Below are 109,120 nucleotides of genomic sequence, written 5' to 3' on the forward strand. Positions count from 1 at the left end.
ACTTCCTGCCTCCATATGGTAGATGGGGCCATGTAGCTATTTATTGTCAAGAGTTGTGAGAAACGATCTATATCACTTTTGTCCCAGAGAAGTCTGAGGTCTTCTAATGTTTCTTTCTCTCTTACATGGCAACTGACAACACTCGAGATGGTGGTTGCTCCCATCAGCCTGGGTCTTGGAATTCTGCCCTCTCCTCCTTCTCTTTCTCCTCCTTTTCCTCCTTGAGTACAATAAGCAGAACTCCGCTTCCAATTTGCTGTGAATATACAACATGAATGAGAAATACCGTTTGATATTTTAAGCAATTGAGACTTTGCTGTTGCTTACAGCGTAACCCAACCTATCCTGATTGATACAGAGTCTGAAAGAAGTGATTAGCCTTTGTGAATCAAAATCTTTTCTGTAAATGAGAATAATAATAATACAACCATAGGATTGAATAAGGCAATTCTATATGGTACATAACCCAGCACCTTTGCTGCTCCACCCTCCAGGGCTTTCTCTCCAAGGGGTGCCGTCAGCCCAGGTTACCCTTGGGAAGCCAGTCTCTTGGTTCCGAATCCTCCAAAACTTCTCTGAGATATCAAAACTCTCCTTCCTCAGCTTCAATCAACCTATTGTTATGTACCCTCTGACCCCTCTTTCCCTAGCCTATCAATTTTATCTGCTTTTGTCCAGAAACTAGCTCTTACATCACCCTGCATTCTTCTAAATTTTGTTGTTTATGTGATACTTTTTGTGTATTGAGTCCTTCAGGTTTTGACCCTTAATGTTCAACGGCAAAATTTTGTAACTTCAACAAAACACTTGCTTTTACAATTGATTGAAACTTTGTCTTTCACAACTGTTGTGTTGGCTAAGAGTATAAAAATAATGTACACAGGAACACAATTGACAACTTCGTTTTCTCAAAGGTTGGCCATTCCCCTGAGGCTGTAAGCCTCTGTCACCTAGTACACTTTTAGTGTTAGAATGATTGTGGGTAAAAAGTAATTATCTAGAATCAAAAAATATATGTGTCAATACTTCAAAATGTTCTCCTCACATCCTATTTTGGAGCAGAAGAATAAATAATGTTAACTACACTGAGAACCTGAACGCTGAAGCTGCCATGGATATCTCAGAGGGCCGTTCAGCTGCCAACTCCATCTCTGAGTCTGGGCCAGTGGGACTAAAGTCTCAGAAGGACCTGGAAAATATCGGGTCTTTGCCTTCATTAGTCATATGGGCACCTCTACCATCTGTGGTCACTACATCTGCCACATCAAGAAGGAGGGCAGATGGGTGATCCACAACCACCAGAAAGTGGGTGCCTCTGAGAAGCCACCCAAGGACCTGGAATACATCTACTTCTACCAGAGAGTGGCCAGCTAAGAGCCTGCCCTTACCCCTATGTAGCCTGAGGGCAAGGGAAGACCACCTAGCATGAAGGAGAGGAACTGAGGGATGGACTTCAGCCCCCCTACTCTGTAGCCTTTTTCCTTTTGTCCCCAGCAGCAGGAAGAAGCTGCAGGCCATGAGAGAATGACCAGGCAAAGCAGAGGAGCAGTCAATAGACTCTGGGGATGGAGCAGGAAGGGGACAGGAGGGACCAACCACTGATCCATAAGGAGACTTTCTTGCTTCCCCTGCCCCCGGAATCCATAGTGCTCTGCTTCTCTCCATCACCCTGCCTAGCCCCCTGGCATGGAGGGAAGGGATCTTGTTTGTGTGCATGCATGGGTGTAGCGTCGTGCATCCTCTTCCAGGGGAGGGAGAATCTGTGCCTTCCCTCCTGCTTTGTGTTTGCCCTCTGTGTGGTTGTACAAGGAGGGGGTGATATGGTTTGGCTGTGTCCCCACCCAAATCTCATCTTAAATTGTAATCTGAATTGTAATCCCCATGTGTCAGGGGAGGGACCTGGTGGGAGGTGATTGGATCATGGGGGTGGTTTTCCCCATGCTGTTCTCGTGATAGTGAGTGAGTTATCACCAGGTCTGATGGCTTTATAAGGGGCTCTTCCCCCTTCGCTCGCTCTCTCTCTCCTGCCACCATGTAAGACATGCCTGCTTCCCCTTCTGCCATGATTGTAAGTTTCCTGAGGCCTCTCCAGCCATGTTGAACTCTGAGTCAATTAAACCTCCTTTCTTTATAAATTACCCCGTCTCAGGAAGTTCTTTATAGCAGTGTAAACATGGACTAATATGGAAGGATATGAGGAAAATGGGGACTCCCCTTGCCTTTCTACCTCAGTCTTTCTGCCACCCTGTCTCCTGTTTGTCCTTCTCTGGAAAATGCCAAAATACAAAATGTGAATAAAAGTGCAATGGCTAAAATTAATAATAATAGCATGAGCTCCACACACACATAATGGACAGGGAAGCCTGATGCCTGGGCTAAGATATTCAGTTCTGATGACAGTCATCACAATAGCAGGTCCATTTCTTATTCTGTCTTCAATCATGGAAGAAAAATTTAAACTTGATAAAATTTAATTCACTGACTTTTTTTTTCCTAAGAATTAGGATATGCTAGAGATATGTAACTGCAAGGCATAGAAAACTACTCAAGTGAGCTCAAATACAAATGGACTTACTGAAATGGCAGTAGGAGGCTCATGGATATCAGGCATAGGGAGTCTCTGAGACTGAAAGGTGTCCACTTCTGCTGCCCACTGGCTCATGCGCAGACGTGGTGGATCTGTGGTTGAGGGCAACCCTCAACTCAGCCTCTTGGATCAAGTGGTTGAGGGCAACACTGAGGGATGGGGGAATAATTAGACAGAGGAAGCCTGCACTCCAGCAACTTTGCAGAGTACAGCTCAGCAAACCAAGTTCTCCAGAGTGTGGAATGAACAGATGTGCTGCCCCAGTCGGCAGGTCCAAGAGGGTATTCATGATGATAACACAGGCTCACTTGGAATGAATGCATCAGTAGATTCCCCAAAGTGATGATATTCAGCTTGGGAAACAATTAGCTAATTAGCATAGTAATCCATCACTGGAAATCAAGGTCATCGCCCTGGGATTCTGTCTCCTGCTGCCAGGCCTCTCTTTGGAGAGAAGGCAGGATACCCATGAAACCTGCCTGTGCCCCATTAAGTGGCAGGGTACCCCTCCCAAGGCAATGCAAGGTGGAGCCCCTCTGGCAATGCCAATGGCTCAAACACTCATGCTCATGCTCACCCTTCTCAACCAGGTGATGGCAAGATTGGTTTACATGTATGGAATGTAAGACAAAGAGCTCCCTGTGGAGGAGCTGAGGACAGTGATGATTTGTGGTGGCCTGGATATTTACTTGGGGCATCTGTCTTTAGGACACCCTGAGCCAAAGACTGGGAAGTGGGTCAGGCAGGCTGTATGCCTTAAGGTCACTGAAAAGATCTAGGACTTGGAGCTCATGAACAAATAAAAAAAGTAAGTCAATTAACTATTAAACTAAGAATAATAATAGCCTTTTTTGAGCATGGCTATGTGCAGGTACTGAAACAGGCACTTTTATTTAATTTCATGACAACCCTATGAAGTACCATCACTGAGCTCACTTTACAAATGAGGAAACTCTTTGAAGTCCAGGTCCTGAGATGTTTCCTCTTTAACACCTGGGAGCAGGCATGGCCATGCCACATGTCAAATCTCAGCACTGTGTGTTCATAAAATGTGGAAAATTCCATATGCCTTTGGACATCCTTCTTCAACCAGAGAACTCTTTTTTAAAAAATCTATATGCCAGGTATAAATACCACCCCCGCCTCCCACATGCAGATATCAGCACAAAATATCACACTTAGAAAATAAAATTTTAAAACGTCAAATCAGATCCGGCTCTGAGTTGCTCTCATAAAAGTTTCTGAAAAGCCTAATATCTAACACTGGAGGATTCCCTCCCACCTCCTTCAGTTAAACCAGAAACCCCAAAGCTTACTCAGACCCTAAAATTGGGAGAGAGATCTGCACTCTCCTCTGTGGTACCTGTGTTCACTATTCTCATCCTCAGTGGCTGTTTGTGGGAACAGAGTCCAGCCATCCTCCACTCCAGGACACCCTAAATCAGCCCCTTTCCAAGCTCAAGACCACTCCATGCCCCTTCTCAAAGCTCAGAAATAGGCTATTTCTTTTATGAGAAGAATCAGCTTAGTCATGAAAAACACAAAGTTATTAAATCTCTTTGAGGCAAGAGAGCCTCCAACTTGGAACTGAAAGCCTGGCTGCCCATCCTATTGGTGTAAGGATGGACAAATTCCTTTTCACTTTTCCTGAAGAGTCCTCAGCAGTCGAAGAAGCCAGACATCAATTAATTTCTCAAACACTCCTTCAGTCACATCTGTATTACCCACCGAACTTCTTTGAACAAAGTATATTGTAGCAAAAAATAGAATGGTTGAAACTGGGGCCCACTGTTTGCATCTTACAGATGAGAGTCAGAGATGAAGAATTACTCCCAAGGTCTCTGAGCTACCAGAGAAGCTCATCAGTCCCAAGTGTTGCCAGATTCTAGGCTCAAAAACCCAACAATTACTAGATACTGGTTTCTAAAGGTCAATCCCACTAAAAGAAACCAAGGCTCCTTGGAAGAATGACTGGTCCCTAGGTGGAGACAGAAAAAGTATGACATGGGCCTATAACATCTAATTGTGTCTGAGAAGTAAGTAAGTGCTCAAAAAGAAAAATGATGGGAGCATATAAAAAGGACACAGAACCCAACTTGAATCGATTTGAATGGCCAGATTTGACAATGTGAGCATTAGAATAATGATTCTTGTTGCGATCTCAATTGTGTCCCCAAATACTTATGTTGAAGCCCTAATCCCCAAGATGATAGCATTTGGAGACGGGGCCTTTGGGAGGTGATTTGGTTTAGATGAGGTCATGAGGGTAGGGCCATCGTGATGGGGTTAGTGCCCTTGAAGAACAGACACACCAGAGAGCTTGCTACCTCTTTCTCCACCACATCAAGACACAGTGGATGGTGTCACCTGCAACCCAACCATGCTGGCGCCTTGATACTGAACTTTCAGTCTCTAGAACTGGGAGAAAATTAATTTCTGATGTTTAAGCCACCCAGTCTATGGTATTGTATTATGGCATTGCTAGCAGACTAAGACAATAGTAAGACTGTAGTTCATTGAATAAAATAAGAATCCAAGAGTTCATACAGATAGGAAAGGAAACCTTTTTTTTCTCCCTTGGTCCAGAGAGAGTATTTCTAGACTCTTCTTGGAATATGTCCATCCCTGGTAGATTGTGAGATGTAATCACTGATAGTTCTAAAGTAACCTCCAAGGTTGAGAAGCTGGGAGATGGAGAAGTTGTCAACCTGACCTAACCACTCTGTGTGACTGTTGGCAAGGTTTTCAGAAGAAAAGCAGAGTTTTTAGAGCAAAAAAAGGCCAGGGTGGGTGTGAGGCAGGCAAAAACAATAGATGTCAACTACATCCTGCCCTCTGACTGTCCAACTTCCATATACCAGTCTTCCGACACCCTCAAAAATGCCTGCACCTAACAGAATGCAACAAATCATGTTCAACCAAACACTGCCCTCTCTCCTACCCCAAAGAGAGACAACCTAAAGTCATGTTCATATCCATATCCAATTCCACAAAATGGGCAAATTTCACTAATCTCCATTAGATCTGAATGTAGTTTCTCGAGGTTCAGCAACCTACAACTGAACTCCTCCCCCACTCAGCCTATCTCTTGTACAACAGTGGAGAGAGAATAAAAAAGAAAAATTGCAAGAAAAATCCCTTTGGGAAAAGAGGAAACAACATAAGACTGTCACTTCACATTATTTAGCTTATGCATAGCCTCTAGGAGTTCCTCCTGGCAATGGATGAGTTCCTTGCTTAGCCATGTTTGGTTGCCCCTGTTTCTGCTCTCTGGGGAGATCCCCCTCAGCTGCTGACCTTTACTGCTGGATCATGAAGGTTGCTCCTTTGACAGTTACATGTCTTTGGCAATCCAATTCTTGTTGGTGTAGGCTCAAAACTTCATCATTGTCTTGGGGGTTGAGTAAATCAGGCTTTTAATTCCCATGATTGGGATTTCTCTAGAAGTCCAGTAAATTGCAAACTCATTAAGATTCTGGTCTATTATGTCTGGACAACTCCATGGACCAGCACCCAAAGCTAGAAGTCTGTTTGAAGTCTAGTCTTTGCCTGCAGGTTGTGCACAGCTTGGGAAATTCTACAGATTAGAAGCAGGCCTCCCTCTGTTCCCTCTCAACCCCAATCATCCCTCAACAATGTGGCCACCACCTTGTTTAGGCAACCTAACAAACAAAGTGTAGAGAGGTGAACTTTCTCACCTGCTCTGTGCCCAGGCTAAATCCCAGTGATGTCTTTTTCTGGAGCAAATCTTACCCTGGTGGTTGGCACACATGGGACATGAGATTGATACTTGGAGGGGTTGGAGTGTGAAGTGGATGTCATGCTTTTCCAGGATCCTACATGTCTTGCTCTGTTTCTTTCCCCCAAATTAACCTGATTAAGGAATAGAGCTGGTTTTTCTAATTCTGTAAGGAGAAAGATTATCTGACTGTTGGTCAACTTCGATTATTGGCCAGAGACCAAATAAAGCCTCTTGTAGGAAAGCCAGATTTTATTCTTTCTCACCACTTGGATGTGCCAGCTCCCATCAAAGCTCATCTCTTTCTTGTAAGGATTTACTGAAGTCTGTAAGAAGCAGCCAGCATGCTCCAAGATCCTTTTTCCTGCCATATCTCTTAAAGTTCAATACCAGTCAGCACGGGGCCCCAGCACGGGGCCCCAGGACACGCAAGCAACTCTCAGCCAGCTAATTTGCTCCTGCATAACAGGGAAGGCCAACTTCTCACCTGCAGTTAGAGAAATCCTCGTCACTCTCGCACTAGTCCCATTCAGCTGATCCTTCATTCCAGGTTCTATCACTTGCAACACCCCACTTCTGCTACCAACTTTAACACTGAGTAAGAGCTTTTGGTTGCAGGAGACAAAAACTCTAATTTATTTTTTCTGGTAACTGAAAAGTCCAGGGGTAGATACGCCTTCAGGCCCCAAAGGATCCAGATGCTCAAATGCTGTTATTGGAAACTCTCTCTTCATCTCTCAGCTCTGCTTCCCTACAGGTTGGCTTTGGTAGGAAGACGGCTGCTAGCAGTTTCCCATTTATAGCCTATCAGGTCAGCAACTTCTCAGGCAGACCGTTTCTCTTTCCAGTCAAAACTCCAAGGCTCACTCTCATTGGACCACCTTGGGATCATGTGTCCTCCCCTGAGTAAAATCATCCATGGTGATGGAGAATAGGATTAGCCCCAGCTAAACCCCTTGGACAGAGAGTCGTTGACAGGGAAAACTGGAGCACAGTAACCAGAGGAGGGAGAATGAAGACTGGACAGGCACAAACAACACATGCCCACTATAAGGTGCCAGGCTTACATGGTAGCTGTACTTGGAGAGCACAAAAAGGGAGGGAATGAACACTTTTGGAACATCTACTATGTGTCTTTCTTCTGCTTATTTTTTCAACATAAAATTTTTAGCACCTATTATTACAAATAATAGTAACAGCTAATTCATATATATCCTTTTTGTTTACTTGGCTTTACACTATTAATTCATTTAATTCTCACAAATCCACAAAGTGAGAACTATAATTATCATCCTAATTTTACAGAAAACTGAAGCACAGAGCATAAGCAAATTGTTCAAGATTAGACACCATGAGTTGTAGAGTTTAATATCTCTTTTCATTTCCTGGGGCTACTGCAACCAAGTATCACAAACTGGGTGGCTGAAAACAATAGAAATTTGTTCTCCACACTTCTGAAGGCCTGAAGCCCCCAATCATGATGTCAGCAGGGCTGTGCTTCCCCAAGAATCTGAGTGGAACCCTTCCTTGCCTCTTCCCTGCTTTCGGTGGTGGCCGGCTGGCCTTGGCATTCCTTGGCTTACAGTGGCATCGGTTCCCTCTCTGCTTTCATCAGCATGCGTTGTTCTTCCTGTGAGTCTCTGTGTCTCTTCTCCTCTTCTTATAAGTCATTAATCATATGAGATTAGGGCTCACCTTAATGATCTATGTTAACTTGGTAACCTCTGCAAGATCCTACTTCCAATAAAGTCACATTCAACAGGTTCTAGGGGTTTGGACTTCAACGTATCGTTTTGGGACATGCATAACAGCACCTAGGCCAGACTGGTTCCAAATCCTTGCTCACCTCTAGCCCCAGTCCAAGAGACAGCTACTGGGTCCCAGTGGTGAGGAAGCCAGGAGCCTATCTTCCAGGGACTTTCAGGGTGTAGGGAGATGTATCTGGTATGGTAAGCAATGAGTGCTCCAAGGAGGGTGGGCACAGAAACCGAGTACCCACTGAGCCCCAGCAGGTTCTGAAGGAAGGGATGTCTTCACGGAGCCATGAAGGAGGAGGAGGATGCAGCAGAAGGAGAAGGAGATGGGAGAAATATGCTCTAGGAGGAAGGGACGCCATGGGCAAAGGCTGAGGGTGCAGAGGGAACATGGCTTGTTTAGAGAGGACAAATTAGTTCAAAGAGATGGCAAAGAGAGAAATGAAAAAGAGGAGTTAAGAGGCCGGAGGGAGGGCAGAACTGGAAGGGTTGGGGCAGCCATGCTGAGGAGCTCAGACATCAAGATGTCAGGATATCATGTCCTAGGTGATGTGAGGAGCATCACAGGGCAAGTGAGGGGCTCAAACAGAGGCACTGAGATTACAGTCCAGTCCTGGCTGTCCTGTGAGGTCAGTGGTATTAGCTCCATTTTATGCAATGTAGAAAGAAACAGAGGCTCCTGAGATTAAGTTGCTAGGTCTGGGCAGAGGCAGGATCTGGGCCGAGCTCTCGCCCTGCAAGGTTCCCAAGGGACTCAACTTACTCCAGGAAGCAGTGGGACATGAGGCAGTGGCAATCGCCAGCCCAGATGCTGAGTTCAAGGCCTGCCCTTCCAATCATGAGCTAGGTGACATTAGGAAAGTTGCTCCTCCTCTCCGAATGCAGACACCTTCCCCTGGCCTGGGCTGCCTTGCAGGGCTGCTCTGGGAAGTAAACTATGTGATGGGTGCTAAGGGGCTGGGAAAATCAACATGCAGGGAGACAGGAGCAGGCTGGAGACCACGTGATCACTGTCGTCATTATTGTTGTTGTTCTGCAAGATGATGGGATGTGGCTGCCCTGGGCAGGCAGAGCTGCAGGAAGAAGTATCTTACAATTTGCTTCCTGCATCACCACCCTGCCACCCTCCCCAGCAGAGCTGCATGTTCCCCCATTATTTCCTCCCAGTGCATCAGGCACTTTAATTAAAACGAGTTCACCAGACTCTTTGAAGGTGCAGCCAACAAAGGAAACAAAAACAGCAATTGCCTTCTGGGGATGGCGCCTGAAGATTTGCAAGTTTCCTGTGAAGAAAAGCAAGTGTGGGTGGCATGGAAGGTTTTAGCTGGGGCTTTGGGGAGGAGACACTTTCCTCTTGGCATGTGGGAGAAGCTGGCAGGCATGCAGCAGGGGTTGGGATTGGGATTTCTGAGGGGGATGTGGGATTCCTGAGGGTGAGCATTCACATCCCAGCTCCCAGTAAAGGTGTTGGGTCCAGGCCTGGGATGCCAGGGTAGAGGGGGCTGTCATCTTCCTTAGAGAGCAAAACGAGCATGGCTGCATTTGAAATGGCTCTCTTTTGTCTGCTTGGGAAACGAGGGCTTTATTCTGTTAGAATTGCCTGTGCTGGCTCCCTTGCTGGAGCACTTTGTCTGTTCCCTCTGCTTACGTGTCCCAAACCAGTCATCCTCGAGGACCACAAAGCCAGCCTAGCCCCCTCCAGCTCTCCTGCACCCTAGCTCAGCCTCAAAGATGAGCTGTGCTGTGAATGGACTATGCCAGTGCTTGTCAACAGAAACAGAATGCAAGCCATCTGTACAATGTAAAATGTTCTAGTTGCCACTTTAAAAACATTGAAAAGAAATGGGTGAAATTAATTTTAATTATATTCCCTTTAGCCCATTATATCCAAAGTATTGTCATGTCAACATGTAATTAATATTAAAAATCATTAATTTTTTTAGACTAGGTCTTAGAAGTCGTGTATTTTACACTTACATCTCAGCTTGGACTTGCCGTGTCTCAAGGGCTGAGTAGCCGCATGTGGCTGATGGCCACCATATTGGACACTGCAGTCTGCACTTTGTTTTAATGCTGGGTGTGGCCTTGTTTCCATTTATCAACTTGGTTCATTTTCCTCCTGTGGAACTGTGGTCCAGGAAGGTATATTCACCCCCGGGGACCCCGGCACAATGCCTGGCTCTTGGTAGGAGCTTAGTAATTGCTTTGGAGTAAATGAATGATTGCATGTGAGGGTTCCTCTGCTCTCACATTAAGAAATCATGCTAGAAAATGTGGACATTTAATTCTCCAAGTGTAGCAATGGCCAGGGCATCCTGCTCCTAGTGCCCTTTTCTTTCCCAAGCTGCAGAAACCCGGCAACAGTGAGGAAACTGGGGCCAACAGGTGAGCTTCTGTCCATCTGAAAATCACTCATTATAACTCTCAGCCCTGATGGGTGTGCATGGACAAAGGAAAGCAAGTGGGGCCATTGAGGTGGGCAGAGGGAGATGTTTATTTTCTGCATTCTTCTGCCTACTTTCATCCATCCACTTACCCAGCCATAGATGCTTATGAGCTCATTAGTTTATTCATTGGTGAAGCATTCTCAGAGCACTCCATTTAAGCCCAGCGTCTCCAGGTGCTGGCATGTTTCGTGGATAAAGAAAAAGCCATCCTGCCTCTTTCTCTGTAATCCTCTGGTGCACTTGTTCTAGCAGAATATTTGTTAAAACTAGAACAAACATAAGCACATGAGCAATTCCTGCACACATAACCTTCCTTCTATACTTCTACTGATAGAGTGCCTACTCTGTGCCAGGTATGGCGCTGGGCACTCTTACCACCATTTCATTCAGCCCTCCACTTTTACAGATGAAAAAGCTTGGCTCAGAAAGGCTAAGTCGCTTGCCTGATGTCATCAGCTACCAGGGTCAGAGCCAAGATGCAAACCTGATTCTTCAGCCTCCCAAATAGGCAACTTTTGGCCATACTTCAGCTGCTTGTCACTGCTGTTGAAACTCTGCCACTCTGGCCACCCCTTCCAGGCACACAGTGTTCAGCACATCGTAGGTGTTCAGGAAACACATATTGGATAGATGAATGGAATACCTGCTGAATAAAAGAATGAATAGGTGAAGGAATAGATTAATTCTTCCTCACTTTATAATTCTTTCTGTTTTTGCATTGGTCTGACTAAAATATAGATACAATAGCATAGAAGACATTGGGACTTTAGACTCATCTGGGTCTGGATTCAAATCCTGGATTTGCCCATATTTGCTCAGTGACCCGAGCAAGTTAACCTTTCTGAACCTCCATTTTTTGTAGTTTACTGTCCATCTTGTGTGTGGCATAGTGTGATATGCTCAGTAAATTCTTATTAAATTTGAATTGATTTAAATTGAATCAAATTGAGTTGAATTGCAATTTCATAGCAGAGTCCTAGGGAGCCCTAGAAAAGAGAAGGCTTAATTTGGATTGGGAGAAAGATGAGTGGGCATCAGACTCACCTGGAAAACCTGTAAGATCCATATTACACAGCCCCCCTTCCGGAGAACCTGGTTCAGGAGAAATCTGTGTTTTAACAAGGTCCCCTGGTGATCCAGATATTCAGATACTAGGGTCCAGGGATCACCTTTTCCAAAGTGCAGGTGGGTGGGACACCCTGTAGAGAGTGGTCAGGGAAAAAAAATGTGTCTTACTGAGTGAGTGGACACAGAAGGGAGTGTTGGGGCCAGGCCTCGAAGGACAGCAGGATTTCCTGTGCATGTTGCCATCCCTGCTGGCCTCAACTGCTTCTGCCTGTTAGAAAAGGGTGGGCCATGGGCCATGTCCACCCCCTGTGATGTGCCTTCAATAATGTATGAGATCACTCAGCGAGAAGCTCATGAATTCTTAAACCCTTTTAAGGGCTTCCCAGGGAGGCCAGTCGTCCACCCCAAGGCCTCTGTGGACCCCTGCCTTCTTCATCTGGGCCCCAGATGAGGCATAGTGACAAGGTCCTGCCCCCCTGCTATGGCCTTAAGGCTAAGAGCCTTTTAAGGAACGGAATGTTCCTTCTCACAGATCCCAAGTTCTCTGCACACATGAATTATGTATCTAGCACTTGGCGTAACAGCACTCTGGAAACTGTTCCAGGATCCCAAAGGTGCAGTCCCCGACTCCATCCCCGCACCACACTGCCCAAGAGCATGCAGGTGGCCCGGCCCGAGACTCAGCTCCAGGTCCCCCTCCTCTCACCTCCAGCCCTCACCAGCTCTGTGTGGCTGAGTTAAGTCACCTCGCTGCTCCTGGTCTCAGAGCGGGATAATTAGGTGTCCTTGCCTGACTGCTGTGAGCATGGGAGAAGAGGATATGGAGGAGGCTGCCGGTTCAGCTCCTCGTGCAGATCAAGAGCTGCCAACACAGAAGCTGGTGCTGTTTTCCCTGTTACTCTTGACAGTTCTCCCGACACCTCCGTATCCCCAGGGAGTGGACACTTGTCCCATGATGAGTGTCTGTCACGCAGTGGGCTGTGTTACAGGAGGGCAACACAGAGCCTCAAGGATTCAGCGCTTTGAAGGTGAGCAGTGAGCGAGTCTGCTCTGTGTCCACGGGGAGATGTGACCCCACTCTCTCCAGGTGCTCATTAAAAACAGAATCCTTACTTATAAGTGGGAGCTAAACATTGAGTACACATAGACATAAATATGGGAACAACAGACCTACTAGTGGGTTGAGTGGGGATGGTTTTAAAAAAAAACACCTCTCCAGGCTGGGCCTGGTGGCTCACACCTGTAATCCCAGCACTTTGGGAGGCCAAGACGGGGGAATCACCTAAGGCCAGGAGTTCGACACCAGCCTGGCCAACATGGTGAAACCCTCCCTCTATTAAAATACAAAAATTAGCTGGGCCTGGTGGCAGGCACCTGTAATTCCAGCTACTCAGGAGGCTGAGGCAGGAGAATCACTTGAACCTGGGAGGTGGAGGTTGCAGTCAGCCGAGATTGTGCCACTGTACTCCAGCCTGAGCAACAGAGTGAGACTCTATCTGAAAAAAACAAAAAGCAAAACCAAAAAAGCTACCTCTCCAGTACTGTGGTCACTACCTGGGGATGGGATTCATACTCCAAACCTCAGCATTGTGCAATGTTCCCATGTAACAAACCCGCATGTGTACCCCTGTATCTAAAATAAAATTTCAAGAAAAAAAAAAGCAATCCTGAAAAGTAGCCCAGGAAAAGAGTCACTAGAACCTTGCCTTCTTGCCATCACCTGTAACACCCTACAGGGGATGATCAGGGCCCATCTCAGGTGGCTTCTCCCAACAAGTAAATAATTTTAAAGTGGAGAAATGCTATGAAAAACACAAAATATTGTGCTATGATAGAAAGTGGTCAATTACTTAAGCTAGGGTGATCAGGGAGGGCCTCCTGGAGGAGGTGGCTTTTGAAATGAGATCTGAGCCATCAGAAGAAGGATCTAGAGAGAATCCCAAGCAAAAGGAATAGAAAAGACTAATTCCCTAGGGAGAAAGACACTTTGCATGGTGTGCTCCTGGGACAGAAAGAAGCCTCCTATGCTGGAGTACAGTGAACTCGAGGGTTGGTGGGCTGAGAATGGGTATAAGGAAGAGAAGAGATGAGGATGACTTTGCTAATTCCCCCAAAGACCCTTCTGGGGGAATTAGCAAAGCATCCCTTCCTCTGGGCAGACACATCCCCTTATCTGGGCATAGCTTCCATGAGGGCAGCATGAATTTTAGGCCCTCCCTACTTCTCCACCAGGTGCCCTTGTGCAGTGCACAACTTTCAGAATCATACATGGAAGACTTGGGTAGTTCCATTCATTACCTGCCTGTGATGGAGCCAGGTGGGTGGGGAAATCAGCTCAGTTCTGGCCAGGCTAAATGTGAGATGCCATCAGCCACTCAGGAAACGGTGCTGAGGAGACAGTGGAATGTGCCCCTGAAGCTCACAACAGAGGTCTGGGTGTCCTTAGTGGGTCTTTTTATATGCCTGGATGAGGTCACTCACTCAGAGCATGTAGGGTGATCTTTCTAATGTGTATATCTGCCTGGGAGGTGCTTACCAGATAGTGGGTGATGCCAGCAAGGAGCCAAGGAATCAATATTTAAGGAGGCACTCACTGTCAGGCTCCCGCCAATGTAGGGTTTGTGCCTGAGAGTGAGTGGAACCTTAAATTTTGTGTCTCCTTAAGTCTAGCCCCAGTCCTGGGTAACTGAACAGATAGGATGGTGCTTACAACAATAGTGCTGGTATAATTGCATATCCCTTTAGGGAAAAAAAGAACCTTAACCTTTCATTCAGACCATACATAAAAACAAAAATAGATTAGAACCCTAGGCATAAATGCTATAACTATAACACTTTTAGGGAAAAAAGGAGAAGCATCTTCGTGGCCTTGAGGCAGGCAAAGATTCCTTAAATAGGACACAAAAAGCATGGACCATGAAAGATAAAAAAAAAAAATCAATAGGATTTTTATCAAAACTAAGAACTTTGAAAAACACTGCTAAGAAAATGAAGAAAAAAGACACGGACTGACGTAGCTAAATGTTGATGAGGAAGTGATGAAAAAGAAACCCTTGCACACTGTTAGTGGGAATGTTGACTGGTGCAGCCATTATGGAAAAAATATAGATTCTTTTAAAAATTAAAAATAGAACTGCCTCATAACCCAGCAATCTCTCTTCTAGGTATATATAGAAAGGAAATGAAATCACCACATCGCAAAGATACCTACACGCCCACATTCATTACAGCACCATTTATATAGCCAAGATATGGAAACAAACTACAAATAAATGGATAAAGACATCGTGTGTGTGTGCGCGCACATATATAATGGAATATTATTCCGCTTTAAAAAAGAAAGAAACCCTACTATTTGCGACAGCATGGACAAAACTAAAAGACATTATGCTAAGTGAAATAAGCCAGACACAGAAAGAAAAATACTGTATGATCTCTCTTACATACGTAAACTTTTAAATGAGCACGTAGAAACCTAGTAGAACAAGGATTACCAGGCACAGAGCTTGGAAATGGGAACCTGTAGATCAAAGGGTGCAAAGTTACACTTATGCAGCATGAGGAAGTCTAGAGATCTGACGGCAAGAGGACTGTGGCTCATCATATCATATTGTATGCTGGACATTTGCCAAAAGAGTAGATTTTAGTTACTTTTACCATAAAGAAAGCACAACAGAAAGAAAGAAAAGAAAAGGTAACTCTATGGGATGATGAGTGTGAATTTGCTTGACTGCAGTAATCGTTTCACTATATATGTGTATATGAAGATAAATATATCAAAACAGCATGTCGTACACTCAAATGTATACAGTTAAGAAGCCAGAAACAATGAAATTAATAAATAAAAAAAATTTTAAATGAAAAAATACCATGGATTGAGAGAAAATATTGCAGTGTATGTATTTGACATAGGACTTGCACTCTTACAACTCAATAATAAAAAACATAATAAAAAGACAAGTGATCCAACTTTTAAAAAATAGGTGAAAGATAAGAAAATAAAAGAATGGCCAATAAGCACATGATTCGATGCTCAGCATCATCTGTCATCAGAGAAATGCAAATGTAAGCCAAAATAAAATACTGGTTTACACCCATTAGAATGGCTAAATTGAAAGCAATGAAAATACCAAGTGTGGCAGAGAATGTGGGGCAACTGGAATTCTCATACACGGCTGGTGGGAATGTAAAATGTACAAACACTTTGTGAAACTGTTTGGCAGTTTCTTATAAACAAACAACTAAGCAAACAAAATATCCATATAAATTCTGACACACAAATGTTCATCGGTGCTTTGTTCATAATAGCCAAATACTTGGAAACAACCAAAATGCCCATCCACAGGAGAATTAATAAATGAGCTGTGTTATATGCACACATCAGAAAACTATTCAGCAGTAAAAATGGAACTACTGATACAGGCAACAATGTGGGTGATTCTCAAAAATATCATGCTGAACAAAAAAGTCAGACGAAGAAAAGAGTGCAGTTGTACTATTGCATCTATAGACATTCTACAAAAAAGGATATACCAATGGCAAATAAGGATCTGAAAAGATGTTCAACATTGTTAGCCTTTTCTTAGGAAAATACAAAGTAAAACCACAATGAGATATCATGTCACACCTACCATAATGGCTAAAATAAAAAAAAAAGGACAATGCCCATATTAGTCAAAGTTCTCCAGAGAAACAGAACTAGTAGGACATTCCTAGAGATATATAAGAGGAGGTTTATTATGAAGAGTTGGCCAAGAAGTCCCAGAATCTACCATCTGCAAGCTGGAGACCCAGGAGAGCTGGTGGTGTAATTCAGTCCAAATCAGAAGGCCTGACAATCAGAGGAGGCCATGGTGCATATCTAAATCCCAGTCTGAGAGCAGGACAAGACAAGATGAGATGTCCCAGCTCAGGCAGTGAGGTAAGAAAAAAAAAAGAAAAAGAGAATGCTGCCCTCTTCCAGATTTTTGTTCTATACAGGCCCTCAATAACTGAATGACACTGATATGCTTTGGCTGTGTCCCAACCCAAATCTCACCTTGAATTGTAATAATCTCCAGTGTCAAGGGCAGGGCTATATGGAGATAATTGAATCATGGGGGTGGTTCCCCCATACTGTTCTCATGGTAGTGATTAAGTCTCACGTGATCTGATGATTTTCCAAATGGGAAGTTCCCCTGCACAAGCTCTCTTGCCTGCCGCCTTGTAAGACGTGACTTTGCTTCTCCTTTGCCTTCTGCCATGATTGTGAGGCCTCCTCAGTCATGTGGAACTGTGAGTTCATTAAACCTCTTTCCTTTGTAAATTACCCAGTCTCAGGTATGTCTTTATTAGCAGCGTGAGAACAGACTAATACAGATACCCACCCTCCTTGGGGAGGCCAATTTACTGTACTGAGTCCACTGATTCAAATGCTTACCTTATCCAGAAACACCTTCAGGGACACACCCATAAATAATGTTTTATCTGGGCACCCGATAGAAACTGATTCATAAAATTAACTATCACAACACCAAATACTGGCAAGGATAAGGAAAAACCACTCCTACGTTGCTGGTAGGAATGTAAAATGTTACAGCCACTGTGAAAAACAGTTTGACAGTTTCTTTGAAATGAAAACTGTAACTACCATATGATCCTGGGCCTTTATCCCAGAGAAGTGAAGACATGTTTATACAAAAAGCCATACACCATGTCTATAGCAGTGTTATTCACAACAGCCAAAAGCTAGAAACAACCAGGATGTCCTTTGACAGGTGAATGGTTAAACAAACTATGATATATCCATAACATAGAATAACACCCAGCAATGCAAAGGAACAAACTATTGATACAGGCAACAATCTGGATGGACCTCCAGGGAACTATGCTGTGTGAAAACTGCTGATCTCAAAAGAGTATAAACTGTATGATTCTTTTATAACATCCTTGCAATCACAAAATTATAGAAAGGGAGGGCAGATGAGTGGTTGCCCCTGGTTAAAGAGTGGGTGGGGCAGGGAGGAAGTAGGTCTCGCTGTAAAAGAGCAAAGTGAGAAATGCTTCACCATATCAATGTCAGCATCCTTGGGCCGATATTGTACTCTAATTTTGCAAGATGTTATCATTGGGAGAAACTGGGTAAAGGGTACATGAGATCTCTATATTATTTCCTACAACTGCACATGAGCCTATAATCATCTCAAAATAAAATCTTTAAGAAAGGCACCATGAAATGATTTCAGCAAGAGATTTGCAAGATCTTTATATAGAAATACTAAAGAAAAGTTAAGCATATAAGGAGATATGGCATGTTCTTGAAGAAAATATTTGTTATCTGTAAGATGTCAATTATCCCCAAAAAAGTTAATAGAATTTTCTTCAAGTCCAGGTTATTTGGGGGAGCTGACAAGGTCACCCTAAAATGTATTCAGAGAGCAAAGAGTGAAAGGTAGTAAGGAAACAAAGAACGCATTGAGGAAACTTGCTCTCCCATACATGAATTAGCATGAAATTAGAGTAACTAAATCAGAATAGCATTAGTATTAGACAGATGAACAACCAATGGAACAGAACAACCTAGAAACAGACTGATGGCTAAATGGACACCTGACAAATTTGGTGTTGCAGATCAATAGGAAAGAGCTGATCTAGTCAATATGGGGTTGGAATAATTGAACATTAATATGAGAAAAATAAAATTGCTTCCTTACTCCCGCCTCACACACAATATATCAGTTATACGAGGCTGAAATATGAGAAAAGTATTTAAATTTTTACTAAAATACTACAGGACAATATCTTTATCTTTATGGTCTCAAGTTGGCAAAGAATTTATTAAACAAGGGCTAACTATAAAAGAAAATATTAATAAATTTTGACCAAATTAAAATTATTTACTTCTGTTCATGAAAAGGTATAATAGAGTGACAAGAAATGTAAAATGAAAGATGATATTTAAAAACCTATAACTAGCAAGATTAATATCTAAAACATATACTTTTCCTGAGTCAATAAAAAAATAAGCAAAATTTTAAAACAAGCACAAAAGACCTGGTGAAAGGCATTTCTCATCAAAGGAAATGAAACTGATCAATAGATGTATAAAAGATGCTTAATGTCATTAGTAATCAGAGAAATGAGGATCAAATCCAAATGAAACACTACTTCATCATATCATATTTGCAAAACTTAAAAAAAAATCCTAACAATACAAAGTGTTGGTCAATTGTGGAGCAATAAAAACCCATGCCTACTATAGGTAGGATAATAAAATGGATGAAGCCTCCTTGGAAATCAGAAACTGGAAAGCAATGGGCATCAATTAGTAAAAGCACAGATGAGCTGACCACAATACCCAACTGTTCCATTCCTAGCGTATTCCCTGAGGACCCCTTGCACCTGTGCATCCAAAGACAAGATCGAGAGTATTCACAGCAGCATTTTTTTTTGGCGTTATCAGAAAACCTGGAGATGACCAAAGTATCCATCAAAGGGCTAGTGCATCAATAAAAACTGTGATAAGGACATACAAATGGAATATTGTGTAGCACTGAAAAACAATATACGTCAACTACACAAATAATGCTGAGAAAACAACAAAGAAGACATGGAAGAGCAAATTTAGAGCAATTTAATTTTTCTACAAAGGGTTAAAGCAGGTAATCTATAAAGGTAAAACTATAAAGAAAAGCAAGAGAATTGACAAGAGTGAATACTAAATAGGATGGAGGTGACCCTGGAAAGGGGGCAGGTAGGAGATGCCTTTGGAGAGATACACAGTAGGACTTCACGACTGTTTTTTATTGTTCCACTTTTTAACCTATGCAAGGCTATATTATTTTTCAAATTGCACACACACAACCTATACGCCCTTTTATTGTGAAGTATGCCGTGTACATAATATTTCTTACAGCAGACGGGGAGCCCTGGGCAGTTCTGGGCAGGCTGCTTTGCTATTGGCCACAGGAAGGGTGGGAGGAGGTGGGCGGCTCTTGGCATGGACTGTTTGGGCAGGCCCCGTGTGGACTAGGCTGGGAGGTGGCAGGAATGATGGGTGTGGTGAGTGCAGTACTGGCTAAAAACAGGGAGGGAAGGGAGGGCCAGGGAACTGGAGGGTTTAGAGACCAGAGGAGGAAGGGAGGAGGCAAGCATGACAGGAAAAGTGAAAAGAGAAAAGAAAGAAAAAAGTGGGGGGAAGGGGAGAGAAGGAGAGAAGGAAGAGGAGGAAGAAAAGGAGGGAGAAAGGAAGGGAAGGAAAAGAAAAGAAAGGAAAGTTACAGGAAAGATAACACTGAAAGCCTTCTGTAGGTCAGTGAGGTTCTGGTCCCATTCCCATAGCCACAGTCCCTACTGGGCCCCCAGCTGCCGGGGGACCTTGAACAAACCCCTCCATCTCCCTGTGCCACAGCTTCCTTGCCTGTGACAAAGTCTGGGAGTCCCAGGCTGCCCCTCACAGAGGCTCGTGATGACCATGAGTGTAAAGTACCTGGAAGAGACATCACCCAAAGGGACCAGTCGTACTCACTGAGACTCCTTAGAGTACAGCTGGTTCCCTCCCAGTGAGCCCCCGGAGGGCAAAGCCTCCACGTGTCACCAAGTCTGTGGTGTCCACCACACACACACACACACACACACACACATACAGAGCAATGGGCCCCTGTGGGCGTCTCTTCTGTTCCCCTTACTTGAACTGTGGCACCTGCATGATTTTCGATACTGGTTTGAGCTGAGAGCCATGGAGTACCCGCTGTGCAACCTGAGCACCGTGCGGTCCTCGAAGACACCACTCACAGCCTCGTCTCTATTGGATGATTAGCCATGTTAGGGCTCTCATTTATTGAGGACACCGCGTGCTATATTCCCTATCTCATTTAATTATTCGGTTCTGTATTCTCTTTTCACAGATGAGGAAATCTAGGCTCAAAGACACTATCTTGCTCAAGCTGCACAACAAAGCAGGGCTAGGATTAAACCTCGTTCTGCCCAGATGCCGAGCCGGGAGTACACCGGACTCTGGGAGGAGCGTTGGCGTGGAAAGCCAGGTCACTCCGATCTTGGTCCTCAGGCTCGGGATAACGTGTCAGCCCCAAGAGAGCGCTGCCCACAGCCCCGGGTGGGTTGGGTTCAACTGCACGGGGCGGGGCGCCAACAGCTCAGGACTTGGGTTGCAGGCTGGTTCTTGCACCAACCAGCGGGGCGGCCTCGGGCCTCAGTTTCCCCATCCCGCCCACGAAGGGAGGCGATTGCGAGCGCTTGGGGTTTCTGACGGACCCCGCCCCGGGGGTGGGGCGGGGAGTGGTCACGTGGAGGGGCGCCCCGTCCGCCGAGCCCCGCCCCACCCCGCCCCGCCCGCCCCCGCGCTCGGGGCCCTCCGCCTAGTAGAGATCTGGAGCCAGAAGCCCAGAGACAGCCGAGTGCGCCGTGCGGTCTCCGGACGCTCGCTGCTCAGCCCGATCCCCGCCAACTGTGCAGGCGGCTGACCCGCAGCGGCAGCGGCAGCAGCGAGGACTCGAGCGCTGGCTGCAGCGACACCATGGATCTCTCCTTTATGGCCGCGCAGGTAACGGGGCGTCCCCCCCACGCGCCCCGGGCCGCCAAGTTTGGGGAGGTTCGGGGCCACGGTCTCGCCCTCCACGCTGGGGCTGGGCAGTGGCGCCCGCCCGCGATCCGCGTCCCGGTCCTTTGTCCCGAGCCGGACACCCCCACTTGGTGCACGCGTCGGGGGCGGCGATCGCGGCTCTCCCGGGGTGGGGCGGGCTGCGCGCCCCGCACCCCCGCGGCTCGAGCTGTTCCCGCCCGGGCCCCTCTCGTTGGCAGGAAGGCTGCGAGGAGCCTGGGCAGCCCGAGTCGCCCCCTTCTGCCCATCCCCCACTGCTGTCCCCCTTCTGGGGTCCCGGAGCCCTCCAAGGCCGGGCCAGCTCAGACCCGCGCGAACGTGGATGGGCACACAGTCTCGCCCTTCCCCACTCTGTTTTCCCGAGGCGCCAGTAATCTGTCTCTTGCCGGTGACCTCGGGCGCCCCCTTTGCCGCCGCCTGAGGAAGGCTCTGAGACCCGCTTTGTGACCGTGACCCGCCAAGCGTCGACGCGCCGCGGTCGTTTGTCCTGTTTTGCTTTGTGTAGAGTCTGATGGAGCCACCAGTGCCCAGCGCGGCCAGAACCCCCCCACCCCCCTCCCCGACACAAACAGGCTCCCAGTGGCCGGAAAAACAAATCTCTCACAGCTTGAATTTTCCTCCGGCAGAATGCCCTGGAGTTCTGAGCTTGGGTGATGATTCTATTTCTGTGCCTTAACTCTCTTGAGCCAGAACAAAGACAAATCCCGGATTTCTCCATCAGTCTGTGACCCTAGAGAAGACCCAGAGCTGGCTCCAGGGAAGGGCTGCGTTTGGCCTGGGAGAGTAAGTCCCAATCTACCAAAGCCACATCTTGCACCTTCTCTGGTTGTGTTGGTTGGTTATGGTGGGAGCAGAGAGGTCGGGAGGCCACCCAGGCTCCCTTCTGTCTCCAGGGTGTGTGGCAGGGACCCCATCTGCTGCTGTTTTCTTTTACAGGGAACGAAGTTTGAGGGGACACTTGCTTTTTCCCCAAGCTTCACCTGTAGTGGAAGCCTGTTTAAAAAGTGACAGCAAAATCCAGACTGTGTGTGGACAGCGAGTCTGCAAATGGAGGCTTAAAAGATGCGGAAGCCCCAAGTTAGTTCTGGGGGTCTAGATCCTGGCTCTCCGGCAGCCCCTTAAGTTTTCCATGATGCTAATTGCCCTTCTGAGTATCGCTGGCCCTTTTTTTTTTGCCTGATTTTACATCTCCTGTGCCTAAATCCATACTTATAAAAATTGTCATGTAAACATCATTTTAGATAATGATGGTTTTAGCTACATGAAAACTAAGGAGGCTTTCCAGGATTTATTTCTAGACTGGAGAAGAACTGTGTCTGCCTTCCCCTCTGGATCCCACTGAACCTCCGGAATTTCCATGGTTAACAAGATAAACTGATCCCTGCTAACCCTGGAGCTGGCTGGAGCATCAGTTGCTGCCATGGCAACTTGACGAAATAAATACAGGGCTTTTTAACGTCTTCAGGCAGAATCTGCCCAGAGACCAGGTTCCTATTTTTCCTTTTTTGTTTACAATTCACATTCCACTCGGTCAATGTATTCTCCTTGACACATTTTTGACACTGGTTACATGCGCAGTACTGTGCTAGCTGCAAGGAACAGAAACATGAAGTACCACACATATGAGAACAGACGCTAAGGTTTGTTGAGCACCTACTATGTGCCAGACGCTGGGTGCTTGGCATATTTTATCACAGCAAATCCTTACAAGTCCATGACGGAGGCCCCATTTTACAGGTCAGGACACTAAACGAGATTAAATAATTTGCCCAAGAGCATGCCATTTGCAAGGAGGAGAACTGGATTTCACATCTGGGCCTGAGTATCTGCAAAGGGTTTTCCACCTTATTGCTTCATCCTGAGAAAGATACGATGTAAGGTACAGGACAGATCTATTTCAGAATGATTTCTCTCTTCTCTTCCCTCTGGGAAGTGGGCTTACTATTGTGCCTTTCTAGTAGATTGCTTTCTGCTGTTGATTCATCCCATTATCCCCATAAGGATGGGAACTGTTACTTCCCTACCTGCAATACTTCGCAGTGCTTGGCTGGAGCAAGTGCTCAGACCCTGCTCCTGGTGTGTCCTGTGGCCACCAGGTGTGTGTGACAGTCACTGTCTCTCTGTGCAGTCTTTCCCTCAGCAGGGGGCAGTTTGCAGCGAAATGTTGGTGCATCCATCCACTTGCTCAGCAAATGTCTAGTACCTGCCTTGTGACAAGCTCCGTATCAGGCACTGGGACAGGGATCCTGTGGGACAAACTTGAATAGGACGTAGATTTTCTTTCTGCATGTTTATAAAAGCTTCAAGAAATGATGGGCCCGGCTAAGACACAGAGGGGAATGGCTAAAGGGCTGGGCTGGGTTGAAGAAGGTGCCCAGCACGTAGTAGGTCCTCAAGTATTTATTAGAGGATTGGATGAGGACAAGATGTATGTTCATGAAAAGACATTAACAGGAGAAGATGGTGAATTCAAAGTGTCAAATGCCAATGCCACTGAACAGCTGTCATCATCAGGACTTTGAGAATGGGGGCTGAAGATGGATTAGAACTGTAGGCATATATCTCCTGGTGGGCCTGGGAGTTAAGACTGTTCTAGGTGGAGAGATATCGAGATAGCGAAGTCCAGAAAATATTCACAGAGTTCTTCAGAAAGCTAGAGGATGGGGTGCAGGAGGGCTGGGAGACAGAGGCCAGGGCCAGATTATAGAAGGTGCTGATTGCTGGGGTGAGAAGTTTGCATCTAATCAGTAAGGCAGTGGGAGCCATTGCAAGTTATTGAGCAGGAGAATGGCATATAGTTGAAGCAGTCCCTTGGGAAAACCTCAGCCCCTGTAGAGGATAGAAGCTGGAGGGATTCCTGGGGCTGGGCATGCATGCTTGTGTGATTAACTAAGTCAGTGAAACCAGATCCACGTGACTCCAAGCCCACGTTTCTTCTTCCCCATGTTGTTAAATGTGATTCCTGTTTTTGGCTTAAGAAGACCCAGAACACATAAGCCATTTTAGAAAGATTTTCCACTCAAAAGCTAAGCATTAAATAGATATCCTCTTTGGGTGTACAGAGTAGACACCAGTTATCTGGCAAATCCTCTTAGACAGAGGTGCCCTCCCTGGTGCAGTACACGTGGCTGTATGACAGTGTAAGAGAGGCTGCAGGCACTGAGAGTGTGCTCGTGGACCCCATCTTACTTCTGAGCCCTGGAGGCTCCCAGTTGCCCTCTCCCCTACCCTGGAAACACCCCAGCCCCACTCCACACAGTGCCTGAGTCTCTGGTGACTCTGGAGGATGTGAACAGTGAAAAAGGCCATTCATTTCTCTTAGGCCAGGAGTGGCCAAGAGGACAGGGCCACCTGGATGTCCAGTGGGCTGGGGACAAGGCGAGAATCACAGTCTTTTAGGACTGAGTCCAAAATCCCTGTTTCATTGGCAGGATCACGCATGTTCAAAGACAGCCGCCATGCATTCCCTGTCTCCCTCCTGGACATGCTTGCTGCCCACCACTTCAAGAGCTGGAATCTGATTCTTCTCCCCTTAAATCTGGGACTGTCCTTGGTGAAGAGAAAGTCTAGTGGCTTTCTTGGTGAAGAGAATGCAGTATTGGTGACATTCTGTGGCCAAGTCCTAAAAAGCCTTAGCTTCCACTTGGGCCCGTTGGGATGCTCACTTGCTCCAGGGGAAGCCCACATCATCCAAGAAGTGCAGTGACACAGAGGCACATGCTGGGGGAAGGGAGCGAACATTTCAGGAACGTTCTGCATGCTAAGCCAGCACTCATTATGGGGGAATGGGATGGACAACAGAGACAGGAGGGCTCCTTCACTTGTTCTTATGGCGTAACTCTCCTGTTAAAGCATGCCTCGGGTCTAAAAGCTCAACCTTCTTTTTGTCTTGCACTGTCCCGTCCCTGCAGTGAGTGGTTTCAAGCCAGTGGTTCTCAAATGTTGTTGCCATTAGAATCACCTGGGAGCTTTCAAGAGTCCTGCTGCCCAGGTCTCACCTCCGATACTCCCATCAGATTCTAGGGGTGGGAGCCAGGCACCAGCACTTTCCTTGCATTCCCCAGCTGATCCCAGTGGTCAATGAAGGGTGAGACTCAGAGTGTAAGCCCACCCTATAGGATACATCCACCCTCCCACTTCTCCCTCCCTGGATGAAACAGATCCCTGGCTCTCTGGTCACCCTTAGGCCATTAAAAACTCATGTGGTCACTGGAAGTCACCTAACACAGTATCGATTCAGCAACTTAAAATGTTTGGGCCCAGAGTGACATAGCCTTGGAACTTGCTCCAAAACTGAGCTTCTCCCTCTCTCCAGGCCACACCTGCCAGAGGTGGGAAACCTGTAGTTGAGGTGGGTGCCTTTATTATTCCCATCATCAAGAAAGGGAGATTTGGAATGAATAGCCAGGGAGGCTCAGCCGGCAAACAGAGGGCCAGGAGCGGAGCCACATCCACTGATGCAGGACCATCCTTCCATGTCACCGCAGTACCCCTGCAAGAGCTGGGGGGGCCAGGGACCCTCTGTGGATCAGCTTCATCCTCTGATCCATCCAGGCGGTTGTGTTTGTGTACATTTTTATTTTATTATCATTATTCTTTTTTATTTTGAGACACGGTCTTGTTCTGTTGCCCAGGATGGAGTGCAGTGGTGCGATCATGGTTCACTGCAGCCTTAATCTCCCAGGCTGAAGCAATCTGCCCACCTCAACTGCCTGAGTCTCTGGGGCTACAGGCACATGCCACCATGGCTGGCTAGTCTTTTAAAAATTATCTTTAGTAGAAATGAGGTCTCATTATATTGCCCAGGCAGGTCTAGAGCTCCTGGGCTCAAGCGATCCTCCTGCCTTGGCCTCCTGAAGTGCTGGGATTACAGGCATGAGCCATTGTACCCAGCTGTGTACATTTTTAAACAAATTCTTGAACCAATCTCTATTAGTTTCCTAAGGCTGTGATAAATTACTACAAACTGGGTGGTTTAAAACAACAGAAATTCATTCTGTCATGGTTCTGGAGGCTGGAAGTCCACAATCCAGGTGTCAGCAGGGCCAAAGTAGTCTCTCTGAAGGTGCTGGGGGTGGGGGTGGAATCTGTTCCAGGCCACTCTCTTGGCATCACAGTGTTACCTGCAGTCCTTGGCATTCCTTGGCTTGTGGACACATTGCTGTAGTCTCTGCCTGCATCGTCATGTGGCATTCTCCCAGTGTGTCTCTCTGAGTCTCTTCTCATCTTATGAGGACACCAGCCATATTGGCTTAGGGCCCACCCTAATGACATTATCTTAACTTGATTACATCTGCAGAGACTCTGTTTCTAAATAAGGACATATTCAGAGGACCCAGGATTAGAACTTCATTCTACCTATCGAGGGGACACAATTCAAACCACAACAGGTTCTGAAGACCCGTAAAGGATAAGCATCTTGGCCCTCATATTAGCAGCTGTTGATCTTGGGGCAGCAGTGAACAGATCGCTTATTTAAACCTCAGTTTCATTATCTGTGAAATGGGGACAAAACTGTGTCCTCACGGAACTGTTCATTTAGTGTCTTAGAAAATGTTTCCTGTGTGCCAGGCCCTCCCTACATGGAATGCTTTAGGTTAAGGGATGTGCCTCAGAGCCTTCCAAGTGATAGATAACAAGATGGGGGTAAACACAGGGGCTCCAGGAGCCCAGAGATCAGGCAAGCCTTCAGGGGTTTTTGACTTGAACTGAGTTTGAGAGATGCATGGCGGTTATGCAGACATAGGAGTGTGGGTGTTTTGGGCAGAGGGAACTGTGTGCACAAAGGCAAGAAGGCTTGAAACAGTATCTCCTGTTGGGAGTGTGAGTTGCTAGTGGCCATTGGAGCAGAGGGGTCAGGTGGTGAGGGGGTGGGTGTATAAGTCCAGGGAGCCCGAAACCAGCCAGGTGACCTCATGGAGTGGAGTTGGATGGAGTGGGGGCTGTGATGCCCTGGAGAGCTTGGCCAGCCTGGCCTGGATGGGGCTTTGGAGCTCTAGCCCCTTGCTCATGCCATGCAGAAACACAGGCCTGGGGCCGCAGGTGCTTCTGTGTTTAAAAGAAAGCTGAAACTTTGATTTTCTCATGCACTCTGGTTGTTTTAATGTTAACAATTAAATTAACAATTAAATGTTAGAAATTTTTACCAGACCTACCAACCATGGTGTGGACTGTTTCTGTTACTTACTGCTTATGACTTCAGTTACTTAATGGCTTAAAGCAATCATTTATTGTGCTGACGATTTTGTGGGACCAGAATTGAGGAAGGGCTTGGCTAGACAGTTTGTTTTTGCCCGAGTGGCATCAGCTGGAACAGCAGAGACTGGAGTCTAGGCTTCCAGCGTGTAGTTTCCTCTGAACTTGTCTGGTGCCTCTAGGCAACTTGGCCACTCTCCTCTTGGGATTTCATCCTGCAAGGGCTTCTTCAGGTGACTTGGGCTTCCTCCCAGTATGGAGGTCCCAAGGTTGTTGCTCTTCTTGCATGGTGCTGGCTCCCCCAAGAAAGAGTGTTCCAGCAGTTCCAGGTAGAAGCTGCAGGCTTCGTAGGACCTGCCTAGAAGTCCCAGAATGTCATTAACACTACATTCTTTTAGTCAAGAAAGTCTCCAGGCCAGCCCAGATTTAAAGGGAGGGGAGTCGGATTCCAGCTCTTGATGTAGTGTGTGTGTCTAGGAGCAAGGGACAGAATGGATGGTCATTGTCCTTGGGGACTGGCTACTACTTGAACCAAACAAAACAGGTGTGTGGGCTGGATTCATCCCGGGGCTGCCAGTGTATTATCTCTAGACTAAACAAGGGTGTGTAGAGCTTGGCAAAACCTTAAAATACTGCCAAGCCCAGTAGAAAAGTCACTTATTACTAAGGAGGTAGGCCATGGCTTTATTAGGCTGAACCATGTGAAATTGCTGACATTTGACCATTTTTGACCTATCAAATGACCATTTTATTTGGTTCAGCTACATATTGGGGAGATCCAAGTAGGTTTCCTGTGCTTGAGGAGCTGGGAATTCCCCCACCTCGCTCTTTCGCCTGTCTCTTGGAATCTGGCCCTTGCCAGGTGGGAAGATTCAGTCTCACCTACATATTAACATCATATTAACACTGGGCCTGTCCTTCTGGGAGATACTACATGTGTATCTAATCACAGCTGAGATGCTGGCATATCCCCTGCTAATTCCCCTTCTAAAGAGAAGGTCCCCCAGGACCTTGAGAGACTCACAGTTAATTTGCATTTTAATCATTTTTCACAGAGGGGAAAAAAGACACAAAAGACATCTCTTCCTATTGGAGAGGTGATTTTGTTATCTCTTGAAACTGTCTTAGCTATGGGGAAGGGCCTCATTCTGACAGATATGCAAGAAACTAGCAGAAGTTGTCGGTCCCCAGAGGAACATATCGCTGCCCAGAAAAATAGAATTCTAGGGAGTCTGGCAGTCTGCTTCTTAGAGAATATTTTCTTCAGCCAATGAGTGCTTCTTTTTCTTCAAGCAAGAATTATCATTAAAATACAAATTGTCTGTTATCTTAGGGCTTGTCTGGTTGTACTTCAGGTTTCCATTGCAAAGATTTAAATATTTTATCCTTCTAATTAGACCTGCTTCAGGAGAGGGTATAAGGCCACATTTTATGCAGAGGTGTAATGAGCAGTTCAAGAAGTAAACATTCCAGTGATTTTTGTAGACCAAATTTCTAGTGTTTTAAGATTTCAGACATATGACTTGAAACAATGGAATCTCACAAAGCTAAGAGAACTGGGACATCTGCAGGTGGATGGCCAGTCTCCAATGAAATGCTTGAGTGTTTAGGGAGCACTTGCTGTGTGCTCTGTCCTGCTCAGGTCCTGCACCCCAGCTCTTTCTACACTGAGGTGATGGAGACCCATCTGTGTTCACTCCCTCCTCACTGTGTCCCCTCAAGACATCCCTGTACCTTCCCATCACAGCTACCATTCAACAGATGCCTTTGAGGTAGCAGACAAACCCTGTGCTGAGCAACACACACAATCTCACTGAATCCTTGCAATGGCCCCTTGGAATAGGCACATTCAGATCCATTTTATAGGTGAGGAAACTGAGGCTTAGAGGGCACACAGCTGGGGATCAAACACAGGTCTCTGCATCACGTCAGCCTATTATTTTTAAGAACTTTTTTAAAGAGATGTTTTAAGTTCACAGAAAAATCGAGAGGAGGGCATAGAGATTTCTCAGATGCCCCTCTGCCCCTGTTCATGCACAGCCTCTTCCACCATCAGCATCCCCACCGGAGCTGTGCATTTGCCACAACTGACTAACCTACGTCGACACATCAGAATCCTCCAAAGTCGCTGAGCCCGGTGGCTCATGCCTGTAATCCCAGAACTTTGGGAGGCCGAGGCAGGTGGATCACCTGATGTCAGGAGTTTGAGACCAGCCTGACCAACATGATGAAACCCTGTCTCTACTAAAAATACAAAAATTAGCTGGGTGTGGTGGTGGGCGCCTGTAATCCCAGCTACTCAGGAGGCTGAGGCAGGAGAATCGCTTGAACCTGGGAGGCAGAGGTTGCATTGAGCTGAGATCGAGCCATTGCACTCCAGCCTGGGTGACAGAGTGAAACTCCATCTCAAAAAACAAAAACAAAACACTCCAAAGTCCATAGTTTACATTAGGGTTCTCTCTTGGTGTTGTACATTCTGTGGGCTTGGACAAAAGTATAATGACGTGGATCCACGTTATAGACAGTATTTTCACTGGCCTAAAAGTCCTCTGGGCTGCATGTATTTGCCTCTCCCTCCCCTTAACTCCTAGCAATCACTGATCTTTCTACTATCTTCACAGTTTTACCTTTTCCAGGGTATCATAGTTGGAATTATTCAGTATGTAGCTTTTCAGATTGGCTGCTTTCACTTAGTAATATGCACCTAAGGCTTGATAGCTTTTTCTATTTTATTTTTTATTTTTATTTATTTTTTATATTTTTGAGATGGAGTTTCACTCTGTTGCCCTGGCTGGAGTGCAGTGGCGTGATCTCAGCTCATTGCAATCTCTGCCCCCCCGGGTTCAAGTGATTCACCTGCCTCAGCCTCCCGAATAGACGGGATTACAGGTGCATGCCACCATACCCAGCTAATTTTTGTGTTTTTAGTGGAGATGGGGTTTTACCATGTTGGCCAGGCTGGTCTCTAACTCCTGACCTCAGGTGGTCTGCCTGCCTCGGCCTCCCAAAGTGCTGGGATTACAGGTGTGAGCCACCACGCCCAGCCTGCTTTTTCCATTTTAGTGCTGAATAATATTCCATTGTCTGGATGTACCACAGCTTGTTTGTCCATTCACCTATTGAAGAACTTCTTGTTTGCTTCCAAGTTTTTGCTTTTCTTTTTGAGATGGAGTCTCGCTCTGTCATCCAGGCTTGAGTGTAGTGGTATGATCTCAGCTCACTGCAACCTCCACCTCCTGGGTTCAAGCAATTCTCCTGCCTCGGCATCCCGAGTAGCTGGGATTTCAGGTGCCCACCACTGTATCCAGCTAATTTTTTGTATTTATAGTAGAGACAGGGTTTTGCCATGTTGGGCCAGGTGTGGTGGCTCATGCCTCTAATCCCAGCACTTTGGGAGGCCAAGGCAGGCAGATCACCTGAAGTTTTGGCAATTATTAATAAAGCTGCTATAAACATCTGTGTTCAGGTTTTTCTGTGGACATAAATTTTTAAGAGCCTATTTTAAAATCCAATCTAACAATCTCTGCTTTTTAAATGGAGTGTTGAAGCTTTTATTTTATTTTATTTATTTATTTTTTTGAGACAGAGTCTCGCTCTGTCGCCCAGGCTGGAGTGCAGTGGCTTGATCTCGGCTCACTGCAAGCTCTGCCTCCTGAGTTCACACCATTCTCCTGCCTCAGCTATATATATATATGTGTATATATATGCATATATATACGTATATATACGTATATACGTATATATATACACATATATACATACGTATATATATACATATATACGTATATATACATATATACGTATATATATACATATATACGTATATATATACATATATACGTATATATATACATATATACGTATATATATATATAGAGAGAGAGAGAGAGAGAGTTCTGTCTTCTCTCTCCTCTTCTTTTGGGACTAATACACATATATTAGGTCACCTGAAGTTGTCTTAGAGCTCACTGATAGTCTCTTCATTTTTTTTTTTTTTGGTCTTTGTTTCTGTTTGTGTTTTATTTGGATAGTTATTATTGATATGTCTTCAAGTTAACAAGGTTTTCTTCTGCAATATCTAATCTGCTATTAATAATAGCCCCACCCAATGTACTTTTGATACTAGATATTATAGTTTTCATCTCTAGAAGCTAATTTGGATCTTTTATATAAAAACATATCTCTTCCATTCTCTTCTTAACATGTTCATTGTTACCTGTAGCTTTTTGGACATATGGAATACAGTTATAACAACTGTTTTAATGTCCTCACTTATTAATTCTAAATATGTCAATTCTGGATTGGTTTTGATTGATTGCCTTTTCTCCTCATATGGTTCATATTTTCCTGCTGCTTTACATGCCTGATAATTCTTGGTTGGATGCCAAACATTGTGAATTTAACTGTGGTGTATGCTAGATATTTTTGTATTCCCATAAATATTCTTGTGCTTTGTTCTGGGATGCAGTTCAGATGCTTGAGAACAGTTTGATTTTTGCAAGTACTGTTTTTAAGATTTGTTAGGCAGGATCAAGCCAAATTTAATCTAAGAGTAATTATTCCCCATCACAAAGGCAATGCTGTTCTGAGTATTCTACCTGCTCAGTGTCTCATAAATGATGAGATTTTCAAGATGGGTGATGGAAACAGGCACTATTTCTGGCCCTATATGGGTTCCAGGCACTATTTTCTATAATTTTTTGGGTGATTCTTTCCCTGCCTCAGGCAGTTTCTGTACAAACATGCATTCATCTGTCCTTTGTTGAATGTTTGAGTGGTCCCTCTCTCAAACCCCAGGGTTCTCTCTGTGGGCGGCTGTCTTCTCTCCATACTCTGCCATGTGGTCTCCAGCTGCCTCACTCTCCTCAGACTCTCACTTCCATTCTTCAACTCAGAGAGTCCATTGAGCCCTGCCTGAGTTTACTGCTCCATGGCCTGGAAACTTTCCATAGGCAGTAAACCGGAGCACCTGTATGGCTCATCTTGCCAATTTCCCATCTCTCGAGGGTCACTGTCCTTCATTGTCTGATGTCCGGTGTCTTGAAAATCATTTTCATGTATTTTATCTGGTTTTTCAGTTGTTTCAGTTGGGAGGGTAAATCTATTCCCTATTACTCCATTTTGGCTGGATGTGGAATTTTCATAAGGCTGTGCTTTTAACAGCTATATTTCCACCGTTCCTCCTTTTCTCCCGTTGTGGGAAAAGGAATGTTGACACTTGAATCTAAATCTAGACCATTACCCCTACCTCCCAGCTATGGGCCCCTGATCCAGCCAGCATTTCTCTTTCTCCCTGTCTCCCAAATGCCACAAAATGTGAGTAACATACATACATACTCTACAGGTCAAGTGAGCCTGGGGAATAACAAGTGAGGATGCCAAATCATGCATGGACCAGCCTAACTCCTTTCCAGTCTGCCGTTGCCACTTGGAGTTCTTCCAGGTATCCTGTGACAGGATGTTCCATGAGACATTGAGGGAGCCAGTCTTTGATTCAGGTGTGGGGTCTGCAGACCAGGACCCAGAGTTGGGCAGTTCAGTGAGCAGAGATGGGTTCTTTAGGCCTCCATCCCAAATCCCTGGGTCCTAGGAAGCCTTGTTCCCCAGAAGGATGAAAGTGAGGGGAAATGCCGGGAGCAGGTTGCTCCAGCCTGAGGCCCACGCAGTTTGCCAGCCTTCCATTTAGCCAAGAGCTGGAACACTGCTGATTTCTTCCAGCCCTCGTGAGGACCCCTCATCCATCTCCTCAGCATGAAGCTCTGGAAGCTGATTAGAAATATATTAAGACTTGGTTTCCAGCAGCTTTGAGGGACACCTGAGGGGGGCTGACTAATGTGCTCTCCCAGGCACCCTGAAACCGTCTCTCTGCATTGAGTCTTAGCAGCCCTTCCTGCATCTCCTGCCTTCTCTCTGACCTCCTGCCAATCCTTCTTCTCTTCCTATGGAGGTTCCACCCGGGTCCTGCTGCGTATCCCAATAATCAAATCAATTAGGCAGGGCCAGCCGTGCAGGCAGGCTGTGTTGGGGAATGTGGAAAGCCAGAAAGAAGTGATTGCCAGCCTTCATCGTCTTTGTCATCCTTGCCAACAGCATGAGAGCACACATTGCATACAGACCATCATTCCTAGGCACGAAGACCTGTGAGGCAGGAGCCCCGCCCTCTGGTGGAAGAAGAGGATAGCTGTCGTAGGTGAATCTTGAGCACCTGCTAAGAGTTCTGTGCTGCGTGGGCAGCCTATGAAGGCAACACATTCAGCATGCCCATTTTAGAGAAGAGGATACCGAGGCTCAGAGAGCTTTGGGGCCTTGCCCAAAGTCATCCAGGTGAGAAGAGGCTAAGCTGGGGTCAAGGCTAGATCTGAGTCACAGCTGATGGATTGTAGAGTGTTGGGGTGAGATGGAGGCAGATGTGAGCCCCAGAGAGTGTGGTTCTATGTCACAACTCCTTCCAGCCTGGCCGTCTCTGCAGCCTGTCTGGGCAGAGTGGATTGTGGCTGAAGCCAGGTGTCCCACGACTCAGACAGGCTGGTGCCAGAGGTGGGGGTGGGGACCCCACAGGAGGCTGAAAGAATTGAGAGGGGCGTTGGAGGACAGGAAGCTTGCTCCCCCCGGGAGAGGCTATACCTCTCCTCTGCCCCTGCAGCTCCAAGCAGCTCACCATCAGGGCATCCCTCCCTTCCGAGGTTCCCTTGAGGGCCAAGGTTCTCATCTCATTTATGTCAGGATTGCTGCTGCCCAGCCCAGGGCTAGAACCAGTAAATATTTCATAAACCAATCAAGGAAGAGCAGGGAATTAATAAAGGCACAAGAAAGAAACTGGACAGAAAATTATGGCTTGCATCAGCTTGCGGGGCACCTCCTCTTTGAGTCTGGATTATGACTTTCCCCAAGGCCAGTGATCCGGACAGCACCAAGTCCCCCACCCTTGCCCCACGTCCTCAAACTCCCCAGTCCCCAGCGCCCCTCTCTTGTCCCCCTGCAAACTGTCTGCTGCATGCTGGGCCCAGCAGCACAGGCATTCTGCGCAGTACCCTCTTCTTCCTCTGAACGATTCCATGGTGTGAACCTGGGATGACTCAGTTGACTCAGGAGGAGAGTGGAGGCCAGACAGGGTAAGACGCCGGCTCAAGGTCTTTCAATGGGGCTTGTATTTGGAGAGGGCTGACCCCTTTAAACCTCTGGACTTCTCTGTCAAAATGGTGACTCAGAGGTAAGGTGACCAACCACCCCGGTTTCTGCAGGGCTGAGGGGCTTTCAAGACAGGAGACTTCCACTTCCAGTGCTGAAACCAGGACAGCCCCAGGCCAACTGGGATGGCTGGTCACCCTACCCAGAGGCCATTTAAAAGCCCAGAGGCTTTTTGGATCTCACTGTATTTGACTAACATTCTTGCTTTTTAAAAATGAGTGGGGATGGTTGAAACCATGTCCAGAATCCACACCTTTCCCCGGCCCATTTAATTCTCAAGTGTTAACAGGCACTGAGGATGAGCCAGACACCGTTCTAGGCACTGGGGACGCTGGGGAACAAGCACTAAATTCCCTGCTCTCGCTAAGGGCACCTTGTCCTGACAGCTGCTCACCTCTTATGAAAGGTGACCAAGGAGCGAGGGCACCACACAGTCCCTGCTGTCTGCTCACTTCTGTGTCCCGGCAGCCATGCAGAGAGGTGCCCAGTACATGTTGACTTTGATGAATCCATCAGGAAGGCAGCAGAAGATAAGCAGAGCCTGGGCAGACCCCTGGCCCCCAGAATGGGACTCTCCCTGGGCTGGCCAGACTCAGCAAGGAGCAGGCAGGCCCCCTCCTCTTCTGTGGTCCTAGAAATCCCAGGCTGAGCCCCAACAGCAGCTGGTGGTCTTGTAGGAGGAGCAGAGCCCCACCCCCATGATGGCCTTTGCCTGTTCAGTCTCCAATGGCCACCTGTCACCCAGAAGCCTCCCAGTGTTACAGAACACTGTTAGCCAGGTCACACGGCTCACCCTGTCAGTCTCCAGCAGCCCACTGTGGGAGGAGGTACCAAAAAAAGGAGGGATGTGGTCCCACCCACAGTCATGAGGCCTTGGGGAGGGAGCACTCCAGGGAGTCAAGCCATAGCCCCCAGCAGAACACTAAAGCGTCTGTCGCATCTCTCTCTTTACCCATCTGTCTGCCTCTCCTCTGCATAGGAGACCCTCAGGGCTAATGCAGTAAGCTGTGCCTCTCTTTACAGCTCTCTAGGGCCTGGCTGGTGGAAGGCCTTAATAAATGCCCGCAGTGAGCATAATGACCCCTCAGTTGGGGAGGGTGGTGGAAGTTCTGACTCGTCTGTTTGCGCTATTCTGGGATGCTGACCAAACCGCCCATGTAGAAGCACAGACTGTAATGTGCCAGAATCCCTCCCCATCATCCCTTATGCAGGGTGAGTCACCCGTTGTGTCTGTATCTTTAGCAACAGGAGGCTCACCACCTCACCAAACAGAGACTTCCATGGGAGTCAGGTCTCCCTGGGCTACAGCATGGCCCTGCCACTGCGCTGCCGGGGAAATCACGTCATGGTCCCCAGCCACGGCATTCTCATTTGTGCAGTGCACTGATGGTAGTTATGATACGTTGCCACAAGCCTTGGGATTTTGCCGCTTAAATATGGTAATGTGGCACCTGAGATGGGGAGGCAGGAGGCTTGAGTTCCCGGCCTGCCTCCACCACTCATGATTTGGGGCTGTTTGACTTGGAACAAGATGCTTAATTTCTTGGAGCCTCAGTTTCCCTTTCTGTTAAATGGGAACAGTAGTAATAGCTCATAGTATGGGTGGGAGAATCAAATGAGATGGTGAATGAGAAAGAACAAACTGTGCAGGGCAGCATGGACACCAGGAATTATTATGTTTGAACCAAAACTGTATATCCCCCTCCGCATCATCCCTTTTTTTGGGCTAAATGTAGCCATTTTCCTCAACTGTTTTCCCAAATGCACATTCTCTCTAAAAATCTTCACTAGGTCAGGCTCTGGTCTGTTAGTGTTCTTATAGAACAGTTTTTTCAGAACAGGACATAATAATTCAGGAAAATCTATTACCTCCTTGGATCTAGCCCTAATGCATTCACTAATGTGGCCAGTGAGGGCCAAATCTTGCCTTGTCTAATGCAAAACCTTTGACTCATTCTGAGAGGAGATCTCTCTTTCCTAAACACTGCTGTTCAGCCACGTCTCTCCTCCAGGATTTTTACAACTGATTTTTTTGAAGCTTAGCACAGATATGTCAAGAACTGTGAGGGGTTTGCAATTTTACTTTGCCTTCAAGTTAGTCTTCCAAAATTTCAAAGATGCAGACAGAAGACATGAGACTCCCGGAGTCAAAGGGCATTATTACTCACACCGCAGCAAGCGACTTGAGCTTCATGCTCACATCAGTGCTCCCTGCTCTGCAGGTCCCATGGGGCAATGTGGAGCAGCCCGGGTGGGTTCCGCGCATGCCATGGGTTTGTGTGACAGCTGAGGAACCCAAGCTTAGAAAATCCCACTCTTTTCAGGGAGACTGCTGACAAACCTGCCCAGCCTTTGCCTCAGAGTGAGAGATATAATTATCCTGGTCAGGAAACAGATGTGCCCTCTGCCCCAGAGGGGACACTGTCTTTTTTCAAGGCTGTTTACTTTACCCACATCTTGAAAAGATAGTCCAGAACAGAGACTATCAAATCCTCTATTCAAAAGGCACACAGAACAGGATTCTATGGAGAATTGCCTTCCAACTATGCATTTATACGTATCCTTCACAAATGCCGCTGCGTACATCTGGGCCTGCATCTCAGCTTGGCCACTGCTGAGCTGTATCACCTTGGGCAAACTCCTGAACCTCTCTGATCCTCCGTTTTCCGCAGCCTGTAAGAGGAGGTATAATTCCTATCTTCCAGAAGTTCTGTAAGGGACTCTCTGAAGTAGTGTTCATGAAGCCTCCTCACCGTGCCTGGTACAGAATAGACCATGGAGAGGAGGCAGCAGGGCCAAGATCACTGTGATTTAGAGCCCATCCTTCTGACCACTTAAATCTCTTTCCTTCACTATCCCTCCCCGACTTAGTCCTCTGGCTCCTGTTTCTTCCCTGCCAAGTGGGGCAGAATCACCTGGGTAGCTGGTGTTGCAAGGCTTGGAGCAGAGATCTCAGAGCCCGGGTCGCACCTAGGCTCTGGGACTGGGTGGTACTTTCTAAGCTTAGCCTCAGTGTCCTTTGTTACAAGGAACCCACCCCCTGGGATTTAAGAAATAATTAAAGGAGATAAAAAACATGAAATGTTTGGAATGTTCCTGCAAGGGACAGGTGCTCAGTAAAGACTTTATGATGCAATTTGGATAGCTTGAGCCTCTCAGAATGCGGTGTAGGCCATTCTAGCTGCTCCCCAGAGGGAACTTATTAGAAAAAGCAAGACAATTTGCAAGCCTCTTGCAGCTCACTCAGCATGCTGGTGGCATGCAGCAGCAATTGGCTGTACATTCAGCATTCACGTGACATGGCCCTCTGTGAGCTTCTGGCTTGGGGAATACAGAACTGCCCAGGGCGGCCTGCAAGGGGGTCAGGGTGGTCAGCTGGGCCTTTTTGGCCTTGACAATACTGCTCTCACATTGTGCGACCTTAGGGAGAGGAGAGTGGTGAGGAACCTCCTCCTTCTCGCTGGGCTCCGCTGAGGAACTCAGCACTGCATAGTGGTCAAGGGTTTCAGAGGAAATCAGACTGACTTAGGTTTGAATCCCGAGTTTGAAACCAGCTGGGTGACTTGAGCACATCACCCATCTTCCTGAGCTCAGTTTCCTCTACTGTAAAGTGGGGATAATGACCTCTCCTGGCTCGTGGAGGTGTAAGGATTAGGTAAGGCCATGTGTGTGCAGAGGCTGGCCAGGAAATGGTGCCTATGATGACGTTGCACTATTTTCTGTTTTTTTTGGTCTGCAAAATGCAGGTTGAGTGGGTAGACCCTAAGATCTCTTATTTCATGGGGAGATGGAAAAACTCCTGGAGTTGCAGTCAGAAAACCCCGGTCCAAATTCTTTATAGCCTCACACAATTTATCTGCACCTCACCTGTAGATGGTGCCAGCTCCCCACGCCTCCTTCTGTGATGTATGGCAAAAACACTGGTCACCATACCTGACAGAGGACTTTGGTAGGTGCTCAAGGTCCCTCTCAAGCTCCAGGGTTGTCAATGACCAGGGCCGCTGGCCTCAAAGTATGCTCCATCTAATCAGGGCTATAGCCAGTATGAAGGTAACTCAAGCATCAGACACTTAATGGGGCTCACAGGCACACCTACAGGGTTTTGCTGTGGTTTGAATGTTTGTCTCCTGCAAAACTCATGTTGAAACTTAATCCCCAATGCAATGGTATTATCCCAGTCAGGAAACAAATGGGCTTTTAGGAAGTGATTAGACCGTGAGGGCTTAACCCCCTCATGAATGGATTAATGCCATCTAAAAGGCCTTGAGGCGGTGAATGCACTCCTTCTGTCCCTTGCACTTTGTGAGGACACAGCCTTCCTCACTCCAGAGGGTGCAGCAGCAAGGCACAAAAGCAGAGAGCAGAGAAGCCTTCAGCAGACACCAGAGCTGCCTGCACCTTGATCTTGGACTTCCTAACCTCCAGAACTAGGAGAAATAAAATTCTATTGTGTATAAATTGCCTAGTCTGTGGGATTTTGTTATAGCAGCACAAACAAGCTAAACGAAGACCGGTTCCAATGGCTGGAGCTGCCTGTCACTCTGTTCTGATGCTGAGGATTAGACCTCAGGGCATCTACTGGAATGGTTCAGGCTGAAGGAGCTCATTGAACCCCAGTGGCACACAGGGTGAACCGGCCCAGCAGCAGACTCCTTTTTGCCAAACAATGCAGGAGTGATGTCTTCTGCAAAAGTGGAATCTGTTTGGCCTCCTGCTGATGAATGATGTCTATTGGTCCTTGGAAGTAGAGTCCATTTTTTATACTTTTGGTCAGGAAAATCACGTGGTGCTAGTAGACATCCTGGGAGAGAATCCTGCAGGCCTCCTGCATTGTACCTGGAAGGAAGCTCAACTCCACCCCTGGATCCTTTGTGGAGAACCATGTGGAGGCACTGAAATTCCTTCACGTCTCTTGGTTCCTGTCGCGGAGGTTGGAGAAGTTAACCTTAGGTGCCATTGGTCCCTTGAGTCACCATAACCATAACTGACCATACTGACCATGCTAACGCCTGCCTTGCTGTGTGCTGGGCTCTCCGTTGAACGTGTTACACAGAGCAGCACAGCTAAGCCTCACCACCATGCTCTGAAGTCGAGATTACAATTAAGCCCAATTTTCAGGTGAAGCAACTGAGGCTCAGATTTGAACCAGCCACCTGGCTCCCACGTGCTGTGTCTCATGGCTCACTTCCTCAGCTCAGGGTCTCCACTCTCCTCCCTGCCCGCACTTCGTGAGGCACATCCTCCTCACTCGGTCACTGTACACCTCTGTCTGTGTCCAACTTACTCACAAACACAACTTGTGGCTCCTGGAAGTAACTGCCTTCTGTGACCTGATGCTATTTTATTCCATTGGAATAAAGATCCTTAATGATGCCATTTCTACCTCCCCTCTTCCCTAACTCCCACCTCAACTCACCTCCCCCTTCTTTTAAGAATCTTGTGAACATTGGCTTATTTATACTTATGCACCATCTCAGGCCTCCCGGGGAAGGTTTTAATCATCTACCTTCTTGCTGGAGACATCTTGAAAGACTCCAATCCTTCACCCATGCTGAGAACATCTCAAGCAAAGCAAGAGGCATGAGAACAGTTTTTAATTGAAGTTAACATTGTGGCTTTTCCCACACAGCCAGACACTCAGGCATGTTGGGAAGATTAAAAGTGATGTTGGAAAATGCATCCACGAGTCTGTGCCCTCAAGCAGAAAGCAGCAGCCACCTGGGCTCATGGATCAGACAGGATGCATCTCAAACAGAGAATGGGAAGGATCCATAGATTTCCCTGCCTGGCCCAGCTCTCCCAGGTGCCTCCTACAGCATTGCAGCAGTAGGGCTGCCACTGGCAGGGCTGGGAACAGCTCGGGGGCTATCTCCTGTGCAGGGTAGCCACAGGTTGCCCAAGGGGCTTTGATTCCCCAGTCTTGGCTCTGCCAGAGCCTGGTTGCATATCCCGAGAAAGTCATGACTGAGCCTGTTTGCATATTTGAAGAGGGGCTCAAGATTACCTTCCCCAGGCTGGGCGCAGTGGCTCATGCCTATAATCCCAGCACTTTAGGAGGCTGAGGCGGGCAGATTGCTTGAGCTCAGGAGTTCAAGACCAGCCTGTGCAACATAGTGAGACTCTGTCTCTACAAAAACTACAAAAAAGTTAGCCAAGTGTGGTGTTAAAAAATTAGCCTAGCCAGGTGCACATCTGTAGTCCCAGCTACTCAGGAGGCTGAGGTGGAAGGATTGCTTGAGCCCAGGAGGTCGAAGCTGCAGGGAGCCATGATTGCAGCACTGCCCTCCAGCCTAGGCGACAGAATGAGACACTGTCAAAAAAACAAAACAAAATGAAAAACCTGCCCCATGGGTTTATTTTGAACACTGGATGTGGTAATTTGTGCAAACAGCTTTGCAAATATAACAGATAGTAATGACACAGCTTGACATGTATTGAGCACTCATGAAGGGCCAGGCACTGCTCTCAGCACTTCTCATCATTCCCATTCTACAGATGAGGAAACTGAAGCCCCAGGGTTATGTCACCAAGCCACACAGGGAGCAAGTGGCAGAGGGGGATTTGCAGGTCATGTTTGGGCATCCTTGCTGTCAGCCACTGTGCTGTGCTCACTTGTCACATGGCAGCATAGCTCATAGGATATTCTTTAACCTGGCAGTAGTGTCTGCTGGGGGGGCCCTAGCTGGGTTGGGTATTTCTTGACCCAGTAACATCCATCCAAACTCCCATGCCACTGCTTCAGCCCTTGGTCCCGCCTTTCCTCCTCCCTGGACGACTGCAGGTGCTTCTCACCTGGGGGGTGTCTCCAGTTGCTTCCTGATCTGTTTCCTTTCTTCACTCTTGCCAGAGGGAGCTTTCTCCTGCTGAGGGTCTTCTGTGGCTTCCTCCATCCATGGGATACAGTGCCAGGTCCTTGGGCCAACTGTTGTTCCCATGAGCAGACCCCATCTCTAGGCCTGGGCCCGAAATGCATCTTCTTGGTGCCCACACCAGTCAGGCTGAGACACATGCAGCTCCCCATAGTGGTGCCCCAAATTTTCAGTGCCTTGTCCCTGGGATGCCCCCCTCCCCTCCTTCAGTGCTGGATTCAGAATCCCCTTCCCACAAAGCCAGGTGCCTGGATCCCACATGCTAAGACACTGTCCTTTCTTCTGAGTGGCCAGTGCCCTTTTGTAGCATTCCTGAGGACTTCTCCCTCCCTATCGGCTAGATTGTCATTTGTGGAGCTGATCGGCTGGTTCTTGTGTGGCTCCCCAGCACAGGACACAGGGCTGGTATGAAGTTGATTCTGCACAGAAAATGAAGGAGGTGGGATTGGTGTCACAGGCCCAGGTCTCTGCTGGCCCCCACACTGGCTGTGTGATCTTTGCAAAGGTGACCCCCTACAGCTACCATCTCTGCAACAGTAAAAATGGAATGACAGCTGTTCTATTGGCACGGTGACCACTGACCAGCCAAGTGAGCTGCGATGTGCTTTATGATGTGTAGAGTTCCAGTGCCGTGCATGTTCATTGCTTGAGTGGCTAAACAGAATATTGAGTTTATTCAGCAGATTTTTTATCCTCTGCACCCTCATTCTCGTGCTACCATCTGGGGACTCAGGGCTCAGCTCCCTGACAGAGTAGTGTCCTTCCCCACTCTGTCTTTCTCCTTTGCCTCACCCATTCACTTGATTTCCTCCTCAGCCACCCCCAATTCCCATGCTGCATGCCTGAAAGAGGCAGGAACTTCACCTCTATGCTTTGGCCAGAGGCCTCTTCTCTCCCACCCGTGCCCAGTGCCAGGGACTCAGCCCAGCATCAGCAAATCCAGCAAACACATCTGTCTAAAGAGGAATAAATCCCACATCTCCCGTGCCAAACATCCAAGGAGCTGAGATGGGAAGGGTCTGGGTAAAGGGTTCCCTGAGCCCTGAGACACATCCCTGCCCATTTCCATAGCCCATTGTGTATTTGCCATAGACCTTTGAATAGGAAGGAAAACAGTAAGCTCATAATTCTCAAGTTTGAAAAAGTCCTTCCCAGAACATGCACCATCTTTAAATAGTAAAAACAAAGACAATGCCACGACCATCACCTACTACTAATGCTACTAAAACTAAACACAATGGCAGCTTATTAAATTACCATTTCCCTGGTGCTGGGCTCTGTGCCTAAAACCATGCACTGGGCCTCATTCTCAGGGCTTTTCTTCTGTCAGCTCAAGAAGTCCTCACAGCACCTCAGGGAGGGAAATATTTTCATTACCCACATTTAGAGATAAGAACGATAAGGCCCAGAGAGGGTGAGGGATTAGTTCACAGTCACACAGCTCCTTAGTAGCCAAGTCAGACATGGGGTGCAGATGGCCCAGCTCTTTGTTCCTGCACCTTCTCCCTGTTGGAGTAGCTGGGGTTGGTGTTATCTACTGCCATTGGGCATGTATTCGCACCCCTTATTTTAGTTCATAGGTTCATTTAAGGAGCTAACTGTGTGTGTGACAAACAGCAAACGTGGCTGCCTGGAGAGCCCACCACCAGAGCTAGAGCTGTGTGTGATGAACGTCTGCAGTGGCAGATATGATTCACTGGGGTTCTGATTCTCTGTGGGTTTAACTTATTGTATTTTCTTTTAAGTAGCACTAATTTGCCATCATGTGCCTTTGGGTGGGCAATATTTAAAGAAATAAACATCTCAGGACAGGTGCAGTGGCTCACACCTGTAATCTCAGCACTTTGGGAGGCTGAGGCAGAAGGATGGCTTGAGGCCAGGAGCTGGAGACCAGACAGGGCGGGTCTCTACAAAAAATAAAAAGTTAGCTGGGTGTGGTGGTGCATGCCTGTAGCTTCAGCTACTTGAGAGGCTGAGGCAGGAGGATTGCTTGAGCCCAAGAGTTTGAGGCTACAGTGAGCCAAGATCACACAACTGCATTCAGCCTGGGTGGCAGAGTAAGACCCTCTCTCTAAAAATAAATAAATAGATAAATAAATAAATAAACAAACATCTCAACATAATTCCACAGCTTTCTTACAAATGCTCAACAGAACAATTATTCTAATATTTTGTCTTCTATCTCAGTCACCACATTCCCCCTTAACGAGGAGTTAGTCAAACTTTCTGAGGATAAACCCTCTATCCAGCTGGTCCGGTCCTTTGGCTCATGTTGAAGTCAAAAGCCCTTGCAGGCAGCTTTTCTTGTCTGCTCATGGCTTTTCTCCAGCAAGTCGCTCCATGGATCGAGTCCCTGCCATGTGCATATGTCTTCTCTGAACCTTCCACAGTCTGCCCACTAGGGTGTTGAACCACAGGTCAGGTAAAGAAAATGGGCTTGGAGTGAAGGACTGGATGTGTGGCTATGCTACCAGAGAGAGAGCCTGACTGCACCCTGGCCTGAACCCCTAGTCCTCTTTCACCCTCAACCATGAGATGAGCATCACCAGCTCCAAATGCTCCCCATTAATCAAGAAAGAAAACAAAAAGGACCAATGGATCTTCGTGTTTTCCTTTCGTCAATCTACTTTCTCTCTCCCCTGCCTTTTGCAAAAGCTGACATGGAGATTGCAGCCCTCCACATGTGTCTTTATGGTAATAATTTGAAACACCAGCACTGCCTGTTTCAATTGGAAAGGAGGCATTTCCTGCCTCTTAGGAAAAAGTCCTCCTGCCCAGCTCCCTGCTCACGGCTGCTAAGGTTCACATCCTCGCAATTCCACCACTCTGAGCTGCATCCGTGTCAGAACCGCTAGGGAGTGGTCCAGATCCCTTTGCCAAACATTTCAGCAACTGGAACCCAGGTTTCTCAACAGAGGATTAAAGCGCTGTCTTCACTCCTGGGCTGCCAGGTACATTCTTCCTTGGCCTTCGGAGTGCCCTTACATACTCTCAGGATGAATCCAGTCTTGTTTCTGAGATGATTTTCTTTCCAACAAACAGGTTACTTATGGAGCATAATATAGACTTGATTTTGCCCAAACAAGCCACTGAGCATTTATTGAGTGCCTGCTATGTGCAAAACACTGAGGATCAAAGACACACCACAGACCCTCTCTGCCCAGAGTCACAAAAAGAGTGGATGTCAGTACTTTTATCACAGAAAAAAATTTTTTCATCTGATGCTTTTAAAGAGTTTGGAAGGTGGATGAGGCAGGGATCGTCATATCTGTTTGATAGCTGGGTAAGCAGAGGCCAGGGAGCTGTGAAGCAGCCGTTGACTTGCAGCTGGGGCGGGTCTCAGGCCTCCTTGCTCTTGTCCAAGCTGCCATCCCCTCAGGAACAGAGGGTGAATAGGATGGAGGTTCCGTATAAGAACTGACCTCTTGAAAAGTACTGTCCACCCAAGGAACAGGACTGTGGTATCCTTTTGTTTGTTTGTTTGTTTTTTGAGACAGAGTCTCGCTCTGTCACCCAGGCTGGAGTGTAGTGGTACAATCTTGGCTCACTGTAACGTCTGTCTCCTGGTTTCAAGTGATTCTCCTGCCTCAGCCTCCCCAGTAGTTGAGACTACAGGCAAACGCCACCACGTCGGGCTAATTTTTGTATTTTTAGTAGAGACGGGGTTTCACCATGTTGGCCAGGCTGGTCTCAAACTCCTGACCTCAGGTGATCCACCTGCCTCAGCCTCCCAAAATGCTGGGATTGCAGGGGTGAGCCACCACACCCAGCCATGTGGCATCCTTTTGAGGAACAACAAAAGTTACGTCCCTACATTGGCTTAGGCAAGGATTTGGTGACCAAGAACCCAAAAGCAAATGCAATAAAAACAAAGATAAATAGCTGGGACCTAATTATTCTAAAGAGCTTTTGCACGGCAAAAGGAACAGTCAGCAGAGTAAACAGACAACCCACAGAGTGGGAGAAAATCTTCACTATCTATACATCTGACAAAGGACTAATATCCAGAATCTACAACAAAATCAAACAAATCAGTAATAAAAAAAATAAACAATCCCATCAAAAAGTGAGCTAAGGACATGAATAGACAATTTTCAAAAGAAGATATGCAAATGGCCAACAAACATATGAAAAAATGCTCAACATCACTAATCATCAGGGAAATGCAAATCGAAACCACAATGCGATACCACCTTATTCCTGCAAGAATGGCCATAATCAAAAAACAGTAGATGTTGGCAGGGATGTGGTGAGCAGGAAACACTTCTACACAGCTGGTGGGAATGTAAACTAGTACAGCCACTATGGAAAACAGTGTGGAGATTCCTTAAAGAAATAAAAGTAGAACTACCATTTGATCCAGCAATCCCAGTACTGTGTATCTACCCAGAGGAAAAGAAGTCATTATGTGAAAAAGATATTTGCACAGGCATGTTTATAGCAGCACAATCCACAACTGCAAAATCGTGGAACTGACCCAAATGCCCATCAATCATCGAGTGGATAAAGAAACTAGGGTGCATATATACACACACACACACACACACACACACACACATATACATATATGTATATATATACACATATATACACATATATATGTGTATATATATGTGTATATGTATGTATATATATATATGATGGACTACTAGGCAGCCATAAAAAGGAATGAATTAATAGCATTTGCAGTGACCTGGATGAGATTGGAGACTCTTATTCTAAGTGAAGTGACTCAGGAATGGAAACCCAAACATCATATGTTCTCACTGGTATGTGGGAGCTAAGCTGTGGGGATGCAAAGGCACAAGAATGATACAATGGACTTTGAGAACTTGGGGGAAGAGTGGAAGAGGGGGCATAAAAGACTACAAATACGGTGCAGTGTCTACTGCTCGGGTGATGAGTGCACCAAAATCTCACAAATCACCACTAAAGAACTTACTCATGCAACCACAAACCACCTGTACCCCAATAACTCATGGAAAAATAAAATTAAAAAAATTAAAAAATAAAAAAGTCACGTCCTCATCTTAATTTGCTCTCCTGGCATTTTGCATTTTCCATGCTGGGATTCCGCTCTGGCCAGCTCTGTTGAACAGGCTTTGCTGGTTGGCAGGGATTGTGCACACACATGGTGCCACCTCCCTTAGCTTCTCTGGCCCTGTTTTCTTCCTAACCCAGTGTGCTGTCTTCCTCCCATACATAGGTAGGGGGTTTTGACGTGACTTCCTGGACATCATGTGTAGCGGTCGGGGGAGTTTTCTCTGGCTTCTGACCCAGCTGGGTGTACTGAAATAACTGTGAGGCTGCAGGGTTCTGAGCCGGATTGTGTTGGCACAGGATGGCCACCTCTGTGCCTTCCTCTTCTGCTCATACAGGTGCCCCTGGGGAGGAGGGTGCAGTGTGTTCCCCTGAGAGCTACATTGGTTGGAGGAGACTATAGCATTTTAGAACGTCCTCCTGGAGATTCCGATGTGCATCTCCAGTGGAGAATCTGGCCTTTTGTTGCTGTTGTTTCATGCCATGATTACTACTGAAGACAATTTTGCCATATAGAGGAGAGGATGTTTAAAAATAAACCAAAAGGATCCACTTAGGGAGGTAAACATCCTGGGCTTGCCGTTGCCCCGGCCGCCGCTTCACTCCAGTATGCGTGTGCTCGCTGATGGAGAATGATGCTCAGTTTCACTTTTATTCCTTTTGTCCTCTCCTCTTAGCCTTCATCACCCCCCACCACTTTCCCCTTCTCTCTCTCTTCCTCCAAAATAGGGATTACATAGTTTTTTTCTTGGTACCTCTGGCTTCTAGCCTGACCCCCTCCACCCCCAGCATGTAGTAGGTGCTCAGTAAAAGGTCTGTTCAGCCAATGAACGAGATAACAATTGAACAAACACATTCCCCACCCATCCTCCTAAGGCCCTGAGACTTTATTCTGCTCAGTGGCAAGGAATTTAATCTGATTAGGAGGCTGCTGACCCACACAGGGGACGCCCATTTGGTTCCAATGACACTGCTGAATCACTTCAAAGATGCTATCGAGTTAATTGGGGTAGAATAAATACTAATTTATGGCAACCTTTGCCAGCTCTTCCCCAAGGGAAAATTTTTAAACTCCCCATCCTCTTGCTTTGCTTGACCGCTGAGATCCAGTGAAAGTGGCCTGAACTTCCCATAGCTGAGCCAACAGAGGCACAGCCTCCTCCCCCTTATCCCCACCTCAGGAAGCCACAGCCACGTGGAGGAGCTCCTCAGGTACAGCCAGGGAGGTGGGGCATCTCAAACAGGCCTTGGCTGTTTCTTCTTAAGGTTCTTAGCCAGCCTCCTCTGAATGCAAGCTGTGGCTCTGGGGCTTGTCCCAGTCCCCTGAATTCTCACCATGGACCATGGGATGCGCGTGGAGGACAAGGTCCCCAGGGCCCTGGACCACACCATCTGAGCCTTTCTGTCCCCGCAGGGCAAGTGCTTCTTCCATTATTGCTAATCTAAGATGCTGTGCTCTGATGAGACAGCGTTTTCTCCCCCTGCGTTGTGCTGAGTTACTATGGCAACACTTTCAGAAGCGGTGAATTTGCTTTTTCCTCTTAATTCTGAAATGCTCTCAGGCTTTCCAAAAATATCCTTATTTCCCTGGGTCCAACTGTGGGTTGAGGCATGTCGGACACACAGAAAATAGAGCCAGCTCCTCCACCATGTATATATTACATCAAGTAGCTCAGTGCACAGCAATTGTTTGGGTAAACTTTTTTTTTTAATAAAAAATATTTTTAGCATCTGCTCTATGTCAGTAGATGTGCTAGGCACCGGGATTCAAAGAGAAGTTAGACTCAACCCGTATCCTACAAGTGCTCACAGTCCCTAAGAAAAATAGACAAGTACACAGTTAACTATAATGTAATGTGAGTACACATCTAACTATAAGATAATGTAACATAACATAATATATTGTAATGTAATATAATAGAATGTACTATAATACATGTAATGTAGTAAATATAATGTAATGTAATAAATATTTTGTCAGTTCTAGGAATAAATTAGTGTAAGACCCCAATAGAGAAAGCTGTTAATTCAACCTGGAGTGAGGAGGGTTAGGAGTTGGTAGATCTAGAGTTTGATTTCTGATCAATTACGTATGGGCTGTGCCAGCTCAGGGAAATGAACATCCCTCTCTGAGCTCCAAACCTCTATCTCATGCTGAGCTGTTGTGAAAATGAGGGGACACCATGAAGTTACAGCAGCCAGTCTCAGAGCAGCTGTTACTCAAAAGATACTGCTCTTCCTTGCCCAGGTGCTGGGGTGCCCAGAAGGGGCTCAGGAGAGGAAGTGAGCATAGATAGAGGGACCTGCAGGCAGCAGCGTGCCAGCACTTCTGTCAAAGGCAGTCGCGCCAGCAGCAAGGTGGCCGCGTGAGCACACCTGGCACATCAGTTCACAGGGAGATAGGAAAGCCAGTGTGGCCACTGCAGGGGACTGGACCTGAACCCATTGCCATCCTTGGGCTCTGGGTGGGACCCCTTTTGAAAGCTTCCACTGAACCAGAAAGATAGCACAGTGGTAAACTGCTTACAAGGGAGGCACTGCAACAAACATGAACATTGCTCTAAAAATTAGTGTGCACTCTGGGAGGCCAAGGGGAGCAGATCACCTCAGGTCGGGAGTTTGAGACCAGCCTGACCAACATGGAGAAACCCCATCTCTACCAAAAATACAAAATTAGCTGGGCGTGGTGGTGGGCACCTATAATCCCAGCTACTCGGGAGGCTGAGGCAGGAGAATCGCTTGAACCCAGGAGGCAGAGGTTGCTGTGAGCGGAGATCAGGCCATTGCACTCCAGTCTGGGCAGCAAGAGTGAAACTCCGCCTAAAAAAAAAAAAAAAATTAGCATGCACTCAGTGTAGGTCCCAGTGTCATTGTGCCTGGTCACACTTGGAGTGCTGTAGGCGTGCCCTCTACCTTCCACCAGCTTAGGTGCTCTTTGAGGGAAGAAAGCAGCCCTCTTTGTCCTGCTCAATGTTAGCATATGCAGGTGGCCACTTATAGGGGTTCCAGAGAGAGTTATGTCTTCTTTACTATGTGTGCCTGTGTCCTCGCCTGTCAAACAAGGGTGACGATAGTACCCACCTCATAGGGTTGCGATAATAAAACCCAATCATGCCTGTAACGTGCTCAGCCCATATCTGGCATATAGCGGGCTCTCAATAAATATTAGCTTTCATTTTTATTTCATCCACCTCATTGTAAATTGAAGACTCTCCAGCATGGAAACATTAGTCAAGGAGAGTGGCAAGTACTGATACCCAGTAGCAAATCTTTCCCTTAACTGCACCCTGCGTGGGCGAACAGCACAGAAAGGCTCGGTAGCTCCCTGTGTGTTGGAAAGCTTAATGAAAGAGCAGATTATGTTTTTTCAGCAAAACGGCCAGATTTGGAGGCCAGTTCTCTGCAGGATGTCACCTCAACGTGTTGCAGGGCTGGGCAAGTTAATGAGAAAGCCTTTGGGGTTTGGGGATTGGAGAAGGCCTGGATGCCATTCCCAGGTGTGTGATGTGAGTGATCTTAGGCGGGGTGCTCCGTGCCCGTCCAGCGGGCACTCACTGCAGATTCGTGGGCGCTGATTCCAGCCTTCAGCCTCCCTGTCTGTAGAAAGAGGCAGACCCCACCCACTGATACCCTCTACAGGGAGTAGAAAAGGATTTCTCACTTCCAGATGAGACCAAAGCTGGGACTCTTTGGAGCTCTCTATTTCTGCCTCCCTCAGGATGAGCACACGGACCATGTAGGGAGCAGCAGCCGCTTACTACCCCTGGGAGGAAAGCTTGGCCACATTCATCAGCAAAAGCCGATGCACCTGGCTTCTGTGCAAAGTTCCGCCCATTAGCTCTTGTCACCTTTAGCATGTGCTGTGCTCCAGGGGCTGTGCTGAGCACCAGAGGACCGTGATGGTTCATTTAAAGTGTCGACTTGGCTGCACCCTGGGATGCCCAGATTGGGTGTGTCCATGACAGTGTTTCTGGATGAGGTTAGCATTTCAATCTATGGACCCAGTAAAGCAGATGATCCTCTCCAATGTGAGTGGCATCAACCAGTCCACTGAGGGAGAAGGAAAAAGGAATTCTCCACTTTTATCTCCTGCCTGCCTGCTTCAGCTGAGACATTGGTCTTCTGCTCTCGGATTGGGTTTTACCCCCTCAGCTCCTCTGGTTCTCAGGCCTTTGGACTTAGGACTGAATTATGCCACCAGCTTCCCTGAGTCTCCAGCTTGCCGGTGACAGATGGTGGGGTTTCTCAGCCTCCATAATTGTGTAAGCCACTTCCTCATAATAAATCTCTTCATATATATATGTATATATATATATATGTATATATGTTATTGGTTCTGTTTATGTTCACATATATATGTTATTGGTTCTGTTTATGTTCATATATATATATATATATATATATATATATATATATATATATATATATATGTTATTGGTTCTGTTTCTCTGGAGAACCCGGACTAACACAGATTTGGTAGAGACTATTGATTTCTATAATCCTGGAATATTGCAAAGTATACCGTGATACTCAGGCAATTTGAATTTAGTTTCTGGTTCTTTGGAAATATTTAAACTATCAAAGCCTCAGTTATAATACCTGTGTGGTGGGAAGACACCACCTCCACCTCCCTGTGAGGCACACCATGATTAGCCAGGGCAGGCATGGGATGTGCATGAAGCTGGACAACTGGCAGCCCAGTTTGGAGCTGGCGCAGTCAGCCTGGGCAGGCAGGAGGCTTTTGAAGGCTTCAGCCTCCTGCACTGGCTTCAAAGGCCCAGGACTCAGAGGCTGACATCTGACCAGGGACCTCCATGAGTTACTTATGTAATGGAGTTGAGGGCCTTGATGATGTGGAAATGCATGCCACAAAATCCTGCTTTTTTGTTAAGTTTTAAAGGACCTCAACATGTATTATTTTGGAGAGGATGGCTTTCTACTTTGAGATCCCTTCTTCCCAGCAAACACCAACCAACCTTTATTTTTACAGCCTGGAAGTTTATTTTGATGCTCTTGGCACAGACATCTCCCTAAGGAGAAGTCTTCAAACCTGTGCTCATTAGCATTTCTTCCAGGGCCTTCCAAGACCCCGTGGAGGAAATTCACAGAGCATGCTGTTGTCCTGCTTCCACTTAATATTCCACATCGGAGAGCCCTGCCCCAGGAAGAGGGGCCGACTTTTGTACTAAGCCAGGTAGATTTACTGAAATGCATCCCCAGACCTCACCTCCACTTGTAGCCAAGGCTAAACCAAGAGCCTATGAAGTAGGAGCCTTGTGGACAAATGAGGGTTTTCCGCTGTGGAGGGCACTCAGGTTGTGCCCCTTGGAATTGTCCCTTTTTCTTGGTAATTAAATCTAGGTGCCTAGAGTCCTACGTTCTTTACCTCGTTGTTTACTTTTTAAATAATTGATTGCCCACCTCAGTGTCTCATGAGCCAGGTAGCCATCCTTCCCTTGGATCACTGGAGCTGACCTCAGCCCAGCCTTCCCTTTCTGGAGACGGTTACCTATCACCGCCTCATTCTTCTCCTTCTGCACCGTCTAAAGTTCTCTCCTTGAGGAAGCCCATGGCAGATAAAACTGGAGCCAGGTTTGTAGAAATGCAAGTCCTTAGGGAGGAGGAGACACTTGAAGCATGTCCCAGGAAACCCAGATTCTGATTTGAACTGGATTGCAAAGGTTCATTTGCCAGGGTAGATGAAGTCTCTCTCTCTCTCTCACACACACACACACACACACACACACACACACACACTGCACTGACCCCTTCTACTCCTTGCTAGCTGAGGGACTAACCTTAGGCAAATCGCTTAACCCTTTCTAGAGGCAGTTTCTGCATCCCCTTTTGTTAAAGGCACGGATAGAAATTACCCCACCAGAGTCATTGGCAGTTCTGAAGATTCCAATGGAAGGTGTGCAGGGGAGTAGCTGCATGCCCTGTGTCCTCATGGGGTGCACCTGCATCACCTTAGTTTCTCCATCCCTAGGGTAGTAGGGTCTCTGAAAGGCAGCTAAACCACTGTGAGTTAATGACTGCCACACTGTAAAGGTCATCGATCATTGTATGCAGTTTGCAGAGACCGCTGAGCTCACTCTGAGCCTTTGGTGATGTGCTGAGAAGGGGAAGCAACATCCAATGAGGTTTGTATTAGTCCATTATCATGATGCTAATAAGGACATACCTGAGACTGGGTAATTTATAAAGGAAAGAGATTTAATTGACTTACAGTTCCACATGGCTGGGGAGGCCTCAGGAAACTTACAATCATGGCGAAAGGGGAAGCAAACACGTTTTTCTTCACATGATGGCAGGAAGGAGACGTGCTGAGCAAAAGAGGGGAAAGCTCCTTTATAAAGCCATGAGATTGTGTGAGAACTCACTCACTATCACGAGAACAGCAGCATGGGGGTAACTGCCCCCGTGATCCAATTACCCCCCACCAGGTCCCTCCCACAACACATGGGGATTTGGGGAGCTACAATTCAAGATGAGATTTGGGTGGGGACACAGCCAAACCATTTCACTCTTCCTCTGTTGCCCATGTCTCCCTTCAAGCCTTCATCACCAGGAGTCTTTCTCCTATAGTGAAATGCAAGCAAGCCAGTCTCTTCTCCACTTTCCCTGGATTTGGTGGCATAAACTCAAGTGTTCTGATTGCCATCATTGCTACTACTGTCACCCCAATTAAGCCGTGAACACACACTGCCCCCTGGGGATCCCCAGTCTTTGGCCAGCTTGCCACAGTCCCAGCCCTCTCTCCTGAAGGGGTTCAGATGGCAGCCTGTGGACCTAGCCTGTTGCCACCCTGAGGGATGGTGCCACTCAACCTCGGGAAGCTGGGCCCCCTTCTGTGGTGAGTGAAAGCCCCAGATGTCTCAGCAGAAGACCAGCCCCAGGGGGAGTGTAGACAGCTGCAGGGAGGTGGGGCACACAGGGTGCCCTGCCAGGGCTGGTGGACATCGCCTTGTGCCTGTCCAGCCCTGGGCCTTCGTCACAAAGGACTTTTGCTGAAATCAATCAGCTTGAGCTTCAGCACAGTTCTGGGGCATGCCTGGGAGAGCCATGTGAATGTGGCCTCACAGAGAGGTGAAGGGAGACCTGGTGTGAAGGGAGAAGCTCTTTTTGGAGTTGCCTCTTACTCAGACTCCACAATGGTCATGCAGGGCTCAAGAGATCCTCCAAGTCGGAATGGCCATCAGGGTTAAGGTGGGGGATATGAATGGAAAGGCCTGGGACTCAGGGAGCCGTGCCCACGCTGTTGGAGAATCCTTCCGAGCACTTCCTCAGGAGAGTTGTCGCATGTTCTGCAGGCCTGTCGAAACACCACAGTGATCTCTGCTATGGGCTGAGGTCCACTGAGTCTCGATTTGCCAAGCACCTTTGTCATATATGCAGTAAAATCTTGGCGCTGTAGAAAGAGCTTGGGACGTGGAGGCAGATGTGGTTTGGGGTCCAGCCTGACCCTGGGTGCTTGGGCCTCAGCTGAGTCTGTGCAGTGGGAAGGCCACCACCACCTCCCAGGGGCCCTGAGGACTGCATGGAATGGTGAACGCCGGGCTTGCCACAGTGCCTGGCTCAGAGCAAATGCTGCAGTCTCCTTCCCAGGTGTGCTTTTGATTTACTTGCTAATATGCATACCAGAAAATTGTTTTGGTGGAGGGGATGATACGGTTCTCTAACTTGTAACAAATGCACAGAACCCTGTGACCATGACCACAATAAAAATTTAGAACTTTCCATCACTCCAAAATATCTCCTCTTGCTGCCTCTTGCGGTCAACCACCCACTACCTGACACATCCCTGTCTCTGCTGTTGTCCACCCCATTGTTTTTTGCATCATCCAGAATACCATCTAAATGGCCTTTTCCACATAGCTTCATTCAGTGTAACCTAATGCATTTGAGATTCACCCGTGTCATTGCGGACATCAATAACCTGTTCATTTTTATCGCCAAGTGGGATTATATTGGGTGAATGTAGACAGTTTGCCCATTTACCAGTTGAAAGTCATTCGCGTTGTTTCCAGTGTAGGGCAGCTATGAATAAAGCTATTGTAAACATTTGCACACAGGTTTTTGGTGAACACCAGTTTTTATTCCTCTTGGGTAAATACGTAGGAGTGGGATTTCTGGGTCATATGATAAACATATGTTTAACTTTGTAAGAACTGGCTAAACTGCTTTCTTTAAATGGCTGCATAATTGCTTCCCACAGCAAGGTACAAGAGTTCTGGTTGCTCCAATTTCTCATCAGAAATTAGGAACATCAGGTTTTTTTTTTAAGTTTAGCCATTGTGATAGATGTGTAGTGTTATCTCATAGTAGTTTTAATTTACATTTCCCTAATTAATGATGATGAACACCTTTTCAAGTGTTTATTTGCCCTCTGTATATATATCTCTTGTTCAGTGACATATCTCCTATTTAGCTGTTCAGATCTTTTACCTATTTTTAAAACTGGGTTGTTTTCCAGCCTCATTAAAAAGTGGGCAAAGGACATGAACAGACACTTCTCAAAAGAAGACATTCATGTGGCCAAGAAACCTATGAAAAAAAGTTCAACCTCACTGATCATTAGAGAATGCAAATCAAAACCACAGTGAGATACCATCTCACGCCAGTCAGAATGGTGATTATTAAAAAGTCAAGAAACAACAGATGCTGGAAAGTTTGTAAAGAAAAAGAATGCTTTTATACTGTTGGTGGGAGTGTAAATTAGCTCAACCGTTTTGGAAGACTGTGTGGCAGTTCCTCAAAGATCTAGAAGCAGAAATACCATTTGACCCAGCAATCCCATTATTGGGGCTATACCCAAAGGAATATATAATAAATTATTCTATTAAAAAGATACATGCATGTGTATGTTCATTGCAGCACTATTCACAAGAGCAAAGACATGCAATCAACCCAAATGCCCATCGATGATAGACTGGATAAAAAAATGTGGTACATATATGCCATGGAATACTACACAGCCATAAAAAGGAATGAGATCATGTCCTTTGCAGGGACATGGATGGAGCTGGAAGCTGTTATCCTCAGCAAACTAACACAGAAACAGAAAACCAAGCACTGAATGTTATCACTTACAAGTGGGAGCTGAACTATGAAAACACGTGGACACATGGGGGACACTGGGGCCTGTTGGGAAGGGTGGGAAGAGGGAGAGCATCAGAAAGAATAGCTAATGGAGGCCGGGCTTAATACCTAGGTGATGGGTTGATCTGTGCAGCACACCACATGGCACTTGTTAACCTACGTAACAACAAACCTGCACCTTCTGCACATGGACCCCAGAACTTGAAATAGAAGTTGAAGGAAAAAACAAAGTGGGTTGTTTTCTTATTGTTGAGTTTTCAGTGTTCTTTATATATTCTACTTATAAGTTCTTTGTCAGATAGATGATTTGTAAATAGTTTCTTTCAGCCTGTGGCTTGTCTTTTCATTCTCTTAATGGTGTTTTTCATGGAGAAAATGTTTTTAATTTTAATAAAATCCAGTTTGCAGTGTTTTCTTGTATGGATTATGCTTTTGATGTTGGATCTAATAACTCTGCCTACCATAAGATTACAGACATTTTTCTCTTAACATATTTTTCTAAACGTGTTATAGTTTTATGATTTCATTTAGGTCTAAGATCCATTTTGAGTTTTTTGTATAAGGCATGAGTTTTTTTTTTTTTTGCTGCAGCTGTTTTGTAATTTTTGTGTAAGAGATTGGGTTCCAAGTTCACATATTCTGTCTCTCTATATATTGTTGCATATTGACGTCCACTTGTTCCAGCATCATTTGTTGAAAAGACTATCCTTTTTCCATTGAATTGCCTTTGCAATTTTTTCAAAAATTAATTGGCCATATTATGTGCATCTCATTTCTGGACCCTCTATTTAATGTATGCATCCATCCTTTTGCTAACACTACACTGTCTTGATAACTGTAGCTTTATCGTAAGTCTTGAAATACAGTAGCATGAGTTCACCAAATTTGTTTTCTTTTTCAAAATTGTTTTGATTATGCTTAGTCCTTTGCCTTTGCAAATAAATGTTTGAATCAGCTTGTTGGCATTGACAAACATTCCTGCTGGGATCTTCATTGGGATGGCATTGAGGTTTTACATCAATCTGGGGAGAATTCACATCTTAACAATATTGAGTCTTTGATTTCATGACCATAGTATTTCTCTCCATTTATTTAGATCTTCTTTGCTATTTCATCAGTATGTTGTTTTCAGCATTCAGATCCTGCACGTATTTTGTTAGATCTAGGCTAAGTATTTTATTTTTTGGTGTTGTTGTAAATGGTGCTTTTTGGCTAAAGTTCATATTGTTTGTTGCTTGAGTGTGGAAACACAATTGATCTTTTAATATTGACCTTGTGTTCTATGACCTTTCAAAATTCAGTTATTAGTTATATGATGTTTTGGAAATTCCTTGAGATTTTCTGTATAGACAATCATTTCTTCTGCAATTAGAGATAGTTTTATGTCTTCTTTATATATAAGGCATCTCTATATATATATGACTTTTATTTCTTTTTCTTGCTTTATTGTACTGGCAAAAACTTTCAGTGTGATTTTGAATGGGAGTGGTGAGGTTAGACATCCTCTCGTATTCCTAGATCGTAGAGGGAAGCATTCACTCTTTCACCATTAGGTATAATGTTAGCTATAGGTTGTTTGGTTTTGTTTTCTAGATGTTCTTTATCAGATCCAGGAAGTTCCCTTCTATTTCTAGTTTACTAAGAGTTTTAAATCATGAGTGGATGTTTACTTTTGTCAAATGCTTTTTCTGCATCTACTGATATGATTGTTTTGTTTCTTCATAGTTCTGTCAGTGTGGCATGAATTGTAAGGATTGATTTTTTTTGGATGTTGAATATTTGAATGCTTTGCATTATCTTCTCTATATATTGCTGGATTTAATTTACCAATATCTCGTTGACTACTTTTTGTCTTGTTCAATTGAGATATTGATCCACAGTTTTCTGCTCTTGTAATGTCTTTGATTTTGTTAGCAGAGTAATGCTGCCTCATTAAGATGATTTGGGAAGTGTTCCATAAAATGAGTTGGAAAATGTTCTCTCCTCTTATTTTTTGGAACAGAATGTCTACAACTTGTATTTTTCTTCTTTATATTTTTGGTAAATTCTTCAATAAAATCATTTGGTGATTTTTTCCCAGAAGATTTTTAACCAAAAATTTAACTTATTTAATAGCTATAAGGACTGTGTGGTTTATCTTTTTTTCTTGAGTAAGTTTTGGTAGTTTGTGTTTTTTAAGGTATTGATTCATTTCACCTACATTGTCAAACCTATGGGTATGCAGTTGTTTTTAATTATCTCAGTAATTCCTTATTGTCTGCCCTTTTGCTGTCAGTAATATCTGTGGCAATATCCCTTTTCCATTTCTGATATTGGTAATTTGTGTTTTCTCCCTTCTTGCTCAGCCTGGCGAGAGGTTTATCATTGTTATTGATCTTTTAAAAGAACCAGTTTGTAGAGTCACTGATTTTTCTCTATTGTTTCTGTTTTCAATTTTATTGAGTTTTGTTCTTATCTCTATTATTTCCTTCCTTCTGTATGCTTTGGGTTTAATTTAATCTTCCCCTCTTCCTAATTTCTTAAGGTATAGTTTAGATCAGGGGTGTCCAACATTTTTGCTTCCCTGGGCCACATTGGAAGAAGAAGAATTGCCTTGGTCCACACATGAAATACACTAACACTAATGATAGCTGATGAGAAAAAAAAAATGCAGGAAAATCTAGTAATGTTTTAAGAAAGCTTATGGATTTGTGTTGGGCCACATTCTGTCCTGGGATGCATGCAGCCCGTGGGTTGTGGGTTGGACAAGGTTGGTTTAGATTATTAAATTGAGACCTTTCTTCTTTTCTCATATAAACAATTAGTACTATAAATTTTTCTCTAAGCACTGCTTTAGTTGCATCAATGCGTGCTGATAACTTGTATTTTCACTTTTACTCAGTTCAGAATATTTGCTAGTTTCCCTTGAGACTTCCCTCTTGATCCATGGATTATTTAGGAGTGTGTGATTTAGCTTCCAAGTTTTGGGAGATTTCCCCAATGTCTTTCTGTTATTGACTCCTAGTTTAATTCCATTATGATCAGAAGACATATTTCATAGGATTTTGATTCCTTTAAGCTTGTGAAGGTTTGCTTTATGACCCAGGATATGGTCTGTCCTGGTGACTATTTCACGTGCCCATGAGAAGAACGTGCATTCTGTTGTCAGGTGGAAGGTTCAGTACACGTCAGTTAGATCTTGTTGGTTGATGGTGACATTCAGGTCTTCTGTGTCCTTGTTGATTTCCTATTTCTTTCTATACCAAGAGAGAAGTGCTGAGGTGTGATAATTTTGGACTGGATTCTGGGTGTTTTGAATATTATGTTGTGAGATGCTGGGGGCTATGGGCTGAGTTGTTGCCCCCTCCCTCAACCCCACCATTCCTATGTTGAAACCCTAACTCCCAATACCTTAGACATGAGTGTATTTGGAGATAGGGTCTTTAAAGGGGGTGATTAAGTTAAAATGAGGTCACTAGGATATGCCCTAGTTCAGTATGATTGGCATCCTTATAAGAATAGGAAATTAGGACACGGACATGCACAGAGGGAAGACCATGTGAAGACACAGGGAGAAGGTGGCCACCTGCAAGCCAACGAGAGAGGCCTCAGAAGAAAACAGCCTTACCGACACCTTGATCTTGGACGTCCACCCTCCAGGACTGTGAGGATGTAAATCTCTGCTGTTTAAGCCACCCAGTCTGGGGTACTTTGTATGGCAGCCAGAGCTAACTAGTACACTGTGTCTTGTTAAAACTTTTAGAGCATCGCTTTGTTTTGGCAGTTTGGGTCTGGTCTGAAAATTCTCTGTCACCTTCTATAAGCAGTGGTTGCATGTCGTTTGGGTGTGTCTTGCAGGTGCACCCCTCAGGGGTTAGTCTCGACATGGCAGGGGTTTGCACCATAGTTCAGTTATCAGAGCCTTTACTGTGCTCCTTTGAATCTCTTTTGTGCATGCAGTTTGGGGTGAGCCCAAAATATGTACAGGTTCACACCACAAACTTAGGGGGTTCCCTTCTCCAGCTTCCTCCCTCTGGGTTCCCCTGACACTGTCTAGCTCCCATGGGCCTTTCTGTGTAACCCTCTGGCTGCAAAGCCTGCGTTTCTGCCCGCTGCATCCTCATGTGCTGCTGCAGAGGTCTGCACTGCCAGGGCACCCTGCAGGCAAAGCAGTGAGAGAAAATGGAAGAGATCAAGGGAGCCCCCACACTCTTCAGACCATGGGGCCCTTCCCTGGCTTCCTCTGGCCAGCGGAACTGTCACTGCTGCCATCGCAACCGTGGCAACACAGCTCAGCAACTGACACTGCTTTGAGAGGCAGGACCAGGAGAGAAAAAAGAGAAAACAAGTAAAAATCGGGGATTCCCCTCAAACTGCCAGCTCACAGGAGCCTGGCTTCTCAGTCTTCTGTCTAGAGAGAGGGGGTTTCTTCTAGAGCTTTTGTGCTCAGTCCTGGGAGATAAAAAAGGCAAAAACCCCAGTAAGCTCATGATGCCTGTCTTTCTCCAGGTTTATCTTCCTTCCCCGAGCCAGCTGTTGCCGCCTTCTTGCCAGGGGCCTCGGCCATTGCTTGTTGGAGCTTGCCTGGGCTTACTCTATCTGTGCCGGCACCGCAAGCATTTTTTCATACTCTCCTAGTTTCATAATGGTCCTGTGGGTCCCAGGCAGGAGTTCTCATGTTGAGACAGGGAACAGATCCAGCAAAAGAAGTGGCCCAGTCCAGCAGGCAGACTGGGCTGGCACCAAGATCTTACATCTCCCTTTGGGACCCCTTCAGGTACCACCCATCCCTTCAGGAGGACCTGCCTGCCTGTTCACGGTCCTGCAGTCCTGCCCGCCCCAGCTCAGGAGGCCGCTGTGCCATTAAGAGCCCAGCCTCCCAGCAGTTCCTGCTGATTTGTAAGAGTCCACAAATGGGAAATGAAAACTCAGGTGCTTTCCACCCTTTGCTGACCCTCCTGCTCTGTGGGGCTTCAGCCCTCCCCGTCAGAGGACATTTATGAGGGGATCAGCGTGTACCTAGCCATGCACCTTCCATTTCCTTTCTTACGTTCCCAGTGTAATCCACATAAAATAAACCAGACCCAAAAGTGGAAAATGGAGAAAATCAAAAGAGACCCCACTCTGGAGACACCTTGAGACAGCAGGTCCAGCTCTCTGCCTTGGGAGTCATGGGGCCAGGCAGCAAGGATGAAACTTACAATGACAGTTCACGAGCATGGAACACGTACAGCCGAGTGCTGTGAGTTTCTGTCACGCCATAGCACCTTAGGAGGTGGTTCCTGCTCTTATCTTCATTTTACAGATAAGGAAGCTGAGGCATTGGATGGTTAGTCACTTGCCCTCATCATACAGCTAAAAAGGAACCACGCAGGAGCTCAGTCTCATGCCTGATTCTGCAGCTCTTATAATGAATCCCAACCTGTGTTGCCTCTTTCTAGCCGAAATGTCTTCACCCCGTCGAAATCCCATCACCTTTTTCCTCTCTCTGTGAAAGTGCACATGACACCATTTTATGACTGTGTGTGTTTCAGTCTATATTCTTTTTAAATGTTGAGCCCTTCCGAAGTCATGAGTAACCCTTGGTGTGCCTAATGTCTGTCTATCACTTCCTGGTCTTCCTGGTGCAAGTGGGCCTTTGGTATTTGTTGAATGAATAATGAAAGGATGGATGGATGGTATTCAAATCTGTCCAGCCTTTATGTTTAGACCACAGAGACCCTGCGAGAATTTAGTGATGAGAGAAATTATCTTTAGAATGTTTGTACACTAAGTGGAGTCTTCTCTGGAATTTTCTGATGTGCTAGGTCCCCCAGAGAGCCTGGGCCACAGATGGTGTGTTCTGAAGAGACAAAACTGAAGGCGTGGTCCCTTGTACAAATTCTGAAATTGCTGCTAGTTTTTAGATTAGCCACATATTGAGTTGTCAGATGTAGCAAATAAAAGATGCACAGTTAAATTTCATTGTCAGATAAACAACAAATAATTATTTAGGATAAGTATAGGCTGTGTGATATGTGGGATATACTTATGCTAATATGTGGGATATACTTATGCTAAAAATTGTGTTGTTTATTTGAAATTCGAATTTAAGTAGGCATCTTAAATTTTGTTTGAGAATTTTATTGAAGGGTTTATATGGCAATATTTGCCACACAGACTCTCACTTTAGGCCCGTCTATAACTGACTTCAGCCTTCTTAGTATTGGGCAGGGACTTCTGACCTTAGATGTCACCCCATCCAAGCCACTCCCTAGTGTGTAAGGATCCAAGACAGGGCAGGGCTGGAGCAGGGCCAGATCTCAGGTCTCCAGGCCCAGAGCAGTGTGGGAGCAGCACAGCCCACTGGGGACATGGTTGTCTTTACCCCCACACAAATTTAACTTTAAAATTCATAGCCCAGGAGCATCAGATTCTAACTGTTCGAGGCCAGGTTGCTGCAGAACGGGCTCAGCCAAGACAGGCACTGAGACTGCATCTAATGGAGGAGGGTCTGGTGGCCCCCGTATCACAAGCCATCACAATCACCCTTCTATTGTTTTGTGTTTACCCATCCTCTGAAAGGCCTGCTGGGGTCACCTCTGATAACCACGCTTTGAAGATTTCCTTCTGAAACCGTTTTCCGTTCCTTTCTCTGTAGAGGTGGAGCTTAGGGGAGATTTATATAACGGTCACCTCCTTAGTAGGAACAGGTGGAGGCCTAAAGGCCACCCCACTCCTTGGAGCAGCATGGAGACTGTTGGGAAGGCAGGGCCCTCTGAGGCCCCTGGAGGATGCTGTCCCATTTTCCACAATGGCCCGGACCACCTGGAACACCCCACATCGCACTCAGCCACCCCATGCTACATGGTGCCCCGACACTGCGGGGCAGGGACCCCAAGCCTGGGGCACCCTTCTGAATTCAGAGAGCACTTAATCCCACGGCCACAACTGATTATAACCATCACGCGTTTGGTGCACTCCAATGCTCAAAGCACTGCTCTTAATTTTAGGAAGTTCAAAAATACCAAAAAATAACAGACACTCGTATACCCACTGACCAGAATAGGCCATTTATAATATTTCATCATGTTTGCCTTGTCTTTCCTTATAAGAAACGACTGCAGATGAAATCAGTCTGCTTTGTCCCATCTCCCCCTTTCCCAGAGGCAGCCACGATCATGAATCTGGCTTCACAATCCAAGTTGGTACTTTTACTAACATTTGTATAAATCCATGCATAGTACATGGTCATATTATGCATGCATGTTTTTGATTTCAAGAATGCTATCGGAGTTTATTTTGTGACTTGCCTTTTCCCCTAGAAAGCATTTTTCATCCAGTGTTAAGAACCTCCCAGCAGCCCCCTTCTATACGGCTGTCTTTATTATTTCCTCTGTTTTTAACTGAGAAACCTCTGCCTCAGAGAGATTAAGAAGTGGGCCTAGATCACACCACGAGGCAATGTTGGCCCTGGGGCTAAATCTCATCACGCCCTCAGGATTCTTGACTGATGGTCCTAGGATTCATTCATTTACCAAATATTTTTTGAGTGTCTGCTCTGGTCTAGGCATTGGGGATACTGTGATACTGTGGAAGAGCCCTGCCTTCGGAAAAGCGTAGGCAGAAAATACAGCCTTCTGTCTTCAACAAGCCAACAAGTGTTTTTGTTTTCTTTTTTTGAGACAGGGTCTCGCTGGCACGCAGACTGGAAAGCAGTGGTGCCATCAGACCTCACTGCAGCCATGATTTCCTGGGCTCAGGCGATCCTCCCACATCAACCTCCCTAGTAGCTGGGACCACAAGTGTGCACCACCACACTCCGCTAATTTTTTTTATATTTTGTAGAGATGGAGTCTCACTATGTTACCCGGACTGATCTTGAACTCGTAGCCTCAAGCAATCCTCCCATCTTGGCCTCCCAAAGTGCTGGGATTACAGGCATGAGTCACCGCACCCGGCCAACAAATGTTTTTTTGTTGTTGTTGTTTCTTTTTTTAATCTTGATGTGAATATCTCCTCCGATAGGGAAACAAGCCCCCCTCGCCCCCCAGGTCACCCTGTGTTGTCCTGGTTGCCAGTGTCTAACTCAGCAAGAAGAGACTAGTTTTCTTGTTCTGCCCTCTTAAGCCACTCTGTCTTCTGCACAGTAGCTTTTCTAGGGTTTAAGGTTAGGCTCACGCCCCCAAATCTGCTCTGAGTCAAAACCTCATCCAAGAATCCCATTCTCTGAAGGCCAGTGGCCACCCTTGCCCACTGGCGTGAGAAAACCCTGTTGCTCATTTCCAGCAGTGGCGTGCCACCAGAAGGGCATCTTTAAAAGTGGCTAAAAGTAGACTGGAGCTGGTCGGGTGGGCTTTGAGAGTGACATTCTCTCATCACCTGCTTCCAGGATGACCTCAGCCAACACCCCTCATTCTGACCACAAGCCAGCTCCTGATCAAATTTTTGTAACTTCCAAATGATGGAATTGAGACTGACTTTTTGTTTTTGAGTCATGGAATTCTGCTGTTGGAAGTTATTGTTATGTCTAACTCAGCACTTTCCATTTAGAACCTATTTTACAAAGAAAAAAAATATCAAAACAAAATAAAACCAACAAACCTGAGACAGATGGATGGAGCAACAGGGCTGACCAGCTTTGGAGCACCTCTCAGCCGCCTGTCTCAGCATACACTAGGGGGCACGGGTGGCCATCTGCTGACAACTGAAAATGAGTACCTGGTTATCGATCACACAAAAAGCACATGACCAGAAATGCCGTGTTCCTGATTTCCTCACTTTAGCTTAAGCAGCTGGATAAGAGATGCATGTGATACTGTCCTACAAGGACGACAGAGGGAAGGAATATTGGTAATCATTGCGTAACTGTCTTGGGCCATGCTTTCTTATACATGATCTTATTCACTGCTTGCAACAATCTCGCTGGTTGGACTGCATTCTCTTCATTACTTATAGAAGGGAAATTGAGGCAAGTGGGTAAGTAACTCACCCAAGCTCCACCATATGTGGCAAAGCAGGATTCAGCCCCAAGCCTTTCTGACACCAGAACCCACCCTCATTTCCCACGCTCTGAGACAGCAGAATCCGTCCCACACTGACCATCCTCTTTGGCAGTTCTGAGCTCCCACTACAGGTGCAGGGCAAAGGGGACTCCCCATGAGGCCTGTCCCACGGCTGGGAGCTCCAGGATTGGGGTTTATGAAGTACCGCCTGTGGGGAGCCCTTCTGCTGATTTCAAGTTCATTAATTCTGCATGCTTTTACTTGTCACTTTTTTTGTATGTTAAGGATGGGGCTGAGGGGGTTTGTGATGAGTAGACCATATCCTTGCCTTCAAGAGTTCTCTGTCTAATGGGAGGTGGACATCCAGTTATGCACACCATCCTGACTCCTTTCTGGAACGGAAGTCTGGGGTATGGTCAGCAGAGTGATGCCCCCACCAAGGATGTCCACGTCCTAACCCCTAGAACCTGTGGATGGATTACCGTTCATGGCCAAAAGGACTTTGCAGGTGTGATTAAGTTAAGGATTTTGAGATGGTAGGAGTAGCCTGGATTAGCCAGGGGAGCTCAATGTCATCACAAGGGCCCTTATAAGAGCGAGGCTGGAAGATGAGAGAGAGAGATTGGAAGATATTACACTACTGGCTTTGAAGATGGAGGAAGGGGCCATGAGCCCAGCCATGAGCCCAGGAATGTGAGCGGCCTCTAGAAGCTGGGAAAGGCGAGAAAACAGATTGTCCCCTAGAGCCTCCAGAAGGAGTGCAGCTCTGCCAACACTTCGATTTTAGTCTAGTGAGACCTCTGAAACTGTATGATACATTAGTGTTGTTTTCAGCTACTGTGCTTGTGGGAATTAGTCACAGCAGCGACAGGAAACTGACCTGCAAAGCTATTAAATAAATACCTGCCGGGAGGCAGAGAAGGGAGGGGTGCAGAGGCTGGAGGGCATCACCCTGACCCGTTTGGCAGGAATGTTAGGAATACAGGTGCCGAGTGCCTCCTGGCAGGAACCCATCAGAAGCAGGTGCTCAAGGGCCACCTGATGGCCTGGTTGGCGGGAGCCCTACAAAAGGCTCTGTCCAGGTTCCCTTCCTCTTTCCCCAGTGATTTGGATGAAAATACTCATCTCATTCACATTTGCCCTAAAGAGAAGAGAGAGACAGGACATATGCCCAGAGAGCTCCATAGGGTGGGAGAGTGGCTCAGATCCCATTCGTGGAGTCCAGGGAGACATCTGTCTGAGCAGCCAGCAGCATGGGCCTGGTGAGAGAGAAGAGACAAGAAGCAATGAGTGGGAAGGGACAGGAACGCTGGTTAATTCCTGGGAATCTGGCAGGGGTCGCGGGGGGATGTGGGGGCAGAACAATCCCCTGCAGCCCCCGTCATGCCCAAGAGGAAAAAAGCACAGCTTCTCACACTGAGCCTGCTTTCCAAGAGGCCACCAGCAAATGTTGGTGGCTTTACCTTAGCCTGGAGGCCTTCTGTTGTGGACAGGTTGGGCAAAGGCACCGATGATGTCGCCTGGGGAAGGGGAAGCCTCCCATTAGGCTGGCATGTGTCTGATGCACCCACACCCCATCTGACCTGCAATTCTTTTATTTACACTTATAATTGTATTTTTAGCATAAAAAACTGTTGTAATATTCTTGTTTGCATTGGTCATTATATTTAATTGAAATATAGTAATAGAATATGTTATACATATAAGAAGTACTCATATAAAAATGTACCCCACGAGGGGTGAACACAGCATGGTAACCTGCAGCCCCCACTCAGAAATTGCACCTGGCCTGCCCTGAGCCCCATAGCAGTCCTTTCCAGTCACTGCACTCTCTAGGTCAATAACTGCCCTATTCCATCCCCTCAAGGACAGCACCATGTTAGGAATATAGGTGCCGAGTGCCTCCTGGCAGGAGTCCATCAGAAGCAGATGCTCAAGGGCCACCTGGTGACCTGGTAATGGTCATCCTTTAAGAGGAGGCCACTGAGACTCAAGGCAGGCCAGAGAGCTTCTGAGCAGCAGCTGCCCAGGCACGTGTGTGCCTCTCATGTTCCAGGAGCCTGACCCTGAAGCCCATGGGGCTGCATGCAGAGCCGGGAGTGCCTGGGCTCACAGTCAGACACTCGTGGCACTCAACCCTGACACCACCACAGATTAGTGCTATGGCCTTGACCTCTGCTTATCCACCTGTAAAATGGGGTTGCAGTATTAGCCTCCACCAGGATTGTTGAGTGATTGAGAGTATTTTAATGTCTCTAGCACAGCCCCTGACCATAGCAGGAGCTCCACACAGAATACTGTCTCATGCGGTGCTCGGTAACTGTGCATCCGATGCAGGCCTCACTGTGTCATGTTCATTCATTCAGGTTCCCTTCAAAAGAAACATTGATTATGGGCCAAATAGGTGTCAGTGCCAGCCCAGGAATGCACATGCATATTCTGCCTCTGGAGAGGGCCTGGGAAGCCTGGACATGGGCCTCCTGGGCTGGGGCAGGAAGGGGCCTCCTCTTCACTGCTGTGTCCGGGATCACCCCCTCCCTTGGAGCACCCCACCTCCCACCTGAAGTCTGAGCAGCAGAGAACCTTTAAAAACAGAAATAGGAAGTTCTGATTCATGAATGCAAACATTCTGGCATCCCGTGTGCAGTGATGTGCGGCGTGGGCGGTGGGAATTAGGGAACCTCTTCTAGCGTATTTGTTCCTATCCACCGGAAGGTATACAGTGTTCATACTCATTGACTCAGAAATTGTGTGTCGGGGAGTCTGCCCTAATAGATAACAATGTGTGTACCATGATGCATGTACATGCTAATGGATGTACAAGGATGTTGATCAGTGCATCATTTATCATAGGAAAAGTGGAAATTGCTAAATCTCCAACACTAGGGGAGTGGTTAAACTGTGGCTTATGTTCATGATAGAATAATACACAATTGTTAAAATGGAATTTTGATGGCCATTTTGAAACAGGGATTAAAAAACACGTTTAAATGTGTTTTCTCTCTGTCTCTGTCTCTCTCTCTCACTCTGTCTCTCTCTCTCTCTGTCACACACACACACACACACACACACAGAGGAAAAAAAGATTGGAAAGAAAAACCATCAAAATGTTAGCACTGATTATGTGGTGGGATCATGATTCTCATTTTTTATCCTGTTTTATATTTTCTTAGGGTTCTATGCTAAGCATATATTATTTTTAAAATTAGAAGAGGAATGAAGGCATTTTACAACCCATATCGTTATGGAGGAGCCTGGCATGGGGGGAGGGGAATGGCTGGAGGGGTTGCTGTGAGTCCTGGTGAGTCACCAGCTAGCTGTTGGGTGAGTTCCTTGATGCTTTCATAGTAGCGTGGGCATGAGAATGTCTGCCTCAAAAGGCTGCTGTGAACACTGATTTTTATAAATTACCATCAATGATAAAACCACAAAAGCAAAGCCCCATTTTGCAGGTGCAGTAGAGATCGTAGCTTCATGTGGGGTTGTTTGACCAGACCACTTCCCTTTTGCAGGGTACATCTGCCCAAGCCCCCATGGCCCTGGATAATTCTCTCTCTCCTTCTTTGCAGCTGCCCATGATGGGGGGAGCTTTCATGGACTCGCCCAACGAGGACTTCAGCACCGAGTACTCCCTGTTTAACTCCTCTGCCAATGTCCACGCGGCTGCCAATGGCCAGGGCCAGCCGGAAGATCCTCCTCGGTCCTCCAACGACGCCGTCTTGCTATGGATTGCCATCATAGCTACGCTGGGGAACATCGTGGTGGTGGGCGTGGTGTATGCCTTCACCTTCTGAGGACGGCACACCCTGCACCACCATGGGGTGAGGCTTGGCACGTAGCTCTGACTTGCTGTCGGCCTTTGGCTTCTCCTGTGTTCTAGAACCAGGAGTTTTGACCAGGGGCGGCGGCCGTCCTTCTGGAATTTCTCCCCAGCAGCCCTGATTTCAAATATCCCATGTTGTGGTCAAGCTGAGTCAGAAGACATGGAAGTATGGGCCTCCTGCCCCTAGAGGCATGACGGGGCAAGGCCTTCAGAGGGCAGATTGGGGATCCTTGAAACTACATTCCAGGAACATGGGACCAGATGAGACAGCTAGTTAAGTTTAAAACATAGACATGATTTGATGATCGCTTGCTGGTGGTAAATAATCACTCGTGTGTCTTGTTTTTATGCAAACTTATCGAACCTAGGGCGTGGGGTGCTGGGGCAAGAGCAGCCCTCAGAACTTCAGTGTTCCTGACCCAATTCTGGTTTCACATTCAGTCCCTTGGCCATCTAGTAGGGCCATTGGATGTTCCTAGTTTGACTTTGAAATGGCACCTTTGCCACCAGACACCTGGTCCCTTCCAAGACCCAAGTGCATTGGGAGACCCAGGGATGGGGGGTTACTGGTAATAGGTGGGGTTTCTGGGGGTGTTGTTGGTGGTTTTTATCTCCTGGTCGGACTTTCTCTTCTTTTTAAGAAGAGGAGAGGATGTCTTTAAGAGCTAGATGTGCCAGGCAGTGGACTCTTCAGGCCACCCACGTGAGAATGCTGTTTCTTCTCTGAGGAATCGTGGAATTTTAAAGATGAACAAGATTCACATCCACTGAATTATTCAACGGATGGGTCAGAAAGGGGGGTGATTTGCCTGTGGTCACCAGGCAGGTTTGTGGAGGAGTCGGAACAGAAAGATGTGTCCTCACTCTCAGCTCACTGAGCTCTCTGCCCCAACTAAGCACTTCCCTGAGGAGGTTGCTGAGAAGCTGCCCTCAGGAGAATGTCCAGGCATCTTGAAGGTGGGTGCGAGATTGGCAGGCTGCTCAGATACCCGTCCTTTACATTCAGTGTGGATACCGTGCATTCTCCTGAAGCTGTGAAAGTGCTTCTGCCCAAGCCACTTCCTTAAATTCTGAAATATCAGCATCTGGGGTCCTGGCAAGCAAGGAAGCTTCCAAGTAAAAACCAGAGAGAAGGGCACACTTTTCTTTCTTCATTAGGAAATCTTATTGCACAGGAACCACCCCCACCCCCACCCCCCACACCTTCCCAAGGCAGCATCCCAGTGCAGATAGAGTGGGAAAGGTCCCAGAAGGGGGCTCACTCACCTCTAGGCCCAGAGAGGCTTTCTCCTCACTTTATACACTGCAAAAACAGAAGAATTGTGTCAATAACACCCTCTGTAGTGGAGAAACTTAAAAAGCTGGTTAGGAAGCTCTCGTGTATATTTAGAGACAATTACAAGAAAGCTGGACTTGCCGCTGTGGTCTCAGGAGAAATGAGTGTTCTTGATGACAGGCAAAGGGACATCTTAGTTGTCCAGAAGCGGCACTCTTCCCTGGAAGCCGCCATGTTAATAGGATTACTAGCCTGGCTCCAGACAGTGCCTGCTCATGGCTGCCAGTTCTTACCGATCACATCTGTCACTGCCACCGTATATCATCTGCCAGTGCATCAGCTTAAGGGGAGGTCACGAGTGCAAAAGAACCTGACCCTTGACAATGAGGGAGAAGGGACATGGACCACCTGTCTGGAATTCCTGGAATCACTGGCAGGGTGGAGGCTGGGCTGGGGAGTTAGCCGCGGTGTGCGTGAATGGCTCTGTCTCCAGCAAGTCTCTCTCCATCAAACCCCAGGTCTGCCCCATAAGCAAGATCTTTAACAGATGGATGTCTCCATGAGAAAACCCAAGGCGAGAAGCCCAGAGCCATGGCGGGGTTGCTTGACGTCCTCATGGAGTCACTCTGCCCCACATGCTCAAATCTTCCCTCTGGCCCCACATCCCTAGGAGGGCCTGACCCCTGTAAAGATACAGGAGGCAGCTCCCTGGCCTCCAAATGGCCCATGGAGATGGCAGTCGGGAGACAGGGTTCTGTGTTTGCTGCGGTGAAGGGAGGAGAAGGCAGGAGGAAAAAGGATGGCTTCTAGCCCTGAAGAGGACTCCAGCATCCCAGGCACCGGGTGCTTCTGGCTGCAGTTTTCCCTATGGAGGCCCCTCAGCCTCCAGCCCTAACATAAATGTCGGTTAAATTCAGTTTTCAAGCCTCTCTCCCTTTTCAGTGTCAGAGCAGTAGATGGTCCAGGGCATTGGAGGCCTCGACCACTCTGCATTGCAGATTACAGTGACTTCCTCGGGGTTGCCCCATCTTGGTCTCCTGTGGTTTCTTCATCAGCTTTTTTTTTACCAGCATCTCTCAAATAACAATGAAGATAGATATGCCCATTAGTGTCTGATTAAGGAGCAAAGGCTGGATTTCTGGCCACAGCGAGCTGCACTCTCCCTCCTGCCTCAGCCGGGGTCCGTCTTAGCAGTTTGGAAAGGGGAAAAAGATGCCGGTCCTCACTGCTTAAGTTTTGTGTCCAGGTGCCACTAGACTTGCATGCACACTAACTCCTTACAATCACCACACAGCATCATCGCCCCAGTGCACAGATGAGGAACCAGAGGCTCAGAGGAGTGAAGTTGCCTTCCTGAGGTCACACAGCATGAAAGTGATGAGCTAGGATTTGAATCTGGGAAGTTGGGCTCTAGAGCCAGACTGTACTGCCTTCTGCCACACTGTACTGCCTTCTGTGACTGGGTGGCACCTCCAGGGCACATTTACACAAGGCCCTGAATCTGCAGAGGCTGTTTCTCAAGATGCCCGTCATGGTGTGGCCTGGGCCAGCTCTGGCTTCCACAGGTCCCTGACTGTCCTCAGAGTGGAACATGCTCAACCTCCCGCCCACTGCTCTCTCTCTGCCCAGATTTCAGGGGTGCCGGTCCCCAAGGCCTGCCCCCTTCTTTAAGACTGAACTCAAGTCTCCTTGGAAGGCCCCGGTGAAGCTCCCAGAGACTGGTTTTCTTGGGATGCAGGCAGAAGGGGACCCTCCCTGGCCAACACCCAGGAGCCCAGCAGAAGCACCCACACGTAGAAAGAGGCTCACTACAGCCAGAAGTGCAGAGTCAGAGTCCTGGGACCATCTTGTTCTGCAAGGTGACCCCAGGCTCCCCAGGACAGGGGAGAGGGATCGTCCTCATTCAGACTCTAGCTGGGGCCTCTGTACTGGCTTCTCCCTGGGTGGGGTTGCCTGTTACATAGCTGTGCCTCAGAGAAAGGGTCCTGCATTTTCTGGAATGTTCTCTGTGCTTACCCCTCTGTGTGCCCCTCCATTGCTCCTCTACAAGCAATTAGGTGATTCAAAAGAGCAACTTAGGCTGGGTGCAGTGACTCACACCCGTAATCCCGGCACTTTGGGAGGCCGAGGCGGGCAGGGACAGGAGTTCAAGACCAGCCTGGCCAACATGGTGAAACCCTGTCTCTACAAAAAATACAAAAATTAACCAGACATTGTGGCATGTGCCTGTAATCCCAGCTACTCAGGAGGCTGACACAGGAGAATTGCTTGAACCAGGAGGCGGAGGCTGCAGTGAGCTGAGATTGTGCCACTGCACTCCAGCCTGGGCAACAGAACGAGACTCTGTCTCAAAAAAAAAAAAAAAGAAAAGAAAAAAAAAAAGAGCAACTTACTGCTTTGTGAGGTTGTGAGTGGCCACCACTGAAGGTCTTTGAGAAGAGGCCAGACGCCGCTGTAGCCAGGCCTGTCTTAAGAGGACTTGTGCTTCCAGGGACCCAGGCAGGATGATGGCGCAGCTCTTCCTACTCCAAGCCAATGCTGTCCTTCCCCTTTCCCATGAAATCAAGGTCAAGAGGCAAATAAGACTCCCTGCTCCACTCTACCCCCCAGAGAGAAATGATTCTCGCTCCTTTCAGATCCCCCAGGATCTGAGGGAGAAAGGATGGGAGGAGGGGCAGCAGCATTTCGCTGGAAAGGCAGCAGATGCTTTTCCAGCCCCGGTTCAGCTGGAAGGCTTGGAGGCTGGCCAGACCACTCTGGCGTCTCCTGAAGTGGGTCCCTGGAGACCGAAGAGGCTCAGTGGAGTCTGTCTGTTGTCAGCACTGCTGCCTGATCCCTGCAAGACAAATGGCACTTTCCTTCTTCAGAAGCATCATCTGCCTTCATTATTAGCAGTAATATTATTCCCAGTTATTATTCTTACCGGTGCCAGTTTTGCACATCTTTTTGTTGCTCTATTTGTGTCTCATTTACTTCTCAAATTGCCCCTGGGGGCAGGAATGAGGATGCAGAGAGATGCACGTTAATTACTGTCGCATTTTTCTGTGGAGAAAACTGAGGCCAGGGCTGAACGCTCACAGCTAAGGAGCTGTGATTCAGACCCAGTTCTGTCAGCTCTAGAGGCACCCTGCATCATGCCCACCAGGGTGATCCCCCTGGGATGGACCATCTCGGGATATGAGGCCTCGGAGGCTGGGGTTGAGATTTGGTCCTGAAGAGCTTATAGCCAGATTGCCACATTCAAGTGTAAGTCCAGGAAAGGGGCAGGCGGCAGTGCACAGGGATTTATCAGTTCCAGAACCTCACAGTGATAAGAGGCTTTAGAGAGCATCTAATCGAGACCTTTAATTTTTCGGGGAGAGCAGCTGAGGCCGTGTGGAAAATTAGTGGAGAGCTGACAAGTGTCTGGGCTCCTGGCCCAGGGGTCCGTGGTCCAGCACGTTGTGCGTTCAGTGGGAAGCAAAGGGCTTGCCCGGGATTACCTGCCCCAGCCCCGAGGTGGGTTGTGCTCCCTGCAGCTGCCATCGGCCCGCTTTGCTTCGTCCTGGCAGATGCCCAGTGATTGTCCCCGAGCAAGTGCCAGGGTTGGGCTGAGCTGCTATGACAGGGAGGCCCAGGGAGTTCTGCTCAGGGAGCCAAAGGGAACAGCCAGATCCTGAATGTTCTATGTTCACCTGCCCCAGCCCCACCCACCCTGGCCCACTCCACAGGCCCCTGACCATGGTCACTCACGGAGAGGGATGGAGGAGAAGGTGGTTGAACTGAGTACTGAGAACCCAGAGGACAGAGCCCACAGCTTCCAAGCAGGAAAAGGGACCTCTCTGAAAAATCTGGATAACCAGAATTATCACAGCACCTTCTCATTCCCAGCGCGTCCTTCTGAGCTCAGACCTTGAGCATTTACTGGGTTTCTTTTTGAGGAAGAGGGAAAGTGACAAAGGACAAAACAATGCAAATCTTCATGACTGAAGACGATCAAAGACTCCCTGGAGCGAGAAAACAGTTACTGCCAGAAGCAGAATGGAAGAGCCAAAAAGTACACAAAATGGACGCCATAAATTCTGAAATAAAAGTGTATGATGTGTTCTGAGTCACTGTAGAAGTCATGCATTTATTATCAAGATAGAAAAGAGCAGAGAATGACGTGGACATTGGTCCTCGGAGAGGCTGCGTAGGTGGTGCGGTCCCCGGGGGATTCTGGATGCTGGTCTTTTGACCGTGGCGGCAGCCTCGCGCCTGCCCGGATGGCTCCATCCAGACATTTGGCAAGGCTGTCATCTGCTCTTGGGTCCTTTTTCAAGCTGATTTCCTGCCTCCCCAAGAGGAGGTTTGAGCCCCATTCTGCCTTGGAAATAAATCCTGACAGATGTGCACAGCATATTTGCAGGGAATTTGCAGGCCTCGATTATTGGGGGAATCAGAGCCCATTCCACACCGAGCCCCATCCACGTGGCTGAGCAACACCCCTGTGTCCCCTGTATCTGTCTCACTGGCTGTCTTTCTCCCAGTTTCTTAAAGAACCACACCATTACTGCGTTTGCCGTTCGAAGCGTTGTCCCAACAATGCAGATGGTTCTGACAAGGGCTCTATATGCTGGCAGAAGGGAGCTTCCAACCTTTTAACTTGAGGAAAATGAATCTCTGAGAGGCTTGAGAGTGTTGCCAGGTGGAGCTTTTCAGGAGACAGGGGTCTTGAGCCCAGGACACCTAACTATCGAGTTTTCACTAGGAGACTTAGTGGTGGCTTTCATGAGGCCAGTCGTTCTCAAGGAAGGGCTGGGGGCCATCAGCAATGTCTGGAGACATTTTTGATTCTCACAGCTTGGTGGGGACTGCTATTGGTATCTCATGGGTGGAGGCCAGGGATGCCACCGAACATCCTACAATGCACAGGGCAGCCCCCCACAAATAAGAATTATCCAGCCCCAAAATGCCAATAGTGCCGAGGTCAGGGGACCCTGTGCTGGCCATCCTATCTCTGATTCTGAAACTATGCATGCTTTCCACTTTTCCCCATTTGTGAGTCATTGAGTAAATTAAAGCTCTTCTGAGCAGCAGCAGTGATCATGGTCACTGCCCTGCGTTCAAATAATGCGAGCTGAGGACAGTGATCTGCAACTCCCAGCATGTCATGTGGTCTCTTAGAAATCCATGTGACTGTTTCCACCATCTTGGGCATTTGTGGGGACCCCCAGACTGGAGGGAGAAAGCCCTACAAAGTGGATGGGAGTGTGGGGCTGAACTTTTCCCTACCCTTAACTTTGTGTCTCTGGGACCTCCAGGGACCTGGCCCCTCACCAATGCATATGAAGAGTATGCTTGGGGAAGAGCTTAGGAATGGGGTGGGCATGGGAGTGCTGGGTAGCAGCCTTTGAGCAAATCTGCATCTTCTCTTATTTCTGACCTTTTTCCACGTGCCCAGTCCTATTTCTGCCAGTTGAAGGCATACTAATATTCTTTATACTATTTAATCTTTTGCAGAAACCTTACTATTATAACTTGCTACTCTCCAGATACCAATTCTTCATGCCGAGAGCATCGGAAATGTTTTTGTGTCTTACTGATGTTTTCATGATCAACTTGTAAATGTAAGCAGTTGACTTCATAAAAGGTATTTTAACTATTCTTGGAGTCCTTTGCTACCCAAGCACCTGGTTTCACCATGCGATCACTGACTTCTCTACAGTGAAGACTCTTTCTTAATAAAGGATTTCGCTGTGCTCTTTTGATTAAAAATATCTAACCTTAAAAGACGTAAAAATGTATCTGTGAAATCTCACTTTGTTAGCGTTGCTGCTGTTGTCATTTTCTATTATGATAACTGAAAAGAGAAAAGAAGAAAACATGAACTCCTCTGTGTCTGGTTCTCATCTGTGCTTTATGCAAAGGAGATGATCTACTCAGCTTTAAATGGCTCAGCCCCAGCGTCACCTCCATTCTGATGCTTTTCCTGCCCCACCGAGGCAGGACAGGTCCCCTCCTCCCTATCCCCTCCTGATACCACTCTATCATCACACCTGTAGCAAATCAAATCACGGAAGCTACATTCAGTTTTCCCAACTATCTGAGCCATCTAAGAGCAAACTTATCTTATTCAATGTGTTATCCCCACCACCCAGCACAGTGCCTGGCTCCTAGCAAACATCCGATATTCTGTGAATGAGTGAATGATACCTAAATGACCAGCCCGGTACATTTCAACACTATGAGGAACATGGACCATATCATTTTCCTTATTAGTTCACTGATAGTAACAAACATTCGTATAGCACTTATGAGGTGTTTGGCGCAGCTCTGAGCTCTTTCCACACATGTTAACTCACTTAATCTTCGTTTTACAAATGAGGAGTCTGAGGCATGCAGAGGTTTCTTGCCCAAGGCCATGTAACTGGTGAACCAGGACTGAAAACCTGATTCTGGGTCAGTCCTGGGCTTAGGCCTCAAGAAGCCTTTTTTTTGTTCTGTCTTTGGAACCCTGAGGATGCAAGCAAGGCTAGCCTGCTGGATGAGGAGAGACCAGAGCCTGGCCATTCCTAGCCTGCCAACAGTCCAACAGATAAGAGAGCCAAGGGAGGGGTTAGAACAAGAAGGTGTTCCATAATGTCAAGAGCTGCATGGACTTTGTAGGCAGCAACTAAAGAGCTCACTGAGGACTGCCTGGAGGAGGCAATACTTAACTTGGCATGGAATCTGCAGAAACAGGTGCACAGCAGAGGTTGCATGGGGTTCGGGCTAGAAGACCAGGCTGGATAAAGGTCAAGGCAGCAGTGGATCTGAGGCTGCTGAGGATGAAGGGATACAGCCAGCTGAAAGGGGCCTTGAATGTCAGGGTGGGCACCATGGTGGGCCATGGGCCACTGTTGGCCATAGGGAAGCAGGGCTGGTTCTCAAGTAGAGAGGCCTGCAGTTTCTGGAGCAGGGAGGCAGCAAGAGAACTGGGAAGGGGCTCTTGATTTTGCCCCTCGAACCTGCTCCTCTGGCATCTTCCCTCGCTCGCTGGATGGCACCTCCGCCCTGCACCAGTGTGGCTGATAAGGTGGGGTCTCCCTCCCAATCGTGTGCCTTGCAAAGATGGCAGAGGCTTTCACATGGCCCAAAGGACTGCGTTCTCAAGACTGATAAGCATCATTCTGAAATAGCAAAAATGGCTAGCAGCAAGGTTTTTCAAGAAAAGGAGGCATCCCTGGTCCAATGCTGCTGAATGTGTCTCAAGAAGCTACAGCCAGTCCAGCCCAGGCCACAGCGTGTCCCTCACTTCCTGCCCCACCCTCCTTGCTAACATTTAATTGATTTAATTGAATTTTTGGTTTTACCAATCAGGATTGTAAACACATTCATCCTCATGCAATGTGCCTATTCCTAGTCAACCCTGGTATTGTAAGGGTATGGGCAGCTTTCCTGGAGCAGAATGTCCATCTGTAATGTGGGGCCTGTAAAGAAATAAAGGTTCAAACAACCACAGCTCTTCACTCTGTCCAGGAGTTGGTTATGCTGTGGGTAGTGGGGTGCTCCTCTCCCCTAGGGATGAGCCGGTCCCCCATTAGCTGTGTACTCTTGGAGGGGTAATGCCTCCTCTGGCTCACCCCTTTGTCCTCCCCAGTGCCCAGCCCAGGGATAACAGTGTCAGGCTTTCCATAAATGAACTAATGAGGGGGACAGGGATGAACACCGCAGCCTCCCTTCGGTGCCTGCTGGAATGGCCAAGCTCTGCATCCGCTCCCCAGAGCTGCCTGAGCCTTTAGGGTTGGAGGAGGGGGAGAGGAAGGGGAGGGATGGGTTTCTAGGGCTGAGATGGGCCCCTTAGTGATTCTGGTGGGGCTGCCTGTTTATTTAGCTGCCTGCTACCCATGGTCTCCAAAGCCTGCCCTCGCTGGGGATTTTCCATCTGGCTTCCAGTGACTCAGGCTCCCGCAGGGTGCTGGCCTTACCAGGCAGCAGAGATGGCCCCACGATTAATATTGATACACGCCAGCTGCTGAGGCCTCTTTCGCAAGCAAGACAAATAATATTAACTACCACAGCAACCGGCCTCTGAGCCGCACTGCCCTTAGGGTTTGCAAGCACTTTCCATTCCAGCTTTCCATCCTCTGAACAGGTGATCTGTGTCGGCCCCTCCCATGCCCCAAGCACAACCAGGCAGGGCACCTACTCTCTGTCTTGTGTGGTGGGGGGTGGGGGGAGGCAAAGGATCAGATGAAGACAATGGGTTGTAACTGCATGATAGTGAGAAGCTGAAATGCGCCGGGGCTGAGGGGCGCCTCCTAACCAGCCTAGCACTCCAGGCCAGAACGCCAGGGAGACAAGCCTCCAGTTTTTAGAAAACAAAACTGAAGTTCATCGACTTGTTCATTCAATAAGCAATGACTGAGCACCTGCTATGAGCCAGGCACTGTTCTAGACACTCAGGGTGTATAGTGAACAAAACAAAGCCCCACCCTGCTGATGGCAAAGGGAAGGTAGACAAGAAGCCAATAAAGAAATAAAGATCAAGCCTTACTTTCTGAAAAACCAAAAGAAAGAAACAGTGAAAGAATGCGCTATGGAATGGAGACAAATGTTGGGGGAAACAGAAAGTAAGTGTGGGGCTGGAGCGGGAGGGGCATGAGGTTTTGGAGAGGATGATCAAGGCACTCCTATCCCCAGGGGAGAGGTGGTGCCAGTGTCTCAGGACAGGGTGACAGTTCAGAGAGGTGACCTGACAACGTGCCTGGCCACCCCAAGCTTCTGGATAGAGAGAGTTTTGTACTCAGTTCTTACAGAGTATTGTCTTGTCCCAGAAGTGCTTTTGGAAATAGCATCATTCATTCATTCATTCATTCATTCATCCATTCCTTCACTGAGTCTCTACTCTGAGCTGGACAGGCAAGGATACACCCTGGCTCCTGCCCCCACGGTACTCATGGTCCAGGCTCGAAGTCCCTGTGTCATGATCATGGTTGGGGCAGCAGGACCCAGTTCTCCCCTGAGATTAAGTCTCAGAAGACACCTGGTTAACCAGCCAAAGTCTGCATGAGGGTGACACTGGCTGGAGAGTGCCGCCCACAGGGAATGCTCAGGTGGTGCCTTATACCTCGTTGGAGCCTTCTGAGTGGGAAAGGCACCTCCCTGTGTGGCTCCTGCAGGTGCTGCTGGGGCCTAGCACCCTAGCACCTATCTCAAGAAGTCAGACATGGCTGCTGGGGCAGGTGCATGCTGGTCTTGGACTCTCAGCATCTGTTGTCACTCCTTTCGGTAAAGCATGCTATTTCCTCTTGGGGAGCCACAATCCGCAGTCTGTGTACTCGATCCCTCCTGGGCTTGGTAGCCTGAATGCCCCATGGTCACAATGATATGTGCAGGGTGTGTGCCTGGCTCTGGCCTGGGCAGTGGTGACCTTGCAACCCCCTGATCCCAGTGGCTGGGCCAGGAGTGATTACACAACCAGACAGATGCAGGCAGCACAGATGTCCTGACTTGTAAGCGAGCACTGGGAAGCAGTCTGCACGGGGGACCCTGTCTCTCTGCTGGAAGGAAAGCCAGGAGGATGTGCGCCTGTCTTGGCAGCTGCCATCTCACCGCTGTGAGAGAAGCTGCTGAGAGTGGAGGTGCAGCAAGTAGAGCCCAGAGATGGGAAGAAAGAGACTGGCTCCTGCTGGGTCTAACCGGACCCCTGTGGATCAAACCACATCTGATTCTCCTTATGTAAGCTGATCAATTCCCCGTCTACTTGAACCGGTTTGAGTTGGGTTTCTGCCCCTTGTCATAGAAGGGATGTTGGCGATACTCCTTCAGTGCACTCTGGCCTTCACCCCACATGGGGATGGCCACCCCCAGGTTGAGGAGCTCTAGGGGGCCGTCCTATTCATCCTCGGCCATCCTGGGCTCTCCTGCCTGGCTGCTGCCTCACTCTATCCCTGCTGTCACCCAGTTCCCTTTGTCCCTCGAAGCTTGAACTTTGAGTCCAGCCACAGGTTCAGCTTTTCTGGCTCGACACATTGTCCTTGGTTTTGGCCTTATCTGCTGGTTTCTGATGGCCTCAGATACTGTCCACCAATGAGGCTCAACACCTCGGACCTGACCCCAGAATTAGCCTGATCCTGCCTCCAAAGAATTACAATTTGTCAAACAAACTCCCTCCTCATTTTTGTTTCATGCCAGTAGAGTGGGGCGGGGGGCTGCCCCGGTACAGCCCTCTGTCATTACTGCTGCTCTGGGAAGCCTAACATCACCAACATTATGCATCCCACTTCGTAGTTTGCAGAAATCTTTCATGCAGTGGACTGAATATTTGTGTCACCCCCCGCAAAAAAATTCCTATGTTGAAATCCTAACCCCTAATGTGATGGTATTGGGAGGTGGGGAGGTCTTTGGGGGGCGATTAGATCATGAGGGTGGAGCCACATGAATGGAAAGTTCTCTCATCAAAGGGACCCCAGAGAGCTCTCTCGCCCCCATTCTGCCAGGTGAGGATGTAATAAGACGGCCCTCTGCAACCCGGAAGAACTCAACCTTGCTGGCACTTTGCTCTTGCACTTCCAGCCTCTAAAGCTGCAAGAAATAAATCTCTGTTGTTTCTCCAAGCTAAGACATCTCACATACATTTTCTAATTTGATCACACAGGAGCCCTGCAGTGCACTGCCCAGATGCCCTGGGAGGGCTGGTGCATTTTGGTGTGCCCCCCTCCCAGCAGCAGTGTGCCTTTGTCTCCAACTGCAACCCCTGCAGCCTGCCCTCTGGCTATGGGTCCAGCAGCTTTGCCCACACAGGAGCAGCCAGGAAGGCCAGGCAGTTTGCTCCCTTCCTCCTCCCACATGGTGGCACTGATGACAGGTGTCCCAGCTCCTTTGCCTCCAATGGGCTCTAACAACTTACACCCCGGAGCTCCCTGCAGGACCAAGCTGAGGCTGCCCCCAGCAGGACATTGCCTGAAACTGCTACCCTGGCTTTGCTTCCTGCAAACATCCCTGTTTCCCAGAAGCACTTCCTTAATAAATCACTTGCATTGAACCCTTATCTCAGGTCTGTTTCTGGGGAACACATTGAAAGAAATGGCCCTAACTCCCATGAGAGCTAGATATGTTCTTCTACATTTTACAGATCAGGAAGCTAATGCTCAGAGAGGTTAAGCAACCTGTCTAATATCACACAGCCAGTGAGTGACAGGGTAGGCTTCAAACTCAGTTCTTCTAGACCCCACAACCCAAGGCACTCCATCCTCCATTGATTAATTAGATGCCTGGGATTGCAATTAGCAATCAAGACTTCAGAAGCTGGACATTAACACCAGAGCCTTAGAGAGCTCTCTGCAGCCCAGAGTCATCGTAAACACTGGCCACAGCAGCCACAGCCCTGAGTCTCATCTGCCCTCTCTCCCGAGCCTTGTCCATCCTTTTTCTTGCTCTGTAAGCCAACCATGTGGATCCCAGGATGGAACCCTTCATGTCCATCCAGATAGCCCTGAAGAGGAGAAACACAGAGCCCCAGTTGCTGCAGGGTCTGAACCCAACTGTGACTGTTTCTACCCTGTGAAAAAGATACTTGTTGGGGGAAGGGGGGAGGGATAGCATTAGGAGATATACCTAATGTAAATGACGAGTTAACGGGTGCAGCACACCGGCATGGCACATGTGTACATATGTAACAAACCTGCACATTGGGCACATGTACCCTAGAACTTAAAGTGTAATTTTAAAAAAATAAAAAAAAGGAAAGAAATGAAACTGGTGAAAAAGGGAAATGTATAAACACATACTACAATGGCTGGCTCACTAACTGCAGTCGTCTGAGATACTGCAATGAACAAACTAAGTATTTTGAGACTTTCTGTCGAAAACTGTGATGGGTCACCATGATGGTGACCAAAGAGCCGAGATCCCGAGAAATTTCATTCTTCATACGTGCAGATGTACAAAAAGGACATCTCTCCATTTACTGAGGAAGTTTCAATGTTCGTACGTACGTGGGCAATACTTATACAAAATGTCAATATTGTGATAATGTGCTTTTGTAGAGTCAAATTTGCAAAAAAAGAAAAAAAAAAAGAAAAAGGTACTTGTTATGAAGCCACTGACGAAGGTTTTCTTATATCCATTCAAGGTTTCCCCACCTTGCAGTGTGCTTAGGGTTCCTTTTGTTTGGGGGAGGGGACAAGAACACTACTGGGCAAATGTGAACATGAAAACACCATGTGACGGATGACCAGTCAGTCACAGGCACGTGGCTGTGTGATGGCCCCATGTGACTCCTACTGGCTGGCTCCAAGTGCTGCTAGAAGCTGGATCAGAGGCGGAATCCTTGGTGGGCCGCTCAGAGCCGTGAGCACCCGGGCTCCCTTACACGCATAGGCCTGCAGCATCAGGGGGTCGTGTGAGCTGGGGCTGCCTTCAGAGGAGCTCGTGGCACGGCCGAGATGCCCTCCCTTCTCCCTTACCTACACTACCCTCCTCCCTACCTCCCTCCTCCCTACCTCCCTCCTCCCTCCCTATGCTCCCCTCCTCCCTACCTGGACTCTCCTCCTTCAAGGAGTATTGTTTGTCTGCACCTGTGCTGACGCTCAATTTTTGACTCCCTGGAGGAACATTCAAAATCCTGCCTTGCCCAAGAAACTCCAAAACATTTAATTTATTCCCAAAATTTGCCTCCGGGGCAATTACGAGTTACTGGGCCTAGAAAATCAGTCGGATGGAAAAATGCAGTGAGCCAGGACCAGCAGGGGTCAGTGTGGTATTAGGGATGGGAACAGACCCCGGCAGCCTCTGGGGTCAGTGGGTTGTCGCCCGCTGGTGGCTGCAAAGAAAAACAGAAGAAGCTCTGAGATTCCCCCCAGTACCTTTCAGGAACTCATGTTCCCATACGAGAAATAACCCACAAACCACGAGGTCCCAGAGAGGAAATTAACTGATAACTCCCTGGGATCACCCTGCCCCACCCCCAAAATAAATGCCAAGCAAACCTTCTAAGCCAGAAGCCAGACAGGTGAACAGGCCGAACCCGGTCCTCAGACCTCCTCTGATGGAACTGGGCATGGCTCTGATTTGTTTGAATAAAGCTTTGCATTGAAGTACAACATACAGAAAGAAAACTGTGTATACCGTTCAACAAATTTTGACGACGTCCTCATACTCCATAAATCCAGAAATGGGGCCAACAAGCGGAACATTCTCAGAAACGTCTTCAGCCTGCACCTTGTTGTGAAACTCACTTAAATTGGTTGCCAACAATAACAGTAACAGAAAATTTGGATTTCTGTTTTTTCTGGAGAAAATGGAAAGATTCACACAGCGGCTGCCTGCCCGTGCTTGGAACAGCAGTTCATGCCCGGCCCCCTAGCCCAGGGAAGAGGGGAGCCTGCCCTGTGCCCTCTGTTTTAAAGGCCCTCCCTGTCCTCCTCTTACATGGTCCTTCCCCACAAGGCAAGGACTCCAAAGGCCAGAAGACATGTCCACCTGGCTCTGTCCTCCCCCTTCTAGATCACACTTCTGTACTCAGGACCCCAGAATTCTGTCTGTGTTTGTATTTTTGAGAGCTGACTGCCATGGTTCAGGAGCAGCTGTCTGTGACATGAGGAAAGGGCATGTCCAAGATGTTCCAGCTGGCCGGGCGCGGTGGCTCACACCTGTAATCCCAGCACTTTGGGAGGCCGAGGTGGGTGGATCATCTGAGGTCGGGAATTTGAGACCAGCCTGGCCAACATGGAGAAACCCCGTCTCTACTAAAAATACAAATTAGCCAGCACATGGTGGTGGCACATGCCTGTAATCCCAGCTACTCAGGAAGCTGAGGCAGGAGAATCGCTTGAACCCGGGAGGTGGAGGTTGCAGTGAGCCAAGATTGCGCCATTGCACTCCAGCCTGGGCAACAAGAATGAAACTCCGTCTGTAAATAAATAAGTAAATAAGTGATGTTCAAGCTGTGGATGGGAAGACAAGGGGGGCAGACCTGGGGCCAGGCCCACTGTCCTGGGCTCCACACCCCAGCACAGCACCCTAAAAAGCCACTACTAGAGTTCACAAGAGAAACAGACCAATATAGTGTGTGTGTGTGTGTGTGTGTGTGTGTGTGTGTGTGTGTGTGTGTGTGTGTATGCGTGGGGTTGGGGGAGAGAGAGAGATTTATTTTAAGGAATAAGGAATTAGTTTGTGCAATTATGGGTCCTGGCAAGTAGGGCTGGCTGAAATTTGTAGGGCAGGCTGGTAGGCCAGATATTGCTGTCTTAGGTCCACATTCCACAGGGCAATTGCCTGGAATCTCAGGCAAAGTTTTTGTGCTTCAGTCTTGAGAATTCCTTCCTCCTGGGGGAAAGTCTATCCCCTGAGGCCTTCAACAGATTAGATGAGGCCCAGCCACATGATGGAAGGTCATCTACTTAACTCAAAGTCTAGTAACTTAAATGTCAATCACATCTAAAATATACTTGCACAGCACCAGCTAGGCTGGGTTTGACCAAATAACTGGGCCACCATAGCTTAGCCAAGTTGACATAAAAGTCACCATCACAGATTCCCAGAAGGCTATATTCAAACCCAGCCTTCCTTCTAGGGTGCAAAGGTGCATCTGTCCAGGTAAAAGGAGAGAGCATATTTTGCTCACAATTCATTAGCTGAATCATATCTTTAAAACGTTTCGACAAATGGCATGTTGTCCTGCATTTGTGCAGTAGCCCTGGACCAGCATGAGTTAATGGAAGCCTCCCTGAAACTCCAGGTTGTTCTATAGCAGCTGGCTTTAGCTTCATCTTGCCTGTCTGGCCCTGTAGGTGTTGTGTTTGCAACCCTAGACTTAAAGAATAACAGTTGGGAGAGGGATAGAGGGGATGAAATTATTAGCCAGGCTATTAATTTCAGACTGGTTCTAGTTCTGTGAATATTTATGAAATCCCATCAAAGTCACCCTGCCCCCACCTTTGTATTGGCTATGGTGGTGGGGGATGGGAGGTGAGGGATTACGATTCTGTTTCCTGGGAGTACAATGGAGGAACATCCTATGGATTTAAGGAGATGATGTCAGCAGCAGGCCTTACTCACAGTGTGTGCTCACAGACCCTAGCAATGATTGCCACTGTGGGGGCTCACTGCTCAACAGAGCAGCCCACCTCCCACTAACACCCATTCCCTCATGGTTGGAAGAGTTGGGCAGGGCCTCATCTGCCTTAGAGTTCTTTAGGGAGCACCTTTCTCCTTGTTTAGTATTTGGGAGGAGGCAAGAGAGAGGAAAGTGCACTAAGGAGAGGCCAAGTCTGGCCCACTGCCTGTTTTTATAAATAAAGTTTTATTGGAAACACAGCTACACCCATGAGTTTAGTCCTTGTCCATAGCTGTTTAAGTACTGCAATAGGAGCTGAGTCGTTGCAACAGAGGCCATATAGCCAGCAAAGTAAAAAATAATTACTGTCTGGCCCTCTATAGAAAACGTTTGCCAACCTCACCAGAGAAGGTAATTCTGAGAATTAGCCCTTCCTAAAGACCAGGCAAGGTCACCTGGCTAGTCCAGCAGGAAAGTCTCACTTCTTCACCTTCCCTTTTGTCATCTTTGGGGGCAGCTGCCCCTACGGAGCTTAGGAGGAAGCAGTTCGGTACACAGCTGGCACAGAGAAGGCAGCCCCACAATCATTTGTCCTATCATCCCATCTTTACCCCAAGTAGGTCACTTATCATTAGCCCTTGGGTTAACAGAGACAGACGGAAGCAGCCTTGGAAGCCACATATGGCTGCACAGTGACAGGTTGTCACTACACAGAGGCATCTGGCCCAGGGGCATCCAGGGGCTGACGTGCAGATTGTGCCACTCACCAAGCTGTGTACCCAGTGTGGGCCACCTGTGCCCAGAGGACAAACACCTCCTCTTAGTTTTCATAAAAGAACCCATGAGGCATATGAGCTAATGTGGTTGCCCTCCAGGGGCTGGGCTGGATATCCATCCTGGCTCTGACCTTGGGCAAGAGACACACATTATCTGAGCCTCAGTTTCCTCATCAGTAAAATGGGAGCAAGAGTAGCACTGTGCTAGGCTGATGAAGGCCCTCCAAAGATACCCCTTGAACCCATGAATATGTTTCCTTAGATGGCAAAAGGGACTCTGAAGATGTGACTAAGTCAGGATCTTGAGATGGGAGACCATCCTGCATTATCCAGGTGGGCCCAATGTCATCACAAGGGTCCCCATGAGAGGGAGCAGGGGGTCAGAGTGAGCTCTCAGAATGTGACAAAGGAAGCCAGAGGTTGGAGTAACGCAAGGAAGGGGCCACAAGCCCGGGGGTGTAGGCTGCCTTTCCAAGCCAGAAAAGGCAAGGAAACAGATTTTCCCCTGGAGCCTCCAGAAAGACCCAGCCCCACCAACACCTTGACTTTAGCCTAGTGAGACTAATTTTGGACTTCTAGTATCAGAACTATAAGGTACTAAATTGATGTTGTTTTAAGCACTAAATTTGCAGTCATTGGTGACAGCAGATGTAGGAAACTCTACCACAAGCACCTCCCCTAGAGGATCACTGTAGGGATGAACTGAGATGAGGCCTCTAAGCATCCGGTCCCTGGGGCACAGCTTGGAGCTCAGTAAGTGGGAGCCACTGCCACTCGGTCAATACTGGGGCTTCCGAACCTCTGCCCCTATCCACCTCCTGCCTCTTTCCGGCCCCAGGAACCTCCTGGGGGAAACGAGGAGTGACCTCTGACCACGTGAGGAAGGGAAGGAGACCATATGGTGGAGATTACAGTCATTGCATCCTCGGCCCCTTCCAGACTTGCCCAACCACGGGAGGCAGGCCAGGTGGCCGTGAAGTCATTATTTACATGCCTCGGCTTGCGTCATTGGTTTCGAGTGCAGCCAGCGGTGAAAGCAAAAGTTCATCTCGGGCTGGTAGTGGGTGGCCAGCTGGCCAGATCATTCCCTGCAGTAATAAACCAGGCAGGGATGCAGTCACCCCGCCCACAGCCTTTCCCTGGGCTGCTTCAGCCCGCACCACATTCCGGGCCCAGCTACAGCTCGTCTCTCCTCTGGGAGGCTTCGCCCAGTGACCCAGCCCCAGGGTGACCAACTCATCCCTGTTTGCCCAGGACTTTCCTGGTTTTAGCACTGAAAGCCCCGTGTCCAGGGAAGCCCTTAGGTCCTGGGCAATCTGAGAGGGTTGGTCACCCTACTCAGCTGTCAGTGTGGAGAGAGCCTGCCCCATGGTACTTGATCCTGCTCCCCAGTACAGGACGGCCTTGTTCTCTTTAGATTCTGCCTGGTCTCAGGGCCCGCCCCATGCTGACCCCCCACCCAGCATCTTCTTCCTCTGGTTTGCCATGGCTCGCCCTGCCCTGGGGCCCGGACCAACCCACTTTGTTGGGGTCACTGCTCCTGTGTCTTTCTCATAGGCCTTCACTACCTTCCAGCTACATATTTGTCCCCAACTAGATCGTAAGCTCCAGGAGGGCAGGGACCCTTCTACTTGACTCAGGTCCCTGAAATCCTCAGTGCCTGCCACACTGCCTGGCTTATCACTGCACCTCAAAATATCATGTTTGGAGGATGGAGGGGAGGAAGGAAGAAAGAAAGAAAGGCAGGAGGAGAATCCCCAAGTCACCTGTGTCCTTCGGACTCCTAGCCCACAATGTGACTGATGTTACAGAAAATGCGCTCCAGGCAGAAGACAGGCTGCTTGGCATTTAGCTGTGCGGTGAGGAATGGCCTGATCTGGCTGGTAGGTGAGTCTAATGGGCTGGAGAGCAACGAGCAGCGGGGACGCACCGGGAGCTCCTGGGACTTCAGGCTCCCGTTTTTCAGATCTCTTAGACAGAGCCTTGCCCCAGAAACCGTCTGTACTGAGACTTCACACAAGGCCCCATCTGTGTGTGGATATAAACCAGAGCAGCTGAGAAACCCGCCCTCCCCTCTGAGACCTGGGCAAGGCTCTGGAGCACAGAGGAGGAGGCTGGAGCGCATGCACTTTGATCCTCCAAAAGGGAGCTGCCCCCACCTCAGACACCCCTCCCCCAAATTACTGAAGCCTATCCCCCCGCCCCCCCGCTTACTCTGTGCAAGCAGAGTAAGCTTCGTGTCCATGGCAATGACCATGGCCTTCAAAGTTCCTCTTCCCATCCTCCTGTGAGATGCCAGGGCCATGTGCGGGGTAGTCCTCCCTGGAGCTCTAGGCGGGGCCACCAGGACTCACCTCGGAGTCATGGGTGTGGAGACCGTAAGGAGGCTGTGCCAGAGCAGGCTGCAAGCTGGGCGGGATGACAATGTCACTGCCCACGTGCGTTCTTTCTTTCAGGCGTTCCCTCAGCAACAACTCATTGAGAGTGTGCTGTGTGCCAGGCCTAGGGCGGGAGAGCTGACACACATCAGCGGAGAGGCTGCCCTCATCTAGATAAAGGTTCTCCAAAATGTAATCACTGGGCAAAAGTGCAAATGGTTGAAAAATATTGACGTAATGCCATTTAGAAGATGGAAAACTCTGCTTTGCAGTGTCTGTGCGTCCACAGATAGAAATGCACAGGGAGAAAGTGGGACCCAGGATTACCCTGGGGAGAGGACTGGGAGGTGGACATGGTCAAAAGAGCCTTGACTCGGGTTTTTGCACAGAGAACATGTACACAGGTTATCTGTATAATTTTTTCATTCACATAATTAAATATTGAAAGGAAAAGAAAAAACAAGGCCGTAGGGCAGTTCTGATGTTGTACCCCTCAACAGCAACTCAGAGGTCATCTTCCAGTTTAACAAGAAAGACAAAATCCCTCATGTCTGCCAAGATCTTTGCCATTTACAATATAGACACACAACAGCCAGATGGACAGATAATACAGCTACCACTTAGCTTTTGCTGGGCTTAAAAACAAAACACTCCAAAATGTAGTCACTTATAGCCACAATCATTTTTTTAGCTCATAATTCCGTTGGTCAGCTGGGTGATGTTCCTAGTCTGGGCCAGGATATTTGCTGATATTTGCTGGGCTCCCCCAAAAGTCGGTGACCAGGTGGCACCTGGATGGTCTAGAATATTCCAACTCCTATGTCTCCTCACTCTCCTCTGCCTCACTCTCATGACCCAACAGGCTAGCTCATGCTTATTCACAGGATACCAAGAGAGGTGACGGGTGGGGGGCTGCGAGGCACCTGGGGGCCCCAGCTCTGAAATTCAGTGTCCCTTCCACACATTCCATTGCTCGAAGTAAGTCGCAAGCCCAGCTGTTGCCAAGTGGTGGGCAATAGACCCCACCCCACCCTGCTAACTAAGAAGAGAAATACCTCCTGTGTGCTAGACCCTGTGCTGAGCATTCAAGATAGATTTTCTCATTATCATCTCATAGGAGCCCTATGAGGAAGTTGTATAATTTCACTTTATAGATGAAGAAACTGAGGCACACTGTGGGTGTCAGAGAAGGGAATCTCTCCGATGGACTCCAGGAAGGCTTCTCCCCACCCACAAACTCTCCCCTAAGGATGCCTCAAATGTCACCTTCCCAACTCCCTCATGCTATGAACTAGATTGTGCTCCCCCAAATTCATATGTTGAAGCCCTAACCCCAAGTGTGGCTGTATGTGGAGTAAGGAAGTAATTAAGATTAAATGAGGTTGTGAGGGTGGAGCCCTGATCCAAAAGGATGAGTGTCCTTGCAGGAAGAGACGCCAGAGGTGGAGCGCTCTCTCTCTCTCTCCACACTCCCCTGCACCCTGCTGCCCGTCTTCATCATTTAAGGACAGAGAGGCAGCTGTTTGCAAGCCAAAAAGTGAGCCCTTATCAAAAACCAAACTGGCCAGCCCTTTGATCTCAGACTTCCAGCCTCCAGGACTGCAAGGAATACATTTCTGCTGTTTCAGCTGCCCAGCCCATGGTATTTTGTCACAGCAGCCACAGCAGACTAAGCCTCCTCCCTCCCCTCTCTGTCCTCTTTTAAAATGCAGCGCCCCTTGATCCATGGTCAAGCGTTCCCCAGTCCCTCAGGTGCACCTGTTGTTCACTTCACCACTCCCCTTCCCATGAAGACAGACTCCAAAATGTTCCCAGGACAGTAGATTTCTGTTTAGAACCCATCTCAGCCCCAATTTTTCTCTGCTGTTTCTCCTTTTTACTTCTCTACTTGGAAGACACAGGCTTAGCAATGACTGCTAGGATCCAAAGGGTGTTTCTTAGGTCTAAGGGAAACTGGAAGAGAAATAGTTCTGACACACCTTGGCTGTCGGTGGGTGTCAGCTGTGAATATTTCATGCATGATGGGAATGGAGAGGGAACAGAGCTCCACCTGGCAGTGCAGGTGCCCCTGTCCCCACCTGCCTCCACTGCTGGAGCCCCCAGCTCCTCTCATGCAGTCAAGGGCAGAGGCACTGATGCTCAGACCTCTTCTCTCACCATCAGCCATATCACCTGGGTGGGGACATCTCTCAACCTCTCCAGCCCTCAGTTTCCCCACCTGTCAAAGAGAGACAGCAATGGCACTTTCTCCTAGGGTTGCTGTCAGCATTAAATAAGCTATCACCCATCAAGTTCTTAGGGCAGTCTCTGACCCCCAGGAAGAACTAATGCGTGTCCACTGTGGTACCCACAGTGTTCCCTGGAGGAAAGGGCTGGGGGGCAGGGACCTCAGTGCTGCCCACACGCAGAGTCCAGCCCAGACCTCCCCTCCCTCCCCTCCCCACGGTGTTTACAGGGAACCCCCTGTGCATGGGAACAGAGCACGGGCATGGGCTTTACCCAGTCCACTCCTTCCTCTTCACAGCTACACTGTCCATGTTCCTAGGTGGGACAATGAGGCTAAGAAACTTAAGTACTTGTCCCAGGTGACACAGCTTGTGACACAGCTTGTGAACTGAGACTCAGTCTCCTACTCATGTTTCTGGTTTCCTGGGATCTTGTAGGCACACTGTGAATGAGGAGAGAGGAATCCTGGAGGTTGTTCAGCGTCAGCTGCCACTGTGCCCCCATTGAGAACCAGTCTCAGCCCGAATTCAGCGACACCTGTGCACTTGCCTTCATTCATGTCCTGCCATGGTGTTCACTGTGAGAAAAACAGAGACCTGGGCTGATTCAGTTCCCACCACCTATCATTGAGGTAAGCCGCTCAGCCCTTTTGAGCCTCCATCTCTCAAGGGTAAATGGGCTGATTAAACGTACTGACACATGTAATCCCCTGGCCTTGCACCGACGCACAGGGTAAATCGAGGATTCAAGGGTGAATGCGGATCCCTCTTTCTCAGCTTGAAACACCACACCTATGAGGTTAGCAGACCTCCTGGGTGCGCCCACGGCACCCACCAACACTTCCCACAGGTTTTGGCACATAGTAGGTGCTTAATACACCTACTGAAATAGAGACGGAATTGTATTAGTAGGGGCTTAAATTAGTAGGTGCTGAGATAGAGATGGAATTTAATTAAGAAAGTATTTGTGTGAAGTGTTTCCAAGATAAATGGCTTTTTTGATTGTGTCTATTCTTGGAAAACACCACGTGTCCCAGAAGGGGCCACCGGAGGGCCTTTATGGGCACTGGCGTGACAGATCGGAGATTTAGAAAGAAATGCAGACAGATGAGGTGTGGGGGTGCTGGGGTGGGAAAAACTGAAGAGAGACAAGTTTTGGGGTGGGGCAGGAAGACCATTGGGTGGTCTATGCCAGGAATATCATGGCCACTGTGGGACAGGTGTGGAAGAGGCCAGTAGAGCCAGGCCTTGGGCTTCAGGGCCTGCTTACAGACTCAAGTCCCCTTCTGAGCTGGGTGGCTCAAGCATCTTCCTTCCTCCGTAAAATGGAGGTACGACAGGTCCCCATCTGTGTGCACATAGTGCACCGGGACTGATGGGCGCACAAGTGAGTACTGGCATCATTGTGTGTTGACACCCTGCAGCCATCTTGTGGGAGGCAGCTCTAGAGTGCAGGTACAGTTCTGCAGCCTGTGTGGATGCCACCTCTGCTACTTCCCCCACAGGAACTTGGGCCAGTTGGTTAACACCCCTGAGAATTAGCTCTACCATCTGTAAAGTGGGGATGACACCTGCTCTCTAGGATCGTGTGCAGATTCAGTTGGTAAATGCTTGGCACTGAGTAAATGTTGGACAGAGGTCACTGTCCTTCCTGGTTGGACTCAAAAGATGGGGGAAGAGGCCACATGTCCCACTGCCTCCGGCTGCCTGGGCCCAGCATTTCACAGTGCTTTTGTTCTCTCCCAAGAACCTGGGTGCAGGCCCTGGGATTCCTCAGTAGGAACTCCTCCAGAAACTCACTGGGAAACATCTTAATCTGCACTGGCAATGGCCAGGGGCTGAGTCAAAGGAGGGGAAACGAACATTTTGGAAGCAAGTGTGTCAGCCGTGGGTCTCATTCATTGAAAGATATTTGAAAGCCTCTTTATCCAGCCTGGATGTGGCCTTTTCCAGAGATCAGAATGTTTCTCACTTCCCAGTGTTCCTGAGAAATCATACTTGGCCTTCCATTGAATAAGCCTTTATTGAGCACCTACTGTGTGCCAAGACCAGCGCTCAACACTAAAAAGACAAAAGTGTCCTCTCTGTCACTTGTTCAGAGCACATTCCTGAGTGCCTGCATGCACTGAGCACAGTGCAAGGCCCAGAGGACACACAGATGAGATGCCCAGTCCATGCCCTGAAGGACACCACAGTTCCAAGTGCAAACAGCAAGAAACACAGCAAGCATGGAAAAGCCACTCTTGTCTCCTACTGGTTCTCCAGAGCCTTCTTTCATCCTGAGTGTTAATGACATTTCAGAAGGAGCAAAGTGTTCAGCCACAAGCCTTCATGGGGCAATTCCAGACATCCCAGGAAAAGCCATGGAAAATATGGGAAGTGGGGGAATGGATCCTCTACAAAAATCTCTGAACGTCAGACCACATACATGATAGCTAAGAGCCAGTTCATCCATCCATTCAGCAAATATTCACTGAGTGCCTACTACGTGCTGGGCACAGGATCAAGAGCTTAGCATCCAAGTCTTACTTGTTTTCACTTCATCTCAGACAGAGCAGAGGCTACAGTTCTGGAAATCTACAGGCACATCCCCTGCATCATGGGCACTGGCTCCTTATGTGGGAGCCCAAGAAGCATATCGGAGACCCTTTTAAGAAAGCAACCACTTTCCTCTCAGGAGACCTATTGCCATTATTAATTCAAGAACATCTTGGAGAAATCACTTGCAGTCTGGGATGCTGGTTTGTGCAGAAAAATCTCTCCCTCTCATATGCCATGTGGTCATCTGCTTCTCTTTAAAGCTTTTAGATAAATAAGCCCCACATCAACTTGGCCTCCATTTCTGTAGCTATGGAAGTGGATTCTGGCTTGAATCACACAGACATGGGTTTCCCTTTGGAACAAGTCACATGGTTGACCTGTAGCCTCAGTATACAGATGAGAACTGGGGAGTTGGCAATATAAATTATTGAGAAGTACCATGAATTGTTCTTTTTTCAGAACTTAAAAAGAAAAGGAAAGAAAGGCAGAGGATAGAAACGCCAATCAGTTCAGAGTTTGCAGGTGGCTCCCAGGAATAGCTCCATCAAGGACCTGCCATGGAGCTCCAGAAGGGGAAGTTGCTGGTAGGAGCTGAGGACACAAGCTCAGGGTAACCATAGTAGCTCCCATGTAGTGCGTGCCCCCCCCACCCCCGCTGCTCCCATAGAAATTACCAGCCAAAATTTGAGGTCCTGACGTGTTGACATGTGAAAGCAAGAGGAAGGGAGTTCCTAGGACAGAGGAGAGAATGTTAGCAGTGGTGCATCCACAGGGGTCTGCAGCAACTCAATTCTTGCCTCCTCTGGGGAAAATATTCATCTGAGGGGCATAAGGCAGAGTAAGAGACCAAGGCAAGTTTTAGAACAGGAGCGAGTTTATTAAAAAGTTTTAGAGACTGGGTGCAGTGGCTCACATCTGTAATCCCAGCACTTTGGGAGGCCAAGGCAGGTGGATCAGCTGAGTTCGGGAGTTCGAGACCAGCCTGGCCAACATGGTGAAACCGTGTCTCTACTAAAAATACAAAAATTTGCCTGGTGTAGTGGTGGGCACCTGTAATCCCAGCTACTCGGGAGGCTGAGGCAGGAGAATCATTTGAACCTGGAAGGTGGAGGTTGCCGTGAGCTGAGACTGTGCCATTGTACTCCAGCCTGGGCAACAAGAGTGAAACTCCATCTCAAAAAAAAAAAAAAAAAAAGTCTTAGAGCAGGAACAAAACAAAGTACTCTTGGAAGAGGGCCAAGCAGGCGACTTGAGAGATTCAGCTCCCATTTAGTCCTTGACTTGGGGTCTTTTTACACTGGCATTTTTCCTGGATCCCCATTTCTCCTCCTCCATTCTTCCCTTTGGGCAGGCTGTCCTCATGAGCAGTGGCCTGCCAGCACTTGGGAGGGGCTGCATGCACAATACGTTTAGTGAAGTTGCATGCACACTCACTTGAAGGGTTTTTCCCTAATCAGTCCAGTGTTCCCAGAGGAAGGTCGTCTACCAGTTAAACTCCACCATTTTACCTCTTAGTGCGCATGCTTGAGCCCACTCACCCAACTCCCAAGATCTTATTGGGAAGCTGCTGATCACCAGCTTCCATTGTTTTCAGTTGTTTTTGCTGTTCCCTAGTGCCAGCTGTAACCAGCTATTATCTTAGCAAGACAGTTTAACAACTGCCTGACCAGCACCTAATGGTTGTCTGACATTCCTCGGTGTCAGAGAAGGGGGTTGGGAAGGCAGTGCTCTCCTGCCCTACTCTAACATTTTCCCACTCAAGAGTCCAAGACCCAATTCTTTGGGAAACGGGATGAAGGTCAGTCTTCTCTAACTGCTTCCTGCTGACAGAGGGGTGGTGGTGGTTGTTCTGTGGGTCTTGGACTCTTGCTAGCTGTCAGGGCAGGGTGGCTCCATGGGTTGGTGAAAGTGGTATTCAGCCAGGTCCAAGGGAAATGGGCAGGATTTTATCTCTGTCGTGTCCCTCTGCTGGGCAGTCTAGGGGTCCGCTGTAGAAGGGTGACTTGAATATTGAGAGGATGGCATCCCTCACTGAGGATCATCTGGAGCTTGATGACCTGAAGGCAAGAGGAGATAAATGGAGTTATTAGATTTAGAGGACATGGACCAAAAAGGAGCAAAAATCAGACTAATGAGGGGAACCAAAAAGAGAAGAATCCAGGATAATTATTTCCAGGTTCCTTTCCAATTTTGCCAACTCTGGGAGCCTTGTTCCTGTAAATTGGAGGCTCAATTTAGGAGTTGTCTGATGTTGTCTTATACTTTTCCCAGTTGATTTACACAAAAGCATCATTTTTTATCTAAGGCTAAACAAATTGTACTGGCCATTAACATCTCTAGTCCTTGATTGTTTTGGAGGATTACAGCTGCTAAAGAGTTGATTTGTTCTTGCAAGATTGTTAAGGTTTTGGCCATGGCCTCAATGTTGTTGATTTCCTTTGAGAGTTGGCTGTAGGTTAAGGAGACTTTTGTGATTCCAGCAATTCCAGCTCCTGTACTGGCTATGATGCCAAGTCCTGTGAGAAAAGGAATTAATTGGATAGCCCTCTTCACCCTGAGCAAGATGGAATGCCAGTGTATTGGTACTGGAAGAAAGAGATTGCCAAGGGCTACAAAGATGTTCAGGGATACATAGTCTATGGTATAAGTTTCAGTCCACTTAGTGGGAAGGCATTGGTGAACTGATTGGCCACAAACATAGAAGACTCCTTGAGTTTTAAGACAAGTAGAGATGTTGAAATGAAATAGAGTCTGAGCCTGGCACAGTGGCTCATGCCTGTAATCCCAGCACTTTGAGAGGCTGAGGCAGGTGGATCACAAGGTCAGGAGTTCAAGACCAGCCTGACCAATATGGTGAAACCCCGTCTCTACTAAAAATACAAAAATTAGCTGGGGGGGTGGTGGCGCATACCTGTAGTCCCAGCTACTCAGGAGGCTGAAGCAGAAGAATCACTTGAACCTAGGAAGCAGAGGTTGCAGTAAGCCAAGATCGCACCACTGCACTCCAGCCTGGGTGACAGAGTGAGACTCCATCTCAAAAAAAAAAAAAAAAGTCTGACTCTTTAGCTAGGGGTCATAGCTAACTCCATATTTTCCTAAGCTTTACTTAGAATTTAATGGCTTTAAAGCAGGCAAATTGTACAGTTATTAAGAGTTATAGTAGCAGTTTATGACCTTAAAGCATGTAGTATACCTAATGACCTTTGAAACTGTACAATTTTTATAAATTCCCTTTCACAAATCTTTTCACAAATTACACAGACCAGCTATGACATGCTTGGACTTTCTGACTTGTCCTAAATATCCATCTTTTAAAACAACCAGTCATTTTACTGTATGGCAAGAATTTACCATACAAGATCCTTTCTCATATAAAATCTCATTTCTTTATAATGTTCCTTACCAAAAATACCTCTGTACCTTTATAACCTTTGAATTAGGCAAAAGTCATTTTCCTTCTATTAGAAAGTTGCTGCTTGCACTACATGTTGCTGTGCAAGTCCTGTGAAGGGGAGCAGATAAGGAGGTTATCTACATACTGTAGAAGTTATCCCCCGCTCAAGAGATTGCTCAGTTAGATTTCTTGCTAGGGCTTGTCTGAATAAGTGTGGGCTATTTTTAAACCCCTGAAGTAGGACTGTGCAGGTTAAAGTTATTGGTTAAAGATTTAGGTAGCTTTCCCAGGAGAAACAGGGCTATTAGAGGGAAAGATGAATTTAGAGGTTGGGTAAATATTAAGGAGGCACCCATCTTGGAAAGTATATTTTTGCCCCAAAGGGGAGTGAATCTTTTCTTTTGGAGGGAGGGGGTGCAATTTGTCCCCACTATCCAATATGATTGGGAAGAGAGTTGCTCAGAGAAGGAGATTAGCACAGAGTAGGCAGCTCTTGAATCCAAAAGGAAAATGTATAATTTTACTTGACACCTCCAGGAGTTGTCCTTGGCTTTGTCCTATTGATGATGATGTCTGATTTGGAAGCCAGTTGAGTAGAGAGCCCCTTCAGCTCACAGCATTCAGGGGCTGGGATTCTGTCCCAGCAGTCCCATTTCTAGTGGATGAGCTTGTGGCAGAGGGGTCAAACTGTGAGAGGCTTTTTCCCATTTATCCCCTTGGACCAGTTTGCCTTCCAGCAGCCTGGCTTCCCACACCAATGGCAGTTACCTGGAGGAGTGGCCTTAGGGCAGTCTGGAGGGGCTGGGGGCTTGTAAAGCAGCCAATATGTGAGCAGCCTCTTGTCCTTGAGTTTCTCCTTTTTCTTAGCCCTGTCCTCCTTGTCCTGATCTTGGTTATAAAAGACTGAAGAGGCTAATTTGAGGATTTCTTGCATAGGTGCACTGGATTCTAAGGCTGACTTTTGTGATTTTTTTCCCAGTTCATTTTTAGGCCAAACAGTATTACTGAGGAAAACTAGTTTTTTGTTTTAAGGTTTGGGAGATCAAACTTTTCCCAGTTCTTAGGGATGCATCCAAGGGGGGTGTCCTGTGGTATGGAGACACAATTCCTCATCTGCAAAGAGAGAACAGAGGAGGAAAAGGAAAAAGAAGGTGTCCCCTCTGTTATCCTTTTCTGAACATGGCATCCCCCATTCATCCTTAGGGTTCCAGAATGAGCCAATCTTACTAGGTACCCTTAACCTCGGTCCCGATTATCCACTTGAGAACAGAGGAGATATTGGAGTCAACAGGGGACAGCTTGTTCATCCTTGGGGTTTTGGAAGAATTGGTCGTGCCCAGTACCCCAACCTTGCCTTCATCTCTGTTCTAATGATAATCTGTTCTGTTCCTGTAGCCTGGGATCTGTCTTCAACTCTGTCCTGTGGGTACTTTTTTTTTTTTTTTGAGATGGAGTCTTGCTCTGTCACCCAGGCTGGAGTGCAGTGGCGCGATCTCGGCTCACCGCAGCGTGATCTCGGCTTATTGCAGCACGATCTTGGCTCACTGCAACCTCCACCTCCCGGTTTAAAGCAATTCTCCTGCCTCAGCCTCCTAAGTAGCTGGGATTACATGCACCTGCCACTGTGCCCAACTAATTTTTAAATGTTTAGTAGACACAGGGTTTCCTTTTTTTTTTTTTTTTTCCAGACAGAGTTTCACTCTTGTTGCCCAGGCTGGAGTACAATGGTGCGATCTTGGCTCACTGCAACCTCTGCCTCCCAGGTTCAAGTGATTCTCCTGCCTCAGCCTCCTGAGTAGCTGGAATTACAGGCATGTGCCACCATGCCCGCCTAATTTTGTATTTTTAGTAGAGATGGGGTTTCTCCATGTTGGTCTCAAATTCCCGACCTCAGGTGATCTGCCCACCTCAGCTTCCCAAAGTGCTGGGATTACAGGCATGGGCCACCACACCCGGCCTAGAGACAGGGTTTCACCATGTTGGCCAGGCTGGTCTTGAACGCCTGACCTCGTGATCCACCCACGTCGGCCTCCCAAAGTGCTGGGATTACAGGGAGCCACCGCACCTGACCCTTATGGGTACTTTTGTCTCTTGCACCTGTGGCCTTGGGCTGGCCTATATCCTTGTCTCCATGACCTTATAGCGACTCTCACTGGGAGAAACAAAATGATTATCTCTTTTCTCAGATTCCCATTTCCCATGTTCTTTAAGTAGATGAGAAGCCTGCTTTTTTGCCAACTGCCACAAGGGGCTGGACTTTCCTCCCTTTGAATGTGACCTTGAAGGTCTTGATGCATATTGAGAAGGGCATGGGAGTGATTAGAGAAATGAAAGAAAATTTGTATTTGGGGTTCCTCATCCTCCCAGGGCAACACGCAGAAAAAATGCTTAAGCAGACAGGACAATCCTGCTACATGAGGAAGTGGGAAGAGGTGAGAATGACACTCATGGAAAGCCTTCATATGCTCGCAAAAACAGCAACCCTTGGATTTCAGAGCGCAACATTTATTTACCCTCTTGACATAAAGAAGGAACTTCTAGAGGACTTGGGGCTTAGGATAAGGGCTTCAAATGTCAAAGGAGGAATTTTCTGTCCTCCCAAAGGGATGCCAACTCAAAAAAAGCAAGTAAGTGGGATCCTTAAAGGAGTGAGAGTGAGGCCCTATGCAGGTGACAAGCTGTTTCAAAAGCCACCAAAAAATCTTGGCCCTTGAGTGTAACAGGGATGAAAAGTGTATGGTAATTTACAAGGAGCTGGCAGAGTGTGGTTGCAATTAGTGTCTGTCCTGGCAATGAGCCAACAGACATTTGCAGGGAGCCCATGTCTTTGCTGCTGCACAAATACAGCAAGAGCCGCGGGTGCACAAATCACAGGGAGTGTGTGTTTTAAGGCAGAGAAGGAAGTCAGACAGCATGCAAGGTGAAACCAGAGAAGAGGCAGACCTGCCCCTGAGGCAGACAGTGCAGTGGGTGCACAAGGCTATTTCAAAACACACTTAGAGAAAACAGGAGAACAGGATGTGCAGGTTTTTTGAGAAAGAAAAGATTTTAGTTAAAATAGCAGAGGAAACCCCAGACATTCCATGGTCTCAGGCCTTAGCCCTACCACTCTCATGAGCCTCTTGTCCAGGAGAGCTATCAGTGCCTCAGGTCTGCTTGTTGCAGATGCCAAGGTCCTTCCTACTCCCATGAGCCACCTGTCAGGGTGAGCTGAGAGATCAGCCTGGGGTAACAGAGCCACTGTGACCGAGAGGGATTGTTCCAGGGGTTGGTTAGTAAGCAGGAGTGTGAAAGGGGAGACGAAAACCACACACGGGGGTTAAACAACCCCAGCCAAAGAAGGCAAGGCTTAGCAGTATCTTACCACTGGGGACGTATCTGAGTCACGACACCAAAGTATGTTAGCAGCAGCAAATCCATATGGGTCTGCAGCAACTTGATTCTTGCCTCTTCAGGAGAAAAAATTCATCTGAGGGACATAAGGCACAGTGAGAAACCAAGGCAAGTTTTAGAGCAGGAATGAAAGTTTATTAAAAAGTTTTAGAGCAGGAATGAAAGGAAGTAAAGTACACTTGAAAGAAGGCCAAGTAGGTGACTTGACAGATTCAAGTGCCATTTAGTCCTTGACCTGGGATTTTATACATTAGCATGATTCCAGCATCTGCATCTCTCCTCCTCTGATTCTTCCCTTGGGGTGAGCTGTCCTCATGCGCCAGCACTTGGGAGGGGCTGCATGCACAATGTATTTACTGAAGTTATGTGCATACTCATTTTAGGTGTTTTCCCCTTGCTACTCGAGTTTTCCTAGAGGAAGATCACATACCAGTTAAACTCTGCCGTTTTGCGTCTTAGTGCACACGCTTGAGCCCACTTGCCCAACTCCTGAGATCTTATCAGGAAGCTGCTGATCATCAGCTTCGGTTATTTTCTATCTGTTGGGAGACTGCCTTTCCCTGGCACCAGCTGCAACCAATTATTATTTTAGAGAGAAAGTTTAACAACTGCCTGACCATTACCTGATGGTCGCCTGACTTTCCTGGGTGTCAGTTGTGGTGGTGGGGGGTCCTCTCCTGCCCTGCTCATGTCTGCATAACTACCTACTCTAACAAGAAGAGAGCTCCAGAAGGCACAAGCCCAGAGGAATCCTGGTTCCTTGAGAACAAACAACAGCCAATTGAAGGGGCCATGAATGAAGTGGCCCATTCAGAGCAGTGGAAACTTTTGACTTGAAGAAAGAGAACCTAGTGTCCTCCTTCTTCCCTGTCTTCCCAGCTGTTGATTTGTAGTTTAAGTAAGATGCTGAGAATCAGGCTTTGGTGAGACCTATTGTTCCCGAATGCCACCCAGTGTTCTGTAATTAATTCTCTCTGTCCTGCTTTGACTACTGATGCCTGCAAGATGCCGAGGAACGTTCCAGAACATTCACCAGTAGAATAACAGATATTCACATAGTTTTGAGGCAAGTATTGAGACCTCCATGCGGGGCCAGGATTAGGTGAGGCGAGTTAGGTACTAACCTCCTCACGAAATTTAAAGGGTGCCAAAAAACAGCTGAGGTAATGAAGGTAAATACTATTCTAATGTAATGTTTTACAAATGCCAAATTAATGCAAAATAAACCATGCAAAACATCAAAATTTTAAATTCCATAATAAGTATGTAGCACCATGCCTGGCACACAGCAAGCTAGTAAATGGCAATGGTGTTTTGGAGCAACAGAGTTTACAGGAATAAGGCAAGCCTCCTGCCTTCCAGGGGCTCCCTCACTGGTTGGGAGGATCCAGCACATAGGCCTCCAGAACTCAGAGAAACAAGAGAAGTTTATATCAAGAAAATTAGGAAAAAGAACATTTCTTTGTTAAAATGATTTTTTTAACTCAGCCCTTTGCCCAGCCCTAACCACATAACAGGTGCTTTCAGTGTTTGCCAAAAGAAAGAATAAAAAGGTAGAACAAGGAGGTTCATGGGTGCGGTTCAAAGGATAGTGTCCAGGCACAGTTCTGAGAAGTGGCAGCCTGGAAAGGATGATGCCTGGGCCTTCTCCTACCTCTCTGCAAAGGTCACCTGCTCTACCGGAGCTTTGTGCTATTTTTTTCCTTTAATTTAGGAATCTAAAAATATATATAAAAGTAGAAAGAATAATACAATAACACCTTCCATGTATTAATCATATTTATAAATCATTATTGACATTTTGCTAATCTTATTTTATCCATTCTGCCTCTTCCCTGTTTAACTTTTCCTGAAGTATTTTAAAGCCAATCCCAGATGTCCTATCATTTCACCCAAAAATACTTCAGTTTGTATCTCTGACAGAGAGAGCTTTTGAAAATGCATAGCTGCAAAATAGTTATCACATATAATAAAATTACAAGTGATTTATTAATGTCTGCTAATGTCTGCCAGAGTCCACATTTCTCCAACCATCTCAAAGTGTGTTTTACAAATAACTGTTCAAATCATGATCCACATGTGACCTATGCTTTGCACCTGGCTGATGTGTGTCTTAAATCTTTTTAAAATCTATAATAGTCCCTCTCCCCTTTTTACCTCTGGAAGAAAACCTGGCCATTTGCCTTGTAGAATTCCCTACATAGTGGATGTGATTGAGCATATCCTTATAGTGTCCTTTACTGGGTTCGTCTAACCTTTTAATTTCCTATAAGCTGGAAATTAGGTCTACAGGCTTGATTAGATTTGGGTTGAGTGATCTGGGCAAAAAAAAAGCTCATAGCTGGTACTGGATACTTCCTATTGCATCAGACCGGGAGTACATAATGACTGTTGTCCCAGCTTGTGAGTTAAGGTCACTCCATATAAGGTCCCTCTTTAACTTTTCATCCTCCACTGGAACTTTCATCATCCAGCCATGTTTGTTAGCTCATTCATAAAAGATAGAAAAATTTCAGCTTTCATTTAAGACAGGATTCCTCTGAGCTCTGTCTAGTGCTCAGACCTCTAGTTACTCTTCTTTATGTCTCACTTTATGTCTACGGTTAGAAATGGATGGCTCACACTCCAAATACAGTCTGGTGATGTGTTTTGTTTCAACTTCACAGTATTTTTTTTAAACAGCTGAGACAATTTTCTAAAGGGGCCCATGATAATGTACATTTTTAAATATGCATTTTCAGCTTCCTTTGAAATACCGAAAATCCAGCAGCATTGACTCGTGGCTGACACCCTATAACAGTGTGCACTCTTGGTTGTCAGTCATCACTGCCATGCACTCCTGTAGCCCCCCAGGCTGAGGCTGAGCATCACTCATATCTCCCAGGGATCTGCAGTGTTGTTTTTCTTTGGATGGAGAACTAGTTCTAAGTGCCAAGGTTACCATCAAAAATCTGAAACCAAGGGATATCCTGGAAGGGAAGCTTGTTTTAAGAAAATCAGGAAGAACGTTTCTTTGTTTTGACATTTTTAAAAATGAGAATAATAGTAAAATAAAGTGTATCTGTGCCAAAAGAATATGACTCGAGATGCCATTATGTTACTACCAGCCCCCTTTGCTCATTAATCTCTATTACATAGAGTTTGCAACCCCTTTTTTATCGTTCTCGGTAAAATCATCCATTCCCATAACTTAGATACCTTCTTGGGTATAAACTGAATTGTGTTCCTCCCAAATTTATATTGAAACTCTAAGCCCCTAGTACCTCAAAATGTGTCTGTATTTAAAGATAGGACCTTTAAACAGATGATTAAGTTAAATGAAGGCTTTAATGGAGGCTCTAGTCTAACCCAATCTTTTTATCTTTAGAGACAAGATCTCGTTCTGTCCCCCAGACTAGAGTGCAGTGGAGAGATCATCGCTCACTTCAGCCTTATCATTTATGCCGGAGGTTGCAAATTTTTTGTGTGAAATATCAGACCTTGGTAATGACCTTGAGCAGTAGGATATAAATAACTCCCACAAGCTTAGCGTACTAGGCATAAGTGGATTAAACTCCTGGGCTCAAGTGATCCTCCTGCCTTGGACTCCCAAGTAACTAGGAGTAAAAGCATGGCAAATTTTGTTTTTATTTTTCTTTCTTGTAGAGAGGGTGTCTCTCTATGTTGCCCAGGCTTGACTGATGTCATTATAAGGAGAGATTAGGATACACAGAGACACTGGGACACATGTGCATAGAGGAACGACTATGTGAAAATGGCAAGAGGGTGGCCGTCTGTAAGCCAACGAGAGAGGCCTCAGAGGAAACCAACGCTGCTGACACCTTGATCACGGACTTCCAGTCTCCAGAAAGGCGAGCAAATAAATGCCTCTAAGCCACCTAGTCTGTGGTACTTTGTTATGGCAGCCCTAGAAAATTAATATACGTCTCTGTGCTGAAAATCCCAGATCCAAGTCCCCAGTCCACAGTGCTGTGCTAAACTCCAGACCTGAATGTCCCACAGCCTCCATTACAGCTGCAAGCAAAAATTTCACAGGGCTAAGCAGAGCTGCAAAGGCAGGAATTGACTATGGAGGGAGGATATAGGTGTGGCTAGATTAGAGAGTACAGTAGTGCCCCCTATCCAGGAGGGATATATTTCTAGGCCTCCCAGTGGATGCTTGAAACTGAGGCTGGTATGGAACCCTATGTATACAAGGTTTTTTTCCTACACATACATGCCTATGATAGATAATAATGTATATATTAGGCAACAACAATAACTAATAATAAAATAGAACACTTATAACAAAATGCCAGTACCACTGCTCTTGTACTTTGGGGCCATTATTCAGTAAAATAAGGTCGACTTGAAAACAAGCACTGCCTCACTGCAACAGTCAATCTGATAGCTGGAATGGCTGGTAAGTGACTAACTTAGCAGAGTATATAGTGTGGGTAGAGTATATAGTGTGGAAACTCTGGACAAGGGGGTGATTCACTTCCCGGGCAGTACAGAGTGGGATGGCAAAAGATTTCATTACACTACTCAGAAGGGTATGCAATTTAAAACTTAATTGTTTATTTCTGGAATTTTCCATTTAATATTTTTGGACCACTGTTGCCCCAGGTAACTAAAACCAGGGAAAGCAGAACCTCAGATACGGGGGGAACTCCGTAAAGGGAAAGAAGCCTGAACAGGTAGGTTGTGATGGGATTGTAAAGCACTAAGAGGCAGTAGGTTTTCTGAAGACCACCCAAGATTTCAGAGTTGCATTTTGGAAAGATTAATCACGGGACGGTTACCTTCCCTTATTAGGAACAATTAACATGCCTTAAGAATGTTTTGTTGTTGTATTTCAATCCTGAATCCCTCCAACCAAACATTGCAGACCGCAATAAACATTCGTTGAGTTCCAAGTCATTCCACATCAGAGCAAAAGGGCACTGCAAGGCTGAATTAGCATTGGCCGGGTTGTGCAAACTGCCTCAGGGGAGAAGGCCTGAGTTTTGACCTAGGTCAGGATGAGATGTAGCACATGATTCACAGAAGGGGCTGGGGAAAAAGCTGGAACAACAAGGGAAGATTCTCCCCCGGAGCCTTTGGAGACAGCATGCCCCTCCCAGCACTTTGATTTGGGGCTTCTGGCCTTCAGAAAACTGAGACAATAAGTTTCTGTTGTTTACAACCACCAACTTTGTAGCAATTTGTTGCGGGAAGCTAATTCAATAGAGAACCAAATTAGAACCACACATATATAAGTCCAATTGATTTTCAACAAAGATGCAGTGTAATTGAATGAGAAAATAATAATCTTTTCAAGCAACATCACTGGAACACCTAGATATCCAAATGAAACAAAACAAACCTCAGCCTCTACCCCCAGAGCATACACAACATTTATGTGAAATAAACCATAGGCCTAAAAGCTAAATCTATAAAACTTCCAGAAAATAACAGAAGAAAAAGTTTTTATGACCTTGTAGGCAAAGATTTAAGACACAAAAAGCACTGACCATAAAAGAAAAAAATGATGAATTAGAATTATAAAAATTCAAAATTTCTTCAAAAGACACCAGTAACAAAGTAAGAAAACAAGAAGATATATCTGACAGTTTGTGTCCAAAATATACCAAGAACCCTCAAAACGCAGTAATAAGAAGACCAACAACCCAATTTAAAAGGGGAATGGCAAAAGACTACCAAAGAGACTTCACCAAAGAAAATATACAAATGGCCAAAAAGTCCATGAAAAACTGTTCAGCATAATTAGTCATCAAGGAAATGCAAATTGAAACCACAATGAGATACCACTTCACACCTAGAAGAGTGGCTAAAATTAAAAAGTTAATACCGAGGGCTGGCAAGGCTATTACTATTCTTGGTGCAAAAATTACTTTTAATGGCAAAAACAAAATTAAGTTTGCACCAACCTAATAGAACACTCATGCCCTAATGGCAAGAGTGTAAAATGGTACAGACGTTTGGAAAACAATTTAGCAGTTCTTACAAAGTTAAATATATACTTACCATATAACCCAGCCTTTATACTTCTAAGTATTTAGTCCCCCACAAAATGAAAACATGCATACACACACACCAAAAAAAAAAATGCTCACACAAAAATGTTTCTACCAGCTTTATTCATAAAACCCCGAAACTGAAAACAACCCCAAGTCCATCAACAGGTGAATAGATAAACAAATTGTAGTATAGCCCTCCACTGGAAGACTCAGTAATAAAAAGGAATGAATTACTGATACACACAACATAGATCAATCTCAAAAACACATTACCCTGAGTGAAAGAAGCCAATCAGGAAAGGGTATGTGGCTGCATTCCTAAGAAGTTCTAAAACAGACTCAATCCATCTGTAGTGATGGAAATCAGATCAATGGTAGCCTGGGATTGTTGATGGGAGTGGAATTGACTGGGAAAGTGTGCAAGGGAAATGTTTGGGGTGCCAGAAATGCTTTTATCTTGATTGAGATGGTGGTTATATGGTAAATTCATTTATCTAAGCTCATCAGTCTGTACACTATAATTTATACACATGTAAATCATACCTCATAACGTTAATTAAAAAACACATTTCACCTCTGAGTTTTTTGTTTCTTTAAGGACTGTATTAGTCCATTCTCATACTGCTATGAAGAAATACCTGAGACTGGGTAATTCATAAAGGAAAAGAGGTTTTGTTTTATTCTGTTTTGTTTTGTTTTTGAGATGGAGTTTCAGGCTGTTATCCAGGCTGCAGTTCAGTGGTGCAATCTCGGCTTGCTGCAGCCTCCGCCTCCCAGGTTCAAGAGATTCTTGTGCCTCAGTCTCCTGAGTAGCTATTACAGGGGTGTGTCACCACGCCTGGCTAATTTTTTGTATTTTTAGTAGAGATGGGGTTTCACCGTGTTGGCCAGGCTGGTCTTGAACTCCTGACCTCAGGTGATCTGCCTGCCTTGGCCTCCCAAAGTGCTGGGATTACAGGCATGAGCCACCATACCTGGCCAAGAAAAAGATTTAATGGACTTACAGTTCCACATGGCTGGGGAGGCATCACAATCATGGCCGAAGGGGAAGGAGAAACAAAGGCACGTCTTACATGGTGGCAGACAAGAGAGCATGTGCAGAGAAACTGCCCTTTATAAAACCATCAGATGTCGTGAGACTTTCTCATTAACACAAGAACAGCATGGGAAAAACATGCCCCTGTGATTTAATTACTTTCCACCTGGTCCCTCCCACAACACATGGGGATTATGAGAGATACAATTCTAGATGAGATTTTTTAGGTGGGGATACAGCCAAACCATAGGAAGGACCAAAACTAAAAGGAAATTTTACATAATGAATGTCTCAGATGTCATTTATTATGAATGGAGGTAACAAGGAGTAGAAACAGTTTAAAAAGACAGATGAGGCTGGAATATGACTTTGAAGGATTTTGTCAGTCCTACTAAGATATTTGAACCTTATGGTAGAGGCAGTAGGATAACAGGCAAATTTTATGGGTTCCTTTTAAACATTCTATCTACGGTGTCATTATATCTTCATAGGGAAATGCATTTATTTTTCAATATACGCTATGGACACTGATGCTTACATCTTCCACACAGGAAGTATGCAATTTATGGATATGCAGCTGGGTTAGCAATCCATCCAAACAAGTTCTGTTCATCGGTATGTATGGATTCAGGTGTTTCATGTGTGATACCTAATTTTGTTTACACAACAGCACTGAAAGACAAGCACATTATATTAGCATTTCCTGCATAATAAGCTACTCCAAAACTAGTGACTTTAAATAAACAACCACTTATATAGCTTACCATTTGGCAGGTAGACAGTTTGTATTGGGCTCAGCTAGGAGATACTTCTAGCCTTACCTGGGTTCACCTTTGCCTTTGTACCCAGTGCTGGGTTGACTGGAGGCTGGCTGATTTAGAATGGCCTTCCTTGGAATGGTTCCTTTCAGTTCCACGTGTCTCTCATCCTCCAGCAAGCCAGGCCAGATTTCTCGCATGGCAACTGGGCAGAGTTCCAAGACAGACATGTGCAATGCGTCTCCTAGAACCTAGACTCAGAACCAGCACCTATCATTCCATTGACCAAAGCAAATTAAAAAGGAATGGGAAATGGACATCACTTCTTGATAGGAGGAACTGCAAAGCCCACTGCCAGTGGTGAGCATTTGGGGAGGAGTGGAAGATTGTGACCATTTTTACAATTGACTACAATTATTATCTCCATTTTATGTAAAGAAAAACCAAGATTCAGAGAAGTTAAGTAACTTTTATAAGGTCACACAGCCAATGAATTACAATGAGCTGCTGGGCTTTGATTCCAGCTCATTTCTACAAGAAAATGTGGATCCTCATTTTAAGGAACTTATGGTATTTTATGCTGCTTAATCCATTCTTCCTTCCCTCTATAATGTTACAGAATCAACAGATCAGGGGATGAAGGAACAGAAAGTTTATGAGCAGTAGATATTTCTGAAATGATTTCAAATGTGACAGATTATTTCCTGAGATATAAACAGAAAAGAAATTCACTTCCTTTTGGTGGCATCGGCGGCTGAAAATGTCCCCAGCAGAGATTCCATTTGCCCCCACATTTCCTTATCCTTCATAAGAAGGGAAACATAAAAACGCCAAGCAGGCTCTTGACCCAGAGCTGGCTGAGGATACAGCGCACACATCCATGGTTGCATCTGCAGCGTTTGGGTGCAACCACAGGCAGCTTCAAAGGGAAAAGGAAGGGGAAAAAACCTTCTCTCCGTAGCTAGGCTACCAGTTCCTGTGTAGATTTCTCAAGATTCAGGCAAGAGGACATGTGGAGAACACATATTTAGAAACATCAGGTGGTTGCCAAAACAAGCCAATTTAGAACTGAGCGTGACAAATGCACATCTGAGGTTGAATGTCACCTGGGGAACCCACTGTTTCTGAGATCTCCACAATGGGGTGGGGTGAAGCACAGTGGAGAATGTGCTCACTGAGCACCCGGTCAGCCTGGGTGGGGTGGGCACAGCCCGGTTGCTACAGGACATGGGGCAAGGCATGGCATCCTTGGAAATACACACATATACATTGACATTGACAAAAGGAGGAAGTGACAAGGAAAGAAATGTGGAAACCATTAGAGCTGAAAATTTTGTCTCTAAATGTGCTTATGTGGAAGAGCTAGACAGAGTTGTTTACTGTTGCCTCTGCAAATTTGAATGGGTTGATTAGATCCTTCTTACCAAAGTAAATGGAGTGCCACGGTGATCTCCAAACTTGCCCAACTCTAGGCGGCACTCAGCTGGAACGTTTGTGCACAAAACACCTGCGCCTGTGTCAGGAGATTCTGATTCTGTAATAGGTCAGGATGGGGCCCAGGAGTCTGTGTTTCCCAAGAGCTCCAGGCAGCTGTGATTCTCAGGCAAGCATGGATATACCAGCGTGCAGCTGTGCAGAGCTTCCCAGCTAAACACACATAGAACATCTCTGGGGGAGGGGAGTGCTCTCTTCTTGGTGGAAGGCAACATACTCAAGGACTGGTCAGTATCTTAGCACAATTCTAGTAGGTGTGATGTTCCAAATATGTAGCTACAATAGGGTACAGTCTCCAGCCCCTGGGGTCCCTGTTCTGCCAGGCGTCTGCCCTTTGCACAGTTACTACACTTTGGGAGAGTCTGGGGCACTCTGGGGCAGCAGGATAAGGCTAGAGGCCTCCACAGACTTAGGGCCTTGGTGATATATCACCTAAAAGGAAGAACTCCAACATTCAGTACAGCTAGATGGGG

General features: G+C 47.0%; 1 protein-coding gene and 1 long non-coding RNA gene across 5 annotated transcripts, besides 13 other annotated features; both read left to right on the forward strand.

Moving 5' to 3' along the window:
- Positions 20,821-21,010: a silencer, noted in NCBI's record as "silent region_6051". NCBI's record gives its function as "represses an Ori minimal core promoter by ATAC-STARR-seq in GM12878 lymphoblastoid cells {active_cell/tissue: GM12878}" and the evidence as "EXISTENCE:reporter gene assay evidence [ECO:0000049][PMID:35858748]".
- On the forward strand, positions 20,971-75,580 carry C14orf132 (chromosome 14 open reading frame 132). Of its 4 annotated transcripts, none has more exons than NM_001289139.2 (3): positions 20,971-21,136; positions 21,884-21,976; positions 68,120-75,580. In NM_001289139.2, exons 1-3 carry the CDS (start codon positions 21,110-21,112, stop codon positions 68,342-68,344), a joined length of 345 nt encoding a protein of 114 aa, NP_001276068.1. In that variant the 5' UTR covers positions 20,971-21,109; the 3' UTR covers positions 68,345-75,580. The 4 variants fall into 4 exon arrangements, with proteins under 4 accessions (NP_001276068.1, NP_001269392.1, NP_001269393.1 ...); NM_001282463.2 differs by lacking the exon at positions 21,884-21,976 and adding an exon at positions 32,733-32,831; NM_001282464.2 differs by lacking the exon at positions 21,884-21,976 and having other exon boundaries at positions 68,120-68,371; positions 75,131-75,580.
- Positions 21,031-21,080: a silencer, noted in NCBI's record as "silent region_6052". NCBI's record gives its function as "represses an Ori minimal core promoter by ATAC-STARR-seq in GM12878 lymphoblastoid cells {active_cell/tissue: GM12878}" and the evidence as "EXISTENCE:reporter gene assay evidence [ECO:0000049][PMID:35858748]".
- Positions 33,755-33,814: an enhancer, noted in NCBI's record as "active region_8981". NCBI's record gives its function as "activates an Ori minimal core promoter by ATAC-STARR-seq in GM12878 lymphoblastoid cells {active_cell/tissue: GM12878}" and the evidence as "EXISTENCE:reporter gene assay evidence [ECO:0000049][PMID:35858748]".
- Positions 35,217-35,716: an enhancer, noted in NCBI's record as "H3K4me1 hESC enhancer chr14:96519945-96520444 (GRCh37/hg19 assembly coordinates)". NCBI's record gives its function as "activates a minimal SCP1, AML or CMV promoter by ChIP-STARR-seq in naive H9 embryonic stem cells {active_cell/tissue: H9 hESC(naive)}" and the evidence as "EXISTENCE:reporter gene assay evidence [ECO:0000049][PMID:30033119]".
- Positions 41,992-42,145: a silencer, noted in NCBI's record as "fragment chr14:96526720-96526873 (GRCh37/hg19 assembly coordinates)". NCBI's record gives its function as "represses an EF-1alpha promoter that drives an FKBP-Casp9 reporter gene in an ReSE screen in K562 erythroleukemia cells {active_cell/tissue: K562}" and the evidence as "EXISTENCE:reporter gene assay evidence [ECO:0000049][PMID:32094911]".
- Positions 44,317-44,494: a silencer, noted in NCBI's record as "fragment chr14:96529045-96529222 (GRCh37/hg19 assembly coordinates)". NCBI's record gives its function as "represses an EF-1alpha promoter that drives an FKBP-Casp9 reporter gene in an ReSE screen in K562 erythroleukemia cells {active_cell/tissue: K562}" and the evidence as "EXISTENCE:reporter gene assay evidence [ECO:0000049][PMID:32094911]".
- Positions 59,717-59,766: an enhancer, noted in NCBI's record as "active region_8982". NCBI's record gives its function as "activates an Ori minimal core promoter by ATAC-STARR-seq in GM12878 lymphoblastoid cells {active_cell/tissue: GM12878}" and the evidence as "EXISTENCE:reporter gene assay evidence [ECO:0000049][PMID:35858748]".
- Positions 67,633-68,832: an enhancer, noted in NCBI's record as "CDK7 strongly-dependent group 2 enhancer chr14:96552361-96553560 (GRCh37/hg19 assembly coordinates)". NCBI's record gives its function as "activates an origin of replication core promoter dependent on BRD2, BRD4, P300/CBP, MED14 and CDK7 cofactors, with strong dependence on CDK7, by STARR-seq in HCT116 cells {active_cell/tissue: HCT116}" and the evidence as "EXISTENCE:reporter gene assay evidence [ECO:0000049][PMID:35650434]".
- Positions 73,782-73,951: an enhancer, noted in NCBI's record as "experimental_38841 CRE fragment used in MPRA reporter constructs". NCBI's record gives its function as "activates a minimal promoter by MPRAs in K562 erythroleukemia cells, with activity observed for both the introgressed and non-introgressed 14:96558595 variant alleles {active_cell/tissue: K562}" and the evidence as "EXISTENCE:reporter gene assay evidence [ECO:0000049][PMID:34662402]".
- Positions 76,118-76,618: an enhancer, noted in NCBI's record as "H3K4me1 hESC enhancer chr14:96560846-96561346 (GRCh37/hg19 assembly coordinates)". NCBI's record gives its function as "activates a minimal SCP1, AML or CMV promoter by ChIP-STARR-seq in naive H9 embryonic stem cells {active_cell/tissue: H9 hESC(naive)}" and the evidence as "EXISTENCE:reporter gene assay evidence [ECO:0000049][PMID:30033119]".
- Positions 76,619-77,119: an enhancer, noted in NCBI's record as "H3K4me1 hESC enhancer chr14:96561347-96561847 (GRCh37/hg19 assembly coordinates)". NCBI's record gives its function as "activates a minimal SCP1, AML or CMV promoter by ChIP-STARR-seq in naive H9 embryonic stem cells {active_cell/tissue: H9 hESC(naive)}" and the evidence as "EXISTENCE:reporter gene assay evidence [ECO:0000049][PMID:30033119]".
- LOC124903374 (uncharacterized) lies at positions 77,431-80,642 on the forward strand. The gene is made up of 2 exons (XR_007064321.1): positions 77,431-79,330; positions 80,250-80,642. It is a non-coding gene; the product is annotated as an uncharacterized LOC124903374 (long non-coding RNA).
- Positions 78,569-79,070: an enhancer, noted in NCBI's record as "H3K4me1 hESC enhancer chr14:96563297-96563798 (GRCh37/hg19 assembly coordinates)". NCBI's record gives its function as "activates a minimal SCP1, AML or CMV promoter by ChIP-STARR-seq in primed H9 embryonic stem cells {active_cell/tissue: H9 hESC(primed)}" and the evidence as "EXISTENCE:reporter gene assay evidence [ECO:0000049][PMID:30033119]".
- Positions 107,979-108,148: an enhancer, noted in NCBI's record as "active region_8983". NCBI's record gives its function as "activates an Ori minimal core promoter by ATAC-STARR-seq in GM12878 lymphoblastoid cells {active_cell/tissue: GM12878}" and the evidence as "EXISTENCE:reporter gene assay evidence [ECO:0000049][PMID:35858748]".

Source organism: Homo sapiens, chromosome 14 (assembly GCF_000001405.40).
Source record: "Homo sapiens chromosome 14, GRCh38.p14 Primary Assembly".
In the NCBI taxonomy this organism is placed as follows: domain Eukaryota; kingdom Metazoa; phylum Chordata; class Mammalia; order Primates; family Hominidae; genus Homo; species Homo sapiens.

Excerpts from the sequence above, each read along its gene's own strand:
- C14orf132 (NM_001289139.2), top strand. The coding sequence starts at position 21,110 with ATGGATCTCTCCTTTATGGCCGCGCAG. Across the intron at positions 21,137-21,883 it reads TCTCCTTTATGGCCGCGCAG|AACAAAGACAAATCCCGGAT; the intron begins GTAACGGGGCGT and ends CTCTTGAGCCAG. Across the intron at positions 21,977-68,119 it reads GCTGCGTTTGGCCTGGGAGA|CTGCCCATGATGGGGGGAGC; the intron begins GTAAGTCCCAAT and ends CCTTCTTTGCAG.